A 121,896-nucleotide genomic window follows, 5' to 3' on the forward strand; every position below is an offset into this window, starting at 1 on the left:
TAGGGACAATGGCCTGCAGTCTCTCTATTCTACTGTCTCATGCCACCTTTTTCATTGCTCGTTTGAAGTTCCTCCACATTTTAGATTTCTTTGGCACCTTTCAAGGTCAAAATGACCACTGTACAGCAATTCTGCTGCCCAAGGACACAGTTGGATTGTTCCCATTCAATACGGTAGGACTAAAACACGTCTCCCTCCCCATTGATCACAAAACAGAACCCCTACGCAACCCCCTTATTTCCAGGTCCTAGTTGGTGGTGTGCTCATGGATTTTGGGGAAGCAGCACAACTGCATTCATGAAAATGCTGATATCATTAAATGTCAGCCATGTCCCGAACTGCCCCTTAAGGTCCACACCATCCATCAATTTAGAAAGTGCCAGCTCTTTTTTAAACCAATTAAAGCACTGGCGGCATGGACTATTCAACTTAAAGAAAAACTGAGAAAAGGACCAGCAGCATCTTTGCATGTATAAGTACTCCTAGGCACCTGGTCTGTTTGTCAGTCGGTATGTGCATGTGTAAATCTGTGTATGTGCATACAAAGGGATCTAGATATTTCTTCTTTTTTACCCTTTCACGTTTTAATGATTTTCATGTATTTCCTTAGTTCATCTTCGTTTCATCCTTTACTTTATTTTCCACTCATTTCTGTATTATTTTGCCATGTTTGTTAATTTCTTATTCCTGATCAATGTCAGATCTCTCTGCAAGCATGCCCCCAAAATCTGGGACACCATCTCCACCATCACCCCTGACGTAATCTTCATCATGGAGACCTGGCTCACCCCCCACATCTCCTCTGGACATCACCACTACAACTCCCACTGGATACAAGATGAAACACGGAGACCACACCAACAGACACAGGGGCCATCCCCATCGTATACAATGAGTCAATCCCCTGTACCATAGCCAATGACGACACCACACTGACGATGGAATCCATAATGCCAAAACCACAAGCAAAGACACCCTTGCATACAGACCGCCATGACCACGAACCACCTCAGTGATGCCACCGCCAAATTCATCATCCTGCTCGCTGTCAAATCCGAACATTACATGTTCATGGGACACTTCAACTTCCACCTGGATGAACCCACTGTCACCATCATCACTGACCTACTGGAAAGACTAGACAACATCGGCCTCAAACAGTTTGTCACAGACCCCTCACACAGAGCAGGACACACACTAGAACCCATCTTGACGTCCAGCAACAGAATCATATACACCCACACCTCGGAACTGACCTGGACGGACCACTCCATTGTACACTTCACCCTCACTGGTCCGCCGTTCACCACACCCAACCGACGCAGCTCTCTCCACTTCAGTTGAACCAAAGTAACTCAGAAGCATTGGACTGATGCCCTCCACACCCCTCAGCTCAAAATCACTACCGACCTGGATGAGACAGTAGAGAATTTCAACTCCTGGATCAGCTGCGCTGCTGACCAAGTCGTCCACACCAAGTCAGCCACATCGCATAGACCCACCAAACGAGCCAGCTGGTAAATGCCAGAACTCAACGCAACAAAACTCAGGTGTAAAAATTGGAAAGAAGATGGTGAATCAGCCAGAACGAAACTGACTGAGCCACCAACAGATCAGCCCTCAATGACTATCGCTGCAAGCTCAAAGCCGCAAAAAAAGACTCTGACATGCCAGAGTGAAACCAGCGCCAAGCAAACCAAGAAAAGCTTCACCATCGTCAGAGAGTTCACCTGACTGTCAGCCACAGAAAACTCTATCCCTCCCTCACAGGGACTCTGCGACTTCCTCACCGATCACTTCCACAGCAAGATAGCAAACATCTACAGAAACTTCAATCCCCAGCCCTCCAACCTCTTCTGTAACCCATCAACCACAACCACCAACAACCCGCTCACCGGATGGGAAAAACTCAGCTCACCAACTACCTCCCCGATAAACACCATCCACTTAGGAGCACCCACTGACCCTTGCCCCCACTGACTCTTAAACCTCGGAAGCAGTGAGATTTGCAACCAATTCACCGCCATCCCCAATGCCTCCATAACTACAGCCACCTTTCCCGGTGAATGGAAGCATGCAGAGGTTAGACCCCTCCTCAAGAAACCTTTGGCAGACCCCTGAAATCTCCAGAACTACCGTCCTATCTCCCTCCTCCCATTCCCCACCAAAGTACTGGAGAAGCCCATCCACCTCCAACTCTCCAATCATCTGGAAAAAGAAACAAACTGCTGGACCCATCCCAATCAGGTTTCAGAGACAACCATAGGACGAAGACAGCCCTGTTCACAGCAACAGACAACATTCTAGCCCTACTTGACAGAGGAGAATAAACCGGCTTCATCCTCCTGGATCTCTCTGCAGCCTTCAACACCGTCTCCCACCACACACTGATCAATCGACTATGCCATATTGGAATTGCAGTCAATGCACTCAGATGGATGATTCCTTCTTCATAGGATGTACCCAGAGAGTCCACCTCCCTCCCTTTACCTCGCAACCCAGCACACAATCTGTGGAGTACCCCAAAGCTCATCCATCAGCCCTACCCCCTTCAACATCTATATGCCACCTCTGGCAGACATCATCCGTTCGCACGACATCAATATAATCTCCTACATTGATGACACTCAGTCGTCCTCTCACTCTCAAAGAACCCTACCTTGATGAAGACTAACTTCCACAATAGCATGAAGAAGATCGCAACATGGATGAAAGACAACTGCCTGAAACTCAACATGGACAAAACAGAAGTTCTGATCTTTGGCAGGCATACCGCCCTTTGGAACAACTCCTGGTGGCCAGAGGAACTTGACCCCATGGCAAAATACCACACCCGCAACCTCAGTATCATATTGGACAGCAAACTCTCCATGAAACGATAAGTCAACATCGTCGCCTGAGCCTACTTCCACACGATCTGCAAGCTCCACAAAATCTTTAGATGGCTCCCCATCAGCACAAGGAAAACGGTGATGCAGGCCCTCATCACCAGCCAGACCGACTACAACAACGCACTTGATGCTAGCACCTCCACAGAGCTTTTGCAAAGACTCCAGATAATCCAGAATGCAGCTGCCAGACTGATCCTCAACCTGCCCAAGAGGACACCCAGCACCTTAAAGACCTCCACTGGCTCCCCATCCAGAGGAGAATCCAGTTCAAGCTCTTGACCCACGCATTCAAAGCCCTCCACAACCAAGGACCAGACTACATGAACCACCGCCTGATCTTACACCAACCCCCCAGAAACCTTCTCTCCGCAGGTCTCGCCTTCACTCAGACACCACGTATCCACTGCAGTCACTCTGGAGGACGCTCCTTCTCCCACCCCACCCCAACTCACTGCCAAAGACTGGAACACCCGCCACCTCCGTATATCTCTTTCGCTCAATTACTTCAGGAATGGGCTCAAGACCTGGCTCTTCATCTGATACCGGCAGCATAGCACCTGGATCCCCCCCCCCCGCCCCATGGTGAGTAGCCGTGCTATACAAATATTGCTTGATGGAATTTCTTCCTTCGTTTTTCTTAATATTCTTCATAAACTATTTTTAAACAGTATTGTATAATAACAACGTGAAATTGTGCACAATTCTAAAAAGGAACAATGCCACTATTGTGCAGGCTATTAGTTTCGATTATTCAGAGAAGTCCTAGTCCTACCAATACGTTTTTAACATGGCAAAGAGAGTTCTCTCCCTGCATAATTTTGAGTTAGGGCAATGTGAATTTCTTAATGCCATTTTGGATGCTAATTATTCACATACAATTGTGATGTACGTCTTCTGTTTTCCTTGAAACATTTTAATTGTAATAAGTGAAATACAGAATATTGAACATTTGTGAGAGCAAATTCAAGTAATTGTGCGCATTATATAACAGATCGGTAATTGTCATTGCAAGTACCTAGTGTCTAGTAGGAATCCTGCATTAAGTTAATTAAAGAAGCCAATTTAAATCGCTCAGGGCTGTAATCACTGTAAGAGACAATGGGGCACACCCATTTTGACATTAACACTTCGGCACGTGAAACATTCTTTATGTAAGGTTCGGTTCAGCTATGTGTCGTGAAATCATTGAGCAATTATCGATCTGATCGTGTGAGCTCACGTTCCATAAGGGCACGTGTTTATCCGCATACAGGGCCATCCTATTGTGGCGATGGCTCGACTGCTGCGGAGTGATGACGTCTTCAGCAGTAACAAGTAACACTGAAGTGAATGTACTTAGATCATTGATCTGATAAACGGCGCCTCGCTCGTACGTCACACACAGGTGGGCGGTGGTCTTGGGGGGTGGAAAGAGGATGCTGAGTGACGCAATAAAAGAAGAGGCCAAATGTTTTCTGCGTTCTTGGTCATTTCCTCACCTGTGTACTCTATCTAATAGCAGTACAGGACTTTCTCTCCGTGTTAGTTGGGGAGCTTGCACCCAGGGCTTAGATCCCACCGTGGTTAAACAGAAAAAGCGTTGGTTCTGCAATGGAGTTGTGAGTAAAAATATGGTGAAAGGCACAGGACACCGAGGGCCTTATTTATGAAGGCCCTGTGACAATTTTGCACTGCTGTTCTGTCACTTTTCGTGACGCAGCGTAAACAATGCTCCACGTTGCGCCATATTTACAAGGTGACTCATCTAAGCAGATGCGTCACTTTGTCAATGCCTGCGCTACATTATACCTGCGTCAGGTATGATGTATACAAGGTGGGCGTTCCCACATAAAAAAATGGTCGTAAAAGTGTTGCAGTGAAATCTATGAGCATTCACTGCGACACTTCTAGGACGCCACTGCGTCATCAACACCTTATGCCTGCCTCATGGCGGTCGTAAGGGTGACGCAGTGGCATAGCCCATGCATTGCTGGAGTTGCGTCATGCTTCCAACACAACTCCAGCAATGCAGGACTTTTGTGCTGACAGATACATCAGTATTTCTGACATATCTGTCATTCCATGCAACATGGAGTGCTGTAAATTAAATACGGTGTATCCATCGTGTCACAAGGATGGTGCAGTGAAACCAGTTGCATCACTGTTTCATCGTAGCGATGCAACAGTTTTCATAAAAGAGGCCACAACTTTAATTTCCTACGTGTGTGTGTTGAGTTCATGCTGTCTTCTTGCTTTGTTTCTTCACCCTTTTAAAGGTTCTTCGCCCTTGCACTCAGTTGGCAGTCTTACCTGCAACTGTAGCGGTACCATGACATCACATAGGGACAATGCACATAACGTCTATAATGGTTGATCTGTTCTTTGGTATAGATTTCCAAACCGACCAGGGCACTCCTTCTAGCTCCGAGTTGATAGGACGTTTGCAAACAGCTAGCGGTAAAACAGCTTTGGACTTCGGCCTACCACCCCTTAATAGATGGGTGATGAAAATATATAATGCTAACCTTAAGCTCACAAAAAATAGACTATGAAGGACAAAATTGGGATATAGGCTCCCATTAGCATTCTATGCCATCCAATGTCAGGTACAGACTAGTCTAGGATTTTCCCAGTTCGAGTTGTTGTTTGGGAGGAAAAGTAGATCTCTGATAGAAATGACCAGTGAAGTCTGGGAAGATGTTCCTAATGATGGAAAACCTCTACTGGAGTAAGTAACCCAATTGAGAACAGGGCTCGGGAAACTTCAAGAGACATAAAATAAAGCGTAGAAAAGGCCCAAGGTAAGCAGCAAAGAAAGAATGATCAGAAAGCTACGTCCCGAGAGTTCCAGGTTGGGGATTGGGGCTTCTCTTATCCTCAAGTGAGCATAAAATGCTAGCTTAATGGCAGCAATGGTATCAAATTGTGGAAAGAGTCAATAAGATCACTTCCATGTGAATCTCCGTAAACAAAAACGGGGGCACGTGTTCTGGGAGACAAGCTGGTCCAAACGTTAGGAAAACCTGAAACAATGCTAGATCAAGTAGAATTGTGAGCTAGTTTGGGCCCGAAAGAAACATATGAACTTAAATAGAGGTTACTCTTTTTCCAACCTCTTCTCAGAGTTGCCCTGCAGGACTAATCTGATGTTTCACAATATACAAACCGAGTCAGAGAAAGTAATTAATCTAGCAATCCAAGAAGAAGTAGCAAGGATCCTAAAGTTGAGAGTAATTGAGCATTCTACCAGCAATTGGAATTTTCCTATGGTTCTTATACCCAAAATGGTGTACCTATCAGATTTTTATCAATTTCGAGAAAGTAAATCGAAATTTGACACATCCCTTATCCCATATAGATGAGCTTATTAAACAATTTAATGAGGCCAAATATATTACTACTATCCATCTGACAAAAAGGGTACTGGTAGATTCTGCTAAATCAACAGGACAAGAAAAAATCTGCATTCTTCACTCTCCATGGTCTATATCAAATCAATGGTCTACTGTTTGGCTTACAGAGAACCCCCGCAACCTTTCAACCTTAATGGACCAGTTACTGTTGAAGCACAATATTTATGCCTCAGGTAAGTTAGATCAAATTGTCATTTATAGTAGGAATATAAAATCTCCTTGTTTTCGTGAAGAAAAGTTCCAATTCTATTAAGTACATGGTGGCAGTGATTATGTATATAACTATCTCCATTAATAGCTAAGCAGTCAAAAAAGGATAACAATACTTTGTAATAACATTAGGACACCATATCCCATGAATCCTAGAACTGCAATCCACCAATGACAGTCCTCAACCTTTCTGTAAAAGAGTTCACAAAGAAAAACACAGTTGAGTCTCTTGCTACCAGAATTTCTGTTTCTGCTCTGCGCCTGTTGGAGAGAACAATGGTTTAAGTATTCATATCCACAATTCAAATGCACATTATTTCAAACACGGTAATACAAAGTCATCAACAGTTCTATATTAAACAAGACAACAGACACATATTTATACCACATATCGTTGTCAATCCAGACCTACCAGGTGGGTGAAAAAAAGCCTCTGTTCTTACCAGGGTGGGCTAATCCTCCTCTCCGTGTTCTTAATAGAATTGAAACTATTGTTCACAATAGTGAGGAAATTTCACATTGTCTATTAAGACCAGAGACTCAGATAATGTAAGTTTAAAGTCAAACTCATCACTGGTTTATAGTAAAAACAATGTAAACATTGACTATAAAGACCAATTCCCACCTTCAGGATGTCCTCCAGACAGCCTTATATGGAAAAACCTTTAGAAGATGTTGCTTATCGGACAGAATGTGTACCAAAAAGAAAGTATCTACTCTGCCTTCCTCCATGGCAAGCGGACCCTTCTTGCTACATTGGAAGATGAAACCGGTTTGTGAGTTGTTTTTTTATCAAAGTCAAGGGTTGCTTCGGACCTGGAGTCTTATCTCCTCCGTCATGGCTCCATAGACCTCAATACACCATACCACACACAATTTTGGTTTATCAGGTAAAGCCAGATATTGAACCACTTTCACTTTCTTGACGAGATTGCCCTGAAACTTCAGCCACGCCGCGTCACGCCCATACAAGGACCTATCAAAGCCCTTGCTGCCACATCAACAATTCGTTTTTTAGTATTCACTACTTTCCACAACCTTTAGGATCTGTACATAGATAACCTTGGAAACTTAAAAGCACGATTTGAGTTACTTCATTCTCAGCAGGTCCATCTATACCAGATCAGTCACTAGATTGAGCTCAAGTCCAGAACATTGTCCCTAAGGGTTGGAAATTCAATAATAGGAACGAAGATAAATCAAATATTTCCAAATTTCGTTTTGGCAAGATATATCTACCTTTCTTCACTGCAACAGATTAATCAGCAACATCAATAAGCCTTGAGAAAGTTACGCGAAAGTAACAAAACACGTCGGCTGTCTTCGGCTACATTTCAACTGCCACTACTTGAATGGACCTAGGATTAGGACCTTCATTTTTTCACATCTGTTTCTAGTGCTCAACAAGATGAACATTTAAATGTAACATCATACACTCTAAACCATGTATTGAATCTGAAATTATATGGATTGTGTTTTGAATGACATACAGTTTGTGCACTGTGTTTGGAATCACACACAGTTCATGTGCCAAAACTTTTTGATTGAATGACATTAAAATCATATAGTGAATACAATTCTTGGATGTTCTCTTCTCCTTAGACAACAGATAAAATCTCCATGTTTTCGTAGTTACGAGCTAACATATGCAAGTAATAATCATTGAGACGAGATTATTCGATGAGGCCTTATGTTTGAACCCAACCACGATACTAAAGTTGTATCTGTTAAATGTTAGAGTACCGAGGTGCAACCATTTTGTAATGTACTAAACAACTGTTTTTTAAGACCTGTTGATCTAACATCCTTGGTAGTGGGATGTTTCTGTTACCTCGAAGGGCACCATCATTTCAGCAATTGGTACATCAGAAATATACCTACAAGATAAACTTAACAATAGAAGTAGATGTGCAACTGTTGAAACCACCACTACCGCTGTGTGATGTTGTCCAGATATTGAAGCACTCTGGTATGAGATTTGGTGTTTCTAGAAATGCAAATGATACTCGTTCAGGACGAAACATCCTAGAAGACACACCTAATACTCTCACATCAAACACTCATTTGCAAGAAATGAGGCATGATAAAATGCCCAATTTACCTGATAATTCATTCCTTCTTTGATAGAATCAGATTGTCTTGCCAGGAGTCCAGTATTTAGGTTCTGGAGAAAACAAGAACTGAACCCACCGCAGTAATCTACACACTAGTGTATGTTTATCCAACGGTACCCCATTAGGAGGGAAATGGCCTGCCAGAATGGCCGACCAGGAAGCATTGATAGTGCGATAGGCCAGTCCCTCGCACGCTAGTACTTACAAAAAAAGTCTAAACATAGTACCTCTGCCCACACCAGATCCAGGTTCTGTTCCAGACACCAACGTGACTATCTGCGCTAAACTGAGCTATATTGCCTAACAGTGAAATCTGCCCATGCCTTCCTGATGAAACGTGAAGCCTGTTCTGGTACTCCTTTTTTCATCCGATTATCTCCTGTAATCCTCCAAGCCATCAGCTTGATGTTCCAGGCCTCCATATGATACAGCCACCATTGAATTTCTGCCCTTGTTTCTTGAATCAAGTCTATTTCATTTGCACAGGTCATTCCCTTCCTAATGTGTGACACTTTAAGTCTTTGCAACTGTCTGCAATGCAGGGGTCCCAGAAATATCACATGAATGGATGATGTCAGGTTGCCCACTTATTTGGCTAAGTATCTCAGAGATACTTGTTCCTTCAAAAATGTCTTCCTCAGTTCTTGCCTGGTGAGTTCCCTCCTCTTTTGGGGAAGCTTCAACGTTTGTTACACCACATCAATCACAAAACATAGCAAGGTGATTCTCTATGATAGTTCGAATTCCAATTTATGTGTGTTGGCAATGAACCCCAGATGTTGAAGCACGGCTTTTGTCATGTTCAGATTGTTCCCTAGGCAAGCAGAGTCCTGATTCATCAGCAATATGTTGTCCAGATATTGTATTGTATTGTATGTTGCTCTTGTATAGCGCAACTGCCACCCTATGGATATCCTGGCGCTTCTTGAAAAAAACCTGATCAGATGGAGACGGCATATAGAAGGCTGGGTAGTGGGCGCCAAGGTCTCAGACTTTAGCAAAGAGCCAGGTCTTTAGGCTCTTTCTAAAACCTATCAGAGAGTCGGCTTGCCTGATGTTCTGGGGCAGCTCATTCCACAGTCGGGACGCTACTGTGCAGAAAGCCCTGCCTCCCATCCTAGATCTCTTGAATCTGGTGGTTGTTGCCAGGCTTAGACTGGAAGAACGAAGAGACCTGGTGGGCTTATACCATGTGAATCTTTCCTGCATGGGCAGGGGGCCCATGCTGTGTAGCGCTCTATAGACGATGCACAGAGATTTGAATGTGACTCTGTCCCTTACTGGCAACCAGTGAAGGTCCCTCAAAGCCATCGTAGTAGAGAAGCTGCATGGTCTATTGAGTGCCAGCTTGGCCGCTAACGACTGGACTCTCTGCAGTCCCTGCAAGATGTATAAAGGGGCACCTGGATATAGGGAGTTACAGTAATCCAGTCTGGCCAGGATTATACTCCTTACCACCAGAGGTCTGGTCTCATTGGGTAGGAGAGGAAGAATCTGTCTAAGTGCTTTTAGCAAGCCAAAGCAGACACTAATTGTTTTATTTGTTTGTGATACCATTTGCAGGTTTTCATCAAACAAAACTCCCAGATTGCGCACGGTCTTAACTGGAACGCAGAGATCGGCCCCTGGGGAGAACCTAAGCTCGCACGGTAGTTGCTGATTCAGTTTAGCCGTCGAGCAGTAAACTACCTCCGTTTTCCCCTCATTAAGTTGGAGGGAGTTTGCACTAAGCCAACCAGAGACCCGACACATGCATTCCTGGAATGTGTCCAACGACACCGCATGTTTCCCTTCAAGGGAAAACACCAGTTGGGTGTCGTCGGCGTAGTTAATCAAATCGATCCCATGAGATTTTATGATAGGGATCAAGGACCGCAGGTATATATTAAAAAAGATAGGGCAGATCGACGAGCCCTGTGGCACTCCATGGAGAACCGGGGACTTGGGGGAAGCATACGGAGTCATGGTCACTACCTGTTGTCTGCCGAGCAGGTATGATTGTAGCCATTTCAAAGCTTTGCCTCTCACACCCAGTTTCTCCAGTCTACTTAGCAGGACTGCATGGCCAACCGTGTTGAATGCGGCCGACATGTCCAGTAACACTAATACTGATGAGTTGCCATTGTCGGCTCGCATTCGCAGGGTGTCCAGCATGGTTGCCAATGCAGTTTCTGTCCCGTGACCTGGGCGGAATCCAAACTGATCCCTGTCTAGAAGGCAGTTATCTTCTATATAACTTGACAAGGACCTACTAACAACCTTTTCCAGGACTTTTATAGGATAGGGTAGAAGAGATATAGGCCTAAAGTGAGCTGGAATTGTTGTGTCCAGTGAGGGCTTCTTGAGTAGGGGAGTTACCACTGCCTGTTTCCATACCTCCGGCACTACTCCTTCCTCCAGGGACTGGCAGCAGATCAAACGCATCCAGGGAAATAGCTCTGGGTCATACTCCTTCCAGATCCTATAGGAAGGGGATCTAAAGGGGACCCAGAGGATATGCTGAGCGCCAAGCTGTTAAAAAGCTCTTCTGTGAGAGGTGGAAAGCTCTCCACGGATGATACTGCCGGTAGTTCCTCCTCTACCATCTGAAGTAATGTGTCCTGACAGCTAGCCTTACCCTGAGCAAGCCCCCCCACAATTTTTGTAATCTTTTCTTCAAAGAAGATGGCAATTTCGTCACAGACTTGTTGAGTTGCTACCACCTTATTGCTCATGCAGGCAGGGTTAGAAAGGTTTCTTATAATATTAAAGAGGGTTTTTGTGCTGTTCGGTGACTGCATTATGGTAGTGGCATAAAAAAGTGCCTTTGTTTTAGCAATGGCCCCTTTATATTTAGCCTGCGCTGTCTTTAGCAGTCTCTTATCAGACTCTAAATAGAGTCTTCGCCACTTCCTTTCTGCCTGTCTGCACTGAATACGTAATAATTTCAGCTCCTCACTGAACCAGGGGGCTGAAGGTTTCCTTTGGCTCTTTATCTTTTTAAAGGGGGCAAGTTTGTCAAGGGTCTCAGTGATATGGTTACAGTAGACATTTTAGTTCTGGTCTACCGAGCCATCTGGATCAAAAAATGTCTGATTGGTAAAGGTAGAGTTTATTTTATCTTTTGATAATTTGGACCAGTCCCTTCCCTTTCGGTAAGTTGCAGGGCAAACCTGTTTATTCACTTGGCTAGATACAATAATCTGAAAGTGAATCAGAGAGTGGTCAGTCCACCATTGGGGTAAGATGCCAATCACCTTTGTCTCAGTCTGATTTGCGAACACCAGGTCCAGTACGTGTCCGCCGAAATGGGTTGGTTCCAATATCAGCTGGTCAAGGCCGCAATTCTCACATATGTATTGTAGGTCCTTCAGATATACTATGAGTTTGACGCCTCTGAACCTTAACAGTTCTATAGCTGGTTTCAGCACCTTGGTGAAACACCCTGGAGGGGAGGAGAGTTCGAAATGAAGAGACACAAAATTGTACACATGCTGCCTCCAAACAAACTGCAGTGAGGTGCAAACAGGAATCCTGATGTATGCGTCCTTCAGAACCATTCTCACCAGCCAATCATTTGGTAGTAAGATGTCTCTGAGAGGACACATTCCTACCATTTAGAAGCAGCAGTATATTGGCAAATTTTTTTAATTACTTCACATTTCCCAGAGGGTGTCCCTTGTACTTCTTTTCTACTAAGAAGAGGTTGGTTCGGAGCCCATGCAAGTTTCAAGCAAGTCAGCACCACTGCTGCTTTGTCTAGAAGGGCATTCGCTTATTGGTCTATAAGCAACAGGCCTGCTTCTGAATAGGAAAGGGGGGGTGGGTAATTTCCTTTACCTTGAAGTTTCAATGAAACTCTTATTGAAAACCGACTAGAAGCTGCAGCATCTAACCATCTCCTGTTACTCCCTCTATATCTACAAGAATAAATATTTGCCTGCTTAGGGTTACGATTGCGAAGACGATGTCTTTTGTAAGAATACATGGCTGGCATCAACCAGGTCCTCATCAATTGGGAGGAAGAGCTCCTCCTCCTGCACCCTTCTCTACTATGTCCTTTGGAGCACCTGCCATGGAGATCAGGTCTTGTTAGGTTGTTTATACAGCTAGAGGTAAAGTGGGGCGCACCTATCATCTTCCCAGTGACAGCCTAAGTCACAGAATATGAATGGGAGTGCTTCCTGTTTAATCAACCTTGGATATATTGGGTAAGACATGGGCACTGCAAGGCTCCACCTGGTTCCTGGTTTCCAAATTGTTCTCAAAAAGAACGATAAGCTGTATCTTACTTTTATAACTAATATACAACATAGATTTTATTTATCTAGATTAAGGCTGAATACACTCCACTACCAGGTTGCATTCCCAAAGATGGGTAAGTGGAGCTCTAATTTACCATAGTGCCCGTGTGATGGTAGATCTTTTCAGACTACTCCCCATTTTCTACTTTTTTGTAATTTTTACAGAGACATTAGAAAATCTATTTTATGACCTCTTTTTATTGTTAATAGTCTGTATTCTTTTAGAGCTGCTTTAATCAAATTCGTAATTTGGAAAATGTTATCAACTTGTAATGTGGTAATTTGTTTTATATTGACGGACATTAAACGAAGAAAGGATCTTGCTTACCTGGAAAACTTGAATTATGAAACTGATAGGATCACATTTTGTTAAACTGTATTGTTTTAATGCAAAGAAATTAGGGTATTAATGCCTTTTATGAGTAATTTGTGAAAAAATTGTACATAAATGTATTTTGTGAATGATGTATTGTTTTTATATTACAGTATGCTTTTATGGTCATTTGTTATGTTCCGAATAAAGCTTGATTTGAATGGGAGGGCTTCCTGTTTAATCAACCTTGGATATTTTGGGTTAGACATGGGCAATGCAAGGCTCCACCTGGTTCCTGGTTTCCAAATTGTTTTCAACAAGAATGATATGCCTGCCAACACTGCCTGCCAAAAAGGGTGTATGAGCTGTAGGGGCAGTGTTAGGCCTGTCAGTCCTAGGGTGGTCTTACCCCGTTTTTTTCGCCCTTTGCCTTGTTTTTTCCACCATCTTTTTTTGTTGGACCTAGGTCTCTGGGCGCCTTACTACTGCCAAACAGTGCTGAGGTGCAGGTGCTCTCTCCCAACAACATGGCTGCCACAGGCCCCTGCTACTGCCGAGTGGCCCATGTAGACACGCACTATTAGTCAGGAGCAGGCTGGGACATTAGGATACAGTAACACTGCCATCCCGCCTTTTCAACCCATAGCCTAGAATGTAGAAGCTCCTGGACCTTCCAGAATAGGGGAGGGGTTATGCTTGCCACATTTAGAGAGTGGTCACCTGATCTAGGGGTATAAGGAGAAAGGAGGGAAATCTGCCTGTCAGTTGAGGCACCACTGGACCTGGGGGAACCTCTGCAGGAGTTTAGGCGGTTGGGCCTAGGGGAGGAACCTACTCCACTGGGACTGACTGGGCCTAGGCACTGCTATTCTAACTTGAGTGAGGGACTCTGCCAGCCTGCTGATCTGGCCCAGCGTTGAGGAACCCAGGGAACCACCTCCAGTGTGCCAGGGAGAACCATCCTGCACCTGAAGCCACCAACTCAACCTGCCTTCTTACCCCCAAGAAACTACACTAAAAGGGCGCTGGAACCATCAAGCGCTGCAAAGAAACACCTACCTGCTGTGAGGACTGCTGGGGAATCAACCAGGCACCCAGCGCTTCCCGCCTGAACTGTGCCCCTGCGCTGCCCTGCCTAAGCTGTGACTGATCCCCAGCGCTGCCTTGCCCTGGACTGCCCAGAACTGTTTGTCTCCTAAGCGCTATCATTTCCAAGTGCTATCCTGCCCTTGAAGACGCTGTGCTGTGACAAGCACTGTTGCCCATAATACTCTCCCAGCGCTGGGCTGCAAGAGACTGCCTTTGTCTTCTCAATGCTGTTGTCCCTCAAAGCGATGTGCCCGTGAAAACGCTGTTGCCCCTCGAAGCGATGTGTCTTCAAAGCGCTATTTGAGAAACTCACCGCTGCGGCCCCAGTGCCGCCGAAAGAAGCGAAGACTGCTTAATCGCCACCGCGGCCCGGCGCCTCATCAGCGAAGTGCCGCTGCTGCCTGCGTCCCCGCAGCGGCCCCCGGAGCAAGGAGAGGGCCTCCACGGCATCGGAGAGGCCCGCGCCGGGCCTACGAAGTCTGGAGGCCTGACATCACTGCCACGGCCCCGGCGCCTAGAGAGCGGAGTCACAGCTACTGCCTCCTTCCTCGCTGCGGCCCCCGAAGTCAGGGGAGGGCTGCCATGGCATTACGGAGGCCCGCGCTAGGCCTGTGAGGTCGGAGAGGGTGTCATCACGTGGCTTGGGCGCCGGCCACGTCATCGGCCGTGCCCCCTGCCAGATGCGCCCTCATTGGCTGTTGGCACCGCGCCCCCACAAGCTGCGCTGTCATTGGCGGCTGCAGACGTGCCCTCGCCCAGACACTCCCTGATTGGCCAGGATGGCCGAAGCCACTCTAGGAGGCCCGGGGCCGGCCCGAGACATCGTCGATGGGGGCTCCAGGAGTGCGAGAGCCCCCCAACCTGCCCGACTGAAAATTGCACCGCAAGGGCCTCCTCAGTGGCCGAAGCTCCAGGTAACATCCCTGGGGGAGGGCGGAAGGCTGTAGTGACAGCGGGGCCTGCCGTGGAGCCTCCAGTGAATAGAGAGGCAGCCCCGTGTCCGCCCCTCCCCTGGCTGAGACTGCAGATGGTCCCGTGGGCCCAGATTAACCCTTTAGAGGCCTGAGCTGGGAGGGAAATTGAGTGAAGGCCCAAGACTGCCCCGAGTTGAATATCGGGTTTAGAGTCAACCCTTGCCAGGGGAATGGTTCTATCCAGAGTGCCCCTGCCTGGGAACTGTTGATGGCACATCAGTAATGTTGTGATGCCCATGGTTACAGGGGAAAGTGCCTGTTGCTCTTGCCAAACCCCTGAATAATATCAGTGTTGAATGTGCATTTTTATGAGGCCCTGTTGAGCTGCTTCGAAGAACCCCGTGCACAAGGGATGTTTTACATTGAAAGTGGTCTTATGAAATGTTGTTTATGATGAGCCGGTATATGAGGAATGTTATTGCCTAGCCTGCCCTAACTAGTAGCAAGGTATTTACAGAAATGTTGCCTGATGTTTAAAGAAATGCTCAGTATCTGAATTGATGCCTAGTACATACCAGTGAGTTACTTACCTGCAATGAAGAAAATCTAGATAAAGAATCTTGTTTTAAACAACTAGCTGGTGTGGTGTCATTTTATTGCGTGTGCCTCCCTCTCTCAGTGTGAGTGTGTGCTGCACTTATGCTTTACACCTAGCCTTCGGGTGCCTTCCTGCTCGCGCCAAGCTACCGCAGTGGAATTGGTGATCCCAGTTCTTACAGGCAGGATCTTATTTTCAGATTTAGAAACATCGGTATTTAGTGTGCGCATTTCTCTTCATCCTTGTAGCTCTAGCCCGAATCGGAAAGGAGGCCAGTGAGATGCTCGATGTACTCTGTGCAGTTGGCTAGCACTATCATGTAATCCAGTTGTATCACTGGCTGTTCATCGCAATTGCTCCTTCCTACAGGTCTGACTCTTGATTTGGGACACCGCCCAAATCTGCCCATACCAATCCTGACAAGGTGGTGTGCTGCTCTGCTTCCTACAGGAAGTTAAAGTGTTTATTCGGTCAATTATAGACACAAAATCACAGTGCAATAACCTCATTCACCGAACAAATATATACTTTCCCCTTATTATAAACAGTCTACCAAGGGAAAGCACTTAAATGGCTGCTGAGCAGCAAAGAAAGGGGGAGAACTTTTCTCTGTGGACTGTTTTACAGAAAAGCTGAGGAATGTGATTGGTGGGTTTTTGTTTTGGTTCTAGGACGCATGGGATATGTAGTCCTAATGTTGTTACAAAGTACTGTTATCTTGGGAAGAGAGTGTCGAGATTGGGATCTCATGTTAGAAAAAGAAGAATTTCGTTTGTAAAAAAAAAAAGAAAAGAAAAAAGACCAAAAACAGACCCAGATTAAGGCACTCTAAAGTGTACACACTAATTACATATGTAAGTTCAGCCAGAAGGGAATTGAGTGGTTGAATGCATATATCAATTATGTTTTTTTATTAATTTATGCTTGTTATCAGCATTTTATTCTTCAGAGGGCAACCGGCAGTGGAGTGGCTTCGATGTTGCAGATCCTGAGGACTACAAGCTGGGAAGACACAGACCTACACAAGAGAGGAGAGAAGGAATCTAGAAGATTCACAAAGGGGGCCGAGCCAGCACCTTTATGTGATGAATATTGAGATGGAAAAAAGAGATAGTCAGAAACCTATTTGAGGAAACGACATATGTTGTCTACTGATTTCTCTATACCACATACACCCATGCCACAGTCTACTTCAGACAGATTAGTTGACCCGAAACAGCCACATCGCATCTGAAAGGACTAAAGATACTACATCCTTTTGCCAACATTACTTTATCTGGGTACTTATAAGAAGGGTGTAGGAAAGCAGATTTTTTTGTGTGGTCAACCTTATTATTTTCTGGACTGATGCTGCTGGTTTTTTTACTCTGTGCACTTGGGCTTTGCTAACCAGGACCCAGCACATGTGCTCTGACCCCTAAAACATGGTGAAATTGATTCTACACCTAATTTAACATGCCGATAAGTGCCTAGTATATAGTGAAAAGTGTCTCTAGTGCCTCAAAGTTAACTGTCACTGGCGGACAGCAGCACCTATTGTGCCTGCTGAAGAGGTTCTAGCTTAGGCAGAGTTCTGTCAAACGCACACATTGACCAGGTATATCTCTCATGACAGAGACATTGGCAGCCAGTCCCTACCAATGCTCAGCACTGCTGCCTACATTGCTCAACGGAAGTTGATAGGAAGTTCAAAGTGTTCATTCTGATAAAGGCACCCACATCAATCACCTACGGCCACATGCATCAATGTTCATTTTTGCGATTTGTTATTTGAGAAAAATAAGGATGCGCAAATAACGAATCGCAAAAAGCTATGCATCATGTTTTTCACATTTTTTTTGCGAATCGATAAAAATCACACTTTTTACTGATTCTCAGGAAAAATGTGATTTCTTAATTGCGAATTCGCAGTTTGCGAATTCGCAAATTGCGATTTCACACACATGATGCATCTCATCTTAATCTCAGCCTGCAAGCTCTGCAATCAATTAGACCCACCTGAGTCCCAGTTTGAACTGCTGGAGTGGCTTTTGGCAGTTTGTACTCAGTCTGCAGCAACAGTAAGAGGCTCTCTGTGTGGTGCGCTTGGAGAAATAGCAGAAAATCTTTCAGAGGAGCAACATGGAAGGAAAAGAAAAGTGAAATTCAGTGAGAAGGAGCTAGAGATTTTGATTGAAGAGATCACATCGCACAATGAGCAGCTTTTTGGAAAGCAGTCCCTGAAGGTTCCTGAAGGGGTAAAAAGGAAACTTTGGCTGGCTATACAAGCTAAAGTTAATGCAGTAGGTGTTGCTCACAGAGACATTAGCACCTTTCAAAAGCGCTGGTATGACCTGCGTAGTCGTGCTAAAGAAAGGATTGCGACACACACCAAGTCTGCCAAAAAAACTGGAAGTGGTACTCCCAGGGACAGACCAAACACCCCTCTGGAGGACCTGGTAGAAGGAACCCTTTCCACTGAAGCGGTCATTGGAGTCATAGACATTGATACTTCAGATCAACCTGGTCCCTCTCAAGGTAATAATTTAAATGTCTCTTTTTAATGTGAATTTGGTGTTAGCATGACACATTTAAGAGTTGAATGACTGTATTTATTTAAACTTTGCTTCAGTTGTGCATTTTACAGGATGTCTGTATTGTCAATGATTCTTGTAGTGGTAAAAGCAGTGCATCATGGGTTTTGTAGTTTTCTTTACATTAAACTGACATAAAACATTTTTTATAAAACAAAATCAGCATTGACCAAACATGAATTATTTATAGGAAATCATTAGCCTTGACATTTGATTTTTTTGGTTTTAAATTTTTTAATAAAAATAACACATTAAATTCAACACTTTAGTAGTAACAAGTTTTTTGCACTCTTATAAATCTTAGATGCAGAAGTGGACACTGATTTCATTGAGTATGCTGAGTCATTTACTCAGGATTTACTGAACTCTGCTGGAATGAATTCAGGATCACCTTCAACCACAGTACAGCCTACAAATTCATTGCGCAGAGTGCGTCATATTCAAGAGTCAGATAGTGATGAGGATACAAATGTCCCTGTAGAAGTGCAAAACTCTGTTGAAACACCTGCTGCTGTTCAAAGTCAACTTGGCAGGCGACATAGGATCCAGCAATTTGTGAGGCGGAGGACACGTCCTTCAATGCGCATATCAGCCATAGATGATGACACAAGTGCCAGTGTAGTTGAGATGAAGCTGCTCAAAGTGCAATGTCTGCAAGGAAAGGACCTAAGGGTGATGAGGGGGAAATTTAATCAGGTCACTCGTGACATCAGTGCCATTAGCAGTAGTCTCTCTCACATGACAAAGGTGTTCGAAAAAGCACATTTGGTGTCATCAGACAAACTAGACCGTGTTGGAAATGGGATCCCCGGCTGGCCAGGGCTTTCGCCAAAGTCAGTCAGAGACCACCACACCCAAGTCAGGGCAAGGGAGTTACACGCCAAGATAACCCCTACTCACCCTCTAGGTAACGTGGCGCGAGCAGCAAGGCTAAACTTGGAGGCAATGTAGGCTAAGTATTTGCGCACGCACCCCAGCAACAACAACCAAAGGCCCACCACAAAGGAAACTCCACACAAGGTTATATAAAAAATAGCCTTTGTATTACACCAAAACACATTAGATAAAACACACACTTTACAATGTGCCAGAGGCACGGGCAGAATTTACAGGGGATATGTACAAGACAGGGCCACCTGGACCACTGTCAGGAATCAGAAGTAGCACTTTCAGAAATAGCACTTAGAACATAGAATATAGCACAAAATAGCACACAACCAGTAATTACTGGTAACCAGGATCTCACTAGCACCACCTGTACTAGGGAGAAAACAACCACCTAAGTATTACAATACCTGTAGGGGTGTAAGACATAACACATGATGCAATGCATAACATTCATTCAGAGGTGTAAGGGAGGAAAACACATGATGCATCACAATACATTCAGAGGTGTAAGGCACATGACGCATAAAAACACATTCAGAGGTGCAGAAAGAGTACAGTTGCGCCAAACTCACGTAAGTCACCACCTGTGACTGTCCCTAGGCCAACTGGCCTCTCTGGGGCTAGGACGCCCTGTGTCCAATGTCAGGGGGGGCCTAAACGTAGCAGTTGCCCACAAAGTGCTGGGCAACTGGTGCAACAATGTTTGAGCCTGCCAGGGCTCAAGAACAACAGTGGGGCCAATGGGGGAGCCTCTCTGGGCTCTTCAACACAACTTTGGCGCCTGGAGCCTCTCTCCGGGCCCTAAGAAATGACTGTGGCCCTCCAGAGCCTCACTGGGCTCTAAGAACAAATGGACTGCCCCTGAGCCTCTCTGGGCTCTTTAACACTGGGGCGCCTTGAGCCTCTCAGGGCTCGTGAAATAATTGCCCCCTTTGAGCCTCGGGGCTCGCAAACAGAAAATGCCCCCGAGCCTCTCCGGGCTCAAAGCAACAATGGTCCTCCCAGAGCCTCTCAGGGTTCTTGACCACAGAAATGGGGGCACTCTAAGCGGGGGTCCCCCTCCTGGGGACTCCCAAGGCAATGGTGCGCACTGATCCTCTCGGGGCTCTTGAGGAAGACAGAGGCCCCCGTGAGCCTCCTCTGGGCTCAAAGCACAAAGCGCGAGGTCGTGCTACCGAGGGGGGGGCGGACACCGACAATGTGTCCCGGTGCCCCTCCCTTGTCTGGTGCACTCACCGGCTTCTTTAGATGCTCCCTCGGTCTGGGGAGTAGCGCGTCTCCTCTCCCCGGGGCTCTCCCTTCACATGGGAGCCCCGGCAGGCAGCAGCTTCCGCCTGCCTCTCTGTCCTGCCCCCGGCCTGCCTGACTTCCGGGTCGCGGCTGCGGGGGCGGGACTTCCGTCGGGCCGCGCTCTGATTGGCCGGCCTGACAAACCACTTCCGGGTCGTCGCGGGCAGCGCGGCGACCCGTTCCAGGCACTTTTAGGCGGGGGCTGAAGTTACCGAGGGGTCGGCACCCTCGAAGTAAAAGTGAAAAACGGGCGGCAAGGTCCCTGGCAGGGTGGGCACCTGCCAGGCGACAAACCACTCGAGAATAAGCGAGGTGGCACTCGCTTGGGGCGGCCAATGCCGGGTGGGCACCGGCCTCTTCAAATAAAGCGCTCCCCATCGCTACAAGCCACAAGAAAGCGCTCCAAAGCGCTATAGCAGAACAAAAGCGCTTCCAAGCGCTAAGAGGAAATTCCAGCGCTCCCAGCGCTAGAGGACAGCCCAAAGTCCAGCAAAAGTCCTCCAGGGGGGCAGGGGGGGGCAAGGCTGGGCCTAGAACCAGCACACTGGGTCTCCAGGCAGGGAGACACCCCAAGTGGCGGTCCTCCTGGCCCCAGCAGCAGCAACAGCCCCCTCTGGATCCAAAAGCAGAACAACTTCAGTGGGGACACAGCCCCATTTTTATACAGTGCATTCCTTTGTTCAAGGGTGCAGAGTGGGGGCGGAACCAGTCGCAGCTGGTTCTTGAGTACTCTGTTTACCTCAACCACCCTCTCTATTCACAGGCAGGGCTTGGGTCATTAGACACACCACAGGGGGGCGGAGCCAGCATTGTGTGGGGGAAAACCCAGCCCATCCAGGACACAGGTACACTCCTCCCACACATCACTCATGCTAATCTCCCACTCGCCACTGGGCAGACCCATCCAGACTTCCTGGAGCCTGGCATGCCAGCCAGCTCCAGCCAATCACACGCCAGCACCCTCACAGCACACGTACAGTCATGTCTAGAAATGGCGCTTCCCTACTAGACACATACATGCTGCATACACCATCTCGCAGCATTCACTCTCACGAGTTCACACATACCAGACTCAAGCCTGTACACCCCACGCATCAGGAACTACCAGGGACACATACATTCCCCATGCATTCCTATGGGCGGGCAGGCCTAGCTCAGCACATGCACTCAGAGTGCGCACGCACTTTCCACTGGGACACAGTGAAAGTGCGCAGAAACCCAAAAATCACCATTACCAGGTCACCATTTCAAGCAAAAAGTCTAGGGGTGAACCTGCCCTAAGCGCCAAAGTCCAACAGACCGCATGGCAGTTGCCATGGAATCAATGTGCACCACAATGCAATCTCAGCAAATTGCAAATGCCAAAAGATTTAGTAGATCACTGTTAAGTACACAGGCATGCTGTAGGTCAATGAATAGGATGTGCAGCACCAATGCTCAGCTCATTAAACATATCCTGGACATGCAGAAGGATTTGTCACAGTGCTGTGGGGACATATCCAGAGGAATGAATGCACTTCAAACCATTGCAAATGAAATGCAACTTTGTCAATCTAAAGGAATGTCAAATGAAGGGTCACTTTTTGATGTTGTTTCAAGCATGAGTGTTGAAGGAAGTATCAGTAAAATTGGAGAACGCCGTAGCAATAGAAAATTTGACTCATCAAATTGCAAACCCATTGGCACAGCTACTGAAACATCTAAGGCTTTAGGGGTGCGTGGTAGGAAAAAGTGAAATTTTTGCACTTTCCTGTTCATTCATTTACATTATAAGAAGTAATGATTTAATGAAAATTAAGAAAGAAATGCTTAAAAAATTTACTTTGTTGATAAGCAATTCAGATGTCATAATTTACAAAAATTACTTTTGTTTATGAACTTAATAAACATAACATGTAAGCACACTCTAACCATTATAAGCGTCATACCTCTGCTAAAAGTAATGTTGTGTGATCTCGGCCCTCCTTCTCCTACCCTCTGCTGCGTCTGGTCCATGAACTCTTGCAAGAGGTTGTTGTGGTTGGTTGTCAAGGTTTGGAAAATCTTCCTCTAAATCAAGTTCAAGGCCTCTCTTGGTAGCTACATTGTGAAGCATGGCACATGTTGCAACAATCTTACAGCATGCATCTGGTCTATATTGCAATGCTCCTCCAGTTTTATGAAGTATGCGAAATCTTGATTTCATGACACCAAAAGTCCTCTCTATGACATTGCGAGTTGCAATATGGGCATGGTTATACTGCTGCTCTTTGTGGGTAGTTGGATTGAGATAGGGTGTCAGAATGAATGATCTCACAGCATATGCACTGTCACCTTTGGGTTTAAGTAATAGAAAACACAATGCATGATTATGACCATATAGTAACATGCTATGTTCATAAGTATTAAAATAATGAAGTACTTACCAAGCAAATATCCATCATCAAACTCTCCAGCAAGCAGTCGCCTATGGATGGCACTATGTCTGAATATATACGAGTCATGGGCACTTCCAGGGTAGCTAGCCACTAAATCTGTAAAAATTGTTTTTGCATTACAAATTGCTTGAATGTTCATGGAATGGTAATATTTCCTATTGCGGAAAATATACTCATTTTCAGAAGGTGGGCATATGGGAATATGTGTGCCATCTATACAGCCAATTACATGTGGAAAGTTTGCAATGTTGTAAAAGTCTAACTTAGTTTGCAGCAATTCCTGCTGTGTACTTGGAAAAGTGATGTAATGCCTGATCCTTTGTAGCATGGCATTTAAAAAGTTGTTGAAAAATCTAGAAAGGGAACTCTGTGAGACTCCACCAGCAATAGCAATGACACCCTGGAAAGAACCCGAGGCAAGAAGGTGAAGGGAACACAGTACTTGTACATGAGTGGGAATGGCTTGGGTCCTAAGTGTTTGTCTTTGCAAGATTTGTTCCAAATCTGCTATGAGCTCTAAAATAGAGTCCCCATTAAGCCTATATTTATCATAAATTTCTGCCTCTGTCTGCCCAAACAAAGTAATGCGCACTCTAAATATCCTATCATTGATCATCCTTCTCCCCCTTGCAGCAGCTCTCAACCTCCTCCTACGTGCCAATGCAATGACAGCAGCCATTGTGAAAAAATGTAAAATGCATTGTAACACCCCTATTATGCAATTGAAATGAGTTTCACCTGAATTCCCCCAAGAAAAAAAAAATACCACCTGGTCGGAGTGCTTCTAAAAATAAGAATTGCAATTTGCGATTTCTTAAGAAATCGCAAATTGCGATTTTTCATGCATATACTTTTGCACCAAAGAAATGTGAATCCTTAATTATTGCGAATATTTCAGAAATTCGCAAAACATATCTGCGATTCCAAAAACTGCGAAATAACTTGAAACTTCATGCATCCCAAAACATGAAATTGCATTCGCAAACGGCCGAATTTAGCGATTCGCACCGTTTGCGAATGCAATTTCGAATGATGCATGTGCCCGCTAGTTCCCACAAGTACCTACTCATTCACTCTGTAGGGAGGGGCCCGATTCGTTATCAGGATTCACAAATGTTACCTTAATAACAGCTCTTCCACAAATGGCCTTTCTCATCCATCAGAGTGCCAAATGGCTCTCTGATTGTAACCTCACACTGACAGTTTGGTTAACGATTGAAAAAATAGAACTGTTTCCCCATCATGTCCACCAATAAGCTCAATCACAGTTGCATGCGCTAGGACAGTTCCACAGGACTCTGCGTTATATGCTAATTCTGGTAGACAGGAATCTTGGGGGCATATTACCAAGGTGGGCGATATGTGATTATCGCCGCTTTAGCGGCCGTTTTTGGCCGTTTTCGGCCGCTAAGCGGCGATAATTCTATCGCCCTATTAGCAAGCTGTCGCTAACAGCAGTTAGCGACAGCTTGCAGGCGATAGCGAGCGGTTTGGGGCCCGCTTTGCATGTCAGCGATATTTATCGCTAATGACATGCAAAGTGGGCGTACCCAACCTGTTAGCGACTGAAAGCAGTCGCTAACATCACTATCGCCTATTAGCAAGGCAGGCGTAGAGATGGAAATATTCGCTCTAAGCGCGAATATCTCCAAAAACTAACGCCTGCTCAGACCAGTTCTTAGCCATTATATCCAATGGGAGTTGGATATTATGGCTAAGTCCCTGTTAGCGATAATGCATGAATATCGCTGGATTACCAGCGATATTCACGCATTTCGCCGCTAACGCCGGATATTTTATCGCTTTAGAGATAAACGTTGCTAATAGCACGTTATCTCTGCGATAATATCCGGCGATGCTTTTAGCGATAAATATCGCTAGTTGTTGGTAATTCATAAAAACTCAAAATCAAAATCAAACTTTAGATCACTGGGATCATAAAAATTTTTTAACTGGGAGCAACATCATTTTTAGGCAGATTGGACCATAAAAGGCTTATCGGGATCTGTGATTTTGAAGCTCAGAATCCACCTCTGCCTTTTGGTCTATTGAAAACAAACTGTGAGCTCCCAAGAATTTGACCTTTATAGATTCTTAAGACTCAAGTCACTCATTGCAAAATTAAGTCAACTACACCCACACTAACCAACAGTTCTGGAAAACCGAGCTCTCTGGGCACGTGGCGTCCAAGTTGTCCACGATAATTACGTCACCTAAAGACACTGACAGACTTCCCGTAACTCAAGTGTCCTGGAATCACATGTTCGAAATTGCCTAACCCATGACGGGTTGTACTAGACTTCAGTCAGAGCCCACATATTAGGTCTTTAAACAGAGGACAAAGGTTTGAACTGCACAGAAAAGAAGGGCGATTTTCCTCACATGCAGTTCCACTACAAATATGTTCTCCAATTATGAAATGCGATCATCCTATCTGGTATAGGTATACTTTGCTTGGATCATCAATCTTAACACATCGATCCTGTTTTATTTTGCATATTTCTCTGTTTTTGGTCAATAGTATGTCTTTATTCTTTTTCATTGCCATTGAATTTATTTTCCAGGAAAACTTTAATAATTATGTTTCACTGTACAGTTCATTATATGTTGCCTGGCATGAAAAGGTTCTTCACTATTGCGCGTCACAAGAAATAGCTATAATTCTGTTTTTACACAGCATTAATATAGTTTGATAACACAAACTAACATCAGAAAAATAGCAGGGTAAAATGGTTGTCAGGTGGAGAAAAGTCGACCCAATGTTTCCCCGAAGGATTTTCGGCACGTGGCACAGTCCACAGGGGGTCTAGCTAGTGATAGGTCGACAGGGAGTGGTGGGGGGTGTTTAGGGTCAGCTGAGGGTAAAGAGTTGGGGTGGGGCTAGCCTCTTTTGCTGTGTCTCCATACTATGAAAAGCTCAATCTCTTAATAGGGTATGAGAGATTTCATATCATGAGAGATTGTGTCATTTTTGGTTTTCATGGGACAAGTTTTGCAGGGCTGATTGCTGGCAATTACTTTGGCCATTGTAGATAGGTCTGTGGGAAGAAGGGAAGCAGCTGAAGGAAGATGGCCGATGGTTGGATTGTTACTGGGCGAGCGAGTCCAGCTTGGGGGACGATGGTCGTATTGTTAATGGGCGAGCGAGTCCAGCTTGGGGGGAGGGGGCGATGATTGGATTATTACTGGGCAAGCGAATCCATCTGGAAGGGGGGGGGGGCGATGGTTGGATTGTTACTGGGCGAGCGAGTCCAGCTGGGTGGGGGTGATGGTCGGACTGTTCCTGGGCAAGCGAGCCCAGCTGGGAGGCGGGGCGATGGTTGGATTGTTACTGGGCAAGTAAGTCAAGCTGGGGGGCGATGGTTGAATTGTTATTGGGCGAGTCCAGCTTCGGGGGAGTGATGGTTACATTTTTACTGGGCAAGCGAGTCTAGCTTGAGCGGGGGGTGATGGTTGGATTGTTAGTGGGCGAGCGAGTCCAGCTTGGGGGGTGGGGATGGAGCAAGAAGGGGGACAACGCAATGGATAGGGTCTCTGCTTTCAGGAAGAGAAATGGTCATGGGCAAGACGGATACGAAAAGGGTCAAGAGTGAGCTGATGTTAGAAGATGCAGGTAGAGGATTCCAGACTTAATACAGTTGTCGTGGGGTGCTGATTGGTTAGTGTTTAACGGGGAATCAGGTAGGTCTAAGGTGGAAATTAAAAGGTGTTGAAATTGTGTGTGTAAGGCTGGGTTTATATTTTTGTTGTTCAGATTTTGAATTTCTTATGGACCTGTCCTATTAAAGAAGCCTTTTCCTTTGAGATGGAGTGAGCTGTGGTCATGTTGCACTGTCCAGCCTAGGCAAATTATAGCAACACACTATCTTGGTGTTTTCTAAACAGAATATGAGACTGGACTATTCATACAATAACTTAAACACTGGGTGCAGTAGAGCGGATGAGGCAATTCGAGTCAGAGAGCTATAATTAAGGGGATTGACACTCCCCAGTCTGTTACCCAGAATGAAACGTGTTCTCTGGACAGAGTACAGGGCGCAGCCTTGTTCTTGTAATGACGTTCGGTCACTCTGGTTCCAGCTGAAATTACTGGTGGCCCTCAGCATGGAGGGACTGATTGAAAATACATATGCATGCTCCTGTCTTCAGCCTAAGGCAGCGGCTGAGAACAAAACAAGACTCTGTGGACAGACATTCCAAATTGCCAGCTATGAACTCTGATCCCAAAAGTTTCCTGATTTCTTCCGACAACTTACAGAGTGGTCCAAAATCACCCTGAAATTGGGTAATTGTAATTGCATTTAAATAGTACTTAGTATCCCTGACAAGGCGATGAAGTGCTTTTTCGGCGAGTAGCACTCTATTTCAGAACCCAAAAAAGGATTAGTGGTGAATTAGTATAATGAAATATGAAATGAATTTGAGCTGTGGATTTGTGAGTCTGTTAGTTGGATTGAAAAGGATAGTGGAGCATTAGAAAAGGGAAGGGTTTGCATTTATAGAGCGCTTAATACCTCTGATGAGGTGTTGAAGCGCATTTTGGCAGGTAGCACACTACTCCGGAACCCAAACAGGATTAGTGGGGAATTAGTTAGAGAAATATGAAAAGAATTTGAGCAGTGGACATGAGGGGCGGATTCTCCACTAAGGCGGAGGAGCCTCGCCCCACTGCTCTTTGAGCAGGAAAACTAAAAATTATAATAATGTAGTTATTATAATTTTATTTTTTGCAGGTCCTGGACTGGGTTAGAGTGGGGCGGGGCTGGGCTGGAGGCAGAGGGGGGGAGGTGGTTTGCATGACTGCTTGTCTGGCCGTCCTGGCCCGGCAAATAGTCATGCGCACTTTGCATGTTCCCCACCAGGCTGCATTACACAGCCTGGTGGAGAACATGCCCAGGCCCCCAGTCCCCATCTGAGCACTGATCCACGGTGCTCAGACCAATCACAATGCTGAATTGCAGCATTGTAAATGACTTAGGGGAGCCTGGATGCTTTCTGGTCCCAGAGAAGTGGAGGAGAGACGCGGCCGGCCGACGAGGTAAGTGGTATTTTTCTTAATTATTATTTTGTCCACCCCCGCCACCCCCTCTACCCTCCACCCTCATTCCTTGCTAGCCGCTACTGGTGGACATGTTAGTCTGTTGTTTAGATTGAAAAGGAATAGAAGAGGGAAGGGTCGCAAACTTTTTTTCTCCCATATTCAAATAGCCTCCGGCCTTTTGCTTTGAGCAGCGTCTCTAGTGCCTAACAGAGGTAGGTGGTAGGGACTGGCATTCCTTTTTGGGACCAGGACCTAATTTCTTGTCAGACTGTCTCAGAACCAGAGGGAGAAATGAGCTTGAAGTGGAATCCAGATTTGGTATTCAGTAGTCCAGGCATTTGGTCTTTTAATAAGTACTTAGAGCCCCAACACTTTTATTTACATTTAAGCACTGGGGGCTGTGCCCCCTCCGCCCTCCCTCGTTGAATACCTCCTGCCCACATCCACTGCACCCCATGGCCATGGCTATCAGGAATTCGCACTCTTTTTGCTACTGTTCAGGCTTTTCAAACGTGATTCTCAAGGTGCCTTTTACACTGTGATTGCTTTGACGTATCTCTGAGAAGGGGCGGGGATTGGTGCATTTAGAGTTTGGTACCTTGCGCCCCATTGGCCGTTTGCCTACATATTTATGAGATGGGAATCTATTTTTAGCCATGCACGTCACTGAATTGTATCCCTGGGTGGCTGTTAATGTTTACAAACATATACGTACATGCACACACCCTTTGTCATTGCCCATTACTTAACTGCCAAGTCTTCTGATTGCGTTTGTGTGACATTTCTATATTGGCAGTGTGCCTAGCGACGTGAGCTGTTCGCACGCCTTATGTGTGACACTTTTAGTGACAGTATATCATAAGAATTTATGTTGAGCAAGGCTCGGATCACCAGCCCTCAGTTTTGTTTCCATTCACAGACATAGTTTTGTGTTATTAAAACAACAAAAAGCACAGATACCACAATGCAAAGTAAGCAAAAGGATTGGATGAAATACTTATGGTGGACATGACACAACTGGGCGTAACAAGTTGAGATCTCTGAATCTATCGCATGCCAGGTGCTCATCAAATTTATTTTTGGTGAATTATATAGCTAATTCTATGAATCGCTGAAAAAATGTGGGTTTAAAGCCAAAATACTTCCCGATATTTTCGATACTTCCTTAATAGGGAGAGCATAGCTTGATTCATCTCACATATGAGTAGCTCTCCCAATGTTGTTTTGTGTCCTTGCATTCTGATGCTTGTGTTTTTCCAAAAAAGAAATTCGGAACTGCAAGATCTAGAATGCAAAGTAATGAATACAACTTTATGACCAATTTGCACATGAAAAAGAGGTAACTTGATTTATCATTTTTTCCCAAGCTTGGGTTCTGTGCATGTTTGTATACCTTATAATGTAGAACCCACCAGTTGTCAGTCTATTCTAAATGCACTTAGAAAGATCATTCTTTTAGTCAAATAAATCTCAATTTATCTTTTAACATTTTAGTTCAACAAGTGATGCTTGCAAATGACACTTGGGGCAGATTTACAAGCCCCTTGTGACACTTTTACGCCGTTGTTGCGTCACTTTTGTGACGCAGCGGCGGCGTAAACCATGCGCCACGTTGCGACTTATTTACAACGTGATGCATCTAGGCAGATGCGTCACGTTGTAAAGCCCTGCGCCACATGAAACCTGCGTCAGGTTTCATGTGGGCGTTCTGTCGCAGGGTGGGCGTTCCCTCGCAGGAAAGCCCCGTAAAACTGACGCAGTGAAATCTATAAGATTTCACTGTCAGTTTTACGATGCTGCTGCGTCAAATCCTTACGTCTGCTTGAAGCAGGCGTAAGGGGTGAGGCACCATGTTCAGTATGGGCAGCCCCTGTGCATTGAAGGAGTTGCGTCGCGCTTGCGACGTGACTCCAGCAATGCGCCTCTCGTGCGCCTCAAGATGCGTCTCGCATCTGCCCCTCCTTGCACCATGGTGCGCCGCATTGTAAATGCGACGCATCTGTGGTGGCGCAAGGGGGGGATTACGTGACGCATCTGTTCTGGCGCATCCCTGCTGATTTGCAGAGATGCACCAGAAGACGTAAATATGCCCCCTTGTACTTTTAAAGTTGCTGTTGCATTTACATGTTTTTATTTTCTAGCCAAAGTTTTTACATTTTTTGGGAAAAATACAAGTGGAAAAAAAACATTCCTTAGCTTTTTACCAAAAACTTGTATTGATGTTTTGCTTTCCTATTTAACAGTCTTGCGGTGGCCCCACCTGTTTTATCTTTGGCCGCGTGTGTGCTCCCCTAAAAGCAGGGCAAGTAGCAGCCACAGCGTTTTCCCAATAATTAAGGATTCATTCACAGTGTTTCTCACTTGCCACATAAATCACATCTGTTACATAATTTGCAGATTTCAACAAAAATAAATGTGTCTAGCTCAAGTGGATGAATTGTTACTAACAAGAGAAGCACCACACATGGTGTCCATTGGCAGGCACTTCCAAGGGTGAATGGTCACCTTTCACTTGTTGATTGTTGCATTCCGGTGTTAAACTGGAACTGGGTAATTAGATGAAACTCTTGCACAGGGAGCATTAATGTGTGTTCACGTAATACAAAACAGAGAAATAACATTGCCACAAAATGTGTTGCAAGATGCTGCATAATTTTCATTTCTGTAAATGCATAATTTATCCACTCTGCCACTTAATGTGGTCCTCAATTAACGCATACTTCCAGTGTCCCTGATTATACGGCATTTTTGTAGACGACATTGCAAACAAATCCCCAGATCAAAGGTACACTCTGGTGTGTCGCTAAATGAGCGATGTGTTCCACAGGTTCCGTGACATCTTATCTGTTACACTTATGCTGCGTAGACACGTAACACAAACAAACAAACGCTTGCTGGAACAATTGTTTGCTCAACTGTGTGACGTGCTTATGTAGTTTACTCCTTATAAAGACTAGGTGGTGCCCACGTCCCTTTCTGCATAATCAACAGATTTAGAAAAATATGGCGTCATTCTGGAGTTTAGGGTTGTTTGTCTCTGATCTTTCTTACATGCACGGATGCTCTCGTGCCTGCGGCGGCTACGAGTACTGTCAGTGACGTGCCAAAAATTAACTCTACGTTCACGCGAACTTGATGTCACTCGTTTACGCACAGAGAGACAGGTGTCTGAAAAATGTCCCCTAGGCCACAGGTGATTGCAAGCGTCTGCTTTAGCGGCTCCCAACCCACGGATACTTAAGGCATATCGCAGGCCTTTAAAGGTCAACCTCCCCCCCCCCCCCCCCCCCTCGCATATCGCAGGACTTTCTTTAAAGGTCACCGCCCCGCTAATGGAATATTCCAGAAACGTTAACTCAGCTTTTTGGCTGCCCACTTGAACTGGCTGTCTACGTAACCAATACAGAACCGATGCTCCGCTGGCCAAAAAGACTATTGGAAAAACCTCCTAAACGGGTCTTTACCGTAGAAAAGTAGATTAAAAATGTGATATGAGAATGTTTTTCCACCACAATATGGATGCAGCTGACATGCGTGCCCTGGTGCTCGAGTGATGAAGCTCGTCACAAAGTAGGGTCAGGGCACATGTCCTAAAAAAAGAAGTCGGGGACGCTCCATGTTAGGTGGTGCCACCGGAAGTGACCTCACGACAGGATGTGACGTCACGGAAGACACATTACAGGGAGTCCTCCACTTTGACCCTCTGTCGCCACTCCGCACTCAGGTCCTGGCTGCCTGACTTAGTGTATCATATTTTTTCAGATTTATGAAATTAGTAGATTAATGATGCTTATTCAAAGTGCCAAGAAACGACCGGTGTGAATAAATTGTTTTGAATTGGGCCCCGGAATGACGAATACATACTCACTGACCAGGTAATTCAGCTGGGCTGCCTTGGTCCATGGAAGGGCATATTGGAGCCGGGAATGTTTCATAAATGAACATGGCCGGTGTTGTGGCTAAAACGCGATATGGCATTTATTGGGCGAATAAATATTTTTCTAAAAGAAGCTGGTGTCTCCGCCTGGACCCGTGAGGATTTGTTTGTGAGAGACGGGGAGAGAGTGAATGTGGCTAGATCTGACCTCTCCCTAACTAAATGATGTTGTATCTCGAGGAAATGATTGACACTGGCTGCCCCCCTCCCCCCGCCCGCTTACCTCGGAAACCCAGATATGCGCACTTCCTGTGACTGCTGCCCAAAGGCCAAATCATTTGTCATACCCGTGTTCTCTTTAACTAGCTCCTTTATTCCGCACCCAGTGCTTTCCCCTCCGGTGCTGGCATCTGAGCTCCCCTATAAATAGGAGAATCTAATTTCCCTTCCTGTCAGATGCACCATCTGTGGCATGGTCGCCATCTCACAGGTTGTCCCGGAAGAGCTCCGGAGCCTCAGTCATCCAGCTTTTCTACCAGGAAAGTACTGTGAGGCAGGGGGACGGCGTCCACCCGGTAAAATAAGTGGGGAGACGCTGTCCACCTGCGTGGTACCCCGACTCGAGCCCTGTGTAGGGTGTAGATTCCTACCGAACTCAAATAAACGAGGATTGGCGCCAGCAAGGGGAGGCCAAAAAAATACCTGAGGTGGTGGCTCCTACAAAGTGCGTGATGGAGAAAGCTTGCTACCTCTTCTTTACTTTTCTAGGACTTTGTTTTAAGACCAGCTAACCTGATACATCAGACAACAATATCTGGCCCACCTCTTCTTTGTCTTAATTGCACAGATTTTCGCTCAGCATGATCAATATCCATTCTAACATAAGATTTACTTTTCGAGAGGATAAACATCTACGTCACACCAAAATATGTAATCATGCTAAGAATTACTCGGTGTCTCAATGTCATGAGGCCTTGATGCCCTCACACCAGAATTTTGAGGATGTGTTGCACCTACCTGAAATGTTGAGAGCTCAAGAGGGGCCCCTCTGAGCTACAGTTGAGCCAAACTCCTATCTGCCTAGATTGTCCCACCACAAAGCTGATCATCTGGGCCCGCCTGTGCCAGAAACACAGCGTCACGTACTTCAGTATCTGTGCATGTGAATGTATGATGTGACACGACGGAGCACTCCCATTTAGAGAGCACTGCCCGAATGTGGGCCTAGGCTACCCTGCTCGCTGCCAATCCTACTAGCTCTGCTATTCTGTTTCTGGGACACTTGGAGACCCAGAAATGCAACATCCTGGTATTGAAGGAAGGGGCCCGTTTAGGGTCACCGGGTCACTCATGACCACCTCTCAACTTTCCATACCGAATGAAGAGTCGGTCAGACTGTAGAGAATACAAACCAATAAATGTCTTTTCTGATACACTCGAGTGGAGCCCAGTATGCCCAGTCTCTTAGGAGTGCTGCAGAGGGTACTGACATCAGCAGACTTAAGAGATACATTATGTACATTACAGAACCAAGGAAGGCACACCCTTAATGGAATTTTCCAATCAGATGCAGCTAAACAAAGAAGTTTAGTAGGATGGGTTTGGACTCTGAAGCCGGGGACACATTATCTCACCCCCAAGGTCACTCTGTCCATGCCCGTCACTAGACTGGTGGGAGAAGGCCTCTATCTAGTGGGAAAGGTATGTAATAGGAACAGTGTATTCATTAGCAGAGCAAGGCCTTAGAGAAATTAACATCACCAGAAACCGTTTTTCAGAGAGACATACATTAGTTTCGATCGTGGCTCAAAATGGCAGCCAAACACAAAATGGTGCTGCGAATGCTAACTTACATAGAATAATTCGCAAGCAAAGTGTAGTAACGAGGTTCACGCAGGTAGGATGTAGTTCATGAAGTTTTATTGAAGATAGTTAGATCTAGATAGTTCCAGTACAGCAGGTAGTTAAGTTCTGTAGAGCAGCCCCACCAGGAACAGCCTGCTTGCCGCTCAGCCCGTTCTCAACTCGCACTCCCAACCTCTCAGCCACCCAACATTCCAATTGCATCATCACTCCAACATTCCATACAGCACACACAAACAGACTGGCTGAGCAGGGGGTGTAAAAGGCATAACAAGAACAAGAGTAGGATACTACATATCCCCCTTTCTAACAAAACGGAAGCAATAGTCCAATACCTAAAAGAGATGTAAAAATGAGAACCCAGTGAGGAAAGAGTTGAAAGGAATGCAAAGGCAACAGAGGAAGTAAAGACAAGAAAAGGACAGAAAGGAACGAGCAAAGAGATAGGTGGTCTATACATAGTTTTCAGAAGTTTATTTTAAGCGTTTCACCATAGGTGAGTGTTTGTGTGTAAATCGACAACAAGATTGAGCACAGGGAGAGAGGGGCACTTTTTTCAAATTTTTTTGGCACCATGTTTCCGTTTTTCTAGACACACACAACACAAGGTTTGAATCATACTTGGGATTTAGTTGGACTCTTTGTTCAGTGAACACATTAGGAAATGTTTGCAACACGCTCGGTGGAGGCGGAGAGGTCTATCCCTAAATAACTTGATTTTATAATTTGCTTTGATTACAAGGAATGTTTTCATTGTTTTAGCACTCCCCTGACGAAGGTACTTACTGAAATGCGTTGGGAGCGGTGAGACTGCTATGATTATCATTTATGGATCATTGTTTATGACATCAACAAGAATTTGATTACATTTTCAAGAACAAAGACAAAGAAACATTCGGATTTCCAATTTGTTTGATTCTTTACATATTTGGTTGTAGACTTCTACAGAAGGATTGTTGGAAAGATAATGTTTTTTTGACAAAAGTGGATGCCATTTGCATAACAAACTAATGAATAGAATTTATTTTGCACTGTAAGGGCTTGTGGAAAGTGCGTCCCTTACAAACAGTTTTTCTGTTTTTTGTTTTCAATATGGAACACGATAGGAGCTAATCGGGAGGGGGGACAGCACCCTGATTAGTTTGATACAGAAGTAAAAAAAAAAAGGTGGAAAGTTCAAAGGTGTGCAGGTTAAATGCCAGGCCTGACAAATAGAAATAACCCATCCTCTCCAACAAGGAAAAAAGTAATACGTCATAAGAAACAACAAGTAAAAGGACATAGTCACACCAAAGACTACACCCACTGGCCAGACAGTCAAGCAAGGAAGGAAAGACAAGGCACAACACGAACTGGAGACAAGACTAATACCCAGACCCCCGAAGAAGAGAAGGAATGATCTCCTCCAGAACAAGGGAGAAAGAGAAAAACACTATAGAAAAGGAAAGACAAGAGACAAAGGAAGAATGACAACAATGTGTAAAGTTCAGGTTCCAAGGATGAAAAAGGAATGTAACATTACGTGGAATTCTGAACAAGATAGAAATCAGACGAGAAGAGAGAAAATACAAAAAGTATCACTGATCCTGCCTTGTTTTCATAATGACGAAGTAATATAAACTAAACATTACGTTGTATATAAAATATACAATGTAATATGATATAAGCATAACATAGAGAGACAATGACAGTAATAAGAACAACCCCTGTGTAGAGGTCACAACTTGTGTAATGTATTAATGGGATTAAATCCCATAAAAGACACCCAGTAAAAGGGTGACAGTGTAGGACAAAATGGGATTAAAACCCACGACCTACCCCTGAAATAAGGGTGTTAGACTTTATGTAAATGGGACTGGGACCCATATGGAACTAAACACCCAAGAACGTGTAGATGGGACTGATACCCAAAAAGACACACCGAGTGAGGATAACAAGTGTAACAACAGAAGCTAATGTAGATGAGACTAAACCATTGACCTATCCTCAGGCATAGGGATGGTTAGCAATGTGAATGGGATTGGCACCCATACAGCGATGCCCTGTGTGAGGATGAGAAACCATAAGTAGCCCATGTAGGCAAGTGTATAAAAGAAAATGAGGCTAGAACCCATTGCCATCCCTATGTAGGGAAGAAATACAGTGTAAAGCGTACAAATGTAAAATGAGCAATGAACCCCTGAAAGCGTGTACCAAGAGTCCATGTACATGAAATGACGAGCCCAACAAAACCCACCAAACCATCCCATGCAGGATAAGAGAGGAAGACTAATGTAAATGAGACAAAAACCCAAAAGCATGTACCCTGTGAGAGGGTTGACAACATGAACCAGAGTAAATGGGAAAAAACCCATATGAGGAAAATGTAAAGAGAACAAAAGGAAATAGGACCCTTTGACATCCTATGTAGGAAGCGTAAGGTGTAATGAACACATTGGAAATACAAAATGAAACCATGAACGTGTATGGCATGTGAAGAAGTAACGCGGTGTTTAAAGGAATCGCAACATACAACGGCATGTAGTACAGATGGCAAGATACTACACAAAGGTAACAAACATTTTTTCATTCCAACAGTATGGTAGGAAACTGTGGCGAGAACTTCATGTTTCCACATCGTTGCTTCTCCATATGCTCCCGGTCCTACCACTGCAGCACCTCTGCTTTTTCGATCATCCATTCAGAAACCAGAGCTCTGCAAACCATGAACGTGACACATTGCTTGCCAGCATCCTTTAGTTAATTTTAGCTGCCATGAGAAGCTCCCACCCATGGCATTTGTCTCCTTCTCCCCAGAAGGTGGCCTCACTTATGTTAATATGGTGGTGGGGGTTTTCAATATGACTGGGAAGATGTTAACTCCTCTTGGTACGGTTCTTTTGGACGCCGAAAAGGCGTTCGATAGGGTGGGGTTGGATTTCTTGTGGATTACACTTGCAGCATTTGGTGTTAAGGGACAATTTAAGCAATGGATACATGCTTTATACCATAAACCCCAAGCTAAATTACTATACTCAGGTTTGCAGTCACTAACATTTCCAATCTTCTGTGGTGTTAGGCAGGGCTGCCCCCTTTCACCTTTGTTCTTTGCTCTATATAGTGAGCCATTTATTCGTGCTCTGCAGTTTAACTCTCAAATCACTCCATTAGCGTCAGGTACAACTTCGCTAAAGGTCACTGCTTATGCGGATGACATTGCAGTCTTTACAACTGAACCAAGTAGAGCGATAAATGTCATTGGGGACAAAGCAGCCAAGCTTTGTTCTATCTCAGGCTATAAATTAAACGTTAAAAGAACACAAATACTTCTCAGCTTTAAACCCGAAAAATCAATTTTTGGTGCTTTCTTTGTAGCTACTTATTTATGGGTCAGACCCTCTGCACAGAGAGATCGGATTTTTGCCCTAAATTATGAATCTCAACTGAAAGATACAGTTAAACGGTTAAAGAATTGTCATAAACTTCCTATAGGTATTATAGGACGAGCTAATATTATTAAAATGAAGATACTACCCAAATTCTTATATTTATTATGATATATCCTCCTGCGGGTTCCCAATTATTTTTTAAAGAGACTAGAGGGCCTGTTAAGTAGTTTTATTTGGGGTTACAGAAAAGCCCGACGAGCAATACATCTGCTGAAGCTTCCATATAGTCAAGGAGGACTTGACTTTCCTGACTTTGAAGTGTATTTCTGGGCAGCTTCTGCTGGGCGTTTTCGCAGCCTTCTAAACCCTGATCATAAAATCTTCTTTCATCAATTTATATGCCGAGAGGATAGCAGTATGTACTTATATAGAATTAACTAGCCGAACAACTGTAAAAGAGTCAAGTTCAAGACTATCAACCCGCACTGCCCCAATACACTAAAGCCTGTATGGGGAGGTGCCAGCACCTCCCTGGACAGGAAACCTATTGTCCAGGCCTCCCCTGCGGAGTTTCGTCCAGCAGCAGGAGGGCAGACTTGTGTCTGTGGCAGCAGCATCCGTTTTGTGATGCTGGGGCTCTGTTTAACTTTAACCGGGTTTAACAGTAACTACATGTCTTCTCCCTCTAGAAGGGTGGAATGCTACCCCCGTCGCCAGGACTGGTGGGGGGTAGTATTCCAAAGTGGTTGACACCTTACACTGCATGTTTTGATAAAGCCAAACCAAAGTTAGCATTAACCGCAAGTAATATAAAGCACTTAAGAGTTTATGGTATGGCTATATCACAGAACAGCTATAAGTAGGTGGTTCCTAAAGCTGCAGAGGGGCTCAGCTATGGAGTTAGTCACGAGCCGGGCAGTGACAGCTTAGGTTTGGCCGTGTTGAGAAGGGAGGTCAAGGGTGATCGATGCGGCTGACCGAGCTCCACGATTTCTGGTTTTCCCGTTCATACCGGGTCTGTCTTTTTCAGTCCCCTTACTCTCCTGTTGCCTGTCTTTCTATCCCAAGTCTGTATCCTGCCACCCTCTGTCGTTCATTCGATTTCGTTCTGCTGCTCTTAAGAAAGTGCTTAAATCAGTGAAATTGATTTGACCTTTTTACTTTTTAAAAGGTCGTCCTTTCGTCATACTTTAAAGCACCACAGCTGTGGAATGTCGTCCCACAATGTACCCAAGTCGATAAAGGCACAGAGACCCTATTTTTCCCCTTCTACATTGCCATCAACTGACTACGATCACTGCATCATTGCTAAATTATAAGATAAAACACTGCAGCCTCTTATCAATTATTAGAACGTCAACACCCAAAGCCGACAAATGAGACTCCCCACTCGTAAATCCACTTTTCCACCCCAACTTAAAACGATGATCCAAACACCAAGTATGCTGACCCGGTGACCGGACTCACGTGTGCAGAGCCGGAGGCGCTGATCTCCCGGGCGGACCTGCGGGGGCCACCGCAACTAGCATCTGGAGAATCCGTGGAGTCTCGGGCCCTTGGGCCGCTGTTTCTGGTGGCGGGCCGGCTGCGAAGTTACAGCCCGGACGTGAGGGAGTTCTGCTGTGGCCTAATACCATCGTCTGCCCCGTGTGCGGGGGCATGGCCGGGGGGCCCGGTTGTCGGGCCGAGAGTGAATGCTTCAAGGGGGGCATTGTTCCGGGAATTTGAAGCTGCAGGGCCACCGTTTACCTGTGCTGGATGTTGCCGCTTGACTAGGGGGATCACAGAGACCTGCTGTAAGACTCACCCGCCGCCGCTAGAACCATCACGCGGCCGCTGAGGGGGAAGACTACAGCCCCCAGGTCTCCCTGCTGCAGCGTCACCCCGCCAACTTCCGCCCATTTCCGCGCCCAGAGGCGCTCAAAGGCAAGGCTTTCCTTCAGTGGAGCGCGGGCATTGTTCCAGGAATTTGAAGCTGCAGGGCCACCGTCTACCTGCGCTGGATGTTGCCGCTTGACTAGGGGGATCACAGAGACCTGCTGTAAGTCTCCCCCGCCGCCACAAGAACCATCATGCGGCCGCCGAGGGGGGAGACTACAGCCCCAGGTCTCCCTGCTGCAGCGTCACTCCGCCAACTTCCGCCCATTTCCGCGCCCGGAGGCGCTCAAAGGCGAGGCTTTCCTCCCGCCACGCGGGATGCGCGCGGGCGTCGCAGGGCTAAGCCCGGGCAAAGGGCGGGCCGTCCGGGGCTGGAGGAGGCCGGGCTGGGCCCCCCCACTGACACTTTCTATGAAGTAGACGTACTGTTGGTATTAGTTCCCTAATAATGGGTAGGAAGAGACCAGACTGACTGAAACAAAATGGGGGGGGGGACGCTACCCTGGACTCATATCTAGTAAAGGTTACCAGCCTGATAAATGAGGAGATCGAACGGACTGAGAGACGCCTCTCAATAGATCCGGCCCAAACTATTGTAGCTATTGTTCATGACGTTCCTGAGGGTGCTGCTTTTCAGCAACAAATGCTAACACCTGAGATTCCTCGAGATTTGCTAGATTTAGCCCAGATGCCCAGTTCTCCATCAAGCTGTCAAGACCAGACCCAAAATGTATTCACAACAGGTTCTATTGATGAAGTTATAGCTTCTATTCCTCCATCACCTGTGCAGAATAGTAGGAGATGTACTAGAACTGGGGGCCAGGCACAATCTACTAAAGTGAAACAACAGAGGGTGGTAAGGAATCTGAGATCTAAGGCTAAATCTACCAAATTACCCCCTAATAACCAGCCATCCATGGAGGATTTGCCCTACTTACCTTGGGAATCAATTAAAGAAAAATTGGATCTAAGCTTGGGTCCGATCATCACCAGGCTTACTTCTATTGAAGAAAGGGTTACGGTTCTAGAACAAAATAGTGGCCTAGCACGCCCAAATAATCTTACTATAAACCCAGCCCCACTACCCCAGGAGAATCACAGTATGATTGATTCGCCCATGGGGCAGAATGTCCAGGAGTCCCTACCAAAGGCCATAGACCACCAACCGGTCACCTCGAATATTGCATTAATCCAGGATGTAGCTACAAATAATGCTCTTCAAAATTGCAACAATATACAAGTAAACCTAGAGAAAGTTAGCCCCACACCAATTTCTCAAGCACCCACACTAAATGGGCACATCTCCCTCCAAGCGAGAGAATCTTTCCAGTTTATACCAGAGGCTGTACCGTTAGTTCTAGTCCTGGCCAACGTCCCTAAACTGGGTCCAGGGCAAGGTGAATCTTCTGTTACTCTAATTGATAAAGTGCTACATTGGCTAGTTAATAATATGAAGATATCTGGGAGTGGAGGTCAGCAACTTCCCAGGGAAATTGTTATGGCTAGAAGGGTCTCTTGGGTGGGTCACCACAAGAAAAGATTTGGGGGTGACTGTGTAGCCATTAACTTCTCTAACCCTGGAGTATTACCAAATGTCCTGGCAAACCTACTACTGCCCCAGCAGTGGAGCTCTGAGATTTTACCACTAACCCTAGAATTCTTCTATGACAGGATATGGTGTTTGAGGGAAAATAAGAGTATTAGGTCAAATTGTCTGTCTGTATGTCCACCAGGTGGGAGGGGGACTCCAGGTCTGTTAGATGGCTTCGGCTTGAGAAACCGTTTTGGAGCCCTAACCTACTTGGAGGAATGCGACTGACTTCAGGCTGAGACTGGTGACGTTTTGGGTGGGTTTCCATATAATATCCAAGTAGGTGAGCATCAAGCACAAGACTATATGGCCTTGGATCAGGTTAATAGCCAGTGTACTGCCAACTTATCTAATGAAGTGACTATTGAGAAAAACATCCACGACCCTAACATCTTTTTATTGCCTCACTCAAACTCCACCTTAGATCCTGGTGCTGGGAGTAGGATTTTAGCCCTCGCTTCTGATATCACCGAACCCCCCACTCCTATTGTCCCACGGTTGATATCAGATAGTGTGATTGCGATCCCACCAGACAAAACTAGATTAAGTAACACCATGACATCCCTAACGTCGATAGAGAACGTGTCAATATTATCATGGAATATTGCGGGGATTGGTAATAAACTTCTCTCCCCTGATTGGTGCACATTTATAGACCAATATGACATATGTCTTTTTCAAGAGACTTGGGCAGTGTCCCCTGTTTTTCGGGTGGGCTTTTTAAATTTCTATATTCCAGCAATTAAAAAACCCAAAGGTCGTCCCATAGGAGGATTGTTGGTATGGATACGTCAGAATTTATGTTGCAAAATCCAGCAAATATGGTCTCCAAACAACGATATCATGATGGTCAAATTAGGTTGGAGTAATGACTATTGGGTGGCCATTTTTAATGTTTATGCTAGAGGGGTAAATTGGTGACACAGTGCTGAAGTTATATCGTCCCTTGATTCCCAGTTAGAAGATCTCCCACACCAAATAGCTACTATCGTGGCCGGAGATTTTAACACCACTTTTGAACCGCTTGGCCAAGAAAACCAGGAATTATCGGCTGATCAAGACATTAGATGGGGCATGCCTAAACTTGAAAGAACACCTGGAAAACGGAGTCCGAAGCGTGGTGGCAGCGAAGCGGGGACTATACCTTTAAGGAGGTTGAATATGCCGGACTCGACAAACCCCCTGGTGACGCAATGCTGTGTGAAGACAGCGGATTGAGGAGAGAAGACCTGCCCCCTGGTGACGTCGCGGAGCAAGGAAGGAACAAGAAGCCGGAAGGAGATGGAGCCGGTGTGCAAGACACCTGGAGAGAAGAGCGACCGGAGAGCTTGGAGGATGGAGAGGAGTCGAAAACGGAGATTACGGAAGAGCGGAAGTCGGGAGTAGCAGTGCCAGGAGGCCAGCGTTTCCGAGCACCGCCCAGCCACACTCAAGGAGGTAGAGTGTGGCTCACCCAGGTGCGTAACCGCATTTCGGGCTGGGTGGGATCGCGGGGTAACGCTGTGTAGCTATTGAAACAGCGCTTGTAAAACCGCCGCATCTTACCTTGCCCTCTTTATCCTTAAACCCCCCTATACCTTCTACCCTCACGACCTACCCCTTCACCGGCTAAATACTAGGAAGCTTTGTAGCTTTATCTACAACAAACGCAAAAACCCCGGTGTCCTCACACCCTTGGTACCCTTGGGTAACGTTACAGCCAGTACAGTCATACTAAGAGCCCTCTATTTTTCTTTTCACGCATGTGGCGCTGGAGCCCAATAAGGGAGAAAGGACGGGAGTCCCCAGAGACCGAGACAGGACGAAGACCACGCGCCCTTGCTGACACCTTGGACCCTGCCACTTTGGCCCGAGAAAGACTTACTCAGAGAAAGAAAAAAACCTTTATTAAAATAAAACCCCGTTTACCTCAGTCTGGTTTACGCGTCCCTCCTTCTGAACCGCCACAGTCCTATTTATTGTGTATTGTTTAGTTCTGTGTACTGTAAGTGCTTTTATGACTCACTGTCGAATAAAGCTTTTTGAATTTGCTAGGGCACCCTCTAACACAAAACCAAGCACTCTGCCTCCAGGATTGTTGAGGCCTGCCATAGGAGTGGATTATTGGTTAATATGTGTCTTTATAGGTTTATAGATATAGGTATACTATGTCTAAGTAAGGGGTGATTACACCACCTTACCCAGGCAGTAAGTACAGACCTCTGGTGTCAGTTTGAAAGGCTAATCAGGGGTGGCACAATACATGTTGCAGCCCCTGGTAGGCCTAGGGTGCACCTAAGCCCTGGGTACCTAGGGTACCATATACAGGGGCTCACAAGGGTGACTCACTAACCAATCTGGTATGTACCTAAAGTACATGGAGTCCATTTTATAGAGAAAGCAGATAGGCTAGGGCCCTGATTAGCAGGATCCCAGTCCAACTAAGTCGAAAACCAGCAAAACACCAGGCAAAAAGTGGGGTTAACCATATAGTCAGATATCCACCTTCCTACAGTCTGGAATTAGAGACATTTTGGCAAAAGATATGCAGGTATTCTCTCAGAAATTTGGGATAGATTCACCTGTTACGGTTACAGAAATTATGATGGTTTATAAGAATACGAATCATTGACTCATGCGGCTATCTTCAATATTACTGGTCGCTGCTAGGCTGGTAATTGCTCAAGTAGGGATCTTTCCAAAACCTCCCTCTATAAGCGATTGGTGGATGTTGGTCATGGAAACGTGTGACATGGAAAAAGCTTTGGCTAAAGCAAGAGATATCCGTTCCTGACTAAATTAAATGCAATCTGGGGGCATCTCATAACAATAATGCCACTCATTTGGAAGGAGGCCCCTGAATAGACTAACAGGCAGAAAAAACAGGGGAAAACAGAAATGCAATCATGACAATAATTCTCTACCTGTGTACAAAGTCATATAGTGCTTATGGTCACTGATACAATTCCACACACCTAAAACCCTAGCCTTCCAAAAACTAATACACCAAAACATAAGTACCAAACATATAAAAATGTATTTATTTATTGTATTTTTACAAGTTATATAAAAAGATAATAAGAGTTATATCCCAATAATCCAGCACATCCTACACCATACACATGCATTCATTCAAACTAACAAACCCATATGCACACATACTTATACGTCCTACACGATCAGGGTTCAATGTTTAACAAGAAATTAATATATATAACCGAGCAAAAAAAAAACAGAATGTGAAGACATATATAATTTTGTGATATCAACAATGGATACAATAGATAAGATCTACTGGCAAAATAGACACATGAAAAAATTGATCCGTTGATGGTATGATTCGCGATCAACAATGGATGCTATCTGAGAACCTACGAGGACACAGGACACCCCAAACATTTGCCGGGCGCCCAAACACGACCTCGTGCGGTGGCAATCCTGTCCTAGAATGTGCTGCTGTTCTTGTCTACAAAAGAGCTAATGGTAAAGCATCTGGTCACTGTAATCCTGTTGTCTCCTGAATCTTTGCCAATTTCAGTATGAGAGTACCATTATACCTCTCAAACAAACCTGCAGACTGTGGGTGGTTTGCAGCATGAAACTTCTGTTTTATGTACAAACCATCGCAAATTAACTGAATGACCTTGGTATCAAAATGACTTCTGTTATCGCTCCAAATCAAATGGGGCAAGCCGAAACGAGGAAAGAACTCTTTTAGGAGTACCTTTGCAGTCGTAACAGCTGTATTGTCTTTAGCGGGGTATGCCTCAACCCATTTACTGAATGCATAGACAACCACCAACACGTACTTCAAGTTATTACACCTATCCAGCTCTATATAGTCCATTTGAAGGACTTTAAAAGGAAAAGTGGGTGGTGCAAAATTACCGGGTGGTGTAGGGGTACCTTTTCCAGGTTTGTGCTGAGCTCCCGGGTATGCGTTTTTCGCGGGTCCCTGACCTCTGTCTCGTTGTGTGGCCATCTTGGGAGGGGGGACACTTCCGGCGGCGCGGTTAGCGCGATAGTCTTTACGCGCTCGGCGTGCATAAAGGCAGGTGTCTTGCAGGTGAGCACTCCTACCATCCTGCAACAGAACGCTTGGAAAGCCTGCGCAGTCACAGCTACCTTGCTGCAAGCTGCCTGATTTAATTCAGATTTTAAAAAGCCCCGTTTTAGCTCATATTGATTTTTTTTTTATTTATTAGTTTTTCCCCTGTTTTTAGCAAAACGCCACCCGCAGACTCGCACTCCTGTCACCTTACCCCCACTTAATTGGTAGATCACCGCATTTTTCGCGGGTCCCTGCCCTCTGTCTCGTTGTGTGGCCATCTTGGGAGGGGGGACACTGCCGGCGGCGCGGTTAGCGCGATAGTCTTTACGCGCTCGGCGTGCATAAAGGCAGGTGTCTTGCAGGTGAGCACTCCTACCATCCTGCAACAGAACGCTTGGAAAGCCTGCGCAGTCACAGCTACCTTGCTGCAAGCTGCCTGATTTAATTCAGATTTTAAAAAGCCCCGTTTTAGCTCATATTGATTTTTTTTAATTTATTCGTTTTTCCCCTGTTTTTAGCAAAACGCCACCCGCAGACTCGCACTCCTGTCACCTTACCCCCACTTAATTGGTAGATCACCGCGTTTTTCGCGGGTCCCTGCCCTCTGTCTCGTTGTGTGGCCATCTTGGGAGGGGGGACACTGCCGGCGGCGCGGTTAGCGCGATAGTCTTTACGCGCTCGGCGTGCATAAAGGCAGGTGTCTTGCAGGTGAGCACTCCTACCATCCTGCAACAGAACGCTTGGAAAGCCTGCGCAGTCACAGCTACCTTGCTGCAAGCTGCCTGATTTAATTCAGATTTTAAAAAGCCCCGTTTTAGCTCATATTGATTTTTTTTAATTTATTCGTTTTTCTCCTGTTTTTAGCAAAACGCCACCCGCAGACTCGCACTCCTGTCACCTTACCCCCACTTAATTGGTAGATCACCGCGTTTTTCGCGGGTCCCTGCCCTCTGTCTCGTTGTGTGGCCATCTTGGGAGGGGGGACACTGCCGGCGGCGCGGTTAGCGCGATAGTCTTTACGCGCTCGGCGTGCATAAAGGCAGGTGTCTTGCAGGTGAGCACTCCTACCATCCTGCAACAGAACGCTTGGAAAGCCTGCGCAGTCACAGCTACCTTGCTGCAAGCTGCCTGATTTAATTCAGATTTTAAAAAGCCCCGTTTTAGCTCATATTGATTTTTTTTAATTTATTAGTTTTTCCCCTGTTTTTAGCAAAACGCCACCCGCAGACTCGCACTCCTGTCACCTTACCCCCACTTAATTGGTAGATCACCGCATTTTTCGCGGGTCCCTGCCCTCTGTCTCGTTGTGTGGCCATCTTGGGAGGGGGGACACTGCCGGCGGCGCGGTTAGCGCGATAGTCTTTACGCGCTCGGCGTACATAAAGCCTATCATGCTGACGCGCAGCGTCATCACGCAGCGTCATCACCGGACTATCGCCGGAGTTTCGCCAGAGTCAAGCCCGTCTGTGCCCGTCCGGGCCCAGACGGGCGTAGGGCACGGTACTTTGTCTAACTGTATGACGCAAATGAACCCTTCTTTGAGTTATCCCAGAGATGCTTTGCTGTCGTTACGCGTGCCCAAACACTCCAGCTGTAGTTACTGCTGGATGGAGGGTACCCGTTTGCACACTGTCAGGTGTGCTGTTTGGCTAGTACCGATAAGGACCGGACTCTGCTCTCCATGGCCCTGCTGAACTGCAGGTCACTACCGTGTCACGCAACAGAAATTAATTCCCTCCTCTTAGACCACAGTTTGGATGCCCTGTTCCTTACGGAAACTTGGCTGACCTCTTGTTCTGGTCCGGACATCGTTAAAGCCCTCCCCTTGGGATATCTTATGCTCCATTTGGACAGGCTGGACGGGAGGGGGGGAGGAGTGGCTATTGTATACAGAGATAAATACGCATGTAAAGCGGTAAACTGCGGCATCAACCACTCTGAAGGCTGTCAATTCTCCCTATACATATCTTCTACTGTTTCCATTTCTGGCCTCCTTGTGTACCGGCCGCCTGCAATGCTGGGTAATTTTGTAGACTCCTTTATTGAGGCAGTGATACCACTGGCTGCCGCTTCCCCCAACTTTCTAATTCTCGGGGATCTCAATTTACATTTCGAGGACCCCAATGATATAGTAGCTAGAGACCTTCAAGCCACATTGGGTGCACTTGATCTACATCTTGCTAATGTTGGGCCCACCCACAATAGGGGTCATCTGCTTGATGTGGCCTTTGTCAATTCAAAGAACCTGCAAGCTTCCCAGCCGTTGGCTCTCCCCTGGACGGACCATTACCTAGTGCCGCTTAGATGGCAGATGGAGAAGGAGAGAGACCTTATACCACGGCAGTACACAGTAGAACGACTTTGGTTGAAGCTGCCGACGGACAGCTGGGCGGCAGAGTTAGCAAGAACTCGTCCTCCCCCGGTTGCTGATCCCATTATTGCTGATCAATATATGGGAACTTGGCTGACTAATGCTTTGGACTCGCTGATTCCAAAAAAACGGAGACCTGTTAGGGAAAGAAGAATTGGTTCAGCTCCCTGGTATTCCCCCGAACTTAGGGGTTTCAGAACCTCATGCAAAAGATTAGAACGTGCATGGAGGAGAGAGTTGACGAAAGAAAGGCTAGAAAATTATAAGAGAGAGATGAGGAAGTATAAAAATGCGCTGAAGGATGCCAAAAGGAATTTCTTCTGCGTTAGGATCGAGAGGGCAAGCAATTTACCAGGGGAATCCTTTAAAATCTTTAAGGAACTTCTGAAGGCCCCTATTCCGCCAGTTGTATATGATAATCCGAAAGAAAAATGTGAAGAACTGGCTCTCTTTTTTCATTCTAAAATCGAGAAGATTCTGTCCTCTCTGCCTGCAATCTCTCAGACTCCGGACTTAGATGCTAGCCCAACAAGTTGCCCTGATGAGCTCTCCTCCTTCGGCCCTTTTTCTGAGGAGGAGGTCATTAAAGCTTTGAAAGAGATGAAGAGTGGATCTCCTAGCGACCCTGTCCCCATGAAATATCTTAAATTAGTAGCTGACACTCTGTCCACTCCGCTCACTGACCTAGTCAATTTGTCACTCTCTCAGGGCATTGTGCCCCAGAGATGGAAAAAGGCAATGGTGAAAGCACTGCTGAAAAAGCCAGGACTGGATTCTTCTAATTTGGCCAACTTTAGGCCTATCTCACTTTTGCCCGGCTTCTCAAAAGTTACTGAGAAGTTGGTCAATCGCCAGCTCTCCTGTCATCTAGAGTCACATCACTTGCTGGGAGACTCTCAGACTGGCTTTTGTCCTGGCCAGGGGACGGACACTGCCCTTCTGGCAGTGGTGGAGGAAGCAAGGAGCATTCTTGATACAGGAGGGTCAGTGGCAGTGATCCTCCTGGACCTGAGTGCTGCCTTTGACACCGTAAGTCATCAGGTGCTCCTCCAACGTCTGTCAGAGGTGGGGGTGTCAGGGACGGCCCTAAAATGGCTAGAATCCTTCCTTTCCGATCGCTTATACCAAATTTGGGAAGGAGCAGAGCAGTCGACCCTCTTCCCTCTTCAATGTGGAGTCCCGCAGGGCTCATCTTTGAGCCCTACCTTATTCAATATATACATGACTCCTCTTGAAAGAGTGGTCGCCCCCTCAGGAGTAAAGATTATCAGCTATGCTGATGATACTCAGCTGGTGGTAGGCCTCACCAAGCTGGGGGAACAACCTGAGGTTCTGCATGACTGCCTTGCAAATGTCCATCGTTGGATGTCCCGCTCTGCACTAAAGCTCAATGGAGAAAAAACCGAGCTGATGCTCCTAGGTAAATCTAGTCCCTCCATTGTCCCTAGCTGTTGGCCCCGGTCTCTGGGTGATCCACCATCTCCCAAGAAGGAGATTAAGACCTTGGGAGTTTGGCTGGATGAAGATCTGTCCTTCAGGACCCATGCTAGGAAGACCGCGGGGGTCTGTTTTGGGCTACTGCGGTCAGCCCGCAAGGTGTTGCCGTTGCTCCCTGATCCTGCAAGGAAGCTGCTGATTCGCGGTTTAATCTTGTCAAGGCTCGATTATGGGAACGCGATGTTTCTCGGTGCCCCTGAAGCGACTTTTAAAATTCTCCAACAAGTACAAAATGCAGCCGCTAGACTGTTGTTGGATGTGCCCAGAAGACATTCAGCTGCCCCGGCCCTGAAAACGCTGCACTGGCTCCCAGTTAGGGAACGGGTGAAATTTAAAGCGTTGTGCACGGCCCACAAGATTTTACATGGTAAGGGCCCCCCCATTCTCTCCACCATGGCACGCCCTTACAAGTCCACACGGCCCTTGCGTTCGATCAAGGACATCTTCTGCAGTCAGTCAGAGTCAGGAAGGCTCGCTCTGGAGGCAGACGTTTTCCAGTGCAAGTGGCGTCGTTATGGAATTCCCTGCCCCTTAAGATCCGTTCGGAGTCCAATATCCTTCCTTTCAGGAAACTTCTTAAGACTCATTTGTTTCCTGTGTAGCCTGAGCAGTTGTCTTTTCTTTTTCTTCTGTTTCGCGCCGGGATGCTCCTGGGTAACTGAGCGCGCTATAAATTTTGTATAATAATAATAATAATAATAATAGTATGCGTGCCTCTGGTGTCACATCCGCACAGGCTCATCTTTATCAACACGGTCATGTGACCCACGAGCTCCGGGATGGTACTCCACACGGCAATTGTATTCCTGCAGCTGCAGCATCCATTTTTCTATTCGTGTGGGGCGGTTTCGGGGCGGTCCCAGCAAACAGGGAGAGAAGCGGCTTGTGGTCAGTTGTCACGATGAACAGATGTCCATAAACGTACAAATGGAAGTGGCGACATCCCCAGTGGATGGCTATGGCTTCCTTTTCTATTTGGGAATATCGATGCTCTGTGTCTGTCAACGACTGACTGGCGAAGGGCACCAGTGCCCAGTCTTCTTCCGCGCGACTCCACTGCAGTAGGACAAAGTCCCTTTGGACCAGCATCAACAGCAACCATGGTCAATTTCCGTGGGTCGACAAAGCCAGGGTCATGTTGGTGGACAGAGCATCCTTGACCGCTTGAAAGGTAGTGTTGTGTTGCTGACCCCGTGTCTAGGGGATGGAGCCTTTTGTGAGTTCCCTGAGAGGCTGGGTGAGGGTGTTAAGATCCCGGATAAACCGGCCACAGTAGTAGATCATGCCGAGGAAACGTATTACTTCGGTAACACAGGTGGGAGCAGGGGCCATTTTTATGTTGCACATTGTATCCAGGTCTGGGGTTACACCTGAGGCAGAGAAAACATAGCCAGAGAATATGAGCTGCTGTTTGAGGAATTTTCACTTATCTCGATGAAGGGTGAGACCAGATTCTTGGATCCTCTGAAGCACTTGTGTCAGCCTGGCATTGTGTTCTGCTATCGTTTTTGCGTAAACGTGACTCTTTGTCCAGCACCAGCTGATGATATCCAGCTCGAGGTCAAGCTTTGAGAACCAGCACGCTCCACTCAATTCACAGATGAGATCATCAATCGTGGGTGCGAGGTCTTTCCCTTTTTATTGCAGCATTGGGTAATCTTATGTCAACACAGATCCGCACCTCCCCGGTTGATTTGGCTTTTGAGTTACAACGATGGGTGACACCCAAGGGGTGGGTTCTATCACCTTCTCAATAATTCCAGCGGATTCCAGTTGGGCTAGTTCTTTTTCAACTAACGGCCTTAAGTGGAAAGCTACACGTCTGTGGCGTAATGCAAATGTACTTCTTTCCCTTGTAGTCTCCCAATCCCGTTGAAGACGGCCGGAAATTTGGCTAAGATATGTCATATCGTCTCTTGGTGAATCCCAAAAGCGAATGTCACAACGCCCAGATCCTCTGCAGCACAGCATCCTAGAAGCATGACCTGTCCATCTTCCGCCAAGTTGATCTGTGATCTTATGGAGTTGGAGCCATATGAGATTGTCGCCTTGGATTTTCCTTGCATCAGCATGGGTTAGTCTTGTTTATATGCGAAGACTTTGGTAACCGTGGCACCCAGCACTGGAGTTGGCTTCATCACATTGTAGAGTTCTGTGGACATGATATTAATGGTGGCCAGGTGTCTACAACAGCTGTGACATCCTGCTCTCCAACTCGCACCTGACATTGCGGAAGTTGGCGGGATGTTTGAGCTGCTGTGCCTATCATGTATGGTGTGTGGACCATGTGTTTTTCTCCATCATCATCATCCATATCCATGTGCTGGACATTCTGTTGCACTGTGTGGGCTTCCTTCACAGTACCTGCAGCTCATGGGCTTTCCCAGTTCCTTCCAGCTTGATGTGGCAGCTGGGCGTGCTGCTGCTGCATTGACTGATTCTACCTTCATTGGTGTTTGTAGGGCTGCTTCCATGTGGGCTGCTCTCACCCGTGACAGTTCTTTAGTCCTCCCTAGGGTTAGGATGTTGGCAAGGGGCTTCCCAGAGTCCTCCAGTATTCTCTCTCGGAATTTTGCGGAGGCGCAACCCTGTATGATTTGATCCCTTATCTCTTCCACCTCATCATTGAACTGACAGGTACTTCCTAAGTCTTGAGGCGAGTGTGAAATGTGTTAATGGACTCATCTGCCTGTTGGCGCGCCTGACGGAATACAAAACGTTCATAATCTTGATTCGCCTTAGGTTCAAAGTGTGCTGACAGGGCCCCAATTAGTGTGAGGTGTGTTTTGGGAGCAGGCTCATTAAATGACTTGGCAATCCTGTAGATGTCTTTCCTCCCTAGATGCAGGAGCATGGCTCATTTTTGGTCATTGTGCACCCCTGTGGGTTTGAAGAACAGGAGCAGCCTCTCTACCCATTCCTTCCATTTGGGCGCCTGGGCAGAAGGTGGGCCCTCCACCAGGAATGGTTCAATAGGTGGAACATGGCCATTGTGCTGTCTTTTCTTGAGAGGGAGGGAGAGATCCTCCTAGCAACCTGGCACGTGTGCCAAAAGATATGTATTTCTTCCTCACTGCTGGCTTTGTGCTAAGGCCACCCTCTACTGTGTTGCTGGCAGTCTCAAGAGTGTGCGTTCTCTCTGCTCTCCCGGCCGCCACAGAGCAGACGTGGGACTCGGCCACCCACCTCCGTCACCAATGCCGCTCTGCAGGCGGTGGGCACTTCAGGGCCTCAAGGCCGTACTGCACGCTGGTGATGCGCAGGGTGCAGGCTAAAACAGAACACACTGAGTCAGCGTATGGTTTGTGCTGAGCTCCCGCGTATGCGCACCTCTGGCGTCACATCCGCGCAGACTCATCTTTATTAACGCGGTCATGTGACCAACGACCATACCATTACTTCACCAGGTCTCGGGGGTTTACATGAACTCTCCCCTAGACCTGTGCCACCAATTAAACAGTCTCTTGTCGCGCCTATTGCATCATAGGGCCAACACCACATGTGGCGTGCAAGCTGTCAAGTCTGCATTCTGCATTCCTGCTTGGAATGTTGGAGAACCTGGCCTTACGGGCCAAGCGGCGCAGGGCACGCCTAAGATCCCCGAGTTCACCTGCCTTGACCGACAGAGACACTGGACACTCCGTTAGGCGTAGAAAAGTAGTTTTATTAGCTGCAGCTAAGCACAGTGGTCTAAGAAGTACCAGCAGGTAGGTTCTCAAGAGACTGCCACTTCAATCTGTGGCGCACAGTCTATTATACAACACAAGTTTACAATGACAACTCCCAAAATACACAAAACTAACGAATAGGAATAGTTCGAAAACAAGTATCAGATGTCTAAAACACACCCTCCTTTCAGACCCCGTGTGCTCCCCTCCCATCAGGTTAATCAACACAGGTGACCATAATCCAGTTTGCAGGTGGTAAAACATGTGTAGAATGCTTCAAAAGGAGAGCTATGTAACAAGAGAACACACGGAGAGAAAAGTGAAGGCCAGTTAAATAAGATAAGGAAGAGAAGAATGGTGGGACCCAAACAGTGGAGTAGAGACATGGATTAATCAGTCTAGACATGGCTTTACGAACTCGGCCGGACCCTGACATCAGTATTGCACACAAGGACAAAGGTTGCTTGTCGACAAGAAAAACACCGCGCAGCTGAAAGTGGCAGAAAAGACCATTTTCCTTACGTTAGCCGTGCTTCCTGAGTGAGGCAACATAAAATGGCGACTGAACGTAAAATGGAGACTGTAGCAAAGCGAGGCTAAAACTACGTAACCTCAGACCCTCCTTTTGCCATATTCAGGCAAAGCAAAAGGAACCCATGTCAATCTGAGTCGATGTCAATGGTCATGAGGTCACTAAGATGCTGTTGCACCATCATCTTAATATATTCAGTCTGTTGTGTTACTGGTTTAGAAACACAGATCGTGGCACAAAGTCCACAAACAGCTGGACCACACTGAAGACAGAGACAGCAAGAAAAGACGAGTGCTAGAATCATTCCAAGGAAAGTTAGTACTTTCCATCCCCAAGTGGACAGTAGTCCCCAAAACCATCCCATCACAGACCAATCTCCAGTATCTTGGTGTATGGATTCAGAGATGACATGTAGCTTAGAGATGGCTTGGTATACCGTAGGGGCGTTATCAGGAATGTAAATACAGCAACTAGACCCAATCAATTTGCAAACTCCTCCTTTGTCTGCAAGCACTATGTCTAACACCATCCTGTTCTGCAAAGTCATAAGTCGGTCCGCCTGAAGCTCAGCAGTTAAATTCTTTAATGCTCCAGAAGTGACATTAATTGTGGCATCAACCACACGGACCAACTGTCTGATATTTTTACTATTGGCCATCGGACCCCAAAAGGGAAGGAATCCTTTCAGAAAATCCCCTCCTTCTTGCCCTGCTGTGTCTTCCGAATCTACTACTCCTCTAGTAACTCTCTTCTTGTGATAATCAGCAGGAGCAGTATATGTAGGAGGGAGGAGAAAGGCTATATAACATGTTCCCGAAAAGTGTGTGGGAAGCCATGTATAAGCTTTATCGTAACAGATAAAATATGTACCTTGTGATGCCACTAACGGTACGGGAGTAGAAGGAGTATAGACATAAGTGTGGGAACAGTTGCTCCTCTCTTGCTTGGTTTTCGTATTCTGGCCATTTATTTGTAAGCATAAATGACCTTTCTGGGGTAGTACCCAAATAGGTGCAGAATTCCGCTGTTTAAGCTTGTCAGTGAGACTAAGAGTATAACGAGTTATATTCCACCCATCATACGCTCTCTTTTCATCTTTGGGAATCTTGATGATGTCAGCAATCTTTGCCATAGTTACAATGCCCTTTATCAACGAACTGTGACTGAAATCCACTCCACCATTATAGGATCCACCCGAAGGATATCTGAGTAGATTCTGGTATGTATTGGAAACCATGGCCAAATAAGCCCAAGCAGAACCTTCGTATGAAAAAGGGAGAACTAGATACGGCATTCCTCTTTGTGTATTATGTGGTATGAGGCCACATACCCAACAATCAGTAATATTTACAATCAATTGATGCTGGTGTAACAGTTGAATGAACGAATTGTTAAGATATTCCATTCTTCTCATTTGCTCGTGATCTGGGAGTGAGTAAAATTTATGGGGTGAAACAGTAGTAGATGGAGTCAAAGGGGCAGAAATAGGAACAGGTACTAACTGTAGAACATGAATAAGCCATCCAATGCATGCTAATAAACTACTCAGACCTACTAAAACACACAATGCTACGCCACATCGACCAAATAATAACTTCTTATAATGAGCTCTCTTCAATATTTTCGCATCACTTCCTTTCCCTGTACTATCCATTACTCTAAAAGCGTTGCTCACGATAATCTTCCTAGATCACTTGGCTGTGATTGTTAGCCGTCCTATGACACTGCAAGTCCTGTTGACCTAGTCACTATTCAGGTCACAGCTCAAGACTCCTACCGCGACCCTGCAACTTGATGGATAAGGGAAGGAAAAACTTTTCTTTATTAGCAGAAAGTAAAGAAAAGGAAAGTTAGAATTAATTGTCTTCAGAGGATCTTTTTCTTAAATTGTATCGTCTCTTTCCGGGTGTTGTTTGGTCCTGGAACAAATGTTCGGGATCTGTTGTATTAAGTCTCAGATGAGAAGGTACAGCTTCCTGCAAAACATCATCGTCCTCTTTCTCTGAACTAGTCCAATCCAGGTGTGCACTGCTAAATGGAATAAACTTGGGTACCTTTTCGCACTCACTATCACCAACGCCTTCTCGGACCCACTGGTCATAAGGCAAAGGCAATGGTACCCTTTTACAGTGCACACCATGAATCCAATGTCTTTTTCCCAGGACCTTGACAGCCGTACGAGTTGTAAGCAGGACTTGTCTTGGAGGCCCCCAGCGAGGTTCCAAATTCTTTTTCCTCTGGAAGTTCTTCTGACACACCCAATCTCCAGGCTGGATGGTGTGTCCGGGATCTGAAGAGGCCTCTGGTAAAGCGTTTTGAACCTGTTGACGAATGACATGCAATTTAGTGGTGAGATCATGCAAACAGTCAATCAACAGTGGATAGGGGATATCTGAATACTCCTTGGGTCTGGGGACTCCCCAGACATTAGCTGGACGTCCAAACACAATCTCGTATGGGCTAAGCCCCAAACGAGAATGAACAGTCATTCTAGTAGAAAGGAGTGCTAAAGGTAATGCATCAGGCCAAGAAAGGCCCGTGCTGGCCTGAATCTTTGCTAGCTTAAGTTTGAGAGTACCATTGTAACCTTCTACCAGACCCGCTGACTGAGGATGGTTTGCCGCATGGAATTTTTGTTTGATGCCTAAACCTATACACACCTTTTGCATAATTTGACCTACAAATTCACTTCCATTGTCACTCCAGACAATGCGCGGCAAACCAAACCTCGGGAAGAATTCTTTCAAGAGTATTTTAGCAGTGGACAAAGCAGTATTGTCCTTTAGGGGGTAGGCCTCTATCCATCTGGAAAAGGCACAAACCACCACCAGGACGTACTTGAGCTTATTGGAACGCTCCATATGGATGTAATCTATCTGCAGTACTTCAAATGGGTATGTAGGGGGTGCAAAGTGACCTGTTGGAGTTGGAGTTCCTTTTCCTGGATTGTGCATCAAACAAACAATGCAGTGTTTCACCACATTTTCTGCACATTTTGGAATACCCTCATTCTGCCATACTGGAGCTAAAAGTTTGCATATACCACGAGCATTAATATGAGCTGGTCCATGAGCCATAGTAACTACCGGCAGTACATACGCATTAGGTAGCAACCATCGCTGATACTCTGACAATTCCGTCCAACAACCCGTATCATCCAACATTCCCGTACTTTCTTTCCACGTACTCAATTCTTTCTCAGTAGCCTCCTTCTGAATTGCTTTCACACTTTCCACTGTGTTTTCACACATACCAGCTTCTGCAACCCATCTAGCAGGCCCTGCAACATACATGCGACTTTCAACATTCCTCGCTGTTCCCTTCGCCACCTCGTCTGCAAATGCATTCCCTCTACCCACGTCATCAGTAATCTTCTTGTGCGCACTGCACTTTACAATCGCTATCTGAATAGGCAAGGCAAGTGAATCAAGAAGATCCGTTACCAATTGACCATGCTGTATTTTAGTGCCGTGGGAGGTAAAGAATCCTCTTTCCCTCCACAAACGACCAAAACTATGGGCAACGCCGAACGCATATTGACTGTCAGTATAGACAGTCACTCTTTTCCCTTTCGCCAACACACATGCTCTTGTCAACGCAATCAGTTCTGCAGCTTGCGCTGAGTTATGCAAAATACGTGCAGTTTCTACCACTGTGTACAACGTCGTGACTGCATAAGCAGCCGTTGTTTCGCCATTAGGGAGCTTGAAACATGACCCATCCACCCATAGGGTACCATCTGGATCCAAAAGCGGTGTATCCTTAAGGTCTATCCGACCCTTCGTTTCTTCTTCAGTGCGAAGAAAACAATCATGCTGATCTTGTACATTATTAACATCCAGAATAGGCAACAATGTGGCTGGGTTCAAGACATTACACCTTCTTATATGTATATGACTAGCTAGAAGCGTCAACTCATATCCAGACAAACGAGCACTCGTTAAATGCTGAGTTTTTGTTCTATTCAGAAGAGTATCCACTGCATGTGGAACCATCACATTAAGAGTATGATCTAACACTAGTCCAGCGGACTGACGAATAGAAATGGCCGCTGCTGCTGTTGCTCTAAGGCAACTAGGTAATGCCTTCGCTACTGGATCTAATGTTGCAGAAAAATAGGCACACGGCCTTTGTTTGTCACCAAATCGTTGCGTTAAGACTGATAATGCACAACCTTCCCTTTCATGCACATATAGTGTGAAAGGTTTACTGTAATCTGGAGTACCTAGCACAGGAGCAGAACACAAAGCAGTACGTAAGTCTGTAAAACTCTTTTGGCATTCATCAGTCCAAGGCAAAGGCTGAGGCGTATCTTTAAGTGTAAGTGCCAACAAAGGTTTAGCAAGAAGGGAAAAATTAGGAATCCATTGCCTACAATAAGAGGTAATACCTAAGAAAGCACGCACTTCTTTCTGTGACAATGGTACAGGCATTCGTGCAATTGCATGACTACGTTCTGGAGTCAATCGCCTTCCCTCCTTCGACAAGAGATGACCTAAGTAGGTAACTTCTTGTCGGCAATATTGCAACTTGGAAGACGATACTTTATGATTTAAATCAGACAAATGCTGTAAGAGCGATACAGTCGCTGCTTTACAAGCAGTCTCAGAATCAGCCGCAATCAATAGATCGTCCACATACTGGATAAGAGTGGCACCTGAGGGCAAAGAAAATGTATCAAGTTGTGACTTCAAAGCTTGACTGTATATTGAAGGACTCTCACAATAGCCTTGAGGTGCGCGTTTGAACCGGAAGCTTCGACCTCCGAGAGAGAAGCCGAAAAGATCCCTACTTTCTGCAGCAATGGGAATGCTAAAGAAAGCATTCTTAAGATCGATCACTGAGAACCAGACTGCTGAAGCAGGAATCATAGTAAGCAAAGTCGTGATATCTGGCACAACAGGAAATTGAGGGACAACAATTTTGTTGACCTCTCGAAGATCAATGACAAAACGATAAACAGGTGGCTGAGAAGGATCAGTACGTTTAAGAATAGGCAAAACAGGACTATTGCAGACGTTTCCTCTAGTCTCTTCAACCACACCCTTCTGAACCAGATCATGAACAATGGCCAACAAGGCTCGTTCACCATCACTGGAGATCTTATATTGAGGAACACGTGGCATCTTAACATTATCTTTGATAGTAATGACATACGGTGGAATCTGTAACAAACCAACATCATTTGGACCCACAGCCCAAAGTTTAGCTGGAAGAGATTGCAACTCAGGTGGCAGTTGTTCCTTAGAAACATACATTGGAGAAGTCGTTTTATCACCCAATGTAAGATGTACACCAGAAGGCGAACAATACAACGTGGCATATAAACGTTTCAAAAGGTCTAAACCCAACAAATTCTCTCCGCAACCTGTTGTTAGAAGGAGTGGAGCTTCCAAATCATATGGACCAATGGAAATGGGCAAGGGACAAGAAATAGGATTTGAAACTGGGGCGCCAGAGAATCCTACAGAAACATTTGTTAAGCCGGACAAAGGTGCCCCAGGGAGTTTAGAACGCATTATAGAACTTCTCATAGCGCCAGTATCCAAGAGAAATGGTTCTGTAACACCTAATGCCATAACATTAACATAAGGTCCTTCCTGATCTACTGGAACTGATATGACTCCCTCACTTTGTCTCTGGCTGTCCTAGCTAGTATGGAAAGCAACATTCTCATTGTCGTAACAATAGTCATCATTGTAGTATTGTGCAGATTGAGAAGTCTGCTGGTCAAAATAATTCGCAGAGGTTTGAGGAGGAGAGGGACGTTGTTCCTGAGGAGGAGCACCACGACCTCTACCTCTAGACATGGATCGAGAATCACCACGACCTTGTGGCGCTAACGATCCACCATACCGTTGTAATAGAATCGGACAAGTGTTCTTAAAGTGACCATCCTCCTTACAGTAAGCACACTGGTTGGGGCCCAATGGAGCCCGAGGAACAGAGGGAACTGGCTTTTGCAACAACCTCTGAAACTGTGGGGGCTGGGGAAATAGAGGTTGAGCAGAACGAGGTGGATAAGCCTGTTGCAGAAGAACCTTCGTTTTCAAGTCTTTAGTCTTTTTCTCCGCTTTCTCCTTATCTTCCTTTTCCCTATTCTCATAATATTGAGCAGTAGCCAATATCTGGGCAGTGGAAGAGACAGCCCACAAACTCTCCAACTGTTTCAGTTTGTTTGATAATTCTGGAAGTAAGTTAAAAACAAACTTATCTACAAATAATCGCTGTCCCCCTTCAGTGCTCATGTCTTGCCCACTATGATCGATGAAAGTCTCCTCAAAACGAGTAAAGAAGTCAGAGACACTTTCATCCGTCTTTTGCTTACATGCCGCCAACTTATCCCAGTTAACACGCATCGCAGGCATTAGAGTCTTCATCAAATCTATGATTCTTCCAGGTAATTCTGTAATCAAAGCGTCTGGTTTAGCCCCACCTACTTGACCTACGTCTGCAGCCGTAATGGCAGCCCAATCACCACCTAAAGCTGCCGCATGATCCTGCCTACAAATCTTAGCCCATATAGCTTGTGGGACTACATTCCCCATGAGTAAGTCAATATCAGCCAAATTCATAATACAGGCGTCAACAGTCTGGGACAGCTCCTTATAATATCCAGCAGGATTCTTACGAGGGTCCGGTAAAGACTGTTTAAGAGCCAATACTTCCGATCTTTTCCACGGGTCATGTACCCATATGCGCTGAAAATGAGCAGGAACACCTGGATTATTACCTGCTTGAGGAACTGCATCTCTCCATATTGGAGGAACTTCTCGCATAGGATATTGTGTTGTCTTGCGACGAACCACAAGATCAGATTCAGGAGAATTTTGAGAGAAAACGGTAGACCTAAAAGCAACAAGTTGTTGAACAGCACGTTCCACAGCATGACCCACGATCAATCCCTTATCAAATTGATCCTGGATGTCAAATAAATCCCGAGGAGGCGAGTCTAGATCTACGTCTTCCCACGCTTTAATCAAAGTATTGCACATCACATCAAATACGTATCTCTGTGTGGGCGCGTTCCATTGAAGAAAAGTATCTAATATGTCACGTGTGTCATACGGTACACGACTCGTGATCCAATTAGAAGCAAGGGAATCCAATTTAGTTTGTTCTTCAAAATCTGGAAACTGACTACGAGATTGTCTCCTAGACGAAGCAGGAGAGAAGAAAAGAGGGCCAAGCAAAGGCGATAACAGACCTGCGACAGTATCAACTAAACGCCGTCTAGCTGTAGGAGAATCTGAAACTAAGACAGGAGACAGTGTATTCTGTAAAGTGGAAGAAGAATCTGTAGCGAAAGAAACGACAGATGGAGAAGGCTGAGGCAAAGGAGATTGGGGTACAGACATTGTCGGCAAAGGAGGCTGAGGCAAAATGACAGGGACAGGTATTTGTGCAGGAAGGACAGCGGCCGCATTGGCAGCAGGCTGTAATGGTGGTGCATTGGCTCCTACCACGTAAGGCGGAGGTAATGTCAACAAATGGGACATGAAAGAATCGTCATCAGGATTTTTACTCTTTGTAACGGTAGGCAATACAGGGTAGCATCTATCCGCTGCCATACGATGTTGTCTTTCCGACACCTGAATCATCTGATCAGTTTCATCATTTTTAAATTGCTGGGCAGCCTGAAGAATCGTCACACTCTGCTCTTTCTTATCTTTCTTCATTTGCTTAATTTCTTTCTGTTTGGCTTCCTTGCGCCATAGGCGAAAAGAGTCAAACATTGCCGGCCGGGCTTTTCTCTTGAATAAAATCGCTTCCAGATTGTCTAAAATCTCAGTTTCAAATGACCCGTGTTGTGGCCATTGTAAAACACCGTCTTTTTTAGTGTAACGGGTCCATATGTCATTAAAAACTATAGGACCCACACCGTGCTTTGAGTACAACTCATAATTAGGAGTTCCAACTGGAGGAATCGGACACGAATCCTCCAACCGGGAGTCCGCAGAACAAGCACAACAACAAAATCTCTTAAATTTACTAAATCCAGGCATTTTAACCTTACAAACGTCAAGGGATCTATTTAGACAATGTTGTCACAGCACAAACGTACTTACCCCTTGGCTTCGGTTAGCGCGCTACCCGAATAACAAAAATACAAAACAAAGAGAGTGGGCGCTACCCACAAATACTTAACTAAATGCTTTTCTCACGCTAACAGATGTCTGTCTATCGTCTCGCGATACCAATCATCACCAGGGGCCAAGGCAGGGCGACAGTCAGGGCAGCAGTCGTCAGCAGCCGTCGGGAAGGAGTAGCCACGCTTCAAAAGACCTTCGGTCCACTTCGACATGCAGGGGTCGCTCACGTGATTCGCGAAATCCTCCGGAATTTTCCTGCGAAGCTCCTCACGACTCTCGGGCAAAACTACTACCGCTGAAGTCGCCCACACGTTGGGCCGCCAATTGGAGAACCTGGCCTTACGGGCCAAGCGGCGCAGGGCACGCCTAAGATCCCCGAGTTCACCTGCCTTGACCGACAGAGACACTGGACACTCCGTTAGGCGTAGAAAAGTAGTTTTATTAGCTGCAGCTAAGCACAGTTGTCTAAGAAGTACCAACAGGTAGGTTCTCAAGAGACTGCCACTTCAATCTGTGGCGCACAGTCTATTATACAACACAAGTTTACAATGACAACTCCCAAAATACACAAAACTAACGAATAGGAATAGTTCGAAAACAAGTATCAGATGTCTAAAACACACCCTCCTTTCAGACCCCGTGTGCTCCCCTCCCACAGGTTAATCAACACAGGTGACCATAATCCAGTTTGCAGGTGGTAAAACATGTGTAGAATGCTTCAAAAGGAGAGCTATGTAACAAGAGAACACACGGAGAGAATAGTGAAGGCCAGTTAAATAAGATAAGGAAGAGAAGAATGGTGGGACCCAAACAGTGGAGTAGAGACATGGATTAATCAGTCTAGACATGGCTTTACGAACTCGGCCGGACCCTGACATCAGTATTGCACACAAGGACAAAGGTTGCTTGTCGACAAGAAAAACACCGCGCAGCTGAAAGTGGCAGAAAAGACCATTTTCCTTACGTTAGCCGTGCTTCCTGAGTGAGGCAACATAAAATGGCGACTGAACGTAAAATGGAGACTGTAGCAAAGCGAGGATAAAACTACGTAACCTCAATGTAAGCTCTGCTTCTTGGTAGTTGGTGTTAGGATCCACATGGAGCTGGAGGTGTTTACTGTGGGTGGTGTATTCTTGCAATAAAGTACTTGTTCTTCATTCACCTGTGTTCAGAGTACTTGACATGTTTGGGTGTCATTTTGGATTGGGCGCAGGGCTTTAAGTGGGCCGGGTCTCAAGGGGTCTGAGCACCGGCAGTTTTTTAAAGGGGGCCTCGAAACGGATCTCTATCGGGCTCTGTTTTGAGCCCTGGCACAGGCGGTCCATTTTTTTCCAGCTGCTGTCACTGTAGTCCGGAAAGAAGTGCCAGGGCACAAAACAGAGCCCGATAGAGACCCGTTTCGAGACAGCAGGCACATCGATGTGCATTGCTCCCACTTCTCACTTCTCACTAGTGGAGAAGTTACGGCATGACGTCATGCCAGGTGAGCGTTTTGGGGGAAGGGAAATCCTTTAAAGAGTCATTTTCTTTCTGGATTTCCCTTCTCTTTCTGAAACGCAAGAGCAGCAACATTGTGGTAGGGTCACCAGGGCTTTAATTGGAAGCTTTTTCAATATTATATGTAATAAGCCATAGTTGCAGCTTATTTATCTTATGCAACTAATAACCACTGACAAAGCCAATAGGCCTTACTTGTTGTAGGTATGATGTTACTTGTTTTATCACATATCTGGATGCAATGACAGAAACAGTGTCGGGCGGCACACTATGCTAAACACAGATTTTTTGAGTGTTTTAAAGCCACACCCCCAATTACACTGGCCACACCCCTTTGAAAGACCAACCAGTTTTTTCATCCCACTTAAAGCCCTGATTGGGCGTTATACAGTCCTGCTAAGGATCACGCATCAGACGTGACTCTATCGCATTTCAGTGTGGTGGTCCGCATCACAGCACTGCAATGCAAAGTCACACATTTCTGTAGGTCACAGATCTTTACATGCACTTAACTCGGACCCTGGGAATGAGGACGTGACAGGCTGCAGAGAATGTCCTGATAACAAGGTCCACATTATCTCCATTCGCGTAGTAGGCAAGAGATGTTCGGCTACAGCGCGATTCCAAGCATCCCCACACAGCCTCGGCTGACATTAGATCACATGTAAGGAAGAAACTGAGTGATGTTTCCAGTTACGCGATGACGTCCTGTTACCAGTGCATTACCAGCTACGCTGTAATAACTCACTACGCAGGCATGTGCCAAATCGGAAGTTATTTGTCGCTTGCTAAGGGGAACAGATCTAGTGGAAGCCTCGTCTAAACTATTGCTGAGTTCAACGTCACACGTACTAGAATGTACATTTCACAAAATGGTGCTCTGCAGTCAGCGTCCATGTTAGGTGCAGCAGAGAGTCATGTAGATCTACATTTACTGTTTAAAAAAAAGAGCTTTAGTGTTTGGGGAAATACAAGATTGTATGGCCGGACGTTCGCCAGGAATCTACAAAGCCCAGTTTGGTATTTCATTTCTGAATGAGGCTTATTTTGTTTTCTTTAGCAGACAAAATCATCCTAATATTGAAAAACTTAATGTATGTGCTTAAAACAATTTTAAAGCATCATCGTCACTGTGCAGAGCCTGTTAGAGCTGTGGTCACTCTTTGACTTTCTTTGTTGTAACGGACGCACGCACCGATTAGGCAGAACACGGTTCCCCTCCAGTTTGGTCTGGGCCAGGACTCTCAGCCCAGGCAGAAAGGGAAAGTCTTAAGAACAGCCATTCACCAGCCGTCGTCTAGCTCCTACAGTGCTTTTCTATTTACGGAGCCCGAAGCCAGAATGGAACCTCTGGTGCTTCTCAGAGGGGTCGGGTCTTCACTTTTCAAGGTAGAATTGTGATCATTGAAAATATATACTGGCTATTAACATTTGTTCATGTCCACATGAAGCCATTTGTATTCACTTTTAACATACCTTTTCAGTTTTTGTTTATTTTACGTATCAGTCAGGTATCATTACGCAAAGCTCTAATGCACGTTTACCTGCTGTTTGTAGTATGAACTAGTGAGGGAGACTATACCTACTTTTTGTGATTTTTTTTCTTCTAAATTTCTACCAACTGGTACAGTGAAGTGTGAGTTTTTGGTTGCACAAATGGGTGTAAATTCTGATATTTATATGTTTCCCTAGTCTTCATTGCTTTATTTTGCTCGCAAGAAAGTGTCACTCATAGTTGTTGAATGTCACTCATAAGTACACTGAAAAAATGAAAATGTCACTCATTAGCAATCTGAAACCTTGGCAGCTATCGATCACAGGCATTTTATAAAATGTGTTCAGTATCTTATTACAATGGTCAGTTGCCAAGTGTGTGCCGTTTTAAAAATAAATAAAATGCTCGTTTCGTTGCAGTTTTCAGAAAGAAACGGAAGTGGTTTTCGGGCGATGGCTACGCTGGGTGCTCGTAAGAAAAAAAAAATCAGTCCTTCTGTGGCTACCTAACCCAATATGGCGGATATCCTGTACCGTCTAACGTAAACAAATTAGAGCACAGCGGTGCATATCTTTAAAGAATCATTCGAGTCTAGAGGACAGGTGAAGTTGCGTGACTTGTCCCTTCCTCCACTGTGATTGGTGTACGTAAGCCCACTGTAGCACCGCCTTTTAAAGGCGCCGTCTTGTCTGTATATAGTCCGGACGCTCCGTAGGAAGCTTCATTCATTGCAGTCATGTCGCTCGCGCAACAGTATCAATCGCAGTCTTCCTGGCTCCCCACCCACGTACAGGTGACGGTGCTGCAGGCGCGCGGGCTTCGCAGCAAGGGCAAAGCGGGCACCAACGATGCCTACGCCATCATCCAGCTGGGCAAGGAGCGCTACAGCACAACGGTTGCCGAGAAAAGCCATGCACCCATCTGGAAAGAGGAGGCAACTTTTGAGCTGCCGCTGTTGCATCAGGACCACCGAGGCCGTGGTACCCTGCGACTCATCCTCATGCACCGCGCCCTGGTGGGCCTCGACAAGCACCTGGGCGAGGTGGGGCTGGATCTGTACCAGCTGCACCAGGACCGGAATCGCAGGAAGACTCAGTAAGTGCGGGGCAAGATCACATGGTGCGACGGGCGGGCGCTGTTGGGCTCTTCATTTTTAATCCACATTGGGTACATACATGCAAACTCCCTCTCTCCAGTGAAATAGTGTTAGTGTTTTCCGAGCGTACTTTTTTTTAAATTTATTTATTTTTATTTCCAGATTAACGCACACCCTCCTGGTTCAGGTAATACATATTTCTCTCTTTCTGCCTTAAATTAGCCCTCCTGATTCTTTTCAGGTATTTACCGTGCAGGAATTGGCATGACTGAGCCGTGCTATTAAGTTTCAGCCGGCGCTGCACGTTTGCGCGCATTGTTAGAGACTGCAAATCTGCTCTGACATCACAAAGGATACATTCCGTTTGTCCGCAACAGTGTGTATTCCAGTTAATAGGGTAACTCTCGCCTAAGGTGTCAGGATGGGCAGCGGATCTTTAAACCTCTGACCGGTGCCTAATAGTTGCTGCAGGGATGAGGAGTAAACATGGATTCACCCTTGGGATGGGGTGTGAAGCCCAGCGTGACGCCAGGTGTTCCGCACAGAAAAGGGTAGGAAACCTAAACATCTTTTTAATGCCAGGATCGGCCTATGCGACGGGATCTAAACATAACTGTTTTGGCAGGACCTGTGCCAGGCTTTTCTCTAGTGAGACAGGAAATCTTGGTAAAAATCACCAGTGTTTAGTGATAACAGACAGGGCTACGTGGGTTCGAATTGCAGATGGGGTGGATTATACTACACACGTTTTGTGGGTCCCAGCCATTAGTAAGTTGTCGGTGACAAGTGCAGGTTTGATAACCCCTGTGGAACTTTGCCTCTCCAAAATGTCACTTGTGATTTTATTGCAATGCTTTAAGATTTGCACCACTAGATCGTAGCACCATATAGGTTTATGATGAGATCATAGTCTTTGTCGACTTTCAATGATATTGAGTATAGGCTATCTTTTTAAAATATCTAATAATACATACTAAATTTGGGAGGAAAAGGTTTCCACGTGACAGTATTACCCATCTGCTTATACATGTCTATATGTATAATTTTCTTTAGCCACCGTGCTCAACTATTTTCACTGCCTACTTCCACCAGATGTAAAATATTTTATTTGTAATGCCACTACTGGCAGCTTCTTAAAGTACTTTTAAAATACGAACACTGATTGACACTGACAACCAATCAATTAGTTTTAATTCACATCGAATAACGTGGTTCATATCCCCCTTTGGTAATTGTGATATCCTTTTTAGAGCGTTGATCTCCATCCGTTCCCAGCAGGCTTTAAGCTCGAGATCTCAGATCCATAGAGGAATCTTGGCCGCAAAGGCAATGAGCTGGTGTAGCAATGAATACCCTCTATAAATATTATTAACTTTTAATGGGGCCACAACAGAAACTACTGGCTCTCCTAATTCTTAAGGTTTTAAAATAATTCCAGCTTAACTTTTAGAAAACAGTAGCCCTAGATATCTGTATGTTGTAACTTCCTCCACCTTTCGTTATTTAAAAACCATTTGTACTTCACTTTTTTTCTTACCAAACATCATTACTTTTTCCATGTTTATGTTGAGAAAGCTATTACAACATTGCCCCAAAGCCTCCAAATTCCTGTGTACACCTATTTTTTTGTAATCCAATATGGTCAGGTAGTCTGTATCCAAGTGGCACAGTATACGGACATTGCACATCTTAGGGGCGAACAAGTATATATTTCTCAAAACCACAGATAGGTTAGAAATATAAAGACCAAAAGAGGGTGCATGGACACATCCTTGCAGTAATCTTTTTAGTATCTATGTTCTATTGGACAAATGCCTAGACAAATCTTAATTCTACCTTGCCCAATTTGAGGTGTGTAATTGACTAATTGGGCCAGATGATATTCCCCAATTAAACATATTTTTCCACTGAAGACCCCTGGCCACCGTATCAAATGCTGTGTGAAAGTCCACAAAGCAACAACATATTTTTGGTTTATTTCAATACACTTTCGACCAATGACCCAAAGAGCAAAACAGTGGTCGACTGTAGAATGCCCTTCTCGAAATGCTCCCTGATCTAATGGCATTAAGTTGTTCCCAACAATGCGCACCATTGGTGTAACAAGTCATTTTGCAAATATTTTGGAGCCATCTGTTAGACTTACCAATCTATAATTACTGGGAAAATTCCCCTTTTCGTTTTTTTAAGATGCATTAAACTACATCATGTCTCCAAGATAGGTGGATCACCCCAGTCTCTACAATCCTTAGAAAAAAGGTGTCAAAAACCCAACTGACCACTTAATATTTCTAATTATAGTTGCTGATAGGTTGTCTGGACCAGCCGCTTTACTCAGTTTGAGGAATCTGATAATTTTCCTAACAGAGTTCTGCGAACAGCTTGAGGATTTCAAGGTCAACTTTATATATAGTTGACAATACAACAGTTTTCAGAAACCTATAATGTTTGTTAAACGGATATTTCCAAAGGTCTTTTTTTCCCACTCTTTAATGTTAAGCGTAATCTTGTGTGTTTTTACGCCTTTATAATTTGTTTTGAGCTCTTTTAATTAATTGTGAAAATATTGATATGGGTGTGTCTATAGAGAATTTGCCGCTTACGGATTTTGAATTTCATTATTGAAACCATTTATTAACACCAGCTTTCCTATTGGATCCATATGCTTAAGACAATTGACATACTGGAGACAATCCATTACTTTATCTATATTTGAGTCCTATTCAAGCAGATTTCCTGTATATGTAATACCGCTTGGGAAAAGGCAGCCGGTAAGTCCTGCAGGAGAAGCAAATGGAAAGGGTCCAGCCTAGTATAAAGTCTTCTATGGTAGTCCATGTCTCAAAATAGTATTCTATCAGCCGCTGTATCAGTCATAAAACTATATAAAGTGCTGGATGTATGTAAATAGATATTCTATTGGGCTAAGTTGCTTACCATTTAAAACACCCATACAAAGAGGTCAAACTACTATCAGCTAACCAACTGCATATCTCCCTAGCTTCTTTAGCACATTTATGACGGGGAAATTTTGCTTATGGTATTTTGTAAACCTCAAACCAATCACTCAAAGCTTCATCTCCTCGCATGGAGGCACAGTCCTATTGAAGTCACCAGCCCTACTCAAATTACCTCAGGATATTTAAATTTGACGTGCTCAATTCTGGTATGAATCTTGTTAATGTATTTTAATAGAGTTACAGCCACATCTGTGTTTATGGTTATATAGATTAACCAATAGGACATTGTTTGTGTTTTTACCTTGTCTGACTTGGGAGGACCACACTAATGTGTGCTCACCTATCATTGACATTAACCATAAAATAATTTTTTGCCAAGTTGGTGGATACAAATAATTAATCCCCCCCCCCCCCCACCAATCCCAAAGATCTAACCTCTCCAATCTGAATATCTACATATAGGGTAATGCCATGAGTGTGAGCAGCGCTTTAAGTGCATTAAAAAGAACTGTTCTTGATTACACTGGTGGCTGGGTTGGAAACGTAGGCAAAATATACCAAATACATATTACGTACAGGTGACTGAATATAAAGCACAATGCACCTTAAATGGAAAATAAATGCAAATTAAATTAATCTGCAGGAAATGCTATGATCTGGTAGGAAAACTCAGCTCATTAATGCAATCACGTAAGGTGTAGGTTTAAATAAGTGCAGTTGATATGAATCTTGGTTAGTGCATTGGAGTATAGTGGCGTGTGTATTTATAGTGCTATGGAGTCCCATCCTGTGACAGAAAGTAATGTGAATGTTAGTCAAAGGTTTTAAAACAAAAAATAAGCATTGCTAAAGGCAATAGGTCTTCCCTAGGCAAGCGCTATCGGCTTTGCCAAAATGTTTTAGCCATGTTGCACACCAGCGAGGCTGCTGTTCAGCATGGCTAAAGTTAGTGGGACCAGGAGAGTCGAATGGAGTGGCATAGAGTGGTGTAGTGCTGAGGAGTGGTGTTGAGTGGCATGGAGGGAGTGGAACCGCTCCCAAAGAATACAAATTAAAAACTTCACATCTGACCTACTCCCCGTAAGCTGGAGCGTTCCCCCCCCCCAAGGCTCAATTCTCTCCCCATCACTGTTCAACATCTACATGGAGCCACCACCAAACTTCCTCCATTGGTGACATTCATAGATTAAACGACACGCTAAGAGAAGTCCAACACTGGGTATCCCTCAACCACCTGAAACTCAACCAAGATGAGACTGAAATCCTTCTCATATCCAACAAGGAGCAGACCCTCCTCCCAAATCACAGATTGGCTAAGAACCATTGATGCTCTCAACTGCAATCTCATCCCGGCCGACTCCGTGAAATCACTGGGAATCACTCTGGACCCAAACTTAGACATGGTCAAACATAACAAAAACGCCACAAAGAGCGCTTTCCTCAACCTAAAACTGCTCCACAGAATAAAACCCTTCATTCCTCCCAATGACCTTAAACAGGCTACACAATCCCTGGTTATGTCAAGATTGGATTACGGGAACGCAACCCTCACAGGCACAGCAAAATCTGACTTCGCTCCCCTCAGAAATACAAACACATCTCTCCAGCTCTCAGAGAGCAAAAATGGCTCCCAATCGAAATGCTAGCCAACTTCAGAACTGCTGGTCTCGCAAACAAAGCTCTGCACACTGGCAAACCTGCCTACCTGGCCTCCAAACTCAACAAGGCTGGACAGACAAGGAATCTCAGGAGCACTAACGCTCTACTTCTCATCCCTCCAAAAACTCTCAAACCAAAAACCCTATCCCGCTCCTTCTCTGGAAATCTGCCCAAAATTTGGACTGCCATCCCAGTCCATTGTAGGACTAAACCCTCTTTCATTAAATTCAAAAGCCAGCTCGAAGAACTTTTCCTCAACCAAACTCTTCCGAAGGGGTAGCTGGCCCCTAACATAGAACCTTGCCCATTGGAGTATATAATCACTTTGATAAGAAGACTTTTACATCACCTACTCATGACTCGCTCTGTTGTCCCCCCTCCCTGAACAGGATTTGTCACTAATCTGTGGTTACTATTGTTTTACCTTGTATTCAATTGCTACATGACAAATGTTGTAAAGCGCTCCGATACCTTCGGTTCTGGCCAGCGCTATATATAAACTCTCAAATAAATAAATTATCTATGGAAGGCAAAACACAAGAATATAATGGCAAACAATTGAATACAAAACAAGCAAATGGAAGGGACAATAATGCTGACCAGTGGTAAGCAATGGGTGGGCCCTAAGTTTTTGGTATGGGCCACAAGAAGCATTTTAAAGTGGTCTAGCAGGCAAGCTCTAACAACTTAAGATGGCAGTGTTATTTTTCTTTGAAGTGCCTGTCTGTTGACCGAGATGCATAAGCATGCACACATTTCTCTTCCAAAACATAGCTTTCCTAATTTACAACATCTATTATTTGCCTAACAATTATTGCCTCGTCATATGATAGGTACACTCTGGTTTTTCTTGGCATTGTGGAGGGCAGTTAAAGCAGTGCAGACTGAGTTGTTATGAAACAAGTGACCTCTTTAAATCACTAACCAAGAATAATTGTTTCACCATTAGTTCACCCAGCTCCTCCCATATCAGTGGTCTCAAGTAACAGTAGTGGTCTGTCCAAGTTCTGAAGGGTCATGGACTTCTCCTACTGACTTATGTATTTGCCAAGTAGGAACACTGGTTTCTTTCCCCAAGTGTATTATAATTCATTATCCTCCGCCAAAAGGATAATTCAATATTTTCTGGTGGAATGTTTGCTGGACACCAATTTCATTCCTAAATCGGACATATCATGACTGTGAAAGTAAATTTACATGGAGCAACTTAAGTAACAAACACTCATTTCACACATTTATGGCTATAGTGCAAAGTTTAAATTTAAGTTAATTACCACAGTGTGAAAAATTGACATCAGAAAAACTTATTCACTGCCTCACAGATCACATATTTTAGATTGAGTTTGGCACATGAAATGAACTCTGCTCATAGGCACATAGAATCTTCAATGTGATTTTACTTCACTGAACAACTTCAGCCATTTGTAGCACACTTGTGTTTGGATCGCTGACCTCAGTTTGAGGTAAAAAATATTGTGTGGACAGAATATCATGTCAAATATCAAGGATCAAAATTTCGAGAAGCCATACCCAGTCTCCACATTGGTAATAAATGGCATGTTACATTTTTCACACGTGCATATGCGCTGTATGTATATATTTATATTGTATTGAACCTACTCACTTGTAACATGTTGCTAAGCCAAAAGCAATTTAATTTTCAGACCTAACTTTGCCTTTTTCTCAAAATACGTCCCTTTTGGTTGATCCCAAGTCTTGGCGTTTTTGGGGATAGCAAAGAAGTATTACAGCCAATACTTTGAGTTTCTCTGCTACCACTTGTTCTCTCTGCCATGTGCTGCTTATGTTCAACTGCTTCAGTTACCCTCCACCGGTCCTTTTTTTATTTTTTTTTATTTTGTACTTTTACGCAAAAAAATACATTTACTGATTCAAGTAGCGTCTACCATCTTGGATTAGTGCATTTAAAAAAGGAAAATGGTGCTGGCGTCCTTCTGTGTGCATGGTAACGTAAGTGCATTTCAATAGAAGGGGGTACCTGGCAAGTGCAGCCAAGTCATGTCGCTTTTTTTCTTCTTTTTTTTTGTTCACGCTATACAGCTGTGATAAGTGTGGCCCAGAGGCCACCTATGGCATTCCTGACCCTTAAATGGAGTTTAAAGCCTGCCCTGGGAGAGCTTAATGAATATTTTTAGAGTGTCAAAGTATACGGAAAACTTTTTTTCTTGCCACAGCAAAATATTTATAACCTCATCAGAAAACTAAGCATTGGATGGAGCATAGCAGAAAAATATTCCAGCAAGACCCTTGAAGCAGGACCGGAAAACATGTACTACCACACTGCATTAAGGACACGTCTAGACTGTTGGTAAAGTTTGCACGGCCCGGTGTTAAATGCTGTATTGTGATATAATGGATTAACGCTGTCCTCTGACCGTTGGTAATAATAGACTCTCGAAATCATGACAAAAATAAAAAATCTCAAATGTTTGTTTATGCTGGGGGTGTGCCTGTCATGGAGAGGCATGGTGCTTGCATTATATATCTAAATGATGAGCAAATATATTCTAGAACGTTCCCAGTAATATGGGGCTGGGGCTCAAATGGTATATGATGCCCGCTGGCTGGTCTGCCAGGGGCTGTGCTGAAATATCCCAGGGTTCTGTTTTAAAGGACCATCCAGTGAATTATGTCACAATGCATGTCCAAACCACAGACCTCTTCAACAAAGCAACGTCCTGAACACTAATTGTTGAAGCTCAATAGCGAAGAAAGACTGGGCAAAAAGAGCCTTTTTTGCTCCCGCTCTGTACACTGAATGGTACCTTTATTGCCAGTTGTCTGGTTCGCAGGGGCCAGTCTCTCGTTGCCCCAGTTATACACATTTCAGTCCTAGTATTTCAGTGCCCCTAGTAGGCGAGCTTATGCAGACCAGTACAGAATGTTCCAGTTGGGTGCACGCTTCCTAACTAGAGCATTTGTGAAACTGGTATGCACACATTGTGATGCTTTACAGAACACTAGTTGGGTGCACTTTGCTTTGGCATTCTCTTAGTGCCCAGACTTAGAAAACATTGGCATTCTATCTGCCATGTTGGGTACAAGTATTACGAGTCCCAATTGCAGCTCTTTCAATCAGAGGCTTACAGTAACCAGAGATAGTACACAGCGGCCCGGCCCAGTGGGTACACATTGCTATTCACGGATCACCCGTACCCAGCCATATACACATTGTCCTGCCAGCATCTCAATTTTACACTGAAAAAATAAGGCACAGGTAGCCGAATGCTGCATTCGGCTGAGATTTTGGCCACAAATAGTGCAGGTTTTTTGTGTGCATTTTAATCTTCATATGCAGCAGACAATTTCTATATTAACAAAGTAGTAGACCTACTTCTGCACTTTGAGTGCTGATCCCTGCCGTCATCATCATCAGTGGCAGAGATCGAACCTCCAGGGCTCTCTGCTCCTCCACCCTGAAGAGGGAAGCTACTTTCTCCTTTATCACTTGTTTTTCTATCTTTTGTCTCCTTCCTCCCTTCTCTAGCTTTCTTTCACTTGCCCCGGGTCAGTCTAGTGACTAGAAATTAGTCGTCTTCCCCACCACTTTTTGGAACTGCCAGCGAAAAAATTAATCTTTGATTTCCACAGGCTGAACTGAGAAAGGGATGACCGGTCCCTCCATATTGAACCCCAATGCTGGTGGTCCAGCCCCGAGAAGGGTTCTTACTGCGCCTAGTCACTGACCTACAAACCCCCGCTCAACCTCTTACTATGACGACAAACAAGCCGCTATTAAACGTTTTATATAAACTCCTTGACCTGCTTACCTAGTTGGGGCATTTACCAGCGGGTTGTGTTTCCATATCTGATGACATATAGGTCATTAATATCTTCCGGTAGATAGTTTACATGACGACCGCATTCCTTGCTCTAGTGATGCACACACTGTTCCAATGTAGGTCACGTTCCTCCCAAGCCTCGTGTGTGCTGTAGACTTGTGCCCAAGCGAATATTAAATCATAACAGAATGTTGATTTGATACATGCATGCCAGCACTATGCCTCTTTCCCTCAATGACTACAAAAGGAGTGCCTTTATTCTGGCCTCGACAGATCTGATTGGCTGGCACTTTGTTGTTGGTGCTGTCATTTCCACATTGGGGATGGTGTACCCAACACAGTAGGAACTGCCGTAGCTGGTCACCCCTCCAAGTTTTCTACATAGGATTGTGTGGTGAATGACTATACCCACTTAAGATTCACAGATCAACATATTCGGAACCAACTCAATTACTTGTTCGTTCTGGAATCTCATTTTTGTTAGCCTTGACCTTTTTCGATTTGACTAAAATCTTAGGTTCAACTGATTTATAGGGGCCTTCAACCAGCCCGCTACATTCATTGGGCTAATAAATGTGCCATTTACACGTTATTTAAAGCTCTGCAGCATGGGACCGTTGATCAGACTACTTCAGCCATTGGCTAGCTTCACTGAGTGACAACGTTCTTCTTTCACTATGAAAACAGCCATACAAAAATTAGTTCCTTAGTGTCTGGGACTAATATGGCAGTGTGTGCTTTCTGATGTCTAAAAAAAAGATTTACACTTGTATCCAATGATCAATATTGATGATGGCCAGGTAGGTCCCCAGAATAATATAATTTTGCAAAAACCATGACAAAACGAGCATTGACAACGCCAAAAAGGCTGGCAGCAAAACCTAGCACTATTGGATTTGCAAGTGCTCTTTTCACATAGCACCTTATACTGATGTTTTACCCATTTCTAGGAGCTTCCATTTTGTTGCACAGGCGCCAAAGCTCGGAATTAAAATTAATTCCCTGAAAGAACGTTGAGTGGTGGAGCCATGAGTGGCCCTCTAGTAATAACATAACCGGCCCAGCCCTGTTTGGTGCGCTTCTAGTATTTGTGGGAGTTGGGTAAGGGACTCCTATGTGTACTCGTTTGGGATAAGGTATGCAGAGAGCCTGCTGTTCTGTGAGACAGACCCCTTATTGATTTTGTGGCCATGGAAGAAAGTAAGCAGCTGCTTCATCTGACTTTATCCTCCTATTTGCTAGACTGCTTGGTCTAATCCCAGGCAAGCTTTTCTTCTGTGCCAGCAAAGCTTTATCTTCCATCCTGCCTTGGAATTTGTGTGTTTTTGTGAGGATTGCTTTCACTGGCAAACTTAGTTTCCAACCAATGTGACTGTTTTTCCTCATCATGGAAGCAGAGCGAGACGGCGGTGCCAAGCTGTGCTACATTGCAGGAATATTTCTTTCCTCGATTGACGCTGCATTCCTGTACACTCCCCCGTACCCTTCCACACTGAGACTAATAACTTTCGTTGGGCAGTGCCTTCACAGTTTTTATTTTTTTATTTTTTTTAATTATCAGTTTAGTAAAAATTCGCCCTTTAGGACTGAATAAGAAATATTGTTAACCCAACTTACTGGTGCTCATTTTATATTTATATTTCACTCTTTGAGTGAATGGACACGATGGGATTCGAACCTGTAGCCATGAGTCAAACAGAGGTCCCCGGTGTGGATGCATTAGTCCACTGAGCTGCAAGGCCCGAAATGTAATCACTTACAGGGTATTGTAGGCTCCGACATCAATGAAACTTTTAGGGAGCGGGAACGAATCCGGCTTGAAAGGCCAGTTATAACGATTCACTTATGTAAGCGTCGACTGAAGTTCTCTTTTTCGACACAAACTCGCCCAACGGTAATTTTGTGGAGCAGGTGCTTGGATTTTCGGTTGTGTGGGGTGTTTGGGTAGGCAATGGGCATGCAGGAAGGTTGCCTCTGATACCTCCTCATCAATACGGTCTTAAGATAGTAGGCAAATCCTGTGGTAGAAGTGAGTTTGCTAGACTTTTTTTTCTTCTTTTAAATACCCTTCTGGAAACCCTTTTCTCCAGAGTTTGTTTTTCTTCTGAATACTTTATGGTAGAGCCACCCGTTTATTCAAGCACTACGTCCAGGGTGGTGAAAAACTATCTGTGTCAGGGTTAGTCGGTTTAAATCCCCATTACAGCCTGTGGGCTAGGTAGGGCCTAAGCCACTGGGAAGCAAAGTGGCTTGCCCTAAATCCAGTGGCCCCTGTCCTGAACCTCCGTACTAGGCCCGGAGCGTGGGTGGGGGGGGGGCACCCTACATGTTTACAGCCCCCCCCCCCTTTTTCAAGTTTCGTTATGCCACACTGCCTAGATCGTGCATGTTGTCGAGTTAGAACACCTGAATTTAAACTTTGCTGACCTAGCCCAAGATCTGTTGGCTACACATCGATATTTTAAAATACAAATCGGAGGAATTTATTTTCCCTATTGACTAAGAATTGCTGATGGGTTAATCCTAGGCGGGAGGCAGCTAAATAATGCAATTTTAAAGCCTCAAAATCGGAAGTCTCACGCCTGAATCGCGCCTGTTTGCATAGGTGATTACGACAGTAGTAAGTAGACGGGATTGCTGTAGGTGACGAGTCCCTGGGGGGGGGGGGGGGGGGGGGTGCTCTCCGCGGGGCAGGTGTTCGTGCTACGCAGCCGGTCACGACGTGAGCCGCGGCCTGTTCGTGACCGCAGTGACTGGCTCGTTTTCTCGGACAATAAAGATAACATCACCTGTTTGTTGCAGAAGCAGCGGCCGCCGTTTCCACCGGCCCGACCACATTCCTTCTGAGGCCTGCCTGTTGTTCATTGTCTTGGCGGTAAAGATACCTGCTCCAGTGCCTGTTGCCTCACTGAACTCGTTTTTCAGGCGATACCTGAGCACCTTCCAAGTTTCTGTTAGCTGGAGATCGGCCATTTACATTCCTCGGCCTGGTATCTGATTACTTAGTGAGGAAAACCAATACTGGCCGGTGCCCTGGTCCCAATGTTTATTTTATGAGCACAGGCGTGGCGCGCCCTTCACAAGGTGCCCTCGGTTGTTGTCGAGTTCGCTAAATATTTGTGTTTGAATTTCCCCCCTTTTCTTAACGGGCGATATTTTCCTAGGAATGACGTAAACCGCTAAGCTCAGAAGAGTACATTAATATTAATGCAGCCCTACTGCAGCAATCCTTTAGCCAAGCAGGTTTCTGGTTATACTTTTGGTGATTGAATGGCCTTTCATCCTTCCAGGGTCGATAAAAGGAGTGCAGTTGAGTTGGGGGGGGGGGGGGGTGTAACGCCACCCACTGAACTGTAATGTACATGTGCAGTTGGCAGACAAAGCTGGTTCCTTACTGGGGCAGTGTTGCATCTTGCCAGAGTGCCCCATTTCACCCAGACTTTGTTTCTTGACGCACTGGCACACGGTACACAATTTTCAGTTTTCCTTTTCTCTCACTTTCAGTAAAGTATTTAAATTTGTTCTTTGCTGATTGCATAACATTTTCATGGCAGGTGGGGGACCGTTTAGTAGCACAGATTTTGGTCTGGCGAGTCTAGCGGCATTTTATGTAGGTTGGCCTGTTTTATTTTATTTATTTTTATGACTTGAGTTAGTGGACCAGGTGCAAAGTAGTCTATTAAGCTGTGTGAGGAGCACGTACGTTTCTACATGACCTTTTCTGTAACCAGGAAACCCACAGTGAAAGAAGAGCAGCTTGTTCAGTGGTGCTGAATAATGCAAGACTGACTCTGTGTGAATACTCCCTCCCCCGTCTGTTACCAAATGCTTTGTTTTAAATACAAATAAACGCACAATGCATACTTACAGGGAAAGGGATGCATTCACAAACACAATTGGCTTTGGCAAAATGTCTACAGCCAACGCCAGACCTATTGGCTTTGTCAGTCCTTGTTTGGTTTCTTCTTATTACTGGGAGTTAGAGTATCATGAATATAATGGTCTATTCCATTCTCCTCCTAAGCGGTTTCTTGGATCTGGCTCAGTGGTACTCATTTGATCAACTTCGCAGGTTGAGTGGACTTGGTGGGAAGTGTACCTGTACTCGCACGGTTCAACACTGGCTCCTGGAGTAGATCCACTCACCCACCGAGTCGCCACTCAGACGTATGATTATTATTATCGTTTTTAGGTGCTCAAACTATTGTCATATGAGCGATCTCTTGGCACAAGGCATGTGATTGTGAGGGCCACTCAACTTTGCCCAATGGGAAAGTCTTGATCGAACCACAGTGCTCTTGGCTCTAGTTGGCAAGTTAGCCACTGGGCCACACCGCTGCTCGTGGGTCCGTCAGGCGAGGCTTCTGGTGCAGCACCTGGGAGGGGCGTCTGGCATGTGTTTGGAACAATAGTTTGAGCTATTACTTGGCCATTATTTGTCACTTCCTTCGAGTCTGAGATTCTATGGCTCCTTCCATTTGCAAGTATAAGGCCGACAATTGGCTTATTTTATTCAAATGTATCTGATTCTAGGGTATTCACATAAATCGGACCCTTTAGTGAAGGCAGATTCATTACAGCTTCTAAAGAACTGTTGCGGAGGGTATAAATGGCTCAAGCTCTTATGTGGCTATGGCCCAGTAAAGATGACTTGTGACTAGGCTTCGAATACATATATGCTGGTTCATTGTGTGAGTACCAGGAAACGTTATCAAATTCAAGCAACCCTGACATTAGCACATTCCCGCCTGGGCACTCTGATTCATTGCAGTTTGCTCTGCTGGGAATTCCAGTCAACGCCATTCTTTGAAGGATAACGTTTGGAGGAGGTTGGCATGTGGTGCAATTTAATTATTTTTTGTCTATTGAGAAAACAAAAATCCTGCTCAAGTAAGGGCAGTTCTGTCTCCAGTGGTCCTCTGATGTCCTGTGGGAGTGAATTCCGAGCAGATGTTGAGAAATTAACATTACTGGGCATTTTTTTTGCTCTGATGCACTGACTGAACTCTTGTGAGTAAGTGCTGATAAATTTGGGAGGCGCTCGTGTCCACTTAAAGCTGGCAGTGCAAGAATTGAGGATTCAGCCAGGCTTCTTTATTGTTTTGCAATGCTTGTTTCCGTGTGGTAACACAAAGTGGTTTTGTTCATCGTACACATTTCAGAGATGATAGGCCTAAAATAACTTCTTAAGTCTTCTGCCCCACCCACCCAGTAGCTTTGTGGGCTGAGCACTCGTCAAGACTCATGGAAGTTGGGGGTCATACCCTGGCAGGGCTGGCTCAGTGGATCATTCTTCCCAGGTGGATATAAGTGCGGGCCATTGTCCCGGGTAATTACTATACAAGCTCCTAGCGCTAATTTGATATGGTTGGTGGGATATAAATATAACCATTAATGTATTATTTTTAGCTGGAATTGAAAGCGAACTTCTAAAACTTTGCCGGACCCCAGAGGACTGAGAATTTGCAGCCTTTTCACCACTAGACTTGACACAGACCCTGAATTCTTCAAGCCATTCACAGCACTTTTGAAGGGAAGAGTCCATTAGTATTTTGAGATCTCCACCGGGCCCTTCAGCACTACAGATGGCCTTGTCCCACTGAGACGCAAGGAGTCTGACTCCTTACTTCCGATGCTTTACATTTTTTTCTTTAGTTGCCTCAATCACAGATGGGTCCCTTCAATTCAAATTCACTCATGTGTAAATTACATCTCAGTCACTCTGACAGTTGTCTTAAGTATCTGCTTCCACCATCTCCTGAAAAAAGTAGATGCCCATATGCTGGCCCACCAACTCCAGACTCTACGCTTAATCGTCTCGCACAAACTGATCATCCTCTTCCACAATGCTGCAGCATAGATGGTAGTAAAGCAGAAATCGAATTCAGAGTCCACCATGACCACTATTTTCCTCTCCACACTCCGATCACCTTAAGGCTTCCTGCCTCGACCAGAAATAAATATGAGGAAAGGTATTAAGTTATCTACACAACCTGTGCTGTAGCCTTTACGCACCTCTAACAAAAGCCTACCAGGACCACAAAATTGCTTAATCTCAATAAACAAGCTGGTGCTTTGCAATTCAGTGACCCCCTCATACGGAAGCAAACCCTATGACCTTCAATGGCACCAACCCCTTTAGCCGTCAGAGAAAAAGCCCTGAGCTATCCTGTTTTTTTTTATCATTGGTCACACTTGCTCCACATAGAAGCGTCCTGAGGCAGCGCAGTTCGTCCAGCAGTGTTGTACGATCCTTCATCTTCTGTGGCAAAAGCAGTGCTTTAAATGGGCCGGTACTGTCCGGTACGGAGTACCGGCACTTTATTTTGATTAGAGTACCGGCACTTCTCTAAAGAAATGCAATACCTTTAATTGTAGAGTACCGGCACTTCTCAGAAACAAGCAGGTACTCAGGAACGGAGTACATGCACTTTTATTTTTCCATTTCAAGCACTGGACAAACGCCTTTTATTGTGGCACCAGAGGGCGAATCTGTTGCTGGTGGGTGCTGTACTGTATCCCTGGCTAGTGTTCTGTGTTATTGCAGAGGCGCTTGCGTTCCATCGTGTTTTCCTCTCGCCTGCTGCTCTGTTAATTTTCCGCCCTCTCCTCCCTCTGGACCTAATCAACTACTGCCTTGACTTGCCTCTTCCATCGGCTTACTAATCTGTTTGGTTTTCCTTTCGAAACTGCTGAGTGAAACTAGGAAAAGTATTGTGCCAAAAGGTTTAAATTTCCATTACTTCGTGAGTGTTGCGGTTGTTTTTTACTGATCAGAAACCAGGCTTTTCTGGTCACCCTAAAGCAGAGCCAGCCCCCTCCCTCCCTTTGCTCAAAAAACTCAAGGCTTTTTTTTTTATTTTTTTTTTTTATCTCACTTGTGTCAGATATTTGAAGAAAATGATGGCCTGCTCATCTAAACACAAATGGGCGTTGGGGAGGGGGAGGGGGAGGGGGGGGGGGGGTTAAAAGAAGCCTTCCTCCTAATCTGCAGCTAAATACATCTGATGTGCCTATTGAACCCGGGGCTGCCGGAGTAAAGCGTTCTCGAAGGGTTTTACCCATTCGGCGTCGATGAGGAAATATGTTGGTAAACATGGGCTTATATTCTCCAGGGTAGAAGTCTTCTTTATATACTGACGATGTATGTCACTTTTCTTCTTTTAGGTTCAATTAAAAATATCACTATATCACATGATGAACTCCCCTTTAATTCAATCGAATGTGGGATTTCTCAATTAAACGAGGCTCTCACTTGTGTTGGAGTCTGCACAAATCAATGTAAGGCTCCCGAATGGGACACTGGCTTGTTTTATGCGAATCTTGCACATTCATGCCTCAACCGTGCATTTGGGATTATTATTCAAGTTAGGTGTTTTTAGGTCCTGTTAATTTTTTTTTTAATACAAATATTGTACTTGGGGTGTGTGTCTTTTTTTTTTTTTTTTTTTTTTCTTTTTCTGTACACTGTAAATCTAAAATGGCTTCATGAGGCTCCATTTCACACAATTTTTGATTTTCCCCAAAGTATTCAGTCCTCTAAAATGTTTCCATTCATATCCCTCTCATAAGTTTGATATACCCTATACTGCATTAATATGTGCTCTGCATATTATGAATATTTGTTGCCCGTCTTCTGGTCAATTAGCCATGCGCCTATTTCACCTCCATTTCCATCCTTGCACAGCACATTCCTTATGTTTGCTTCAGTTTTCATTCATCTTATTTAGTTTTCTACACTTGATGTACAATCATCTAAAGAAGACAGGCTGTTGGGGAGAACTTTGAGGGTGCATTTGAAGTGATGCCAAAAGGGTAGACCATGATGGATAACCGTGATCTGTTCTGTTTTACATCTTGTGCTGCCTGCTGTAGCACACTACAACCACCACCTACTCTGCCATATTTAAACTCTATTATTACTCTTCTGTCTCTGCTGGAGATTATTTATTTCATTGAGGTGTAGCCTATGGGCATTTTTAGGTGTGTGTCAAAAGATCTATTGTGGACAATACCAATGCTTAGTGGGCTTTAAGCCAGTCCTCTGCTTACTATTGGTTGTCTTTCTTGTCTGTTTCATTTGCTTTCTTATTCAATGGATTTCCTTCTTGTTTGTCTCTCTTCATTGCTATACGTTTGACCGGATGACTGCCACTGTGCCCATTTAGGGAACTATTTTTTGTTTTTTCTTTCACCCCCAAGTGTCCATACACCATGAGTCTGAGCTGCCATAGCATCGTGACACGTGGGCATGTGTGATGCGTACACGTCATCGTGCTCCCCCACTCATTTTTTCCTCCAACTGAAGGATGATTGGGTACTTGTACCAACTTTCCTTTGTAGAACAATTCTCTTCAGCTCCCCCACTAGCTTGTCTAGTTACTTGACCCCTTTTCCTAGAGCTTCAAGCACAGTAGTATAAAACTAGAAGATGCTAGTCTTTGTGGGTTAAGGGGAAGAGGATGCTGTAATTCGTGAAAACTTTACCCTGTGGCTGGCTGGCTGCAGACTCTTTCTGTAGTTTGCTGTGGCTGTACTCTTGTGAAAGTGTGCCTGTGCTAAATATTCCAAAGTCAGAATAATGTACTCAGTAAAAATCACCCAGCTCCCACTTTAACCAATAGCGATAAAATAAGTAGATATTTGAGGAACAAGTTTTTTTTTATCTGGGGAAAATCCCATTACTCATAAGCTGGAGCTGATGTCACTTCATATTTTTTGCTTTTAGTATTCTTTTCGGCTTTTATGTTTCGGAGGTTTCAGTAGATCGATTGTATTTCAAATGTTTGTTGTTCCTCTGCTTGATGTATAAATAAGTCCAAGTGAGTTGTTATTGGATGTGGCTTCTCTGTGCTGAATTCCCCTTGTGCCTCATACAGGTGCAGGACTTCATGCATATCTTCACTAGTCTGCAGAAGTGAGCTACGGCAGGGGGGAGGAGTTGGGGCAAAGGACCAGGACTCGAAAGAAAGGCTTGAGGATGACCACCGTGGAGGTTTAATCTTTTCTGTCCACTTTATGCTTACTAAAGGATGCCACGTGCCTTGGAAAATTACTTCCATCCTAAAACTGAGGCAGTGTCTGTCATTCAAGGCTTCTTCAGGGAACAGCATTTCGGTTACATTTTTTTTAGTTTAATACTTTGCCACAAGGTAGTGGAGTGCACAGGTACAGATAGGTGCACTTGGCTCTGATCTGCTGAGCTAAGCTTTAGTAGATGTCCTGGTAGAAATGTATGTTCGTGGGCATCTTCGTAACGTCATTGGTGACTGTATCCAATCCTCTTCACTTACTGGGGAGATTGTTTTATTATTATTATTTTTTTTTTTGGTCATTGTATTGTAGATGTCTTGTACAAGCATTTGCTTATGTCTGTTGTAATTTTCTGCATCGTCAATGATCCAAGTGAACCTTTTGAGGTGTAGTAGGTGAAGTTTCCAGAGATATCTGGATCTATTGGCAGAAACTCCTTGCATTCTACTCGGCGTAGATTAACGTCAACTCTCTGCTTTAAGGATAACAAACCAAATTGGATTACTTTAATACTAGGAATTACTTTTCCTATTGCCATTTATTCATAGTTGTTAAAGTTCCTTGAAGGGTGTCCGATTTATAATCCCATAAAAAAATGAGGCCATATGAGGTAAAATTCAACCTACTTTTCAGTTTGCAAGAATGGTGCTCCTTATCTACAGAATCCTTGTCTAAACGTCCACAGAATCTTAATATGTGTTGAAATTTACAACTGAAGACAATCAGGCTTGGAGAAAAGAAATTAGTCTGCAGTAGCCTGTTTGTCACATTGTTTCAGTTATCAATTTTGCCTGGTCGTAAATTGCTATTGTATTTCTCAGATGCAGTCAACACGTGAGCCTGGCTGTCTAGGTCGTCTGTTTTGTACCAGTGGCTTTAGAGGACACATGTTTGTACACTTGCTGGCACATTCCTCTGGTATTCAGGTTGTGGAAGTGTGGGTTACATGTAGCAGTTTTACATAATTTTTCCAGATAATCCTCCTCTGCTTTCACAGCACGTGGTACTCCTTTTGGTATGTGGCAGTGGAATGACTCCCCTATGTTTCTGATGTTTTAATTGATGCGAAACTCTGTAAAGTTTTAAAAATGTATTTTGGGAAGCATAATGATGGGAGTTGTTGATGAATCACAAAAGCTCTTTGTAGTGGAAATGTTGCCCTTGCCAGCGAACATAGCTAAGGAATTAGGCAGCTGGCCAAGCCCTAGACGTAATGACAGTATGAAGTCTTCTCTTGCAATAATGTTTGTGACTAGCTCCAGGAAGCACTTGGTCAGACACTTCCAGTAAGAGGCCTGGGAGGGCAATGGTAAAGCTGTTGATCACTCAACACGTGTGGTTAATAGTGTGAATATTGTGGGTGAATTGCTACTATCAACTGTAATTTATTATTAGACCTGCCCTGTTTTTGACTGTGTGCTGACTTTTGTTTTTGCTGGCTTTGGGATTCTGGGCACTTGACCATTGCTGACCAGTGCTCAGTGTCTAAAACTTGATGGTAATTGGCTTCTCCATGATTGGCAGATTTGAATTGCAAGTAAGAATCTAGTATAGTGTGCCCTGGGCTGGTAACTCAAATGCTACTAGTGAGCCTCGGGGCTCGTAAAAAAACAAAAATTGTACTAGTCCTGCAGGTTTAGTACCTTGAAAAATCTCCTCGACCTAACTGCAACTTACTTGACCTCAATCTCTGAAAGCGGAGCAAATGTGACAAGATAACAATATTAAAAGGCATCTTTATTGCTCATTCACTTTGTGAGCAATAAAATGCCTTTAAATCTTGTTATCTTGTCACATTTGATCCATTTTCAGAGACCGAGGACAAAAGCTAGTTTGTCTATCTACACGCCAGAAAGGGCGAGTAGGACCTAAAAACAGCTCGCCCTCATTAAATTTAGCTCGAAATGCGAGCGGTCAAGTGGATTTTTCCAGCCCTGAGCCTGTAGCACTGATTGTGCCACCCACAGGAGTAAACTTGCAAACCTGTCTCCGGCATGTCATCGTAGCACCTGTGTGGGCAGTTTTAAACTGCCATTGTGATCTGGCAAGTGCACCCATTTGCCAAGCCCAAACCTTCCTTTTAATACATGTAAGGCATCCCTAAGGGAGGCCCTTGGTAGCCCCATACACCCTGTACAGTTTATTGAAGAGGTAGGACATATACTTATGAGTTTCACATGTCCCGGGAGTGACTAACTGCTAAACTCCGTTTTCACTACAGCAAGTTCGGTCTGTCCCCTATGTTAGCATTGGAGCTGCCTGGTAACTTCCTACCAGTGTATCTTCAATTGGGAATAGTTAGAAAATTGGAGTTTGGTGTCACCGGACTCACCTTTTTAAAAACATAGCTTTTAATGAAGGTGGTTTTCAGATCGCAGGTCTGAAAATGCCACTTTTAGAAAATCTGCATTTTCTCACTTAATTAACCCTTCTGTGCCTCCTTCTGTTTCTAGAATTCACATCTGGGTTGGATGAGAGTTGGACTTTGTGAATTCATTCTAGACCGTCCCACACAAAGGGAGCTGGGGTGTGCCTGCATGTCCTGATGGCCCATCACCCGGCTGATGAGCCTTCCTGAGTTAGATTGGTAGGAGGAGCGGACACTTGCAGCTGAATAGGGCTGTGCCTGTCCCAAACAAAGAAGTCTCCATCCCTTCTAGTGTGTCTAGAACCAGTGCCAGGAAGGGCAGGGTCTTGGGCACTACAACAACCTTTCTTCCTACTTCAAAGATTAGAATGGGTGTAAGTACTGGAACTCTTACACCATCAATCAAGAAATTTGTATAGCGCGCTACTCACCCGGAGGGTCTCAAGGCGCTTGGGGGAGAGGGGTCCGCTACTGCTCGAACAGCCAGGTCTTGAGTTGCTTCCTGAAGGAGAGGTGGTCTTTGGTACGGCGGAGGTGGATGGGAAGGGAGTTCCAAGTTGTGGCTGCCAGGTAGAAGGATCTTCCTCCCATGGTGGCTCTTCGAATGCGTGGAACAGCGGCGAGGGCGTTGCTGGTCGATCGTAGCTGGTGGGTGGGAGTGTAGAAGGTCAGGCGGTTGTTTAGGTACTTGGGGCCCAGGTCGTGGAGGGCCTTGTGTGCGTGCGTGATATACCCTGAACACTTCTACACTGAGGACATTCTGCCAGGAATAAGAGCTGTTGTGCTGTCAGGAGGGACTGCCACTTTGCTGTTTGCTTTTCTGTGTTGGCCTGCTGCTTCTGTCCTGTGAGTGAGAAGACCGGACTTGGCTTTCTACATCCTCCTTTCTAAAGTTTCTCCAGGGTCTTGAGTTGAGCTTGCCTCCTGTCAGAAGTCTTAGGGCCATCAAAGACTTCACCTGTAGTACCTGGGCTCATCTGCTGAGAACCCTTCTTGACCAGTGGTGTCAATTCAAGTTCTGGGCCCTTGGAAGTGAGCTTTCATGGTACAAGAAGAAACCGATGCCAAGCAACTTCAGAACCAGCGCCTGTTGGCAATTCTGATGCCAAGCTGCTGCCTGCACCGAAGCTGTGGTCCCTACTCAACGCAACAACCATGACTTTAAATTACAATGCAGGCTCTGACGACGCTGCTGCACCCCAGAAGAATTGGCTCAGCAGGAGTCCCGAGCACCATGACACCAACGTCTGTAATGCACTGCCCGACTCGGACGCAGTCCAGTGGTTTGACCTCAACACCATGAAATAGTGTCCTGCGGGTTGACCCCCCCAACTTTATCATCTATACCACACAGCAGTAAGAAAACAAAGTATTGCATCTGCAACCAATGCACCCCCTCCGCCTCATCATTCCTGTGAGCTAGCAACTCAACTATCTGGTTCTGTCTCCAGGAATCAGCACCTCACTTGCTACAGTACGTCTCACCTCCTTTGTGCAGCCCACCATCCCTGAGTGCCAACGTCCCTAGGACCCTGCACAGCAGTAAGGAACTGATGCATTATCTACTTTTGCTACACTTCACCTCCTCTGCACCTCTTCATCGTTATTTGACATATCCATGGTACTGTGCTGGGGTCTGTCCAACTCCTGTATCCGGCCCTCATTACCTCGTGGTCGGATTTAACTTGTGGCTTTGTCCTGGTTATTCGTGACTTGATAGCCCCAGTCAGAGCTATAGTTTCCGAAGAGCTAGAGCCTTGCTTAATTTTAAACTTTATTTTTGTTGTTTTGGTCTGGTTTGTTCAGATAAATGTTGCTATTTTTCTAAACTGATCTAGAGGACCTTTGTGGTGTTTTCACTGTGTTAAAGTGTGCATGTACACATACTTTACACATTGCCTCTGGTGATAAGCCTGACTGCTCTTGCTAAGCTACCAAAGTGGTGAGCAGGGGTTATTCTTAGTGTGTACCTTACTTACCCTGACTAGAGCAAGTGTCCCTACTTGAACAGGGTAAAAACCACTGCCAACTAGAGACCCCAGTTTTAACAATGCTGCCATCCACCACTTATTCTGTAATTTTAATCTCAAACAGGGGGTGGACTAGAGGGAAAGGAGGTTCTTCTAAAGGGTGTGGATTGCCAGCGGAGAAAAAAAACGGAAGCGTTGACATCAGAAATTTATCTATGAAAGTAAGGGGTTCATCTAATGAACAGAATATTCAATGGACCGCCATTTTCACCCGCGCGACTATGGTTCAGTTGAAGTACTCTATTCATCCAGAACATGCTGTGCGTACATGGGCTGCTAATCTGAAGCTTGACCTCAAGAGGTGCTGTCTCGCACACCTTGTATAAAGAGGTTGGTTGTCAAAGTTTTTTAATGTATTGTTCGGTTTCTCCAACTCCAACACTATGGACCACCTCATGTTTAGGGTGACCACTCATCTCTTGTTCATTTCTTGCGTCAATTATGTGACCACCTGGTTCTAACCCTAGTCCAGTATGCACAAGTTAGATTGTTCTAAGAACTGTTTTTCAATGTGTGTGCGGCTTTGAGACTTATGTAGGGCCTCCTTTTGTTAGGGATGGTTGGCTTTAGGGTATACATCATGGTTATGCATGTTGGGTTTGGGTATTATCATTCTATATTTTTAAGAGCAGACCGTTGGGACCTGCTCTGTAGAGATGGGTAATTTGGAGGCATTAGCCTCTAGGAATTCCATGCTGCAAGTGGTTGGTCTTAAATTCTGCGGCAATACAGCTAGGCTTGGTGCGGCTAGGTTTGGGTTTTCGCTGTCGACCCCACAGGCCATCATCTTGTGCTTGGTTGATGTTTAGACGTCTAAAGTAGAATCCCTTCCTCCAGCCAGTATCCTGGAGTGCTAGCCCTCGAGTTAAACAGACTGGGCTAGTCTCTCTAACGAATGACGTACTTCCTATGTGGGCACAACGCTGACAAATCTTTCCACTCTGTGCCAGTTTGTTTTTATCTTTCTATTTTTCTGACCGTGCTGGAGAGAAATGGCGTCCCTCCCTCTCATGGCCGCTCCCATGTTGTATAACCTGGGGTGTGTTCGCATACACGGCTGGTGTCCTTGCAGTTTCACCTTGGCACTCCCTCGGCCCTCATTCGGCACACATTGTTTTACAGGTGTGCCCTTGGCACCTAGCAGTCAGCACCGTATTTTTGGAGAGAACAGGACGTCCATTGGCCCTTGGTTTTGAAAACGAGTCAGGCAGAACCTTGTAGATGTAAATCCTTCACTCTGGGCCAAGCGGAAAAACCACACAAAGGGCTCCTGACCTGTGCAACAAGTCTGCAAGCTCTTAATAGGATCGCAACGTGGCGCTGGATCGTAACCATTCCTCTTGAAAACTCAATCAAAATGAGATTACGTTTTGGGATTTTCTGTGCAGATCATTTAGAAAAAAAAACATGTAAGCATGATGCCAAATAATGAACTGCACTGTGGCCCTTACCTTGCTCTAGTGTACTACCTCACTGCTAGGTTATGATTAGTGCTAGGATTAGTTTGCAACTGGACACATTTCCTCCCATCGTTTAACAGCGGTCATCTTTGTGGGCGGCAAAGTCAAGCTCAGATTGGCTGGACAAACGTTTATTTGCCTGTCTTTCCAGGGCATTCAGTATTACTGCCCACCATTTCTCTCTTTAAGACCAATCCTGACTGCTCCTTGCAGCCATACTTTTTGGATGTATGTTCGGCCCTCCAACACACTGCTTGCCGTACGAGGGCATCTATTTATCTTAACGCAAGGTCCACCTCTCTCTCTCTCGCTCTCTGCCAACAGCCCCTGCTTGATAGTTCGTTTCTGTAATTTCTGCTCCTAGTTTTCGCTGCTTCGGAGACGAGTACTCTGCTCCCTTAATACTGGCCTAGCTGGCATGTGAGACTATCTTGATGTTGCTACACTTTTATTCTCCCTGAAATCGTGGCTTGCATGCTTAGTTTTGGCTCCTGTAAATAAAATAAAAAAGAGAATGTGTATGTGTATATGTATGTGTATGTGTATATATATATATATATATATATATATATATATATATATATATATATAATATTATACTCTTTTTGAGCTTACCTATAAGCAGGATGGGGAGTTGGTGGAAAATTTGAGCCAAAACTCCCAACACAATGAAGACTCCAGCAATGTCAACAAATAAGGCACTGTCCATTGCAGAATAATGGTTGCAGGATTATTAAGCCCATGGAAATTAAAAGTAGAACATTGGAACTTGGCTGAGGGTGCCTGGCCTCCAGCTCGAGTCCAATGTATGAGCTTCAAACAGTGGCAAGCAGATAGTTGAAAACGAGGAATCTCGTGCTGTTTAAAAATGGCCAAAGGTACCTTTAGTTGTGGCATCTTTTCCAATATATGTGGATCTCCTCAAGGGTAGACCCGCTTAAAAAAAATATATATATTTATATATATCACTTTCCGTTTTAGCGAGTTATACATGCTTCAAGGGAGACCTCTAACCGGAATATGGACTGTAACGGTTCCAAGCTCTGGCTTTTAGGTCCCCAGAACATCTTCCATCCCTCCTCCCCTCACACTCCTACCTTGTATACCTGTCCCTGTTCTAGCTACCGAGTTTAGCCGGGAGCAGTAGCAGATCTCTGTTTTGTTATTCAACCTTCCCAACAATAAGAACCTGCGTGCAGTTGCAGAGAGCTCGGGTTTCTGTTGACGGTGACTGTCGGCAGAAGTCCCTCCGCTGTGACATTCTAAAGTTAATTAGGACAGTGTGCACTAAAGGTTGGGTGTGTCTGCTGGTAGAGTGGCGCGTTGCAGGTATGAGGCATTCTTCTACCGAGCCACGTCTGACGCACGTGTTGGATGGAGCACCTACGTCAGGTGGAAGCCATCACTGTGCACATAAATCACGTGTTGCTCCCAGGGGGAGATTCTTGGCCCTGGGGGTGGATTAGTGGTTTTGTGCAAAGCATGCTCGCCTGTGCACTGCCAAGAGTTGTTTGTTGTCATGAGAACTTGCGGTCTTTCCATTCTACGCTCTACGTGTGGTTCTTTGATAGATCAAGAGAGCTAAAAATACTTTTATGAATTCAAACGTGCTTAAGTGAGGGTGTATGGAGTCACCTGATGTCTGCTGGATTTTGTAGGTAAAACCTGGGTGTTGTGCCTGTGTGGTCTGTGTATGAGGTATGTCTGTTAGTCCTTCAGGGGGGGTGCCAGAGTTGTGTGCCTGGACGCACAGGGCCTGTGTTAGTTCGGAGTGGGGTGCAAGTCCTTCAGCATCACCCTCTTCACCGCCCCTCAGTTGGTGGCAGTAGGCACTGCTTTTGCACTCAAGGTCCTTGATGATGAAAGGAGGTTACCCATGCTGGCAGGACAGTCGTCCAGGGGTAGATGTGCCAATAATAGTCCGACATCACCAGCAGGCAAGTTAATTAGGAAGCCTGATGTTCCTGCGCCATTGCTTGATTTTGTTAGAATCCTATGAAAATGTTGCAGAGCAGAGGAACCGCAAGGCTCTTCGGACAACTTGAGACAATAAGTGAGTATTAACATGAAGGATTACTGCTATAGGGCCACTAACCCGAGCTTAACTCTGTACAGAAGTAGGGACACCTCAGATCTTGCATGAAGGTAGTACTTCTCCTAGTTCCCAGTAGATGACAAAAGATCACCCAGCCAATTGAGACCTATTGGAGTTGTGACGGTCCCATCACCAGATCACACTTTACCTGCCTAGTTGCCTGCCTGCCGCTAGCACAGGATGAATCTGGAGGGAGTGAACCCGATTGTTTTCCCTGTGCCAGCTGCGGTCACCTGATATTTCATTGTCATATAAACTGCTGGGTGGAGGTTTCATCTACGTGCTTGGATGCAGTATCCTACCAGTGTGGACGTGCTCGGATTAAATGGCTTTGAAGTGTTTTGTCAGTTATCTTACGTAGAACACAAGGGTTGTGTTAAGGCTTTAAGGTCTATTCTGGAAACATACCTGATGGCAAACATGTGGCACGTTATGTGCTGTTCTCCAGAGTACTCGGGCAGCTGGTGGAGGCCTCTGCCCATCCTTCCATAAGGGACCTGCTCGTTGGAGTTACACCTTAACCACATTACATTGTGACTTTTTCCTGCATCCAGTGTGTTTTTTTTTTTGGGGGGGGGGTTTCGTTTTTTTTCCACCTTTTCCTTCGGTGCATACCAATGTCACCTGGCTCACTTGCTTCCTTCAAACTAAAACCTTAAGTTCTTGCCTGGTGCAGCTATGCGTTTCCCAACCTAAATTTTGAGGAGTTATTTTTTAGATAATGTGAAACTCTGCTTTTTCGACCCCCAAGTATAGTGGGCCAGGCAGTCTAAATCTCAGCGTTCACAAGGAAAGCGCCACACACTAGAGGTACGATGGAAGGGACTTTGCGCTCCAGGAGTGGGTAATGACTATCCTTAAAGGATTACTGTCTGATGTTTCTCTGCAACGCTTTAACTGACCATGTCCCGTTGGGTTAAGAATACAATAAAGCTGTGCACTCCTCTGGGATCACATCTCTGGTGAGAATTATATGTGTTTGGGTATTTTTATCAAATTAAATATCATTATTCAGAAACAGAGCTGTTGGTTTGTTAGATTTGGCGGTCTCTAGTTGGCACAGGCTAGTAATTGTGACAAATAGGGACCCTTGCCTCTAGTCGGGGTAAGTGGGTACACTCCTAAAATAACCCCTGCTCAGTTCTCTTTAGATCTTAAAATGCAACACTTTGAGTCAATGTACCTTAAGATGCGACACGCAGGGCAACGCAAGTGTTGCAAAGATGGTGATGTGTAGAAATGTTGGTGCTAAGAAATAAGACTTCTTGTTGTTGTGGCACGCTTCTCCGATGATGCGAGAAGTCTTGACTCGATGAGTCAGCTGCAGCGGCGACACCCTTGTTCTGTGATGCGAAGACAACAGCTCCAACGGCGGCACACTTCTCTGTGGATGCGAGGCGCTTCTCTCGATTTGGTGCAATGCGACAGCTACAGCGGCGACATCCACAATGTGATGGCAGCTGCAGCAATGGCGAAATGCTTCTTCTTCGTTGCGAGACGCTTCTCTCGATGCGGTGCAATGTGACCGCTACAGCGGTGACATCCACGATGCGACTGCAACACGCTTCTTCGTTGCGAGACGCTTCCAGCTCCTTGTGACACACAGTCCCTCAGAAGGCCCTAAACAGCCGCAGGCACTTCCAAAGAACTCCTGGGGAGCTGGGGGGTGAAGTCTGTTGTCCCTGAGACTTCAGCAGGAGGCCAGCTCCTCTCAAGCCCTTGGAGATCCTTTACAAGTTGAATAAAGTGCACCCAAAGTCCTTTCTCCTTTCTTTGGCAGTCAGGCAACCACTGCAGGCCAATCCCCCAAGCAGCACTTCAGCTTAGGGATAGTCTCTCCTCAGTTTCTTCAGGTTCCGCTCCTCCGCAAAGGTTTCTTCTTGTTTGTCCAAAAGTGATCTAAATTCTTGGGATCAGGGTCCCAATACTTGTACCCCAAAATCCTTTGTCCTCTGTGGGCAGAGGGGCCTTTGCCTAGTCCAAACCAGTTCTAGTCAGGCCTGGAGCACTCTGTTGACATGACTCCTTCTCTCCTTTCACACTGTAGGACAGACATCGGACACACTACAGGAGGTGGAGCCTGCATTGTGGAGGGAAGGTACAGCCCTATTCAGGTCCCAGGTGCAACTCCTCCCTCCCATCTAGATCTCTCTATTCACCACTGGGTTGACCCACTCTGTCTCCTGGAATCCCCCAACCCTGTCACTCAAACTCCAGACAAGGAATACACAACCTAGCAGAGGCAGGCTTGGATAGTTAGACAAGAAAATACCTACTTTCAGAAAGTGGTATTTTTAAACTCAGAATGTTAAAATCAAAATCACTAAAAGATGTATTTTATCATTCTGAGTTCAGGCATACTAAACTCTAATTTCTACCATGTTCCCAGAGTCAGTTAGAATTATAAAATGTAATGATCTAACTGCCCATTCTGGCCTATGGAGAACAGGTAGCCTTGTAATAGTGAAAAATGGAAATGGCTGTAATTCACTATTAGGACATGCCACACACACCAGGGCATGTCCTACCTTATACTTAAGTGCACCCTGCCCTTGGGCCTACCATAGGGGTGTCTGATATGAAGAAAAGGGAAGGTTTAGGAACTGGCAAGTGGGTGCACGTGCTCAGCCAACATGGCAGTACCAGACTGCACACAGGCTCTGCAATGGCAGGCCTTAGACACTTTTACAGGCTGCTTCTGTGGGTGGCACAACCAGTGCTACAAGCCCACCAGCAGCATTTGGTTTACAAGCCCTGGGCACTCCTGGTGCACTGTACTAGGGTCTGACAGGTAAACCAAACCAGCCAATCGTGGAAACATGAATTCCTACATTAATTTACAATAGGGAGCACTTGCACTGGACAGCAGTGGCACATTGCCCAAAACATCTGACACCAGCACAAACACATGAGGCAACAGCAAAAATGGAAGGGAGCCCCACGCCAAGGTGCCAGGTCTAACCGTTTCATACATTCACTTTTCTCCTCCAAGCTCCCACATATCTAGTTGAAGCAAACGCTCTTTGTTTGCACACCAAAAGGACATCTTGTCCTTTTGAGATTGTTTTATTTACAATGGCACACTCTTTGCTGGAGGTTGTTGTGTTCTGTATTTTGAATTGTGCTCCTCCGTATTGAGAGAATGAGACCGAGGCCCACAGTTGCTGGGCTCCTCCATAATATGGTCAGAGCTGTTAGCTGCTAGATTGCTGCTCATCCATCCTCCTAGGTCTGTACCCTACGCAGGCCCACTGATAGGTAGGTGCTGGTTTAAGGATCTACTGGCCTGGAAATTGTCGGCGAGGTATAGGCTGCTCTGTCACTGGAATCCACTTGGAAGCGGTGTAGGCTGGAAAGGCCTGGGCTTTATAGGTCAGTAGATCCGTCCATAGGCCTGTTGGAGAGGTCACTGGCTTCCACCATGCAGAGGACCAGACCTGAGAGGCACTGACATTCCTCACTGTAAGTCTGTAAGTAAAGCATAACCAATCGACTACCGCAACTAAAAGAACAAAATGGGCACCATGTCCTTCGTCCCACCATTTCATGCGGATAATGTTCACCCAGATCCATAGTGGCGTGAACAGCTCCTGCCTTTCTCAAGAAGGGTGTGAGCCGCGTTACATACCTCTCCTCTGACAGCCACATCGCCCTGAATAACTTAAGCCAACTTGTGTAGTAAACGTATGACAAGTATTTCCCAGAAGAAAAAATTCTTCATCCAGTTATTAAAGTTGCTTCTGCATAAAGTGTTTATTACTGTCTGCAGCCTCACATGAAACCTAGGGGTACAAATACTACGTAAAGTGCGTGCGGATACAAAAAAGCGCCTCGGTCCCATACAGATTGTCGGGACCATACAGATTGATTGTGGGAATGTGCTGGACATATCTTCCTATAACATTATTACTCCGACATACGTTCTTTTTGTAATCTTCTTGAAGGGCCTAGTCTGCAAAGCCTTGTTGCCACACACGGCTGCCTTCCATTTCATGTGGGTCCTTCTTCCGTGTACCTGGCCACATGCTGATGTCATGGCGTTGCCTAACGTGGTGATCATCCATCTACCTTGTTGACCGTTTCGAAGTGCCGTTGCCACAATGGGTTATTGTTAGTGTTGTTCCGTCTTATTGACGATTACAAAGGCACTGCAGTCACCATGTGCTTTGTAGTCACGGGGAGACCGGGGGAGGGCTGGGGGCTCACGGTTCCACTTCCTCCTTGGGTTTCGGTGAACGCCCCCTGAATGCTGCGATCTGGTCACTTGGTTCCTGCGGCAGGGTTAGGCCAGCGCCAGTGTTTGCCTTCACTAAGAGTTTGTGTTATCGTTTGCGTTCAGATAATGTCTGTTGACATTCTATGAGCCCTGGCCCTAGAATACAGCACCGTGACCGGGGTCAGGTTGTCCCCCCTCCCGCCCCGGCCGAAATGGTAGTTTCGGGCCGTGGGAGAGCTATGCAACAATTCCTCCATGCGGGTTAGTCCAATTTGATCTCAAACCTGGGGAGTTTACCGTTCATTGGCTAGGAAGAGAAATAACTCGTTGGGGGAGAGTATGTCCCTTTACGGGCAGAGATGCCGGTTTTGGAACTGGGGAACTACGGTAGAGTCTCGGCTTCAGCGCCACATCATGTGATTATAGGCAAGCAAGTCACATCTCCCCGTACCTAAACAAAGAAACTAAACGTGACCCTGTATAATGGAGCTTGTGTAAAGCGCTCCCAATACCTTCGGCTTATGCTCGTGTTACACACAACTCCCAAAATTAAAAATTATTAGATTAATGCGTGTATCGTTTTAAACCAAATGCCTCCTAATGTTTGACACGCAATTTGGGTAAATGTTAGCAAGTGAGCAGTTTTCAAGAACACTCTTTGCACTCGAGTTAGGCCATGAATGCATCCGGTCTTCCACTGAAGATTGCGAGTGCCTCTTAGCTGATTGGTATGCAGTGCTACGTAGCTGCCCTGAGGCTTATTCCTAGGAGTGTCTGTGGGGGGGCCCACGTGCAGTGTGCGCACACTGGAGTAACACTACGAGTAAGTTGTAGTTTTGTGGAAGCCTGCTCACTTGACAACCCCAGGGGCTGCAGTAGGATATGGTATGGTGGCCATCTTGCTCATGCTGGGTGTCCTTTCGTGTGCCCGCCAGACCTTCCAATAGCGCTTTCCGCCTCAATATTGCACTTTTGATAGCGTCGCTCATTACAGATGCTGCGTTTTGGGTATTGAGACCTGCATAAACGTCACGATCTTAATCCACCATACGATTCGATGGTTCTTTAGTTCATGACCCTTATTTAAAGGAAAATTCGAGTTCCCCTACAGCCTTGCCTATGTTAAAAATCGTGATCTGTAAGTTGTGTACATACCTCTGCTGTAGCGTCATTACACAGTTTCGCTGGGGGAAATGTGACAGTGTTCTGCATTTGTAGTCTGTAGCGAAGTTCTTCGAGTCATAATGGTGATATTCCAGTCATGTAGGCGTAAGTGCTTTCACTACATCCTCTGAGCTGAAGGCAGTTTTGCTACTTACCTATTATGTTTTGAAGTGCTCTCTTTCAGTTTGTGCCATCATTGTAATTATCCCAGCCCCTGAAGTTATGTTCCGTGTAAGATTTACAAACCCAGGTCTGTAGTCAATGTAAAAGTCTGCATATAAAAATGTGACGAATTTGACCGGTAGCAATAATGCTGCTGTGTCACACGTGTAAAAGATCAGTGAGTACCTGTATTATTGGATCCCGTAATCTACATTACGGGATCACCAGGTCTCCTCCAGTTTGATGTCTCTTGATAAATTGAATGATCTGTAGAGATTTTTACATTGGCACACACTTGGGTAAATGCAGTGATTAGGGACACTGACCTTTTCCTGCATTCTAAAAGGTTTCCAGCTTTACACTAGCTTGTTGCAGTGGCTGGTTCTTTTGAGTTTGGTGACTGCTTTGCTACAGAGGGCTTGCTGAGCGGTAGATTCAATCTTTTGCTTAATTAGCCATTTTCCTTGCCCGCCTCAAAGGCTTTTACATCTTGAGTGAGCAAGATTGCAAAAATCTCAAACCGTAATATAGTTTGAGGCCTTGTAAGCACGCTCCTGTCTACAGCGCACATATAACTGAGCTGCCCACATCATGAAAAGTGTCTAGCTTGGCCCATTTCTTCCAGAAGTCAACTATGCCGATCTCGGTAGCCAAGTGAGGGCGCTAGATTCATCTGATAATGAACCAGTGTTGATGTACTTGTTTCAGAGACAAAAATGTAACTTTTATACACCAAAGATTCTTCCATTGCCTCGACTAAGATTTGATGAACTGCCCACATTACTTCCCTTAGTATCTGGCATCCCACAGCCTACAAACTTGGCTTGATAGTGTTGTAAACCCAACCTTTCCTCTGTAGCTGTATGATTACCAAAGACTCATTTTGAGGTCCTTCGCTACAAGGTGCTCCAGCAAATAATCTAATAAAGGAAGCCTTCACTGGTGCTAAGACCCACATCTTGGTGTTCAGTAACATAGACTGAACTTGTTGGTTTGATCTGCAAAACCCTTATTACATCACACAAAATCAAGGGATATGGCTAGTTTGCCATAAACAGCTAGAATGAACAATACACAGCTGTAATCAACCAATTGGTTAAAGTCCTACTGGTGCTGGTCGTCCAATAAGTCTGATACAGTCCATTTGCAGATTTTCCTGGGTGACTTTCTTCATGGATACTATATATCAGTGCTGTCTCCAGCCAGACTTATTGTGGATATAAGGGCCTGGGCATCTGAGTCCTGTGGATCGGATGAGGGAATGTTCACAAGGACAGGATCACCAGATTGCAAAGTCCTTGAGGAAAATATCTCCTAGTTCCATATATGCATATCCAATTGGGTTAGCTCCAGAGGGGGTAATGGTGGCAGTAGTGTAGGTGCCAGAAAAACATGTGTTTAATTGAAGACCAGGTGACTTCCATGTAGTGCTCGACTCATCCATATGATGGATGATGGGAACACCAAGATATTAATGCCATCCTTGCAAATTACATTCTGAAAATGGAACTGAGAAACTTTGTGCACTTTTTTTTTTTTTTTAGAAAGTATCTTTCTCGCACCCGTCCTTCCTCTCTGAGGTAACTTGAGCTAGGAAATAATGCCCCCCCCCCCTTTGCTGCACAGTGTAAGGCTTAATGAAGGAATTCTTCAAAATCTGAATGCAGGAAGAGCTCTGGCTCGGCAGCAACCACTTGAAGGCGGTCCCCTTGTCCTGTTTTGTCGCTTGCAGCGTTGGTGCTCCATTAAGATGGTGTAGCCCTGATTTCTCGCTTACTTAGAAATTAAGCTGGTGCTAATAGGTTTCTTGGCACATACCCTGAATTTGGTGTATTAGTGAAGCAGCAGCAGGTGGTTTACTCTACATTATTCCAAACTATTGTTGTACTGGCACATGCGGTGAGGCGTGGTAAAGAGATACATGCACATACAGGGTCCTTGGTTTCAGGAGATTTTAAAGCCATTAAACACCAGTTTGACCACACATAACATGGTTTGGATTAAGAGATATGCAGCTAGATTCATGAAAGGGCCGTTTTGCGAGTCTTTAATAGCGATTCATAAGGAATCGCTATTAAGGACTTGCAAAACGGGATTCATGTAGGAATTGCTAAATAAATTGCGATTCCTACACATTCCTTATTTGCGATTAGCAAATTGCTAATCGCAAATAAGGAATAACTCCCCATTCATTCCTATGGGCCTAAAGGCCCATAGGAATGAATGGGGGATGCGATTTCAAGGGTGCAGGGGTGTCCAAAGGACACCCTGTAGCACCCCTGAAATGTGAATTTACACTGATGTTTTGCACACACACATGTCCAAAGGACATGTGTGTTTGTAACATGCAACTTAGAAAAATGCATTTAACTGCATTTTTCTAAGTTTTAGCTATTTACCACGAGGTTTGACTTCGTGGTAAATAGCGGTCCTAAATTGCAATTTCGCAATTTCAAAATGGTTCATGAATTGCATTTAAGGAATCTCAAATAGAGATTACTTAAATGCAATTCCTCGCAAATGTGCGAATTCTTTATTAGCGATTTTTGCATTTGGGATGATGAATCACAAATGCAAAAATTGCACTCGCAAAGGGCCAGATTCTCAGAATCTGGCCCTTTTGCGAGCGCAATTAAGCTTGATCAATCTAGCGGATGGTTAATAGCTTTTCTTTCAACATGGATCTTTTAGAGATTGGTACGGTTTTTTGTTGTTTATTTTTTCCCCTCATCCATTATTTCTTTCTGCTTGTAGGTGGTATAAGCTGCAATCCAAACCTGGCAAGAAAGAGAAGGAACGCGGTGAGCTTGAAATTGATGTCCAGTTCATGAGAAACAATATGACTGCCAGCATGTTCGACCTGTCCATGAAGGAAAAGTCCCGCTCACCATTTGGGAAACTGAAGGACAAAATTAAAGGCAAGCGCCAAGATGGCTTCCCCGATACGGCCTCTGCCATAGTGCCAAGCTTCACTCAGCCTGGGGCAGACAGTGATGAGGAGGCTCCTGAGAAAGTGACCAAGAAGAAATCCAAACTGAAGAATTTGTTCTCCAAGCCTGGGCTGCAAAAGTCCCCGCTGTCACAATCCATGTCTGTTTTGCCTTCCTTCCAGCCAGCCCCGCCATCTGAGAGGACTGTCCTCAAGCCCAGGGACTTCTCTTCTGATTTTAATGATGTGCCTTTGTCTTCTGACGGTGAGTCAAACCAGTCCGGAAATGTGGAGATCTTTTGGGTTGTTTGCGTAATGTGAACCGTCAGTGGGCTTGCTACTTGTAAAGTTTAGTTTGTCTTAAGTACCACCTTTGCTTGCCTGCTGCAAGAGTTAAGTGCTCAGAAGTGTGCAATTTGACTGTGCTTTCTTTGTACGCATGTCCCAACAACAAATGATAAAGGGGGAGATATTGGAGCGAATATGAGCAAAATGTCTTTTAACATCAGTAATTTGAGGGGGGGGGGACAGTTCTCTTGGGCATCAGGGTTAAGCCTTGCTGTATATAGTGTTTAGCAACCAAGTTTCACTATGAGCATGCCAACCAACTAGTCCATAAAGTGATGAATAAAGAGGATTGTAGTTGCTATAAGTATTTAGATTGAAGCGATTTGCGTATTTGGCTTGCTGGAAATGGAAATATGTTAGTCACTTCAGTTTAGAGTGACCCACGTGAGTGCATCTCACCTGGTCACAATTTCCAGGCATGGATTTTATTTGTAGAAACCGACCATACTCTGGACTTCGATATGGAATTCAGCAACTGAAAACCTGGTGTAATGATATTGAGGCATACCCGTTGAAGATGCCTATAGCGCTTTATGCCCTTGTTGGAAGGGTCCGATCATTTGGGTGGGGCAAAAACTAATTAACGTTGTCATTACAATTTTTTATTTAGTATCCTATTGTAAAGTCTATATTTAGCACAAAAGTCAAAATCCTCTTTGGGTGGCGGTTGAAGGTCTCTGTCACCAGAAAGCAATGCTGTTTTAGGATACCGACAAAGTCAAAGTTGGTTAAATAATCCAACGAAGCGTGAGGTCTCAGGTGCTGGAAACCAAGTTCATACTCACTTAGACTAGGTGAGTGTCCATACTGAGCACCCTGTATACATAGCCTTCTTGAACCCTGGGACCCCTGCTGCCCCGAATTCAGAGCACACAGGGAAATGGGGAAACTGTGAGCAGATTAAATGGCTGTTCTAATTCACTCCAACCGCTTCGCTTTGTTAGCCAGCGAGTAAAAGTAGTGCTAAGAGTGCCTAGAGAGAGAGTCAGGAGAAAGTTTGTTTTGAGGAAGATGGGAGTCTACTTCTCCATGAAGCTAAATATTTCTGTACAGACTATTTCCACCCTTCTTACAAGCCAGATTTCTCACACTTGCCGACTCTCCCACACACATGCACACTTTCTCATCCGCTGTTCCCCAATGCACACACACAACCACCCACTCCCCACAGACACACACACTCTTATGCTTCCCCCACACAGGTTCTCTACTTCACTGTTGTTCATACTCTTCCCACCATTTCCAAATCTCTTGAACGGGCTCCATTCCTCTCGCAGGAATCCATCTCTCGTTTCCATTGTATACCATCTCCCAATCCCATCGCTCATTGTGTCCCGACATGCCTCTTCTGCTCACGCTTTCCAGACAACTAAGGAGGGATGCCTGTAATGCACTGGCTCCTATCGCTAGTGATGCACTAGTATTTTGGGGGAAATCTACAAACAAAAACCTCTCCCTCATTCCTACTTGCATACAACGGTCTTCTGGTTCCATTGTTCAACTTCTCCCACTAGAAGCTTCCAGATGGTAGCTTCTGAACAAGCCTCTTACAATAGCAACTGAGCAGATCAATGCTGTATGTTTCTATTATTTCTTATGCCTTTCATTTTGATTGTTGATAATATATATTTGCTTTTCCTTCGGACATGTCTGTTACTTCTGTTGTCTTTTTTATTTATGTGTAATGTTTTTTGTAAACAGAATCCCTCATTTCTGTTTTTGACCACAGAGCCAGGATCTACCAAAATCGAAGGAAAACCACCTCATTTTCCAGTTACGACTCACAAGAGAACAGTGAGTGCTGACCCAACACAGATCAACCAAATTGTTCCTGGTAACTCCAAGAAAGAAGGACTTTCATTCTTCAGCGGCCTGAGGCCCAAGAATGATCCAGTTACGAGATCCAATCTGTGTATTAATGGTAATCACGTTTATGATGAAGAAAAAGAGCCAAAGCCAGAAGCCACAACAAAGGACAGCACTTTAACCTTTACGCCGAAAGTCATTCGGAAAACCCCCTTGTATTCTTCGATCGAGAACTTGTCCATTAAATCCTCTTCTTCAGAAAGCCTGTCTTCCAAAACTAGTAAAGAGCCAGCTGATCCTGCGCATGTGCTTCCTGACAAGCGTTCGTCATGGTCTCAATCAAAAGATTCCCTGAAGTCTATGACCCTTCCATCCTACAAGCCATCTGCTGGTGAGGAATCTCGAGAGGCTAGCCTTGCAGGTAGCTCAGACCCGTCCAAAGAAATCAAAGAGACTAAAAAGCCAGAGAGCCTCAAATCATCGCTGCTTTCCCTTGTCACTGGGAAAAAGGATAGCTCTAAAGGTGGTGAGGTGGAATCTACAACCCAAGTCCATGCGAAGGAAGAGCAGGCAAAACCTGCAGATGTTCCTCGGCAGCACTCCCCAGTCATGCCACCATCTGAGGTCCCTAGCACGAAAGAGTCCCTTAATCCCTTTGAAGAAGAATTGAAAGAAGAGGAGAAGAAGTTGGAGCCTTTTCCACCATACACAAGGACACCAAAAACGACCGCTGTCAAACCCAGGTAAGTGTGTTGGGTTTTAGGATGTGCTTAGATCCTCTGCTCAAATTTTGGCTTTTTGCTGCTAGATTCTCCTTAAACTACTTCATTTTAATTAATGTCTGTTGGGTTTAGTCTTTAGCAAAGCCCCTGGTAGACAATTACAGTTTGTCGGGATTTAAGTGTGAACAATGGAGTTCAGTGTTCATTAAGTTAACCTTTTGTAGCTCTCCTATCAAACTAATTGGTCTATTATTTAGATTTGTGCAAAGTTAAACCAGGATCTCTTATGTTCATTTGGTGACCTAGTTAATGGTTTGTGGAACTACTTGTTGGAATCTGAGGTTGTCAAACTATTTACAAGCTACCGCTGACGTTTTGTTTAATATCCTGTTATCACACACGCCAGTTATTTTTGGAATTTCTCCAATGACGTAGCCTGAAAATCTGATATGCCTGAATACATATTTGGTTGGAACTGCAGTCTTTTTTTTTTTTTACTGTTCAAAGGCCTGGTTTTCTTTGTTGGTCTGTACTTCATATAATAGTTTGAGGTTCAATAGATTTGGAGGGTCGATGGTTATTGGGCACTGTCCTTGGAGTGCACGCTCATGGATTGCCATCTTCCTCCTTTTGTTCACTTGATTATCCAAGTGTAGCTAAGTTGAGCAGTCGAGACTCATAAGGAAGTGCAGTAGGTTTGATACCTGGATACAGTATGACACAATAACACAAATACATTTTTTAGTCTGAGCTATATATTTGAACAAGAATAGGTATTTTATGTTTCGGAAGTGTAGGTCAGTTACATTAAAGAACACCACAAACAGAGGTCTTAGCATATTCTGGCACCTTGATAGGACCAGTTTTGTAGTGCTACTCTTTGCATAACATGGTTGTTGATGGAAAGGTTATTTATGCTCTGGGGACAGGTTGGTCTGTTCTTTGTCCTTGGAAGGTATGGCCTCTTACTGTGGTCTGTTTGATCAATGAGCAATTGATAAGTTCGGACTGTCTGAGTGGCCCTAGGTGCAGGAGACCGCAGAGGAGATTCTTTGTCTAGCTAGCTGGAAATCATGTCGCAAAAACCCTTTATATGCACAACAATTCTCTTAGAGAATTGGGATTCCCACCCACAGAAAGGGATTAGGGCCCCCAAAGAAGTCGTTTAAAATGGAGTATCCTGGTAATAGGGGATACTGTGCTCTGATGGTCAGTGGATAGAAGCGCTCTGGAAATGGTTAACTGAATCCTAGATAATGCTCCAACTGGTTTCTAAAGTAATAGACTGGAGCTGCTGATGCTGGAAATGGGCCAGAGCCTACTGGAGGTCCCTTGGGCCATAGCTTGAACATCTGACGGCACATTGTCAATTGGTGGGGACATAGAGAATTATAGTGCCTGAGAGTGTAAGGTTTACAAACGGTTTTTGGAATGTTTGGAACCAAGCTCGACCTTGGGTTTAGATGAAAGACCTGAGATGAAAGGAGGAAAACCCTTTGGTGGAAATTAAGTGATTGTTGCTCCCAGAAAAGTATATGGTACAAGGTGGATCAGCATAATGCAGGCTCACCAGGCATGCAGCCCTGGAATGTCCTCTGCGGCTTTTCTTCTGTCTTGCAAAGCAGATGTCTTTAGGTAGGTACCAGCTCGTGTGTTGTAAGGTTTGTCCTGGGTGGCTCATTGACTCGAGATGACCTCATCTAGGCTTCAGTGAGGAGGTCCTTGCTCTTTATATTTCTAATCAAGGGGTACCTCCTTCACACACCAAACAGAAAAGGTTCCTTTCTCCCAGGGCACTTGAAACCATCACAGTGTTCTCCAAACTTTTACATTTTGATCCCATTTTTGGAGAAGGATCGTACAGGTGATGCAAACCATCCAGTTTCTTGTTACTGGTTTGTTTAATGCATTTGAAGCACCGCAGTCCTGCAGTTGCGCCTTGCCAGATCTCAAGGTTACAGGTACTTTAAAGGCACTATTTATTCTACAGCATCCTACAATGCCCCCGCCCCCAACTCGCAGCTTTCCACCCTCCCAACACCAATTGATGAGCTGTCTCAGGCTGGAGGGTTTTTGAAGAAGAAAAAGTTGATCCGCATGTCTTTTTAGCCAGTCCTTGTTCAGTGCGCAGGACAGTATTTTAGTGTTTTTATAAAATAGTCTCTTAAATTCTTGGATCTAAATGGGACTTAAGAAATATTTTCGAGAATGATCGGAGAAAAGAAGTGGAGCTCCAAAGCCAGAAGCTAAAACAACTGATTTCAGTGAGGGATTGATTTATTCAATTACCACTCAAAATTAAGGTCTTTGTTCAACAAAATAAATTGAAATGCTGATATTGTTTTGGCCTAGCTTTGTTGTTAGTAAATGTGTATATCGCCATGAGCTACCTGGGTCTATCGTGGATCTTCAACCCAAAAACATCTTTATGGAATTCAATTCATATTTATAAAGCGCTCAAATGTCCAGAGGTGTCTTGGCCCTGCTACTACATAAGAATGAGCAGTTATTGCTAAGGGGAGCAAGCAAGAGTTGGTGGGGGGGGGGGGGGGGGTGGAGGAGGAGAAAAAGCAGTTTGACTAAACAGCCATGTAATGAATGCTTTCCTAAATGAGAGAAGACCTGTCCTTTCCTTCTGGGTGAGAGGAACAGTGTTCCAGAGTTTGGCAGTGCAGATTACAAAGCTGCTGACCCCCAATGGGTTTTTGTAAACTTGGGGAACGATTATGTTTTTGGCTCTCAACCTACGACCTGGAAGGGATATACGAGGAAGAGTTGTATTTAAGATATTTATGATCGTGAAGTGCTTTAAAAGCAATGCAAGAGGGGCTTGAATTCAATGAATCTCCTAAAAGGCAATTAATGTAAATCCTTAAGGACCTGTGAGGCTCACTGATGCTCGGGAATCCCTGGCAGTAATTGAGCCACAGCATTCTGCAGGATCTGCGGTTTATTTATGTTTTTGCTGTATGTTGGTATAGAGGGCATTACAAAAATCCAATCTGGATAACCTAAGGGTAGTGACAAGTCTTCTGCATCTCATTCGGAATAAAGGGAAGCACTTTCCTGAGTAGCCCCAGACTGTAAAAAGATGATGTCACAGTATTTGGTTTTCGAAGGTCAACTTGTCATAGAAAAGGACCCCCAAATTTCTCACTTTCATGACCAGGGTTGGCAATGTGCTATGCCAAACAGGAAGATCTCCGGTATTCTCCTAGCTTAATTTCAGGCAGTTGCTGTTCATCCATTTGTGTATGTGCTGCATACAGTTGTAGGATCTGGCTGCAGTATCATCATGATTACTGGACACTGAGAGCAAGATTTGGGTGACATCAGTGTAAGATATTACTGAGAAGCCAAAAGATTTTGAGCCTGGCCAGAGGAGTGGCATAAATTAAAAAGGGTGGGACTCCGGGCGGACTCCAGTGGCACACCACATGGAAGGGAAAAAGGGATCAGACACCTATTCGTTTAGATCGACTAATTGATCCTGCTCCGACAAAAAGGATTTAAGGAGAGCAAGCGCCGCTCCCCAGATTCCAGAAGAATGGAGATAGTGAATCAAAAGGTCAGGATTGCCAGAGTCGAATGCCGCTGATATTTAAAAGAATCAGGCAGCATTTCCTACTTTATCTATCATAGATCTTATGTCTTCAGCCTCAACAATAAGGGCTAAATTGGTGCTGTGCTTGCTCCTAAATCCAAACTGAGTTGGGTCAAGCAAGTGATTGATGTTTATAAAAGAGGCCAGCTCTTGATTCACTATCTTGACATGGCAGACATGAGATGGGTCAGTAATTGCTAGGGTCGAAAGGGCTATTGTTGAATTCTTTGAATGGAGGCAGGATTTTATGAAGAAGCCTTGGGAAAGTAACCAGAGCTGAACATTCCATTAAAGATATCTGCCAGATGCATGCATATTGTTTTAGGAGCCAGTTGTACTATTTTCGGAGTACAAGAGTAATGGGGAGCCCAAGCATCTGGTCTGCAGTATGTGGGGTGAAAAAAGCTAATGTTTCTAGTTTAGGGGTAGAGCATGTATCATCATGAGACGGGAGGCACGAAGCACAGCTTCACAAATAAAAAATGTTACTATTTAAAATTGTCTAGAGCTGAAATTAAATAGATAAAATATGATTCCCCACCGCACCCCTATATGGTATAATATTGTCAAAGAGGGGATAAGGTGAATTTCTTAACCTTGAAGCTGACAGACTCTTTGGTGAATGTCACCAGAGCGCCAGGATGGCAATAGAAGACCATGTTAAGTTTTTTTTTTTATATTACTTGTTTACTTTGGGGTTTTACTGTGAATAAACAATTTTTTATTTGAAGTGCCACGAACAGTGGGCCCGGAGCAAAACTAGAATGTTTCAGTTTTTTTTTTTTTCTAATAACCTTTTTTTAGGAATACACTGTTGATAAATTAATGGAAAACGGGGAAGGCCAATGGATTGAAACGGTGGTCGTAGTGTTTACTGCACAAATAGGGATAGTTGAAGATTTCAGTAACTATTGTTTTTAATCTAGCTCGAAAGAAAAATAATACTTGCAGAGAATATGCCGAATTATTTGAGGTTTTTGATGCATAATTTAGATCACCTTGCTGCACAACCCCAGAAGCAAAAACCATGGTAAAGCTCTGAAGAGTGGTTTGGGACCAGTCTTTAAGATGAAACCGATAAATAACAGGAAATTGTGAAATATTTTCGGTATTTCATGGATCCCTGCGAAATATAGGTTTTTACTTCTTTAGACTAGGTAACTTGTGCAATAAAAGCACCCAGACGCATAGAGTTTATTATAAATCTTGTTTTCTTTTCCTTGAATGATGTACTTTTTCCTTACAACCATCCGGTGACTATATAGAGTCTCAATATATTAAACTAGTCTGTTGTGGTTATTTTCTCTTTTCACCGAATCCTGAAGTCCTTTTTGAAGCTATATATATATATATATACACTTGGTGGCCACTGCACGTTGGGCAGCCCACTCCGGCTGGAGTGGGAGGAATAGGGAGAACAGCCAATCAAGACTGGGCAGGACATTCAAATTAATCCAAGGGGAGGAGGCGTGTTCATTTCTGCAACTGAGGGCATTGAGAAAGGCCTCGCGGCCGAAATGCATTTGCCTGTTGTAAATGAGAATAAAGCTGCGCCTTCGGATTTCCCCATGGTGGCTTCTGTATTCTTTTCCACAAAAGAAGCGTGCTGATATCCATTACCGTGTGAGCCAGTGACACGGTCCAGAAGCAACCCGCAGCGCAAGTTTCACCGGAACCATTGGCAGCGGCAGCTTTGGCTGGTGTGAGAGTGTTTCTGCGGTAGCAGTTTTTCCGGTGGACACCTGGTGACCCCAGAAGGCGGGGATGCGATGCAGAGGCAATTCCGCCTCTCTGTGGACCGGATGCCGAGTCATTCGGAGCCTCGTAAAGAACGCAACCTGGGCGTTTAAGGTAGCTGCGGCTTGGGGACTCGAGGGAGCCTGCTTAACTCTATAATTTAAATGGAATGGAGGCACGCTCTTTCTTTGGACTTACCTGCCAGTCACACATTTGCATGGGATGTCATCCCTAACCTGCAGACCCCTTCGCTGGAACATGGCATTCTGGGACATGCAGTCCGGTCACTTGGTGGCCACTGCACGTTGGGCAGCCCACTCCGGCTGGAGTGGGAGGAATAGGGAGAACAGCCAATCAAGACTGGGCATGACATTCAAATTAATCCAAGGGGAGGAGGCGTGTTCATTTCTGCAACTGAGGGCATTGAGAAAGGCCTCGCGGCCGAAATGCATTTGCCTGTTGTAAATGAGAATAAAGCTGCTCCTTCGGATTTCCCCATGGTGGCTTCTGTATTCTTTTCCACAAAAGAAGCGTGCTGATATATATATATATTAGTGCTCCAATTGGCTGTGGTGCCATTGTAGCATTATACTAAACTGAATAATGCAGCCTTTATATTAACTGTACCATCCATTTACTGCTTTATTGTACTGGTACCCTTTTTCTTTAGTTTCATCGGTTGGGATCAGAGGCACTAGTGGTTATTAAAATTGGGCCACCTAAATGTGCAAGTGTATTTAAGTAACCTTCCTTTTGGCAATTTGATGGCATGTGTTTATAATAAACATATGCATTTTCTCATGAGACATTATCCTCAATCGTCTTGTGTTCCGCACAATTCAGAAAAGGCTTTTCCATGGGCTTCTCGACAAAATTAACTTCTCCAGCTCCAATTTATTGTATTTTCTACCTTCTATAGTAGCCACCTTAGTTAGTATGACCACAATAAGTCATTTATTTGTGTTTCGAGAGGTTACTTGATTGATATGTCTGTCCTATTGTGTCCAATAGGAGAAAAGGCTGCAGGCATGTGTATTTTTAGACGGTATTGTTACAGTGTTTGCCTTCTCCTGTAGTGTGATTAGCTTGTGATGTGTCTATCTTGGCTGTGGACACCAGGAAGAGAATAAAGCACTATGACGTGGTTTATGTTCCTGTTTTTTTTTGTGGGAAGTAGCTAGGCTCATTATCATTCTTGGGTTGTAGCCTTGTGACTCACTGCTCATATGTACATGAATACAGTGAACTTTGGACACGCCCTGCCACCGACTGCGTTCTGTATGTGAAGGCATTTTATCACGTCTGCCAGGTGACTGATCTGCAGGTCTTTTATTTTGTCCTTTTTCCACAGACTGGACGTGTCTTTGGGGGCTGAAACCAAAGCCATCCTTAATTCTTCCTCTGTGACTGTTCCCTCTCGCTCTCCTTCTGCACTACTTTCGATTGGCCAAGAGAATCCTTTTGCTTCTGTCCCTGTGGTGTCGGCACGACATAGTTCACCTAATACTGGGAAACCTAATCTGAATTCTCCTCTCACTGTTCCAAATGCTTTTCTTTCACTTCCTTCTGCCTCAAGCTCGCCTTCTCCACCAGAGTCCTTGATAACACCAGAGACTAGATCTCATTTACCCAGACCAGCATCTGATGGCGAATTCATACTGACTTCTGAGCAGTTCACCACTTCACCAAGAAGGGTCTTTGAGGCAAAGGAGATACAGGGAATTGCTCCTCTAAATGATAAAACAGCTAGCAGTAAGAGCTCTGTCCAGTCCCTTCTTGATCAACTTAAAGGCCAAAAGACAGGACACATGGCTGATCAGTTGGAGAGTACAGGGCGCCTTGAAATTGAGGTATCTGCATCAAAAACAAATGCACTGCAAGAAGAAAGGCAAGAATTTTTCTTTGGTGGTGATAGGACAAACAGCCCACATACTGCTTCATTAAAGGAAAGTGTACAACAGGGCAATTTAGAGGAAGCGCTGGTAGGTGGTGAAGTCAGAGAGAATGTGTTTGACAGGGAAAGGGAGATAAATTTAAAGGCTAGAAATGTTGGTAACAGCATTGCCACAAATGAATCGAAGACTGACGTTCCCACACATGTTCAAAGTTACATGGATTCACATCAAGCTCCACTGATAGAAATCCTGAAACCCATCCCTCTTGCAGAAGACAGGACCTTGAAGGATACAAAGAATGGGCTGTCTGTATCACTGGCGAATGAACAGTCAGTGAGAAATGAAGACCTAGGTGACATTGTCCCAAGGCCAAAGCCAAGAGCACAAATCATGCTACCAAAAGTAGCTCATCAGGAAAGCTCTAATGTAGACCTACCTCCAGCAAGTGCCCCACCAAAGCCAGCACCAAGAAGCGCTGCGAAACAGAACAAAATTAATCTGGAGTCTACTTCAACATATTGGGTGCCCAACCCAAGTACTACCCAGTCATCGCAAAAAAATCATGAAAACACAGTTACAGATGTGTTGAGCTTCGAAGAGGATTTGTCTAGTTCAGAAATGAAAATGGCTTCTCCAGTGTTGGGGGATTTGAAGTTCAGGCTTGATGAGTTGCCTGTTATCCCTGAGAATCCAGAAATTATGTCTGATGAGGAATTTCCACATAGCCAGGTCAAGTCCTCTGTCACAGATCCTACCAAAGTTAAACACCGGGCCAGAACTTATGAAAGTGGAGACCAAAATGAGTTTTCTTCCGCTCAACTAGCTATTGAAGAGCGACTGACTCCACAGCTGAAAGAGGATACTCTTCAACATGCACTGGGAATGCATAAAGATTCAGTAAATGCCTATAAACCCCAGAGTTCAGATTTATCTGTGGAAAGTAGTAAAGAGGTAGATTTTCCGAACAAAGAAGAACATGGGTATGATCCCATGCAGGAAGGTAGCAGGCGCCATGGTGTACGTGATAGAGAAATTAAGAATTCTCCCCAGATGGCAGACTTCTCTAATCCTAATGGCTCCCTGTCTCCTTCTATTCTTGCATCTCACTCTTCCATCTCCCTGCCATCTAATCCCTCCAGTGCTAAGGAGACAGACTCTCCGACACGTCCACCAACAGATGGCTTTGATAGAGCCGAGAGCACTGGCAAGAAGAAGCTTCTACGGGCCTGGGTTTCACCCTCTGAGACACCTCCAATTCAGACTCCTCCGAGTGCAAGTGTGCCAGCCAAGCTCAGGTGAGAGATCTTGCAAGCTACTGTCACTACGGATCTTGCCTTTTTTCCAGCATGATTGCATACGGCAAAACAGCACCTTTTAATCAAGACTTCCCCGCATTTGAAAAAGTTGTGCTCTCCAGCACAAGTTTGATTTACATATGGTGTATGGCTGTTGGAGACATAAGTGAGAGGCATGCTGGGGACTAGCAATACCATCTGTCTTAGGGACACTTACTGTGTGAAAGACTATGGGTACGTCATTCCACAATAGAAAGTCCCTGTGCCTTGTCATATTTGCAATTCAGTGTCCTCGTGTGAAAACATAGTTCCACATTAAAGCATCTTTAATGGTGTGATTATTAATGTGCTTCCTGGTCCCCATTGCAACAATAACTTGTGCAGAATTTATTTAATGTTACCCTTCTTCTTTTTATGCCTTGCCTTGTCCGAATAAAGGGACAGTATGGGCCCAGAATATCGTTCGTGTTGTAAGTATTATCTAGCAAAAATATTGTTCCCTAAATATATCTTATAAATAGATCATCCTTGTGGAGTTAATAATAGAAAATCGACACTGTGTGTTGCAAATTTTTTTTTAAAACCATATTTGCGTCACAGTATTTGTCAAATCTTTGTTATTGATTTTATGGCATACAAACCACACTACAAAACTATGGAGAAAGGAGGGGAGAATTCTCAGTTTGTCATCCTGGGAGAAGCTGTGCCACTGTAAACCATTAATGAATTGTTAAATGCCTCTGACTCGTTGAGGTTTGTGAGAGCAATGATACAAGATTTGAGACCGTTAACTTGGTTAAGGATAAAAATCGGCACAACGAGCTATGCCATTCTGTGCCTATTTGACTTTCTGCGGCGTGCCATTTTGTGCCCCCGTACATGCACCGTAAACCAATCTGGGTACCCAGTTTATTAATTGTCCGAGCATCGGAGAACACTGCTCCACTGAGTGTGAGATATGCCCATAACTTAACCCCACCCATTATAAAGAACAGTTGCTATATTAACCAGTTGCAAAAGTAACTGTTTTCCGCCATGACTCATTTGGGGTCTTCCTCATAATTGATACCTAGACCCTTGGAAATTTAAAACCTTGATTTTGCAGGACTTTCAACTAGGTTCTCATTACCAAACTGAGACCGTTTCCCAGTAGCCTACTAATTTCAGGTCACTCTTGGGTGTATTTTCTGGAGGGAGTGGGGCGTGGGTGCTGTGCGACGTGGGTTTCTGCTAATTTTGGCCGGTTCCCAGCCACCTGTTTCTCAACCCATGGGTGCTGGAGTGAACCTTTACTGCTCTGCCTTGCCATCTTTAGAGAGTCGTATATGGACCATTGTTGTCTAGCTAGCGCAAAATAGTACCAACCTTTCTTGAACCCCAGTGGCAAACTCCCATCATGGAAACTGCTCTCCCGATGACTGGTCCCGAGAGTGCCTCACAACTGCTCATACCAAATAGCTCTTCTAACAACAGTACTGCTAATTAAAATGTTATTAAAACAAATGATATCCTGTAAATGTGTTTTTGTTGAAGGGTCTATAGAAGGTTGGCTTTATGGGAGGAGGTAGTTCTACAGACAGCTGGAATAGGAGTGTAAGGGCCTGTTGCTAGTTGAAATATAACAACCGAGTTCTTAGAGGCCGAAATTCTGTGTTGAAATTGTGGAGGATATGTGGATAGTGGTGGAATTTTAAGTAATCCCAGCAGAAGGAGTTCTGTGCTTTTATTCCCTTGTTCTCCGGTTTTGTTAATAACTTGTCCTATACTTTTGTATCTTCTGTGTATATTGTCATTGAAGGCTCTAAAAGGCACCTCACAGAGAACGTACTTTTCACAAGGAAGTTCTGCAGAGGTTTTTTTTTTATATATGTATTTTCTGTTGCTTTTGTTAGTCCTCGTTTTCATTTTTGTGTTCATTTTATCATTATTTATGGAAGGTATCGGTGCTCCTTTAAGTTTCCTGGCTGTTTCCCCTCTCGCCCGTTGCACATTTATCTGCTAAAGGTGAAGCCAATTGTTTCATTGAAGAACCGTGTTTTCTTTGCTGTGAAGTATGTTAACCATTCTTCTAACTCATTTGGTCTTTATGAACTGTCCCTTTCCCAGACCTGCCCCCTTTCCAGGCAACTATCATAATAATAATCATAACCAGTAATGTGCCCTCTAACGCATTTATTTGGTTCTAAAAAGTTTGTGCATATATTTTGGTGCAAATTAGTTGCCTTTGCTCTGTCTTTTAGAAACATCTACTTGGAACAGTCCACCGAATTCTTTATTTGTGGCTCTTAAATACAGTTACTTTAGACCTAATTTGGCTTTTCTTGTCGGAGAACCACTAATTCAGAATCTCAATTTAGGCTTAGGATGGAATGTACTTCTGTTCGTTGTGGTGCTCTACCTTGACGTTTAGTTAATGGCAACTCAATTTGAGCCTGTACTCTCATGCAACTTGAGGTATTTTTCATTCAATAGAATTCAGTCACAAAAACCTTATCGGCCAATTGCAGCCATAAAAATACAGATAAAAAATCATAAATAGAGTATCATGTCAAGGTTCAGGACACATCCGGGAATAATACAATTAGTTTCAAGGAAGACAGTACATAGGGTACATACCAATGATAAGATGCATAAAACATATTAAAAGGGCCGATGGGTCTCGGACTACATATTGAAAAGTTAAAGTTAAAAATTGGATCAGATCCTAGCATGCAAATATGATAAGGGTAGGGTAGTTATGTTGAGCCATATTTGTTTCTAACCTCCAGTGAAAAGCGGATAACATTATTCTCATTCTCCAGCCTTTGCGATAACTCAAAAGCCTCCTAATGGGAGTTCATATTAAAGGAGGAAAAAAGCACAGAAATCGCTTCTCAGCATGAGCATACTGAGTGGAAAATACAATAAATTGCAATGTGCGGTGTTATTGCACTGACATCTAGGCAGTGGTTCTCCCAAGACTATATTAGTTGGAAAATCAACTATCGGGAGCAATAGACTAAATCGTATTCTTGTTAAATAAAACCTGAGGTTCCCATTCAGGAACCAAGAGATAAGGCTCACACCCCTGTGTAAAATGTTTGGATTAGAAGTGCGGCTTGCAAGCAGATTATCAAAGGCCTCCTAGTGGGCTCTGCCTTGCTTATAACAAAACGCCTTCTTTACCCTGGAGATAGCCCAGGAGTCCAGGCTTGCTGGGTTTTACGGCATACTCCTGCAGGCCCAACTCTAAGAATTCTTATTTTAATAAATCCGATTCAGGGTATATTGAGAGCATTGTCCAGAGAAAGACAGTCCTTCAGTACTTCCAGTACTTGGGCATCGGGGTTTCCCCAAATCCTCAGCCTAAAGAGTAGTGGTGCCATCCTTCTCGGGCCACCTACGGGTGTTAAGCCCAACTCAACTAGGCACATAAAGACTGGGTATGATTGGGGGGACGGCCAGTAGCCTACGAACAATCTTAGTTTCTTCCTGCTGAATTGGTCCAGGACCTTTATATCCCCAGACCCCTCTCCCATCAGTTGCGGCAGAAATGCATTTACGCCAATAAATCTCCATCAGTTCTTTTGATCAGTTTTTGGCCCAGCCTTTTCACAAATGAGAACATCTCCTTCATAGCTCTTGGAGTATGATCAGCCCTGTATTGATGTAGGCTCTGTCAGGTTAGATTTTGATCAAATGAAAGCCCCAGATACCCCCAAGAAGAAAGTCGTTTTCAAATTTCTAGAAACTAGCTCATTGCAAAATATTTGTGTACGTTTGTTTTAAGATTGAGGCCTCCCATAAAATTATAAAATGCATCTAAAAGAATCTGGATACCATTAGCGGTCCCTTCCATTAATACAACGTTGTCTGCTTACAGCAGCCCGGGCAGGGCTCTTGCCTTAGTTCTGGGTAGATCCTTCCCTATCCTAGTCGGGGGAATTCTACGTCCTTGATATAGATGAGGAACAGAAGATAGGGGCCAAGACACACCCTTGTCTCACCCCCAAGTGTTACCTGCTTCTGTAAGTTGCCCATTATCACCAAATCTGACTCTGTCCTATTGACCAAATCAAATGCAGAGGAGAGGTCCATGAGCGAGAGATGTTTGGAGCCTCTCCAATAGAACTGACTTTTGTTACTGCAACCGTTGGTAGAAAGTACTAATTTCACAAACTAACCGCCTTAGCTGGTCACGAGTAAAAGGTGGTCCTGGAAAATAGTGCAGGCGCATCTCATCCTTGTTTTTTTTAATATTTTTTTTTTATTTCCTCTGTACCCCTCGGTCTTTCCATTTTGATTTTTTTTCCTGTCATTTTCATTCTTGGAGTACATGCGATCTTTGATTTCTTGACATGCTAATGGTGTTATGTGGGTTGTTTGGTCCGGTTTTAAGGCACAGTTTGCTGATCTATTGCTTCCAATTATTTAACCCCTTCGACGCTGATGACGAGCTGGGCTCGTCATGAGGTAGCCTCCTCGCACGCTCATGACGAGCCCAGCTCGTCACGTAACATGCGAATCCGTAAAACCCAGCGTACGGGCGGAAATCCTACCGCACGCATGCGGTTAAAATTTACAGAGAGCAGGCCTTGGCTTAGCGCAGAGGAGTCTCCGACTCTGGTTATGCTTTTTGGCTGTTTGGTGTATTTTTCTGCCTTCTGTGGATATGCTTTTTGGCTGTTTGGTGTATTTTTCTGCCTTCTGTGGATTGACTGCATAACAATGCATGAGGGAATATTTTGCATCCCAAATGTACGCTGAATAATCTCACATTACACTTTTTTTCCTTCACTGCAGCAGGCTTTAAAAAAAGTGCTTTAGTACAAAAAAAACTCTGCTTCTTCACATGATCTTAAATTGCTTTATACATTAACTAAACTAATCCACACTTGAATACTCTTGATCGACTCGCATCAACTAGGCTCAGCAGGATCTGATCTTTATATTTCTGCCAGTCTTTCCCTTCAAGACCACTTGCCCAGTTCTGCTGCTGATCGCCAGCCCCCGTAACTGCCTGCTATCCTCCTTAGGGGGCAGGGTAGGAAGGAGGGCATTAGCTGGGGGTGGGGGGGGGGAGGGAGGGCAGTATTAATTCTGATCTTGTTCTTTGTAAAATTCAAAACCCGCGCTCTAATCTTTTTGGCTGAAAAGGATGCCGCGTCCCCTTTTAGAAAATTTCCACTAGTCTGTTTCCTTTCTATGTTGTTCCATATACACTGGTTTTGTTTCAGTTAATTTAACGTTTTTGAAGTTCTTAATACAAACATTCACAGGTTGCACTATTACGGTTATGAGTTTGAGTAATTCTTGTGCCTTGGATTGCTTCACTTATTCACTTTTTGCAAGACCGTTTCCATTGCACATAATGCTTTTTATTGTATTGCACAGATGTGTCACTGGGAGGTTGAATATGAAAAGTTAGCCGAGTCTTAATTATGGAAGGCTGCTGCTCTTTTGCAAACTAACCTCCTTTGCCCAGTATCGGCACTCCAAATCAATAGTAGAAGCTATTATGATTTCACCGTCAAACGGCTGTCCGATTACCCCTAGGCATGCCAAGTATGGGAAGGCTATGCTTAATTTTCCCTATTGAGTCAAATGTTTTGCTGCTACCTCCCTTTACCACCTGATGCTACACATCTCTGATCTTGAGTATGGGGCCCCTGCCATGTGTACAGTACTTTTTTTCTGGTAGCAATCAATGCCTGTCTTTGATTTTATGAGGCTTACATTTTTTATCTCTTGTGTTTCAGAACGCATCCTGTGAAACCCATGAGCTCCAACCAGGTAAAAGCTCAGAACTTTGGGACGCCCACGAAAAACCAAGATCAAATATTCCATGAAGTCAAGGTAAGTTGCTGGCCTGTCTGTAGAGCAGCAGCTGAGCTAGTGAGCAAACTGACCTGTTTCCTGTGGAAAGGGGGAGGGTCAGCAAAGCATGGACCACTCGTGAATGTAGGTGTTTGTTGAATAAAACTAGATGGGAACATTGGGAACATCTCAACTCGGAAACAATCTGGTCTTTGTTGTTCCTAGCCAGGTTCTGGCACTGAAGGAATTGGAGGGAGGGATCTAAATTTCTGCCAACTGTTTCTCGGCCGCACAGCTGGGAGTGAGCCCATAAGACATACAATACATTGTCATCACATACGTTGTAAAGTGTCTGCAATTGTCTACATATTGTAGATTAATTCTTACTATACGAACTTGTACTCTGTTTCCCTTTGTGTTGAATGTGTGTGTGCATGTGTATATGTATATATGTATGTGTGTGTGTGTGTATATGTGTAACTTGTACTCTGTTTCCCTTTGTGTTGAATGTGTGTGTGCATGTGTATATGTATATATGTATGTGTGTGTGTGTGTGTATATGTGTATATATATATATATATATATATATATATATATATATATATATATATATATATATATATATATATATATATATATATATAATCCCTTCACTATCAAGGAGACTTTGCACCGGTTAAACTCACTTAGGGAAATAGTTTCTTCCGAGCTTATGAGACTTTAAACCCTCTTCAAGTGACTGTTTCTTTGGGTTAGTCTTTAAACATTCACTCCCAGAATTACTTTCCTTCTGGTCATAAGAATTAATGACAACTTTGCTTGGCATGTGTCCCTCTCTGCTCTAGTCTTTCAGTGTACTATGCCCCAAAAAAGGTAATTTCTCTGTCCAAGCCTTTTTATGAGGGGGCACGCTTTTTTGCATTCGACAAATCTTCTAGGACAAAAAAGTATGAATCCCTGTTAAAACAAAGGAATGAAAAAAAACACTAGATATACTAGACTCGTTCTCAAATGCTATGTGGAGTCCGACTCCAATTTATGAACACCTGAGCCCTCGCTAGCCCACGATCTGAACACATTCAAGTTGGGATGGTTGATTGGCCACTGATATCCTTCGAACTTGCTGTTGTGGCTTCTCCAGGTGTGATGCCTGCTGTTAGCTTGACCGCTGCGTTGTAGTAAATGTACCCTTGATCGTTTTAGGCTTTTAATCTGTGCCCTCTCTTCCCTGCAGAAGTATAATCCGTCGGACCCCGCGGCACCCTACGGGCAGCTCACACACGACGAACTGATCCAGCTGGTCTTAAAGCAGAAGGACACCATCAGCAAGAAAGAGTCGCAAGTGCAGGAGCTGGAGGAGTACATCGACAACCTGTTAGTGCGCGTGATGGAGGAGACCCCCAGCATCCTGGCCAATTTAACGATGCTTGGCAAAGCAGGGAAAGTGTAGCAGTCTTAGCCCCAACCCCACTTCCTCACCCCCAGTGGGCAAAGTCGATCCAACACCGGTGTCCCTTAGACTCTGGATATGCGCGAGCTGTGTGCACCAACATTGTCATGACCTCTGCAGTGTGCGTGGGAACATTTAGGCTATGTGTACTCTGCAGGTCATTAGAAGCAGGTTAATAATTACCTTTCTTTGTAGACATTTCGTGCGTTAGTGTTTTGTGCCCTAGGCCTCTGTGTACACTTTAAATATTTTAAGAGCTGGAAGGCATGGGGACAAGATCTTAATCTTAATCGCCTCTGTGATTGAGCATGTTCGCTTGCTGAAAAATGGTTGACTTAATCATTACTGATGCTTCTCATGGTTTGTTTTTGCAAGAAAGGATTGAGCTGATACACACAGATTCATTTTTTAATATTCTTGCAAGAAATTTGGATTTAGTAATTAATCTCGATTTCGTTCTGTTTATTTTCCTATTTAGATTTTGGTCTTTCTACACATCATCCTGAAATGCTACCATTAACTATGAGCTTGTTGGGGTAGTGTGGGTGCAGGTGTCCTTTTTACCTGCAAAATATCAGTTATTATTCCATAAATGCTGGTCTTTTCGATAAGTGGGCCACATTCTTTCTGCTGGTGATTTTCAGAGACACCTTGACTAGAGGCTAAATACAAACACCTCGCTTGCCTAATATCTCTCCCCAACATTATGTTCACCGATTGCTTTTCCCCACCACCACCTCTCACAAGCAAATGCTTCTACACTACAGAGGAACAGGCACTGCATGTAACGGAGATCCTGAGGGGGGAGGGGGTTGTTATGACCTGCGGGTGGAGTTCCATTCAAACTGAGTTCCCCCATAAGCGAAGGGACACAATGTTTCCATCCCTGATGTCTGGGTTCCCATGATCATGCACCAAGGGTTTTGTTTTTCAAGACTTTGTAGGCACAGGAGTACCAAGAATGTGGCCTTACATTGTAAATATGCCTCTTGCTGTATGGAGAGCACCACACTACCTTCAGAGCTTCAGTGAGCAGTCCACTCATCTGTCTATAAACTGTATCCTAACGTGCACTTTACAGTATGTGTTATGTGGTGTGCATCCGCTGCAGCCTCTCGAGAGTAGGCATTATGCAATCAGATTGCCTTAAAACTCACACAAAAAGCTAGTCCCAAACCAAAGAATGTTCTGTTATTGTAGTACTTGCTGGAGGACTTTTTTTCTATTACATAATGCAATTCGCTGCTTCGGGGAAGATGAAGGCGGAGTGTGGGTTATCCTACCCGTGCTAGAGTCCCAGTGTCTTACGTGGGCATTGACCACATTTTTAATTTTACTCTGAAAACGTAAGTTCTGCTACAATGGTGAGCACGTTTATTGCTGCAAAAATAGGACTCGAGGTTAGGGAAGTATTAACTTAAAAACAAACTAATTTAGGAAAAACCTTTATTTTTGTCACTTTAAATCTACATTTTACAGCAGATATATATGTATTAGTGTGTAAAATTGGAGTGTAACTTCTAAGCCTGTCGTGCACATGTCCTGTATGCCGCTTGGTCGAAACCAGTTCTAGTAACCAAATAGCACCATGTGTGCAGTGCGTTTGTGACTGACAGAGTAACACGTGTAAATGCTGGAAGACAGCGGTGCACCAAAAGAAACTTCTCAGGTTAACTTCCTGCCGATGGGCAACTATTGATTCTAAATCCGCCACTTTATGCTGGTACTGCGCGGTCTAGGTACACATGAAGAATATCTAATTTTTTTTTTTACTTAGTTGTCAACAGACACTGTCCTTCCACTGTGCCACAACTCAAACATCTGCCCTTTCCCTGTGGCTTTTCTCCTCTTCGGGGCAAATGTATTTTACTTTCAATGAAAAACCATCGTACATCACTGTCTGCTATAAAATTGTGGACGGGAAGTATTCCTTTTCCACGTATACCAACAGGTGCCTTATTGCGCTGTGGAAGTCGCACCTTGCAATGATAACCATTGAAATGTAGCCTAAACTACCAGAAACTGCTTGCTAAACCCTTGGCAGAGGCAACTTTCATAAGTAGACCCTTGGTGTCTGTTTCTGCCCTGGAGTTGGCCATTTTTGAAGGACTGTTGGCTTTTGAGGGATTGTGCTCAGTCCTACGTTTTCGAAAAGGTGCTTTTTTGGGTTTGAGGTCGAGTGAGGGTATTAACAACCTTTGCATTCTCCTGAGGAAGGAGATGTTCAGTTTTAACACACCTAAAGCACATCTTTTTGCAGTACGTACTTGTGTGTAAACAGTGTGAAAAGCAATAACTTTATTGATGCATAAAATGGTTCTTCTGCCAGTTTGTTCGCAAGGGTAAACCAATACTGTTCTTTGGCATCATGCCGCCACTGGGATTCTTGTTTTGATCATGGTAACTTAAATGCATGTATGCTGGATATCTTGGAGAGGAATCCAGTCGGCATGTATCTCTGTGATGTTTGGGGAGAAGCTGAGGGGGGGTTATTTATTTTGAAATTGCACTTTATTACTTTACGAAACTGTTAAAGGACTACCCCCTTTTATGTTTTGGTCAGACCAAGAGACCCGTCATGCGGTCTTTCTGCTGGTATGACTGATTAGTTTATGTAGAGGAGCGTGCACCTAGATGTGATTTGTTTTGTATAGAGCGCAAGAGAGCAGTATTGGAGGGATCTGTTCTTTCATCCTCTTTACAGTTCTTTTCTCCGGTCTTTGCTACGTTCGTCACAGGGCGAATGGACCACTGTTTCCTTCTATCGGCATGTGAATGTTGCAGCTCAATGGAGGATGTTCACAAATTGGTACGCCACTTCACCCCCAAAAATAAGTCTTTCCTAAGTCAAGAATTTGGTAACTGTACATCTGAGAGTTCGGGATTAAGGGTGATTGTTTTATTCCAATGTATCCATAAATTTGCCTTGATGTTTTGGACACGCAGGAAAGGCTTTCTTTTACTGACCATAGTAGTAAATCTATTTCGCACTGACCAGCTAGAAGCAGATGGGAGGTGAGACTCGGGTGCCTGCAGATAGGTGGTATATTGTTCTGTGTGACTCTGCAAACTGTGGCTGATGAACAAAATGGTGGACACGTTGGTCAACGTAAGCTGGATCAGGACAGATAAGATCCAATGTTTAGGAGTATTCCATTGTCCTTTACATGCATGAAAATCAGCTGTATCTGTGTACCTCTAGAACTTTTTTCTGTTGTCTTGATTTTAAAGGGTGATGTTTGTACATGAGGGTTAGTCCATTCCAAAAGTAACAATCCCTTTGCACAGTTTTCTGTTCCGGAACTGTAGGATAGGACATAAACGATATACCGTCTCTTGCTTGAGTTCACTGTGGGACCAGACTGCTCCTTTGGTGATTTCGTGTTTGGTTTTGAGTGGCAAGGGATTCATGTAACACTTGTAAAGCTCAACTCGAATGCCACACTTTTACAAGGGGATCTTCTTATCATTTTCTATGAGAGTGTAAACTATTTCTAGCTGACATTTGTAACCAGATTTAATCAACTAGACAATTTATTCGGTTTGATTAAAGATTTGTTGTGTATGTATTTTAATTCTTTAATCTCTTCCCCCCACTTTTTTTTTTTTTTTTTTTGTACCTCCCCGAAATGCACAATTTACCAGTGGATGTTTCTTTAAAATCCACACACTGGTCTGTAGTAAAGCAATAATGCCTCTCTCAGTAATGACTCTGTGGGCGGGCACGGCACATAGTGTGAACACTGTCCGGTGTACCTGCTGAAGCACGGCACCATTTTTTGTGGCCTTGTCTGAATGTTATGTACAATCAAAATTTGTTTTGCTTTTGTGTTAATATACTTGTTTGGTTTTATATTTGTTCTTTTAAAATGTCTGTATATCTTTCAACTATTCAGATAATATATTTATATAGAGAATTATCGAGCAACATTTTGCCAGAAATCTGTTTTCATGGACTGACTGAGGATGCTAGAAATACGTTTTTTTGTACGAAAAGATGTATCATTTACTGAACATACAAAATAAAGAAACTATTTTAATACCTGTTGCGTTGCAGTCATTGGACTTCACTTTGCATGATGTGCCAGTTCATTCTTTCTTGAAACCCTGCCTCAGTTAATGCCATACTTTTGTCATTTAGTTTGGTGGTTTCGGGCAACCCAACCAGTGGGCTTGGTCATAATGTTTCGAGGCCTCATTGGTGTGGATTAACTACATTGGAAACTTCAGCTCTTTTGAGGATTTGTTTTTCCCTCCACACTCATCCAATGAAGATGTACAGATCTAGAACATTCTGGGACAATCTAGTCTTCTAATCACTGAGCTTTGCTTGCTTCTGATAATTGAGATCTTGTCCTACAGTTGTTGTGCAATGCCACCAACTATAGATGGCAGCAGTGGGAGTACTGTCGCTGGTTTACAACCTTGGTGCTCCTAGATCTGCATGGTTGTATATGAAAGAGTTGCAAAAAGTTCCAGAAAGGCATAGACCCTC

General features: G+C 44.7%; 1 protein-coding gene across 1 annotated transcript; it reads left to right on the forward strand.

Annotated features, from left to right (window-relative positions):
* Positions 1–64,466: 64,466 nt before the first annotated feature.
* Positions 64,467–121,443, forward strand: RAB11FIP1 (RAB11 family interacting protein 1). The gene is made up of 6 exons (XM_078665410.1): positions 64,467–64,868; positions 98,574–99,013; positions 100,826–101,645; positions 108,317–110,155; positions 115,894–115,990; positions 117,186–121,443. The coding sequence occupies exons 1-6, from the start codon at positions 64,510–64,512 to the stop codon at positions 117,399–117,401; spliced, it is 3,771 nt and encodes a 1,256-aa protein (XP_078521536.1). The 5' UTR covers positions 64,467–64,509; the 3' UTR covers positions 117,402–121,443.
* Positions 121,444–121,896: the final 453 nt, after the last annotated feature.

Source organism: Lissotriton helveticus, chromosome 11, assembly GCF_964261635.1.
Source record: "Lissotriton helveticus chromosome 11, aLisHel1.1, whole genome shotgun sequence".
Taxonomy (NCBI): domain Eukaryota; kingdom Metazoa; phylum Chordata; class Amphibia; order Caudata; family Salamandridae; genus Lissotriton; species Lissotriton helveticus.

What these genes read in the sequence shown, in the direction of transcription:
- RAB11FIP1 (XM_078665410.1), top strand. Translation starts at nt 64,510, where the DNA reads ATGTCGCTCGCGCAACAGTATCAATCGCAGTCTTCCTGGCTCCCCACC. An exon ending in TGTGCCTTTGTCTTCTGACG is followed by an intron (nt 99,014 to 100,825) that starts GTGAGTCAAACC and finishes TTTTGACCACAG; the next exon opens with AGCCAGGATCTACCAAAATC. An exon ending in AGTGTGCCAGCCAAGCTCAG is followed by an intron (nt 110,156 to 115,893) that starts GTGAGAGATCTT and finishes CTTGTGTTTCAG; the next exon opens with AACGCATCCTGTGAAACCCA.